A 144,179-nucleotide genomic window follows, 5' to 3' on the forward strand; every position below is an offset into this window, starting at 1 on the left:
GGGACTTACATTTTGAATCTTCAAAAATCACATTCATCCATCATCAAAATAACAGGTCTTATGAAGCAGATCAATGGGTTTTTGTAAAACAAATATTTCAGGTATAACTCCAATCGCTGACTTCCAGATAGTGGATGAATCACATTATGCACAAATGATGTATGGATAGGTAGCCACATGACCTTGACATTGTACATAATGTAAAACTTATACAAAAATGACAGGCAAACTTGTTTTCTTTTTCATCGTCATCATCTTCTGTAGTAAACATACTGTGTGTTAATTAGTCTATTACTGGAGCTTCCACTATGAATTCATTGTATGCTATATATCCTACATTGTATATGTTAGTTGTGCATTGTGCACATTCAGCCATCACTGGAAGTCAGTGATTGGAGTTTATAATTTAAAAATGTCAAATATTCTTTTACAAAAAAACATATCAATCCATGCCATAAAACTTTTGTTAACCCCCTGACGGTGTATGAGTTTGTTTTGCGAATTGATTTTTACGATTCATATTAAAAGCCACCATCCAACATTATTATACAGCATGGAAGCATCATTAGACCATTAATATACCTACAGTATATATATTCTTTATACCTAGACTAATAGAAGAATGATAGTGGATTGCATAAGTTGAATGCTGCTGATTGTAATTAAGAAGATTGGACAGGTAAATAAATTGACAAACATACAGACAGACAGACCCCAATAACTTTTTCCATAATATTTCCCACATTTTTCAAAAATATTTGTTCACTTATTTGTTGGTTTGTTCATTCATTTATTTATTCAATATGTGCTTTAAAAATTGTGAAACCATATTAAAGTGAATCACATTAAAAAACTATAAAAATATTTGAGCTTTTAATTTGAAAAAAAAAAATGAAATTGTATATTTGCATATAAAACATCTATTTATACAGATATATAATTAAATCAAATTATAAAGAGATTTTATCCAATAGAACTAATAAACCTGTTGTCAATAAATAATTGTGTATTTTTATATCTTATATTTTTGTGTACATGTATATTTTACTAATAATTCTAAAAATAATATATTTTTATATCTAAATAATATATTCATAAAAAAAAGTAAAAAAATCAATAAATGTTAGTTGATGAAAACACATTCTACACTTTAGAAAATCAGTAATTTTCTGGCAGCAGGGGCGCCAGAAAATAACCATTGAAAAAGGAAAAAATGGTCAGAATAAACATGTAGATAATCTGTAAAAAAAACTGTAATTTCTTGCTCCATAATTGCAAGTTATTTCTATTATTTTACATATTATAACTGTAATGATACGTGTAATAACTACCAATTTACAAATTATTACTGCTATTATACAGATTATTACTGTAATTTTACAAATGATTACTGTAAATATATAATTTATTAATGTAATTATACAGATTAATTTCCCAGTGATGGGTTGCAGCTGGAAGGGCATCCGCTGCATAAAGCATATGCTGGATAAATTGGTGGTTTATTCCACTGTGGCGACCCCAGATTAATAAAGAGACTAAGCTAAAAAGAAAATGAATGAATGAATTATGCAGCTTAAATGATGGGATTTTAAAGATTATTACTGTAATTATACAGGTTGTTGATGTAATTATACAGATTAATTAATGTGATTATGCAGTTTATTACTGCAATTATACATGTTATTGATGTAATTATACAGATTAATTAATGTGATTATAATGATTATTACTGTAATTATGCATGTTATTACTGTAATTATACAGATTAATGAATGTGATTATGCAGATTATTACTGTAATTATACATGTTATTGATGTAACATGATTATAAACATTATTACTGTAATTATACAGATTTATTAATGTGATTTAACCGATTAATTAATGTGATTATAAAGATTATTTCTGTAATTATACAGATTTATTAATGTGATTTAACAGATTAATTAATGTGATTATGCAGATTATTACTGTAATTATACATGTTATTGATGTAACATGATTATAAACATTATTACTGTAATTATACAGATTTATTAATGTGATTTAACAGATTAATTAATGTGATTATAAAGATTATTTCTGTAATTATACAGATTTATTAATGTGATTTAACCGATTAATTAATGTGATTATAAAGATTATTACTGTAATTATACAGATTTATTAATGTGATTTAACAGATTAATTAATGTGATTATAAAGATTATTTCTGTAATTATACAGATTAATTAATGTGATTTTACAGATTGATTAATTAATTTAATTATGCACAAAATCTCTAAATATACTTTTAACATATATTTATAAAAATATATATTTTAAAGAATTACTTAAAAAGCTTAAATACACATAACTGCTGTTGTCATAAAACACTGTAAATATAACTATAAACTTTCATATAGTTTAAAAAATATTTTTTAGGATATGTAGGTATGTAACTCCAAAACAATTTGCTTGAAAAAAATACAAAACTGTAATACGAAATATGTATTTTTTTTATTTATTTTTTACAAATAACATATGTAGTCATCATTTAACAACAAAAACAAAATTAGTGTCATGTGAGGTTGCCGGGACAACAAAGTTAATGATCAGATAACAGTTTATTAAGAGAACCACCTTGCAATCAAAGGTTAAAACAGGAACAAACAGTTGCATACAGATAACCCCAAGCATAAAGGCGGCAAACAAAGTAACAAAGCACAGAGTCAAACATGGCAAGGGAAAACGCGTTGTTATGCTCACTAAACAATTTAACAAGACTCAGCAACGATGTGTCTGTGTGTGCTGAGTTTATAGTCCTTGAAATCAGTCCTTAACGATCTTCTGACTGTGTGTAATCAATGAGAATCAGGAACCAGTGTGTGCGAGGTGCATGCTGGGAGTTGTAGTTTGCTAACATAGCATGTGTGTTAGTGATGCGCGGATGGCGGTTATATCTGCGGGCGCTGTGGATAAACCGCGGGTCGGGTAATAAAAAAATACATTATGATTAATTGCGGGTCAGTTGCGGATGGATGTAGCGGGACATGGCAATGGACCAGCAAAAAAGCAGAGAGTGGGCTTGGCAGAATGGGTAGATGAGACACCCAAAATAATGGATGAAGTGCAAGAGTAGCCCACTGTTTAAAGTTTCAGTTAGAGGAGTCATCAGAGGAAAATCTGCTATCCTTCTGGGAGAAACAAGATCGCTTATTTCCACGACTACATCGCCTTGCGAGGAGAATCATGTTCATTCAACACGTGGTGCGAGCGAACGCTCATTCAGTGCAACTGGCTGCCATTAACGTTTTATTTTACTATCAGAGATGCGCAGATTAAAGCTCACTGAATCTGCTGTTAATATCCACGGTGACCAGAGCCGGTGCGTCCATAGCCTAGGGTGGCAGAATAGAAAGGGCGGCATCCGCGACCCCCCCACCAGTTCTCTCTTTTGTCTGAGTTAATCCCCCCATCGCCCCGGTCCCAAAGAATTAAATTATTAAAGTGATGATCGGGTGCATGTCGGGTGCGGATACATATATCAGATAAAAAATATGTGCAGGCGGGTGGCAGGTGGATGATTAGTATGAAGCCGTGGATTCGGGTGTCATTTCAGCTGATCCGCGCATCTCTAGTGTGTGTAGTTATCCAGCGATCCACAACCGCTAATCATAACAGTTAGCCTAACAACATTGTTAGCCACTGATTAAGAGTAGTAAAATAAACATTTTATAGTGCATGCATTATATGCAGCCTACAAACAAACAAATTATTTGACATTATTAACCCCACTTTAAGTCACAGTGGCGCAGTAGGTAGCATGATCGCCTCACAGCAAGAAGGTTTCTGGTTCAAGCCTTGGCTTGGTCAGTTGGCATTTCTGTGTGGAGTTTGCATGTTCTCCCCATGTTTGGGTTGGTTTCCTCCGAATGCTTTGGTTTCCTTTACAGTCCAAAGACATGCGCTATGGGTGAATTGGGTAAGCTAAATTGGCCGTAGTGTGTGTGTGTGTGTGTGTAAGTATGAGTGTGTATGGATGTTTCCTAGTGATGGGTTGCAGCTGGAAGGGCATCTGCTGTGTAAAACATATGCTGGATAAGTTGGCGGTTCATTCCACTGTGGCGACCCCTGATGAATAAGGGGACTAAGCCGAAAAGAAAGTGAATGAATGAACTTTAATTCTCATATGATTACTAGCTTCAAAAGTACTAAAACAATTAGACTGAATTTCTGTTTTCCGATTTTACAGGAACAATCTGTAAATATTAATGTAATATTATGTGTTACTCTCTGAAAATACAGAAAATTTCCTTGAAAAGAAAAAACAGAAAAATACCGTGATACCAAAATACAAGCAATAACTGTATATTTCGTGTTTGAATTTATTATTACATATTTCACTGTATAATAAAAAAATGTAAAATTCAGTAAAAAAATACAAACAATAAAGTTCATTTTTATATTCTAGGTCATCATCTTTCAAATGGTAATTGTATCACTTTTCAAACATTACCTTTTAAATAATGTAGCAGTTTAACCAAAGACAATCCATAAATCCATATTTCACTCTACTCTGAAAGAAGCAACAAGACAATGGAAAGTGCACTTTTTCCTTTTTTTTAAATACTTAAAATTTTTTCTACAGTTCTGGGAAACGATAATTCATGAGCGACCACAGGCCATTGTCCAGACATTTACTTTTACATTACCCATAAGCATTTGAAGTTTTGAAATCTCATGTTAAATTAGCATGGCCCTTAATGAACACATCAGATGACATTACCTCTGAGTGAGAGCCGCTGTAACTGGATCTCCTTCAACCAACACTATAAAACCAGCTTCATACTGAGAGACAGAGAGAGAAAGAGAGAGCAAGACCACAGCACACAACTGCTCAACACACACATCAGGTAGGAGGAGAGTTCTTCTCTTGATAAACAACCATTTATATCAGCAGTTAGTCATGTTAAAAGTATACTTTAGGACTTAAGGTGTGTCAGTATTGCAACTATTATGCTTTATTTGTGTTTATATTGAGTTTGAATGCAATACAGTGATTTTTGTGTTTAAAAATGCACTTAAAAGAATTGGACAAACTAACTATTGAGTAAATTTGTAATTTAATGGTTTGTCCATATTTACCCAAATTTGAATTCAAATAACCCAGCATTTTTTAGAATATAACCTCATTAGCAATTTATATTTTTACATTTGCATTTATTCATTAGGAGATGTTTTTATCCAAAGCAACTTAAAAATGTGGATAAAAGAGTTTACTATTATTATTATTATTATTATTATTATTATTATTATTATTATTATTGTTGTTGTTGTTGTTGTTGTTGTTGTTGTTGTTGTTGTTGTTGCGTCCTCGAAATGGAGTGTTTGTTGGAAAGTGTCTAATTATGAAATAATGAAATAATTATTAATTTACAATTATCTATGAACTCTATTTTATCAAATGTTATTCTTCCAAAATGTAACTGACTATTGTAATTTTTGTTTAATTTAATTAATTAATTTATTTATTTCTTTATATTTATTTTTCCTTTTTTAAATTAAATTAAATTAAATTAAATTAAATTAAATTAAATTAAATTAAATTAAATTAAATTATTTAAAACATACAAAATGTAACTAACTATAGTTATTTAAGTTTAGTTTAGTTTAGTTTAGTTTAGTTTAGTTTAGTTTAGTTTAGTTTAGTTTAGTTTAGTTTAGTTGAGTTGAGTTGAGTTTAGTTTAGTTTAGTGCTTTTAGATTTATGGCAAATCAATTGTTGAAGTCAGTTTTACAAGGCATGACCTTTATATTTACGATGTTCTGTATGCTAATAATTTTAACAAGCAAAAGCAAAAGATTTAAAAATTTTAAAATTTAAAACTATTTGAAAAATGTATAAAATGAAAATTACATTATTATTATTGCATGTAATATAATACAGTGTAATGTAATGTAATGAATTCTAATATAATATAATATAATATAACATAATATAATATAATATAATATAATATAATATAATATAATATAATATAATATAAAATAATATAATATAATATAATATAATATAATATAATATAATATAATATAATATAATGCAGTACTTTTACAGGTCTGTGTTTACTAGCATGGCTGGCATGCTTAATGAATTAAAAACTGCCACTAATCCTGTTTTAGATAATGGGTGAATTCTGGAAAACTGCGATGTGCCTTTGTTTCTCTTCTATTATCTGTTTGAAATTGTGAGAGGACTGTAAAAGTGATCTGATAACAACAAAAACAAAAGCAAACAATTTGCATCTCCACACACCTGTGCGACGGGCTGTTTTCCAGGAGCAGGCGCTGCATTTACAGCCTCATTTAGCTGTGTTTGCTTGATGCTTGGCAACCATCTTTATTGCTTCATCTAGAAAATAAAAAGATTTCCTGTATTCACTGTGTCTGCCACAAATTACACAGACGGAAATCCATCAATTAGTGAGCTTATCTGACAGAGGATATGATGTGCTTTCCTCAAACTTGCCCATGCAGTAAAAGTATTTATTTCTAGCTAAAATGTAGAGGCAGAGGGGTCAACTTTTTCACTAGTGGTTTGGTTGCTGCATGCTTTGGTGAATCAAATTTATGAATGTATTTAAATCACATATAAACAACAGCATTCATACAATCATGGAAAACCTGGAATTCATGGAATTCAGACCTAGAAAAGTTTTGGAAGAACAGAAAAACCCCCAAAGTTTTGGAAAAGTAATGGAAATTAGTTTAACAAATATCTGAATATTTGAATTAGGGCTGCACGATATTGGAAAAATCGGACATTACCATACTTTGTATTGCTGTGATATATATTGCAATGTGAATACAATTTCACCATATAATTTGATAGGTTTATTTGGATTGATTGGGGGGTATTGTGTAGAGGAGTGAATCTCGAATAATATATATAACAAATAAATTACAAGCAAAGATAAATAAAATATAGTAAAGATAAAAGTGAATTATAGTTTTCAGGTATTCACTATTCAGGTACAGATATTGAATAATCAACACTGCATAGTCTTCATTGTATACTATTTAATCTTTATTAAAGTTACAAAAAAAAAAAGAATGTTTTAAAACTTGAAATATTGAAATGTTCACATAGTTACAGGCCTGAAAGGTACAGTTTACTCAAAGATTAAAATGTGCTTACTATTTACTCTCACTTCACTTGTTTGAGTTTTTTAATTATATTGTTTTTGTGTTGATTAAAAAAAAAAGAAAACTCATAAATGTTTGAAACAAGTGAAGTGTGTAATGAAAATGGTAAGTAATTTTTCTCTTTAAAAATGAACGCAGATGATAAACATTTACTCAATTATGATTAAAATCTGTATTAAACTATAATCCCAACATTGCATATCCTGCGATGTGGCTATTGCATATGCACACGTTGTGATATTATGTTGAAATAATATATTTTGCAGCCCTAACTCGAACATAGGTTGTCTTTATTTCTTTTCAGTCCCTGGCCAAAAACTTGCTCTCACAATGTAGTGCTGTGTAAGCCTTATCAAAATCAATTTTACATAGATATAAAAACTAATTTAAACAAAATAGATTGTTGCGTGTTCTATGATATGCTGTAATAAATTCGAATGTCATTGTTTTTCTTATTATTTACCATGTATATGTAGACATTACATGAAACATTACATCATAAAAATGTACTTGAAAGTGTGTATGTGTAATGTGTATGAACCCTGTAATAAAATGTACAGTATACATTTTCAGTGGATTGAGGGCTATTTTGGAGGTTATTGTAGGTCAAACTATACAAATTATGTCTAAGTTTTTGTTTTTTTAAAATACATGCAGATATAAACACCTATTTTACAAGAAACGTGTTTTGTGAATGCTTAAGATGTCTATCATTGCTCTAGAACTGCCAGTTTTAGACTGTTGAAATCAAATGTATATTTGTATTATACATTTTTTAATTATTAATATTTAAGATCAAAGATCAGAGAAAGCTATTTCTTACTATTAAAGGTACTTTTCTTTTTATGTCTTTGGATGAGTGGATGGACTTAAGGCATGTCAATTCCCCTAAACCCCCCGGTAATTCGGGAATGTGTATAATAAACAGCCAATACTTTGATAATGAGGTAATAAGTCAAAAGTTAATAATAAGAATTGATGGTTTAAACTAAACTAAACTAAACTAAACTAAACTAAACTAAACTAAACTAAACTAAACTAAACTAAACTAAACTAAACTAAACTAAACTAAATAAACTTCTAATGTTGACTGGCAAGGTATTTTTAGCAGTAAAAACATTATGCACACATCTAGGAGATTTTTGAAGGCAGGTGCTCGATCAAACCAAACACAATAGAAAAAAGTTTTAAAAATCGGCACACTGCCACTTTAGCTCTCAAAAAACGGATTTATTATGCATTTCAACCTACATGATCTTCATCAGATCACTTGACATCTGTTTTTTGAGAGCTAAAGTGGTAGTGTGCTGATTTTTTTTTTTTACTTTTTCGATAATGTATTTTCTTAGATAATAATTAAACAAAACACACACACACACTTGTGTTTTTCTTAATAATTATGTAAGACAATTCATATTTATACATACATATTAAAAACATAGATTTGAAACATCTATTTTCAAAAATGGGCAAAATGTTTTAAATGTAATTTATTATCTGTTTTAGCTAGTGCATTCTTTTGGTTTACTTGAAATATATTAATATAATTTATACAGAACATGTGAGATTTTCTGTTTCAAACAATATTTTTATTAAAAAAATTATTAATAATAATAATAATAATAATAATGATAATAATAATAATAATAATAATAATAATAATAATAATAATAATAATAATAATAATTGATCTTTGCACAGTGACCCTAATTTTAAAACACGTGGATGTTGTCAGCAAGTGTTCATATGGTTTGTTTAGTAACTTGAGTCAGTCTGTTAGGCTGTGATTGTAGATTGCTGAAAACAGTAGAAATGTAATAAAGCTTTTTCTGTTGTTCAATCAGACTGGGATGAGTTTGGTGTATTTGATGTCTGAGATAAAATCTTAGAACAAACTAATTTTTTTATTGTGAGTGCTAATTTACTCACTAATTAACTCACTGATTTAATCACTTAATTATTTTAATTATTTAATTATTTAAGCAAATCAGTTTGTTTGGATTCTTTCAATTCGCCTTCGGATGGGGAACTCCAATGCTATGTGGAAACTTGCACTATGGGGATTTCGTCAGAAACCAATCATCTGAAAGAGTATAAAAATGGGCCAATGAAATGCCAATGAGTTGGCGGTGTCAGCGTGCACAGCTGGCGCCAATGACAATCAGTCATGCTATAAAGACTCGGCTGGTGCAATGCTCAACATCCTTTTCACTTTCAGAGCCCTTCACAAGCGTCTGAGAGAGTCATTGAGAGTTTCTCCAAGCTGTTTACACAGAGAGAGATTAAGAAGCTGCTTCTACCGGTCCAGAGCGCATATACGCAGTGGCAGATGGTTGAACTGGGTTCTTCTCTCTTGCCTGGCGTCCTTTGGGTCCGGTCCTCCAAGAGTGGTTTGTATAAGGAAGCAAGTTTCCTAAAAGAGCAACACAGTCGTGCAGCACGTCTTTTTAAAGACGTCACTCCGACCGTATGTTTCTGAATGTGGTGGTTCCCTGTCCCCGGATGATGGGCACGAACACTGCGTTGCATGTCTGCGGGTCCAGCATGTTAATGCGGTGCTCACGGGCAGTGCATGCCATCAATGTGATGTTATGTCTGTTGCGCAGCTAAGATCGCGGCTCGCTCTTGCAAAAGCGCGAACCACCACAGTTATCCCCAGCTCTGCGGTTGCCACTTGGGCAGATCTGAGGGTTACAGTAGGAGTAAATTCGCCACCCTCAGGCTCGCGGACCTCCCACTCCTCAGCGCGCTCCATCCAAGCTTCGAGCGAGAGAAGCAATCCGTCCTCATTGATGGTCGCCCTTTCGCTCAATTACACCGGGGATCAGATGTCCATCATTGCATTGGAGGGTGGGCTATCATTATCTGACAAGGATCCGGGCCTGCTTCCCCCCTCTGGGGTGACGAGCGTGGTCCCGGATCCAAAAGCGGATATGCTGGCCGTGCTTTTCTGGGATGCTTCGGCTGTGGGTCTGGAGATGGTTTATCCCCCAGCTCCGTGGCCGGACCGACTAGATGGGTGCTAAGTGGAGGATACTAAAAAGGCTAAGCCTTCTAAGCCTCCCATCCCCTCCTTCCCAGAGGTGCACAGTAGGCTCACGCAGTCTTGGAGGGCACCTTTTTCTGCCTGATCTGCGTGCGCCTCCGCCCCCACACCACCCTTGATGGTGGAGCAGCCAGGGGGTATGAGGTGATTCCTTAGATCGAGCGCGCCATTGCGGTCAATTTATGTCAATGTGGCGCCTCCTCCGGGCGGAGTCAGCCTCAGCTCCCGTCCAAGGCATGCAGGTTATCTGCCTCCCTCGGAGCCAGAGCCTATAGACCTGCGGGCCAGGCTGCTTTCGCCTTGCACGCTATGGCCACCTACCCGCGCTACCGAGCGCAGGTGCTGGCCCAGCTGCATGAGGGTGGTTCTGACCCAGGCCTGCTCCATGAGCTTCGCACCGCAATTGACTATGCTCTGCGTACCACCAAGTCGGCTGCATGTGGCCTGGGAAGGACGATGGCCACATTAGTGGTCCAGGAAAAAAACCTTGCTAAACCTGGCAGACATGCGCGATGCTGACAAAACTCGCTTTCTCAACTCACCCATATTCCAGGCTGGCCTGTTCGGCGACACCATTGGTGAATTCACCCAGGAGTTCACAGCGGTGAAGGAGCAGTCAGATGCGATGGGCAAAGTCATCTATCGGCGGGAAAGTAAGACCACTGCCCCCGCCCAGCCATCCACCTCCACTGCTCCTTGCCGAGGGCACCCGCCTGCGGCTTCAAGACCTGCTCCACCACCCCCGCCTGGGCCTCCAGCCAAGCGGCTGCGCCGAGCATCCCACAGGCATCCAGGGCGCCGGTAATTCCGGTAAACAGACCGTGAAGCTTTCCTGAGACGGGCCATTCGAAGAAGAGGGAACTTGTTCTTTCCCAGGCGGAGGACCGGGCTCTACAAATAACACCAAGGGCGTTTTTCAACGGCACTCAAATTCCAAGGAAAGATAATTTTTTTTTTCCCTTCCCCGGATGTGACAGCCCGAACACTGCCAGTCTGGGACGCAATGCCTTCCAGCTCGCAGGATTGGTGCTCTTCACCAATGGCTTACGGAGCGCGAGAGAACCTTTCTCTCACACTCCCAGCCCCTCCTCTGGAGTATGGGTGCGAGACGAGAGTGAATCTCTCGCCTCCTGCTCTCCCGCCGGACCCCAGTGCTCTTCAGTTGAGGCCAGTCACTCCACACTGCCCCACCGCTGGTGCGTCAGCGATCAGACTCGGCTATGCAATACATTTCGCTAAACGGCCCCCCATGTTCACGGGCATGTATTTCACCAGGGTCAGCCCTGCATTCGCCCCTGTCTTGCGAGAGGAGATTGCTGTCCTCCTGGCGAAGGATGCAATCAAGCCGGTCCCTCCAGCCGAGATGGAGAGTGGGGTTTACAGCCCGTACTTCATCGTGCCCAAAAAGAGTGGTGGGCTACAGCCAATCCTAGATCTGAGCGTTTTGAACTGCTACCTTCACAGGCTACGCTTCAGAATGCTTACGCAGAAGCGCATCATCTGATGTGTTTGTCCTCGGGATAAGTTTGCAGCAATAGACCTAAAGGACGCATATTTCCATTTTCCGCGTATTTCCACCGGCAGTTCCTGCGGTTTGCATTTGAAGGTCGAGCGTGGCAGTACAAGGTTCTCCCCTTCAGGTTGTCTCTGTCTCAGTGGGTTTTCATCAAGCCCGCGGAGGGTGCCCTCGCAACCCTTCGGCTCACGGGCATCCACATACTCAATTATCTCGACGACTGGCTGATTTTAGCCCACTCAGAGCACCCATTGCCAGCGGTTCTTTTCCCTGACCGAGGGCTCCCTCGGCATGGATGCACTGGCCCACAGCTGACCTTTGAGAGCACCCTGGCACCCTCGCCCAGATCTGTGGAACCTCGACGTGTGATCCATAGACGCAGCGAGGAAGACTTAGGTAACCTACCGATGGCGGTGGTTAATACTATCACTCAGGCTAAAGCACCCTCCATGAGGCATGCCTACACCCCGAAGTAGAGTCTATTCACTGAGTGGTGCGTTTCTCGCCGATAAGACCCCCGATCTTGCCAGATCAGTGTTCTGCTTTCTTTCCTTCAGGACGGGTTGGAGCGAAGGCTGTCGCCCTCCACACTGAAGATTTACGTAGCCACCATTTCCGCTCATCATGATGCGGTGGATGGCAGCACCATGGGGAGGCATAACCTCATCATCCAGTTACTCAGAGGTGTGAGGCGAATTTTTCCACCGCACCCCCCTCTCATGCCCTCTTGGGATCTTGCAGTAGTGCTCAGGAGCCTACATGGAGATACCTTCGAACCACTCTGTCACCGTACCTTGCGTTCTTGCTCTCTTCTCCTACCTTGCATTACAGATGACCTCTTTTTACCTGTTTTTATTTGCAGTCACAGGAGCACCAGTCATTTCTGCTAATTCTTTCCACCTGCCTGTTATTCCCTTTTTCCCCTATTTATAGCACGTCATTTCCCTTCATGTTTGTCAGTATGTTGTCATTTGTGTGTCTGTGCGAAGCACTCCGTTACTCACCTTGTGTTTGTGTCCAGGACTGCCAGTGAGCGAGCGTCCCGTTGTTCTGGGTTTTGTCCTTGACACACCCTCAGCGTTCACCCAACTGGGTTAATTTGGTTTTGTTACTTTCCCTGAGACTCGCTCCTTAAATAAAGACATTATTTTTCTGCATTTGAGTTCACCTCTTCATTGCTCGTGACAGGAACATACTGACCAACATGGACTCAGCAGAAGACGCTGATATTCGCTGAGCGCTCGCCCAACAAGGCGCTTTGCTGGGGCGACAACAGGAGGAAATCGCGGCCTCCCACCAGGCATTCGCAGAGGTGTCCCAACAACTGGCTGCGCTCGCCGAGCGCCTTAATCAGCTGCAGCTCGCCATCTCGAATCCTCCAGCAGCTCTCCCTAATCCTCCAGCGACTCTTCCGGATCCTCCAGCGGCTGCATCGTCGGAACAGGCGATAACCACTTCACGACAGGCAGAACCTCGACTCAACCCACCCGCCGCTTACTCTGGTGAGCCCGACACTTGTCGATCTTTTTTGTCCCAGTGTTCCCTCACCTTCTCGCTCCAGCCATCTTGCTTCCCCACAGAGACTTCCAAGGTAGCCTTTACTATAACTCTCTTGATTGGCTGGGCCAGAGAATGGGGCACGGCGATGTGGGACAACAAAAACAAGTGCTGCACATCATTTAAAGCTTTCTCCGACGAACTCAAGAAGGTGTTCGACCGTTCCCCGCTGCAGACTGAGAATGCGAGAGCACTAGCGGCACTTCAACAGGCGGACCGATCAGTGGCAGATTATTCCATTGAGTTCTGCACCCTGGCGGCGAACAGCGGCTGGAATGCCAAGGCTCAATGGGACCACTTCCTTCACGGCTTGGCGGAGTACGTTAAGGACGAGATCTTCTCGCTCGAGCTGCCGTCCAGTCTCGATGGACTCGTCGATCTCGCCATCCGGGTCGACAACCGGCTCGCGCTCAGGGCGCGTCATCGCAGAGGCGGAGTCAACGAGTGTTCAGCTAGGAACGCCGGCGCGCTGGATGTTCTCGTGGCACAACACCCCGAGTTTTCGGAGGAGGAGCCGATGCAAGTCGGAAGAGCTCGTTTGTCGGCGACGGAGCGACGCTTCCGCATTTCTAACCGCCTCTGCCTTTACTGCGGGGAGTCGGGGCATCAGGTGGCCTCGTGCCCTATCAGAGAGCGGCGTAAGCCATCTAAGGGCGGATTAACGGTGAGCACCACGAACACACGTGCAAGCAGGTGTTAAGCAGGTGTCTGCCCTTATTGATTCCGGTGTTGAAGGGGACTTTATGGACTTAGACTTGGCTAAGCGACTGGGGATTGCTATGGTCGCTCTGGATAACCCCATTTCAGCCAAAACTCTTTGTGGCTCTCACCTAGCTGTGATAACCCACTGCACTATTCCCCTCACACTCACACTGTCAGGCAATCACGTGGAGCAGTTACAGTTTCTCCTCATTCACTCTCCCACGGCCCCCTTAGTGTTGGGTCACACCTGGCTAGTCAAGCACAACCCTCATATTGATTGGGCTCTCAGCTCTGTATCTTCTTAGAGTCCCTATTGTTTGTCTCAATGTCTTGGCTCTGCATGTTCTCCCCTTTCTTCTCGTTCTATGTTACAGGAGGAGGTGAGCGTGACTGGCGTACCTGTCGTTTACCATGATTTGAGAGCGGTATTTAGTAAGTCCCGGGCTTCATCGCTTCCTCCGCACCGCCCGTACGACTGTGCTATCGACCTATTACCTGGCACTTCTCCACCTAGGGGGCGTCTATACTCTCTGACTAGACCCGAGAGGGAGGCCATGGAGAAGTACATCCACGATTCTCTAGCAGCAGGTATTATACGTCCTTCTTCCTCTCCAGCTGGGGCCAGGTTCTTTTTTGTGGAGAAGAAGGATGGATCTCTGCGCCCCTGCATTGATTATCGGGGGTTGAATGACATCACTGTAAAGAACCGTTATCCATTGCCACTGATGTCATCGGCCTTCGATCTCCTGCAGGGGGCAACCATCTTTACTAAATTAGATCTCCGCAACGCCTATCACCTAGTTCGGATTAGGCAGGGGGACGAATGGAAGACCGCCTTTAACACCCCCACTGGTCATTTCGAGTATCTTGTTATGCCTTTTGGGCTCTCCAATTCACCGGCGGTCTTCCAGGCACTCGTCAATGACGTGCTCCGGGACATGGTCAATAATTTTGTGTTCGTCTATCTTGATGACATTCTGATTTTTTCCCAGAATGAACAGGAGCATGTCCAGCACGTCAGGCGGGTGCTTCAGCGGCTGCTGGAGAATCGTCTATTCGCCAAGGTGGAGAAGTGTGACTTCCATACATAGTCGATTTCGTTCCTGGGGTTTGTTCTGTTGCCTGAAGGATTGCAAATGGATCCTGCCAAGGTAAAAGTAGTTGCGGATTGGCCCACCCCAGACAGTCGCAAGGCGGTCCAGCGGTTTCTGGGGTTTGCCAATTTTTACAGGCGATTCATACGCAATTTTAGCCAGGTTGCTCTACCTCTGATAAATCTCACCTCCATCCACAAACGATTTGAGTGGTCCCCTCAGGCACAAGCTGCCTTCTCTGAATTAAAAAGGCGCTTTATTTCCGCACCTATTTTGGTCAATCCAGACCCGTCCCGTCAGTTTGTGGTGGAGGTTGATGCATTAGAGGTAGGTGTAGGGGCCATTTTGTCCCAATGGTCACCATCTGACGACAGAATACACCCTTGTGCCTTCTTTTCCCACCGACTAACCCCTTCGGAACGAAACTATGACATCGGGAACAGGGAGTTACTGGCTGTCAGGTTGGCGTTGGGTGAGTGGCGTCACTGGCTTGAAGGATCGGGGGTTCCTTTCGTAGTCTGGACCGACCATAAGAATTTAGAATACATCAGATCTGCCAAACGACTTAATTCTCGTCAGGCTCGTTGGGCATTATTCTTTGGCCGGTTTGATTTCCACATCTCCTATCGCCCGGGGTCCAAGAACGGTAAAGCAGACGCCCTGTCACGTCTTAGTGAGGTTGAGCCCAAACCCACCTCTCCGGCTGTTGTTCTGCCACCCGAACGTGTAGTGGCACGGGTAGCCTGGGGGGTGGAGTCTGTGGTTTTTAGAGCACTCCGCACCATCGTTACGCCCACTAAGTGCCCTAGTAACTTGCTATACGTGCCTGAGTCGGTCCGGACCAAGGTGTTACAATGGGGTCACTCATCCGAGCTAGCCTGCCACCCAGGAGCAGATCGCACCATTGGGTTAATTAAGCAACGGTTCTGGTGGCCCTCAATAGTACGGGACACTCGTGAGTTTGTATTGGCTTGTCCGGTCTGTGCGGTGGCTAAGAGTTCTAATCGACCCCCAGCAGGGCTTCTCCGGCCACTGCTTGTCCCTTCGCGACCCTGGTCACACATAGCGATGGACTTTGTCACGGGATTACCCCCATCCAGTGGCAACACTGTAGTCCTCACTGTGGTGGACAGATTCTCGAAGGCGGCACACTTTATTCCCCTCCCCAAATTACCTTCAGCGAGGGAGACAGCTGCCATTGTTGTAGACCACGTCTTCCATATTCATGGCCTCCCGGTTGACGTGGTTTCAGACAGGGGTCCCCAATTTGTGTCCAGGTTTTGGGCAGAATTCTGCCGACAGCTGGGGGCGACTGCTAGCCTTTCTTCTGGGTACCACCCACAGACTAACGGCCAGGCCGAACAAACTAATCAGGACCTGGAAAGGGTCCTGCGTTGTGTGGCGTCAGGGGAACCGTCATCTTGGAGTTCCAGGTTAACCATGGTCGAATACGCATATAACTCCCTCCCCGTTTCATCTACGGGGTTGTCTCCCTTCCAGTGCTGCCTAGGCTACCAGCCCCCTCTATTCCCTTCCCAAGAACCTGATGCCGTTGTTCCCTCCGTGCATTCGTTCATTAAAAGATGCCTCCAGACATGGAGAATCGCCAGAAAAGCCCTCATCCGGACTGGCGAGAGGAACAAGGCTTCTGCGGACTGCCACCGTTCCGTGCCCCCTCTTTACGTGTGTGGCCAGAAGGTTTGGTTGTCAGCCAAAGACATTCCCCTTAGACTTCCCTCACGTAAATTGGGACCCAAATTCATCGGACCTTTTCCTATTATCAAGGTGCTCAGTCTTGTGTCAGTTCGACTCAAATTAAGCCCTCAGTTTAGAAACATTCACCCGGTCTTTCATGTATCTAAGATCAAACCTGTTCTTCGCTCCCCCCTGCAGCCCTTAACCTCTGCTCCTCCGCCTCACAGACTGGTTGAGGGTGCACTTACATACACTGTGCGCCGTCTCCTGGATGTGAGGAGGAGAGGTAGAGGCTATCAGTATCTGGTAGACTGGAAGGGGTATGGTCCGGAGGAAAGATGTTGGATCCCAGCTCGGGATATTCTGGACCGCTCTCTCATTGACCAGTTTCATCAGGTCCATGGTGAGTCTTCAGGGAACGCCAGGGGGCGTTCTTGAGAGGAGGGGTACTGTCACCGTACCTTGCGTTCTTGCTCTCTTCTCCTACCTTGCATTACAGATGACCTCTTTTTACCTGTTTTTATTTGCAGTCACAGGAGCACCAGTCATTTCTGCTAATTCTTTCCACCTGCCTGTTATTCCCTTTTTCCCCTATTCATAGCACGTCATTTCCGTTCATGTTTGTCAGTATGTTGTCATTTGTGTGTCTGTGCGAAGCACTCCGTTACTCACCTTGTGTTTGTGTCCAGGACTGCCAGTGAGCGAGCGTCCCGTTGTTCTGGGTTTTTTCCTTGACGCACCCTCAGCGTTCACCCAACTGGGTTAATTTGGTTTTGTTACTTTCCCTGAGACTCGCTCCTTAAATAAAGACATAATTTTTCTGCATTTGAGTTCACCTCTTCATTGCTCGTGACACACTCGACTCTGTATCCTTGAGATGTTTGTCCCTGAAGACAGCTCTGCTGGTCGCGTTGGCATCGCTTAAAAGGGTTGGGGACCTGGAGGTATTTTTGGTCAGGGACTCATGTGGATGCCATCTCCCTCGCTTATTAGAGCCAGGGCGAGCCGTGTCCCCTGGGGGTGAGAGCGCACTCCACTCGGAGCGTCGCATCCTCTTGGGCGTTACCACGCGGTGCCTCTCTGACAGACATTTGCAGAGCTGCGGGCTGGGTGACGCCTAATACATTTGCAAGGTTTTACAATCTGCGAGTGGAGCCAGTTTCCTCAAGGGTATTAGGTAACCCTTGGTGACTAACCATACGCTTACTCAGCCACAGTTAAGTACCCCCTTCTAGGCGGGCTAGTGTCTTCCCTCCCTGCTAACCATCTTATTTTATGTGTACTCCCCCTCTCAGGGCTAGTCCATATGTTATCTGTTACCATGTCTTCCCTTCCGGGCAGCGGGTGACCTCCACAGCGTCCTCCCTATCGGGAATGAATGCTTTCCCAATTTACTGTCATATCTAAAATCCCTATCTAACTGGGTTTCTTACGACTCCCCGAAAAATATATCTAAACCTGAACAGGTATGTAAGGTAAGTAAGGGCCAGGGGACACGTTGGAAGGATGCAGGTGCGCTCGCTCTACTGTGTTGTAAGGTTCAGAGACTTTGTAAGGTTCTTTCATTGTGGCGTTTTCCATAGATTTCCCCATAGTGGAAGTTTGCACATAGCACTAAAGTAACCCTTTGTTCCCCGAGGGAGGGAATGGAAATGCTATGTTCCTTTGCCACAACAATTGTCCCTTAGCTGTTGAGAGTGAAAGCTTCTTCAGCTAGAAAAGGATGTCGAGCATTGCACCAGACACGTCTTTATAGCATGACTAATTGTCATTGATGCCAGCTGTGCACGCTGACGCCGCCAACACATTGGCATTTTATTGGCCCGTTTTTATACTCTTTCAGATGATTGGTTTCTGACGAAATCCCCATAGTGAAAGTTTCCACATAGCTCTTCCATTCCCCCCCCTTAGGGAACAAAGGGTTACTTTAGTAACCGTAGCGTTCACTTCCATAATCTTTACTCTGGCCAATTTAAAATTTTGTGACTTTACATCAAGACCTTAAACTATACGACTTGCTTTCATGACAAAATTAAATATTTAGGGAGACTGTTTTGATTGGAGTGCAAGATGAGTCCTCAGCATGGTCAAAATTGATTTTATCAAACATTGAGCTCAAAGCTAAAATACTATAGATGGACAAAAGTCTTTTCGTCGATGCCAGTTGTACGAGCAACAAATAATAACTTGACTTCTAGTTAATCATTTAGAAAAGTGGCAGAAGGTAGATTTTTCCAACTAACCATCTGATGAACTTGATCCCAATCATCTCAAATACTGCAGAAGACATATTGGAACCCACATGGACCCAAGATTCTCAAAGAAATCAGTCAAGTTTGGTGAAGGAAAAATCATGGTTTGGGGTTACATTCCGTATGGGGTGTGCGAGAGATCTCCAGAGTGGATGGCAACATCAACAGCCTGAGGAATCAGGAAAATTTATGCTGTCAATGTAATGCATCAAAGCATGATCATATTTTATTTAGGTAAAATAAGCGTAATCTAGAGGCCTTTACCTTTTTATATAAGCCACTTCTGACTAGAAGTCAAGTTATTATTTGTTGTTCCTAAAACTTGGATAGACGACAAGAGTTTTGTCAGGTAGTGTATAAATATATAGTTTTGACTTCATGTTTATAAAGTTGGTTGGTTTTTTTTTATTTAGATTTATTTTAAGTTTTATTTCGAGTTAATGTGCTATAAAATAATTTTGGTACCAAAAATAAATTATATATAGTTACAAAGTATAAAGGTCGTATTCTGTTGTACACAGATCAAAAGATTTGGGTTACGTTCAGGTTTGCCAGTTGATGAACTAAACTATGATTTTGACTTTATTCAATATTTAATATACAATGTAGATATTCAAGCTCAATGATGTGAAAGTAATCTGTGCTCACAGTTAAAAAGAAACCCAAAAGGACAAAAGTATCATTGAACATTGACTCACAAAAAGTAATTACATCCTCAATAAAGAAGCCAGTTGTCAATGTAAGTAGACATATTCACTGAAATGGACTTTTATATGTTTTACATGTGGCAAATGACCCAATAAACTCAGGCAATGTGCCACAAAATATATAGATTTTTTTTTCCATAGATTTATACCTGTTTCTTAGCCTTAGACACTTATGTTTGTAATAACATTTTAAGCTTCAAAAACTATTTATATGGCTTAAGCTTTACTCAACCTTTGAGAATGTACACTCTAAAATATGTTTCAAACCAAATGTGGGTAAAATATTGACAATGTAAACCAACAGGTGGTTTAGTACATATTTGATTCATATGTTTGGGATGAAACATAAGTGTATTTTTAGAATGTAGAGTAAATGTCAACGTGTGTTAAGGTCATTGTGTTCAAGTACAGTAAGACTTTTTATTTATCTTTATATGTGGCCATTATAAAAATAAATTGTGAGCCTTTTTTTGTTCATTTTGTTTACATTTTTGCCTCAAATCTCCATAATCCACTCACTGAATTGTCTTTACAGAACATCCTCACTACACTCACCAGATGCAGTTTGGAAAGGAGTTAGTGAGGCGAAACAGCTTCTACAAATGTGTGATAAACGAGGACGAAATGGAGGAGTGTGCAGATGTCTTTGAGGTGTGTGTTGTTTCTCCTCCTTGTACTTTAAGTGAACTGGAGGCATAAGGAAGCACATATATTTACTAACAAGAATGCCATGACTGTGTGTGTTTATGTTTGCTTTTCTCCGGTACAATCTAATGGCTAGAAAAAAAAAATACCAGGTTGAACTGAATCTGACTTCACCTGCTTCACCTCCTTTTCTTGTCAAAATGCTTTTATAATGTATTCCTCTGCCAGTTGGCTTTCAAAGGAAAGGCTTCTGCGATTGATCGTCTGATCCAGAAAGGTCCAGAACACCTAAGCCTCAGGGATGAGAACGGAGCCAGTCCACTGCACTATGCTTCAGCTGGAGGAAACCTGGACATCATTCGGCTCATTGTTTCCATTGTGGGCCCTGAGGGTAAGACTCACACTCCTTGACATGGTTTTAAAGTTGCAATGCAAGCAACAGATTGTTATTTTAATATTGCAATGTACACACAGTATGAGTGAATCAGAGTTTTAAAAAATTAAAAATGTAGAGCAGGGACTTAATTTTGGCCATTGGTTATAATGGCTTTATGATAATTATGTTTATGACAGATTTATGACAAAGCTATGTTGTCTTTGTTATGTCAAGACCTCAAATTCAACTTTGCATTTAAAATGTTATACAATATCCTTCATATTACTGACCTGTTTCATGTCATAATTAGTGAAGGTTTCATTACAGGGAATAAAAACCTTAAACTTAAAACCTTATTTTAAGTCACAATTCACTTTATTAACAAACCATTAACCAAGGCTATTAGCTGATAAATTACAAGTTAGCTGCTTATTAATATAGCTAATAAGGCAGTAGTTGGGTTTAGATTTAGGGTAGTTTCGGCCCCAATAGTTTTGTTTGAGGGATCTATTTTTGCTACGCTGTTCATGCTCAAGTAAAGTGACAGTGCATTGATAATGACCAAAATGTAGCAATTTTAAACAATAAATGAATCAATAATATCCACATATTTTTATATATTCAATCAAATGAACTTAAACGATAAAAAGCAGCAACAAATAATTATTTGGGCCCAAACTACAAAACCCAATTTTAAACAATTAGTATTAGTTTTGCTTAAGTTGCACACTAGTTTTATCATGTATAAATATCATAATAACTATATTGTATAAATATTATTATAACGATAGGCCTACATCATCCTGACAATCAAAAACAAAATTATATGATATCACAGGCGATTGTCTTCTGAGTGCACCTTAAAAGACATGAATGACACTCATCATAGAGCTTGAGAAGCATGCAGTTCTTTAGGATCTATATAATTTGTAAACTAGAGACTTGAAGCTTAAGGAAACAGCATAAGAGGAAGTTGGTGTGGGCCTTGGTGCAGATGAAAATTAAAAAAGTATATATATATATATATATATATATATATATATATATATATATATAGTGGCAACGCAATGGCGCAGTAGGTAGTGTTGTCTCCTTACAGCAAGAAGGTTGCTGGTTTGAGCCTCGGCTGGGTCAGTTGGCATTTCTGTGTGGAGTTTGCTTGTCCTTCATGCGTTCGCATGGGTTTTCTCCGGGTGCTCCGGTTTCCCCCACAGTCCAAAGACATGTGGTATAGGTGAATTGAGTAGGCTAAATCTAAATTGTTCGTAGTGAATGTGTATGTATGGATGTTTCCCAGACATGGGTTGCAGCTTAAAGGGCATCGGCTGCTTAAAACATGTGCTGGATAAGTTGCCAGTTCATCCCCTGTGGAGACCCCGGATTAATAAAGGGACTAAGCCGAAAAGAAAATGAATGAATAAATGAATGAATAGATAGATAGATAGATAGATAGATAGATAGATAGATAGATAGATAGATAGATAGATAGATAGATAGATAGATAGATAGATAGATAGATAGATAGATAGATAGATAGATAGATAGATAGATAGATAGATAGATAGATAGGTAACTAGATAGAAAAGACAGAGATGGCTTGATCTGTGCAACAGCTGCCGATAAGCTGCATGCTGCAGAAAGGCAAACACTGCACACTATTTTGAGATCTCAAAAAGCGTACATACGCGATGCGTATTCGCTTCTCACTTCTGGCCGCAACCTTATGTGATCTATAGCTGATTAACCATGTGGATGAATGATAACTGGCAGAAGATCCCTACTGGCCCAAATTTATCAGTTGAAAACCACTGATAATGCCCATTCAATGGAATGATAACATTCAAATTATCTGTGAGTAGGGCTGCACGATATTGGAAAAATCTAACTGTGCGATATTTTGTTGTTCGGTGATATACATTGCAATATGAATACACTTTCACCAGATTAATATTTTTAGATTAATTGGCATGATTATGTCGAGAAGTGTCTGCATAAAATCTAATAAACTAATTCAAAACTAGATAATTACAATAAAGAAAATGTTACATGTTATGATTTTTAATTTTCCAAAGTCTAACAGTATTCAAGTACAGTAATTGAATAATAAAAATAAAAATAATTCAACAAAATTATTATTAAAGTTCCTAACAGTACAATTTTTTTTATGCGTGAATGCTTTTAAAATCATCATGCAGTTACAGGCCTCAAAAACATATGCAAATGATACATTATAATACAGACTCAACATTGGGACTTAATTTTGGCCATTGGTTATAATGGCTTTATGATAATTATGTTTATGACACATTTATGAAAAAGCTATGTTGTCTTGGTCCATGTCAAGATCTCAAATTCAACTTTGCATTTAAAATGTTATAACTGAGGTAATGAGACTTAATGACAGTTTCATTAGCATGCATACAATATCCCTCATATTATTGACCTGTTTCATGTCATAATTAGTGAATGTTTCTTTACAAGGTAACACCTTATTTTAAGTCACAATTCACATTATTAACAAACCATTAACCAAGGCTATTAGCTGATAAATTACAAGTTAGTTTCTTATTAATATAGCTAATAAGATAGTAGTTGGGTTTAGGTTTAGGGTAGGATTATGGATGTAGAATAAACAATACTTTACTTCTACTATAATAAACAGTTAATATCTTAATAATATGTTTTCAGTCATTCCTGGTGTTTTAAATTCTAAATGCTTGTTAAATAGATTTAATTAGCTCAGAAAAAAATTTCTTACCTGTTTATTTTAGTGTGATCATTACAACGTACTGTATATATATTTTTATTTTTGATAAAATAGTCGCAGCAATCAATAACAATATTGCATGTTTCCTCAATTTTGTGCAGCCCTAGTTTAGACATCATTTTGGGACTGTTGGAGGCTCTTTTTAGAGACAGATTTGTGATATTGATTATTGTGACCAGATTTCCGAGTTGCAAAAAAAATTTATTTACTAGTTCAGAGGTGAAAATAGCACTAAAAATTTCACTTAGTATGATTATCCACCCGCTTCAAATGTTATCACTTGATTAAAAGGCGGTTATCAGTGGTTATCAGCTGATAGATATGGGCAAGTAGGGGCTTTTTGCGCCTACTAGTAGGCTTAGAAGACTGTTATAATCCACCCACATGGTTAATCAGCTATATTAAAAGAGAAGACTTTTAAAATCATCATACAGTTACAGGCCTCAAAAACATGTGCAAATGATACATTATAATACAGACTCAACATTGCAAATCCTGCAATGTGACTACTGCGAATGATCACATATCACAGCCCTATCTGTGAGTTTAAAACTGGAATCAATGCATTTTGAATGGATTTATTTTGAATTAAAACAGCTCCATTCTGGGACAAGACAATGAAAATTGGGACTATCTCTGGAAAAAAAAGGACATCTGGTCATCCTAATGTTGATATGCAGAACCCACAACAGTCTATTTATACCCACAATTGGTAGATTCAAAACCCTGGTGGTAAATAAATGTATCTGTTTTGAAGGCCTTGTCCTTAGGCCTTGTTTATTCACCCCAGACTATTCAGATCACATCAGGTCAATGTCTCATTATGTTCTAATGATTATAAAACTATCACATAATCTCCTCGGGGATCACGCACTTACGTCATTGGGCGGCTTATTGTGAACACAGTACTCAATAAATCATTGACAAAACAGAGCCACCGGTTCACTCGCTACAATGGGAAAAGACCAAATGATATTCAGAGTGCACATTTCTCTTCCTAATTACATCTATTACAGTGCAATATCCTCCTGAAATAAACAAATTTACTAGCCAAAGTTGGTTTGTTTCTGTCCAAGGCTGTCTCATCTGGTTTTAAAAAAGTTTTGCGGGCTTATTGGGTGGTCAGAATGCAAGGTCATCTGACCAGTCAGTTTAAAAAATACAATTTTTTACCCTCAACCAGTGCCTAATTTGAGCTGGATCATGTTCCGGAAAATGTCAGTTTTGTTTTCCAGTATTTATTTTAATAAATCCGGCAATAACTTGTGCACGGTGAATTCCTATGTGTGTGTGTGTCAGAGAGAATGTAAATGAGTGCAAGCGAAGGCTGTGTGGACAGTAGTCACCATGCGCAAATTAAAGCAAAAGTCACGTTTAACTATTGACTTTTCAGTCAATCGGCTTTCTTATATTTACTATCACTCTCATTAGTTGGTGTAAATTGTTTTACGGAAAATGAGCAGTGAAAATAAATAATGGTGAAGTGGCCAACCTAAATAATATTTGTATTTTCAAAATGGCCAAGAGACAGTCACGCATATTTTAATTTTTTAAAACCACAAGTAAACCTGATAATGAGTCTGATCAAATGATATCTCGAGAAGATGAAACTGTGCAAATGGATCAGGATAGTAGGAGACAGAAGCAAAATGATCTCAAGTCAGCCAGTAAACATGATAGAAGAGGTAACTGTGGGTTCTTCTTGAAGATTAGACTAAGTGAGTCATTTAATTATTTTTTTTACTGGACACACAATAGTGAAGTGAACTGAAAAGTGAATGTTTGTACGAGTTATGTTTGTAGCTACATGTTTTTATTATCCATGACTAAACTATGTTTTGGGAAAACTGAAATTGTTTGTTGGACGTCGTCACAGGTTTTGTTCCGGTTTTGTTCTGGGAATTCATTTACAAATTAAGCACTGCCCTCAACCCTATGGCAGTATGACAGAGCTTCATCCCAGCTAACAATTTTAGGCTCTAAAAATGTTCCCTTAATGTTCCCATTAAGTTAAATGATGTTATTTTTTTATATTCTTAGAATGTGCAAAAAGTGCAGTTTTCCTAAGTATTTGTTAAGAAGCAGATGCTGAGAACAGACGTGTGGATACAAATGCAGTTTATTAAAGGCAAGGTTGTACAGGCAATGGTCAAAAACAGGAGTGAAACAGTAGCACAAGAGTAATCCAATAAATGTGGTTAAAATACTGGCGAGAGGTCAGACTAGGCGGCAAAGAATCAAAATGGTGAACAATGCAAAGATTCGAAAACACAGCAAAAACAAAACACTTCGTAATGTTCATAGAAGAAACAAGACTTGGCAAAGTGAATGTGAAAGTGAGGTATATATAAATAAATATATATATATATATATATATATATATATATATATATATATATATATATAAATATATATATATATAGTCCATGTCGATGTAATTAGGTTTAGTGACACTATTGGTTGGGTTTAGGGAAGGTGGAGGGTGGGTTTACGTAAGACAAGCAGGCACGATGGCACTCGCGAGAGAAATTTGAGATCTCAAAAAGTGACACAGCGGCCTCTGGTGGATTTGCGAAAACAAAAACTGCAAAAAAACTTAGCTCCTGTGATGTATTTGGCACTTTCCAGAAATGTATATAGTGGTACGTTTTCAGAATAAGTGCAGTCTATTATTTCACTTAAAATTGGCAAGTCACAGAACACAGAAATAATATGCTTTCCGGTGTATTGCTTCAAAGTATCAAATATGGTATATTATTTACAAAAATTGCCTAAGGTCATTAATAGACGTGTATTTTTTGGTCAAATTTTGACCATTGTTTTGAAGTCATTATATGCATTTAGACTACCGCTTTTCACCTCTGAAAGCTTTCTGAATGCCCAGATGTCCAACTCCTCAATTACTGCATGTATTCAGCGTTTTTGTCTTTGCAGTGCTGAATGTGCAGGATGAGCAAGGCCGAACTCCTCTGCACTGGGCTGTGGAGCAGGATCAACAACAGAGCTGCGCTGTACTGCTGGATCTGGGTGCTGACCCCAACATCCTCAACAATGCCCTGATGGGCCCTCTGCACCTAGCTGTCACAAAACAATACAATCATCTAGCAGAGGTCAGTCATTCAAGCTGCTGGAAATCTGCTGGAGTTTCTGTCAGAGCAAAGAGCAGGTCTTGATGTGCTGGCTACATACTCTTAAATAATTTGTCATGATGTGCATTGCAATGAATCAAATACACACTACTAGTCAAAAGTTTGGAATGTATATATAAAAAAACAATAACTGGAAATAGTATAATATTAATGAATTATTGATACACGTTCTGATAGCATTTTTTAGTTAAACTTGATATTAACTAATATGTACAGTACTTACACTGAAATTATTAATTACAAGCTGTAATCTGTGATCTTAGTCTTTTTTGTGCCATTGAAACAAATTTTCTAATGAAAATATGCTCTGAAAAGGAGTGGGAACCCTGTATTTGCAGATGACTTAATGCAAAACAGTTAATACAGATAAATAGGTCAACATGTCAAATGTGACTGGCAGCATTCAGCGCTATTTGAAATTAATTTGCAAGCCTGTCATATGGTAACCAAACAAAGCACTCATGCTTCCCTTGTGATGGAGATCCATGGTATGAAAGCGATAGTTTACTCAACCTCATGTCATTCCAAACCTATATTACATTTTGTTTTCCGGTATAAATTTGACTAATCTAGACCACTACTCTCTCCTTTTCATTAGTTTGCTATAAATTGTGACTGATAACTAATATATACACTAAAATTAATCATTTGTTACAATGTATTTATTGTGTAAATATATGTTTTTACATTGTACTTATGATTAAATACCTGCATGTAACTAAATCTGTAATTAATTTCTGTAATTATATTCGTTATAGCACTGTTGACCATTACTTACACCTTAACCCACCCTTAAACCCAACTATACCACCACATCTGTCCCTAACCCTACCTGTATCCTACCTCAATAATATCAAAAGTGTTCTGCAATACATTATGAATACACGGAGTACATTGTGTTTATATTTTGATGCAAGTACATAGTAGTTGTGGCCACCTGACATAAAGTGGGACTCAATTTTAAAATGGCATTCATTTCTTTGATATTAAATTTGAATTTTTGGTTAGTTGTTTTATTGCTAATTCATAGCCTAATTCTGAAAACGTACCCCTGTATAAGTTTCTGGAGATCACAAATTATGTAGTCAGACATACGTATGGCTGCAATTCATTTTTTAAATTAACGCCACAGGGTAGTATGACGGCGTTCCTTTTCGCGCTTACCAGCTGACCGCTTACCTCCATTTGGACAGCTTTCCCGCTATTACCAGTTTATCCAGTTAGCTCGGCATGTACGTCGGGTCATTCTGTACTTTTAAAACACTAATGGTTGGGTTTAGAGAAGGAGGATAGTGGATCAGTCGATTGGTCAGTAAGTCATTCAGTTAGTCAAACAGTCAGTCAACAGCGGCCTCTGGTGGATTTACAGGAGAACAGCAAGCGTGAATGGGACGTATTTGGCACTCTCCAGAAATGTATATAGGGGTACGTTTTCAGAATGAGCTTGGGTTGTTTATTGTTGTTATTAGTGCTCAGTTATTAATAGGTTAATGTTTTTTTTAACACTAAGTAAATTGAAAACCATTCGATGATGATTTATATTTAACTAAGTTATTAACTTAATGTCTGCATTCTATTCAGAAGGGTACATTCCTATGCCCGAATCCTTTTTACCTACAGTTGAAGTCAGAATTATTAGCCTTTGATTTTTTTTTCTTTTTTAAATATTTCCCAAATGATGTTTAATAGAGCAAGGAACTTTTTACAGTATGTCTGATAATATTCTTTCTTCTGGAGAAAGTCTTATTTGTTTTATTTTGGCTAGACCATTTTAAGGTCAAAATTATTAGCCCCTTTAAGCAAAAAATTTCCTGATTTTTTTTTTTTTTTTTACTTGCCTAATTACCCTAACCTGCCTAGTTAACCTAAGTACCATAGTTAAGCCTTTAAATGTCACTTTAAGCTGTATAGAAGTGTCTTAAAATATATTGTCAAATATTGTCTACTGTCATCAAAGCAAAGATAAAATAAATCAGTTATTAGAAATGAGTTATTAAAACTATTATGTTTAGAAATGTGTTGAAAAAATCTTTTCTCTGATAAACAGAAATTGGGGAAAAAATAAATGGGGGCTAATAATTCAGGGGAGCTAATAATTCTGACTTCAACTGTAAGTGGTGGAGTCAAAAAAATCTCAAAAAGATTGAGGAGATATACCCACTTTATGTTTATTTTTTCATCAAATAACTAAGTGTAAAACTATGACACAGTTGGTAAGGCACAGGAGCGAGGACTCAAATGCAGCATTAAATGAAATTTTATTTAATAATAAAAGGCAACAAAATCTACCCCAGAGGGAAAACAGACCATAATCAAAGTAAACTGGGCTGAACAAGGCAGGACAGGAACAGGATGAAGGCAGGAACAACATAAGCAAACATAGATGACAAACTGGCATTGGACAGCAAACACGAGGAAGCCATAAGCAAGCAAAACCAATACACAAACAGTTGAATAGAATAAACTAATAATGGGATAACAAGGTGGGAGGGACTACTGTCTGGATAATAGACAGAAGAGCACATGGCACAGAGACAAAAACAAAAGCCATGTACTCGCATCAAACAGGAACTTGCAGCCAATGAGAATCTATACGTCACACAATGCCAACACAAGACACAAGCACATGATAAGTGTGCTAAACACTTACTGTGTGCTCACATATGCAGCATACATGTTTATATCCCAGTGCCAACTGAAACTGAAACCAACTGACTGAAGTATTGAGTTCAAACAGCATATCGCAGACAAATGACAAACACAACGATGAGAGAGAAGGCACAACCCGAGCCCACCTGAGAACACAAACAATACAATACAGTCTCAATACAATACATTCATTTTCCTTCGGCTTAGTCTCTATTTCAGAGGTTACCACAGCGGAATGAACCACTTACTATTACAGCATATGTTTTCAGCAGCAGATGCCCTTCCAGCTGCAACCCAATACTAGGAAATACCATACACAGTGATTCTGTGGGGGAAACCGGAGCCCTCGGAGGAAAACCACGCCAACACAGGAAGAACATGCAAACTCCACACAGAAATGCCAACTGTTCTAGACTCAAACCAGCGACCTTATTGCTCTGAGGCAAAAGTGCTGACCACTGAGCCACCGTGCCGCCCTCAATACATTACAATCCAACCTAATTAATAATTTACTGTATTTTTAACTGATCTAAAAAACCATCATAATAAGTACTGTTATATAACAGACACACTAGTTTTTCCCGACTGCGATTGCTGAATCCAACGTAAAATCAACAAAAAGTCACAAGTAAATAATGTCATAAATCAAAACAAAATTTTTTGATGACACGCACAGATGAATTGTTAATACGAGCTAACAAAATCAACATGGTTAGTTTGATTTCATGTGTACTTAAAATAATTATGTCCCCAATCTAATATCAGACTTTAATTACCCGCGTCCTCACATTTAAAGTCAACGAGCAGTATTCCCAGCAACATCATTCTCCTTGTGTGATATTGCTCAACATAATGACAGCTCAGCAGGAAATGTAAGAGTGTCTCCTATATAGAATCTGCTTCCTGTCAAGGTGAAATGCTGGAGGAATTACACTGATTAAGTGCCTTGTGGAAACTGATGATAATTTTGCTCACGTCTGGCACAGGTCCTTCTGTCTTGTGACAAAACCAATAGCAATCTGGAGGGGGATCTGGGAAACACCCCTGTCATGCTGGCCTGCTGCAATAACAACTGCCAAGCACTCCAGATCCTGGTGAGTTCAGGAATGTAATAGACAGAATCTCTATTCTCCAATACTGTGCAATGAAAGAGATTATAATCTTTCCTTACAGATCAAGCATGGTGCCAAGATGTGTATTCAGAACAAACTTGGCCACTATCCCATTCATACGGTTGCTTTCGCAGGTGCCAAAGAGGCCATGGAGATGGTTTTGAAAATTGGTAAGCCAGTTTAATCTTCCTCAAATCACCATGACGAATCAACCCTCAGTCTATTAACCATGCTGTTTAGACAGGCGCTGTGACTCTGCACAAAACACGGGTGGTCTTTGTTCCCCAATGATGTGTTCCAGACATAAATATTTGTGGGGTTTTCTGACAGCTCCCTTTGGCTGAGAGACAAATGACACAGTTTTCATTTACATTACAGTCTAATTATTCAGGATTCCCATGTATCCTGGAAATTATTGACAATCAACATGTCCTCCAATTTATATGAGTGTATAGGTTGTTTGTCACTTTCCTGACATACAGTGCATCCGGAAAGTATTCACAGTGCTTAATTTTTTCCACATATGTTTATGTTACAGCCTTATTCCAAAATGGATAAAATTCATTTATTTCTTCAAAATTCTACACACAATACCCCACAATGACAATTTTTTAAAATTGTTGCAAATTTATTAAAAATAAAAAACCTGAAACATCACATGTACATAAGTATTCACAGCCTTTGCCATGAAGCTCTAAATTGAGCTCAAGAACATTCTGTTTCCACTGATTATTCTTGAGATGTTTCAGCAGCTTAATTGGACTTCATCTGTGGTAAATTCGGTTGACTGGACATGATTTGAAAAGGCATACACTTGTCTATATAAGGTCCCAGGGTTGACAGTGCATGTCAAAGCACAAAACCAAGCATGGAGACAAAGAAATTGTCTGTAGACCTCCGACTCAGGATTGTCTCGAGGCACAAGGCTCGGAAAGGATACAGAAAAAGTTCTGCTGCTCTGAAAGTTCCAATGAGCACAGTGGCCTCCATTATCCGTAAGAGGAAGATGTTTGGAACCACCAGGACTCTTCCTAGAGGTGGCCGGCCATCTAAGCTGAGTGATAGGGGGAGAAAGGCCTTAGTCAGGGAGGTGATCATTATCCTGATGGTCACTCTGTCTGAGCTCCAGCATTCTTCTGTGGAGAGTGGAGATCCTTACAGAAGGACAACCATCTGTGCAGCAATCCACCAATCAGGCCTATATGGTAGAGTGACCAGACAGAAGCCATCCCCCACCTGGAATTTGCCAGAAGGCATCTGAAGGACTCTCAGACCATAAGAAACAAAATTATCTGGTCTGATGAGACTAAAATTGTATCCTTTAAAGTGAATGCCAGGCGTTACGTTTGGAGAAAACCAGGCACCACTCATCAGCAGGCTAATACCATCCCTACAATAAAGCATGGTGGTGGCAGCATCATGCTGTGGGGATGTTTTTCAGTAGCACGAACTGGAAGACTAGTCAGGATAGAGGGAAAGATGAATGCAGCAATGTACAGAGACATCCTGAATGAAAACCTGCTTCAGAATGCTCTTGACCTCACACTGGGGCGATGGTTCATCTTCCAGCAGGACAATGACCTAAAGCACACAGCTAAAATATCAATAGAGTGGCTTCACAACAACTCAGTGAATGTTCTTGAGTGGCCCACCCAGAGCCCAGACCTAAATCCTATTGAACATCTCTGGAGAGATCTGAAAATGGCTGTGCGCTGTGGCTTCCCGTCCAACTTGATAGAGCTTCAGTGGTACTGCAAAGAGGAATGGGCAAAAATTCCCAAAGACTGGAGTGCCAAGCTTGTGGCATTATATTCTAAAAGACTTGAGGCTGTAATTGCTGCCAAAGGTGCATCAACAAAGTTTTGAGCAAAGGCTGTGAATACTTATGTACATGTGATTTTTCAGGGTTTTTATTTTTAATACGTTTGCAACAATTTTAAAACATTGTCATTATGGGGTATTGTGTGTAGAATTTTAAGGAAATACATTAATTTAATCCATTTTGGAATAAGGCTGTAACATAAAAAATGTGGAAATAGCAAAACACTGTGAATACTTTCCGTATGCACTGTACAACCCATAAGAGCATTTACTAAAATAGATTCCCTAAATAAGGACGACACAATGCATTATGTGTTTATATCAGTGCTAAAATTTGTTAATTGTGTAGCAAATTAAGCTCCTAAAAGTATGAATATTAATAATTTCTAATAATAAGTTATTATTTAGTTATAAATATTTGGGTTAACTTTATTGTGGTAGTCCAACTTTAAATGGTAGTCGAACCAAAATTACATTAAATTGAACTGCTCATCTGTTAGAGCCTGCAATTTATTTGTCTATTCATTTAAAGATCAAGTAATTATAAAAAAATAATCATAAACTAGCATATCTGATATCTAAAATCACGCTCGCATTAGTTTCTTTGTTGTAGCTTACGCAATGTGTGCTGGCCTGGAACTTTCTTGATGAGTCATTGCTTGTTCTTCTCCATTTTGATCGGTTGATCAGCATGCCAGCTAGGTTATGAGTTGGACTTGTCCAGAATAGAGATGGTTTGATGCTGAACGTCTCTGAAGAGTGAGAAGGCCAAAGCCTGGCCTCAGCTTGGGTGAGGTCTAAGGGCTTAGGAAGAGGGGTTCAAGAGAGAAAGAGAGTGTGAACTGGTCATGCCTTTCTTAAATAGGATTGCTAATGTCATGACCTCAGGGGCTGAGAATGAGCCAATGAGAAGTTGCCTTCTAACCAGTTTATGGTGCTTTGTTCATGTCTGGTGGATAACATGTGCTTGTTGAATAGTGGTCAACAAGAAAAATATATAAATACACGTTACATTACCCATTACACTACAAGTACCAAACTGCAATGCATACATTTGTTCTTTAAACCACATTAGCTGTGCATGCATACCAAACACTTCTGTTGTAAGTTGAGTGTAAGTTGTTAAGTGATACTATTAAGAGTTGTAATACCAAGAAGACTGATAAACCACCAGTAAATAATCAATAAACACTATTTAGCACAGCCATACATAGCATTCTACCTAGGTTACAAAGAACATGAGCATACACACACAAAAATAGTACATACATTCTACAATATAGTGATGGTTAGTTTAAAAAGGCCCAGTTCTGTACACATGTGAGTGTGAAAGGCTTTCGGGCTCTACTATCAAGATCATTACTATGGTAATCCGGTGGGGTGAGCTTTGGTTTTTGAGAGCTGCTTAAAAAGTTTATATAACAGTGAAATGTGTCTGTTTGATCATCCTCCATTCCTTACAATTGTATAGCTGAATGGGTAGAGCATTGTGTTAGTTGTAAAGCAATCATGAGTTTGATTTCATGATTACTCATAAAATAGAGAGGAATGAATGATTACACATTGAAGGTTACAGTCACTAAGGTTCATAACTGACTGTACAACTTCAACTCATCATTTTACATTGTATAACAGAGTAGCTTGGCACAGTTGACTAGGAGAGAAATGCATTGGTATTTCATTGTTTATAAGGCCATCTTGGGGATGTGGCCTTGATGCTGTCTTATACAACAGAAAACTTCTGAGAAATATTTCCTCTGTTCTCAGAATTTCTATGCTCTCTCTCTGTTCCTTTTGTTCACTCTGAATTGGGTATGAAGGCTTTTTTGTATGCAGCTCCTGGTTAGAATTTTTTTTTCAGTCTACATTCTAAAAATGGGCTCATTTTAAGACAATCGCTCAGCAAATGGAGGGTGATTCTATGATTTGTTTGAAGTGTTCTTAATGTGTAGTTTGTCCTGTAAACGCTCTCTTGCTGGTCTTTTCACAAAGAGATTAGTAATCTCAGATATACTTTTGGTTAAATGATGGTTAATTCAAAATAAATAAATATATGTGAAGTCTGTCTAGTCTAGTCTTTTTAATGACTAGTCTATTTTTAAACTTTTGTTAGACATCTGTTGGATTTTTACTGATTTAGGCTTGTTTTAGCCCAGATATCTATGTTTAGAGGGCATGTCAGTGGCTCAGTGGTAAGCATTGTCGCCTCACAGCAAGAAGGTTGAATGAATGAATGAATGAATTAATTAATGAACGAATGAATGAACGGATGAACGAATGAACGGTTGAATGAATGAATGAATGAATGAATGAATGAATGAATGAATGAATGAATGAATCTATGTTTAGATGTCTATTAGACATCTGTTAAAATCAAAATTGCTTAGTTAAATATTTTGTTAGCTTTTGGAGCCTTATGTTTGTACCCAAGAAACTATTACTTTCTAAGAACTATGAAGTATGGCTGTGACGTAACACTTAACAAACACCGATGACCAAGATTTTATTCTTAGAAAACACAAATGGTCATGAAAAATTTGTGTTTTCAATGTTCTTGCACATTAAAGACATTTAGCATTGGTTTGATGAGGGGAGGGTTCTCCCTGCTTCAGGCTGTAATCTGTGATCTTAGTGTTTTATTGACATTTAAACAAATTCTGAAATGGAAAATGAGCTCTGAAAAGGAGTGGAAACCCTGTATTTTTAGATGCCTTAATGCAAAACAGTTAAAACAAACAGGTAAACATGTCAAACACGACTGACAGCATCCAGCACTATTTGAAATTAATTTGCAAGCCTGTCACATGGTAGCCAAACAAAGGACTCATGCTTCCATTGTGATGGAGGTTCGTGGCATCAAAGCGATAGTTTGTTCAACCTCATTTCATTCCAAACCTATATTACATTTTGTTTTCCGGTATAGATTTGACTAATCTAGACCACTAGTCTCACTTTTTCATGCATTTGTCATAAATTGTGACTGGTATGTCAAAAAGCATGCAAACAGGGGACTGGTTCCATGAAAACGATGCAAATGCCCTACTAAAAGTGGTCTATGGATCAGTACAATGGCTAATTTGATTTATCTTTAGATATAAATATTGTAACCACAGGCTAACAAACCCCCAGAAGATCAATAAAAAAACTGTTTAAACTTTACATCAAAAGACATATTGTACAGTATATTGACTTCCTAAAGGTCATATACATGTGTTGCGCCTGCTTTGTATTATGATCATTGTATATTAAATTTAAACATTCACATAATCAACGTCAGCCAATATAGACATGCTTATTAAAATAAACAGAATCACTAGGCAGCACATGACCAGTAAGTATGTACATACTCAGTAGCCTTTTATAAACACAATTCCTTAAAATAAATGTAAGTCAACATAAGCAACACATTGAGGAGTTTGCTACCACAGCAACTGCTTGTGTATCTGGGGTTGAAGTACACAGGACATGACAGATGGAAATCACCAGAAAAGATGTCATTTAAGTTTTATAAGTATTACTCTCATTAGGATGTAGATATAGGAAGATATGTTTTAATGAATGTTTCCCCCATTGTGCGAATTATACAGTATTATTAATTCATATTTATAATTCCATACATTTATATAGCGCTTTTCTGGGCACTCAAAGCACTTTACACATTAGGGAGGGGGGGGGGTCTCCTCATCCACCACCAGTGTGCAGCATCCACCTGGATGACACGACGGCAGCTATATTGCGTCAGACGCACACCACACACCAGCTAATTGGTGGAGAGGAGACAGAGTTATGAAGCCAATTTTGATATGGGTATGGTTAGGAGGCCATGATGGACAGAGACCAGTGGGCAGTGGCCAGGATGTCGGGGTTAAACCCCTACTCTTTTCGAAGGACATGCTGGTAACGACCACAGAGTGTCAGGACCTCGGTTTAACATCTCATCTGAAAGACGGCACTCACTGAGCAAAATAGAGTCCCCTTCACAATACTGGGGCGTTAAGACCCACACAGACCACAGGTTGAGCACCCACTGCTGGCCTCACTAACACCACTTATTAAAGCTATGATAGGAACTTTAATATATGCTTCTGAGGAACATTGGGTATCTTGTATATTGTGGGGACCAAATGTTCATCAATACCAGTAAATTTTGACCTTGTGGGGACAATTTTTCTGGTCCCCATGAGACAATCAGCTCTCAAATCACACATAATTAAGCATTTAAAAATGTAAAAATGCACATTGTTTTCTGTGAAGGTTGGGTTTAGGGGTTGAGTTGGGGTAGGCGAAAAAAATATAGTTTTGTACAGTATAAAAATAATTAAATACAGTGCATCCAAAAAATATTTGTAGTGCTTCACTTTTTTTTACTTTTTTTATATTACAGTCTTATTCCAAAATTAATTAAATAATTAATTTCCTCCAAATTCTACACACAATACCCCATAATGACAATGTGAAAAAAGTTGCAAATTTATTAAAAATAAAAAAACCTGAAAAATCACAAAATTTACAACCTTTGCCGTGAAGCTGTAAATTGAGCTCAGATACGATTTGTTTCCACTGATCATTCTTGAGATGTTTCAGCAGCTTAACTGGAGTTCACCTATGGTAAATTCAGTTGATTGAACATGATTTGAAAAGGCACACACCTGTCTATAATAGGTCCCAGGGTTGACAGTGCATGTCAAAGCACAAACCAAGCATGAAGACAAAGGAATTGTCTGTTGACCTCCGACAAAGGCATCTGAAGGACTCTCAGACCGTAAGAAACAAAATCTCTGGTCTGATGAGCCTAATATTGAAATCTTTAGAGTGAATGCCAGGCGTTACGTTGAAGAAAACCAGGCACCTCTCATCATCAGGCTAATACCATCGGTACAGTAAAGCATTGTGGTGGCAGCATCATGCTGTGGGGATGTTTTTCAGTAGCAGGAACTGGAAAACTAGTAAGGATAGAGGAAAAGATGAATGCAGCAATGTACAGAGACATCCTGAATGAAAATCTGCTTCAGAATGCTCTTGACCTCAGATTGGATTGACGGTTCATCTTCTAGCAGGACAATTACCCAAAGCACACCGCCAAAATCTCAATGGAGTTGCTTCACAACAACTCAGTGAATGTCCTTGAGTGACCCAGCCAGAGCCCAGAACTAAATCCTATTGAACATCTCTGGAGAGATCTGACAATGGCAGCACACAGTCGCTTCCCATCCAACCTGATAGAGCTTGAGAGGTACTGCAAAGAGGAATTGGCAAAAATTCCCAAAGACTGGTGTACCAACCTTGTGGCATCATATTCAAAAAGACTTGAGGCTGTAATTGCTGCCAAAGGTACATCAACAAAATAGTGAGCAAAGGCTGTGAATACTTATGTACATGTAATTTTTCAGGATTTTTTATTTATTTTGAATACATTTGCAAAAAAAAAAAAAAAAAATTCACATTGTCATTATGGGGTATTGTGTGTTGAATTTTGAGGAAATAAATGTATTTAATCAATTTTGGAATAAGGTTGTAACATAAAAAAATGTGGAAAAAGTGCTGTGAATACTTTCCAGATGCACTGTCTACTACAAGTATAGCAATACCAGTAGATTTTGGTCTTGTGGGGACATTGTTGTTGTTATTGTTTTGTTTTTGGTTTCTTTGAGGAAATGGCTCATAAATCACACACAATGAAGTATTTTGAAAATCTAGGGTGTTTGAGGTTGAGTATAGTGGGAGGATTGGAGTAGGGAATAGAAAATACAATTTGTGTAATATAGAAACCAAAAAAAAAATAGTAAGTTCTCATAAGGAAAGCTGTACAAATGTGTGTGTGTAAAAAGTCAAACACTCTTTTAGTTAACACTCTGGGGTCTGACGTTTTTTTTTTCTCACTGAAATACCAGGAAACAGAGTGTAAGCAGTATATCTGGACAAAGCTTTTGTTTACTGAATGTGACAGGCTAGAGGTTTTACTGCAAAACAAGGCCCACTCATTCACATAAAACAATATATTAATTTAACTTTTGTGAGACGCTTTCCTGAATACACAGGACTCTCGATGCCATGAATATTGATGGTGTTTCTCACTTTGAGAGAACAATGAACTTCCTTTAATGTGAAATGTGACCGAAGCAGGTTAATGAGGAGATTTAGAATGAGCATTTTTGTTTGATTGTAGTTCATTTACAACATGGTCCACGATGTCATCAAAATATATACAATAAATCTTAATGACACAAACTGAACTCAACAGAGGCATTAAAGGTTCCATACCTTTGTGTCATTCCTGGAACTGTAGACACAATTGAACATTTCCAAGGAGTTTACTGCTTCTTTTACCATCCACTGAAGAAGAAAATACCCTGCCAGAAGTGCTTAGTGATGGAGCTCACATTCACTGTGTGTAATATTAATCTATCAGTAATCTATCAGAAATAAAATTAGACTCTTTACGGTATTATGTGATATCTTACTCATATCTGTACGACCAAAATTAACAAAGCATATATAGCAAATTAGCTCAAAGTGAATTGAAGATTAATTTGAAGGGGACTTCAAAAGAATCTACACTTTAAATCTGAACAAACGAATCGTCCAGTTTATTAATCTTAAGCAAGTTGTATAGGAGCTTGACCATGTCTCTGTGTCCATTCCAAGTGCATTCCTTTGTGTCATAAATACCTTAGGAATCATATTACACATTGACCATCTAGTCTTTTCTGGGTAGATGAGGTTGATGGTGTATTATTTGTTGAGTAAAGCAAAAATAATTATGTGTCTAATCGGCCACATCTGTAACAGCATATTTAATTTTTATCATCATCATCATCATCATCATCATCATCATCATCATCATCATCATCATCAGAATGCAGATTAATAGTTTTCGTCCCATGATTAACAGACAATGGTTTTATTTCACTATGCCAAAAAGTGCTTTGAAAAACAAAAGCCCACAAAAATATTTACTGTAAAAAGTGTCACGTACAGTATGACCAGTTTAATAATATTTCTAATAAGTACATAAAAAAATATATGATTTTATCATTTTCTTGTATAGGGAGCTAAATTTGCATGATATGGATTAACATAAACCTGCAATGATTTACATGGAAAAAATACATACATGCCTGTATAAGGTCTCAGGTAAAATATATTATTTTGTTGATTATATGTTGATTTCCCTAAAAGTGTAATATAGTTTATGTAATGTAATAATTACAGTAATGTAAATAAAAAAATGTTATTTGAAGTTTAAACAAGCATAAAAAAATATGAATAATAATAAACTATATTGATGCATTTTATTAGTAAAAAAATTGTTACAAAAAAAGGCTAATATTTCCAAATTTAAATAGTCTCGGATATCTCTATGAAAACCGTGGCCCCATTTATTGAAAAGACTGACCAAAATATTCACAAGAAATTTAATGTTTGTGTTTTTATAGAAAAACGTTGAGGTTTGGAGTGACATATAAGCATTAGTAAATGTTTACAGCTTCATTATTATTAGTTGTACACTAAATCATTCATTCATTCATTCATTCATTCATTCATTTTCCTTCGGCTTAGTTTCTCATTTATTAGAGGAATGAACCGCCAACTGTTCCGGCATATGTTTTACGCAGTGGATGCCCTTCCAGCCACAACCCAGTACCGGGAATCACCCACTCTCACATTCACACACACTCTCATACACTACGGGTAATTTAGTTTATCCAGTTCACTTATACTGCATGTTTTTAGACTGTGGATTCAAACCAGTGACCTTCTTGCTCTGAGGTGACATTGCTGACCACTGAGCCACCGTGCCATCCTTTACACTAAATCAGTTTATTTTATTTTTTTATAAACCAATTATAACCCAACAGTTGGGCTAGTCAATACTTTACCCAATTTGGGCTAACATAACCACATTTTTATAGTGTAGTAGTAGTATTGCTTATTTCTTTGATTCAAAATGTATACCTTTTTATTTGTCTGTTTGAAATGTCAAGTATTAAAACAACATGTCTTTCTCACCCTCACGCAGGAGAAGAATTGGGTGTATTATCTACAGTGCACATTAATTATTTGGATAAGTCCAAAAGCACTCCTCTCCATCTGGCTGTACGTGGAGGCAACATCGAGGTGATAAAACTCTGCATCTTGAAAGGAGCCAAAGTAGAACAACATCAGGTAACTGCTGTTTCAAGTATAAACATTTCATTATACATGTAAAACTAAAACCTAAAACGATCAAAGAACTTAGCAGACTTGAAGGCCCAAGGCTTGTGGTCAAAAAAAAAGAGCTTGTTTTTCTTAAGGGAGTATATGGTAGTACAAAGAACTGTATAGTATTACAGGAAATTAGAAACTACACAAACGGATTTGAGCTCAAAACAGAAAGTTTAATCATCATTTATTATCCTCTTACTACATACTCATTAACACTTTACAATAAGGTTCCATTAGTAAATGTTAGATTTTGTGTTTACTAACATGAACAAGCAATGAACTATACATTAATTATAGATTTATTATTCTTATTTAATATTAGTTAATGGAAATACAGTTGCGTATTGTTAGTTTATGCTAACTCACTGTTAACAGTTTTAGATTTTAATATTGCATTGTGTTGAACTATGATTAATAAACTCATATGTAAATAGTTAAAATTTTTATTTAATATTACATAAATATATTATCTGATTACTTACTGTAAAGTATGTCTATTATACTGCACACATTTTTAAATGTATGGTACATTTATCATTTTCTGTCATGAATTCAATTATTTTGCATATTTTATGGCATATTTGTTATATTTTTATAATGATAAATTCTTGCCTCATAATTTAAACTATTTATCTTTCCCTTTTGATGATTTACCAAAGCATTTTTTTGTTTCTTGGTTTTCATATCTCTTTTTAAAAAAAAAAGAAAAGTCACAATACTAAAATAGGTGACAAACAGACAAAAAAAAAATGGCATAAATAAATAATTAGGATTTAAATTATGACAACAATAAAGTTTTAATGTGATAAAGTTGTCAAATATATTAAATATGATATACAGTTGTAGTCAGAATTATTAGCCCTCCTTTGACTTTTTTCTTTTTTGAATATTTCCCAAATTATGTTTAGCAGAGCAAGGATGTCTGATATAATATATTTTTTTTCTTATGGAGTCCTATTTGTTTTATTTAGGCTAAAATAAAAGCAGTTTATAATTTTTTAAAAACCATTTTAAGGTCAAAATTATTAGCCCCTTTAAGCTATATATTTTTTGATAGTCTACAGAACAAACCATCATTATACAATAACTGTCCTAATTACCCTAACCTGCCTAGTTAACCTTATTAACCCAGTTAAGCCTTTAAATGTCACTTTAAGCTGTATAGAAGTGTCTTGAAAAATATCCAGTCAAGTATTATTTACTGTCATCATGGCAAAGATAAAAGAAATCAGTTTTTAGAAATGAGTTATGAAAAGTTTTATGTTTAGAAATGTGTTGAAAACATCTTCTCAGTTAAACAGAAATTGGGGAAAAAATAAACAGGGGGCTTATAATTCGGGGGGGCTAATAATTCAACAGAATATTTTACAATTATGACTTGCCAGAACATTATTTGTGCATAAATAGGCTATAGAATGGCTTAAAAAATAATATAAATCATCCAATTTGTGGTTTTAATTTTCAAGCTTCCGCTGAGCTGACTACATTTTCTACTAATTTGAATTCTGTCATAAACATATTTTATCATACTTGTCTTATGGCTGTAATAAGATAGTCTACAATTTTGTGAAATATAATCAAGAGTCCATTATCATCAAGACTTATTTCTGTAAAAGCTTTGTAATACATTAAACCCCACCACTCCCTGAGAAAACCTAAATTGAATTGGGGATAAATATAACAAAATTGGCATACAGTATATGCCTAATAGGACCTTAATGTCATAATTCTGAAATCGCATTGCAGCCATTGTCATCTTCAGTTTGTAGCAGCAGGGTTAGATGCATTATCTTTTACCGGCTTTAGGAATGGAAGTAAACATTTGAAGCATCATTGGTTCTCTTTACGCTTGGTTTTCATTCTCTTCTGTCCCCTCTTGCCCACATTATTTTTATCACGTTTCAGAATAGTTTTATAACATTGGACAGTGACAAAGTTATATACAGTAGCTACTTAATTAGACTTCATTTTTACTATAAACATACATTTAAAAATGTTTAATCAAATTTGTGGGTAATACTTTTCTTGAAGAGGTGTTCATAAGACTGTCATGAGACATTTATAATCATGACACGGACTGTTATTGACAACAACCGTGTTAATGTCATTGACTGTCATCAGCTCAGTTATTTTTGAGATGTCTTTATGATGTTATGATGAAATATCACAACCTGTCTTTTTCATGACAACTTGACATTATCAACATATTGTGTCATAAATCTGTCATAAACATTATTGTCAAAAGACCAGGGGTCCATTCTTTGTACCTCGCTTAAATTATCTAGGATGATTTGACAGATCCTGGATCTTTTAATCTTTATAACTGATCTCTGGCTAAGAGAGGTTCTTTAAACAAGTTCGCAAATCAGATTAAAGTTTATCTGAGATCTGAAATTGCTGCTTGTGTGATGTGATGGACAGATCTACCAATCCTCAAAATCATGATCAGCAATGCAACGAATGGCTGACGGTACAGCAGCGTAATGACATCTTCTGTTTAATATTCAATTATCAATGTGAGCACAATTACATAAAATTCATAGTAAACGGTTTGTTAAATATGCAACATACACAAATAACTTTGCATCTTAGTTATGGGCTGCAGACTTTACACTTTTTATGTGTATTTCATATTTAGCAATTTATTTAGTTTCACATACAGAGAGGATATTCTTTATTATAATAGCCTAGGCCTATTCAAGTTTCTTACTCGGCGTAAGGAATAACTACAACACAGGCTCATTCTGAAAACGTAGTCCCATGGACGTTTCTGGAGACGGTGAATTATATAGCCAGAGGTACGTATAGATGCATTTCATTTTTTAAATGAATGCTACGGGGCGGTATGATACCGTTTCTTTTCACGCTTACCGACTGACCACTTACCTCTGTGTGGAGGGCTTTCCGGCTGGAACTGTTTGTCTAGTTAGCTTGTCGTGTACGCCTGCGGACTTGAAAGGCAGAGTGGAACTTAACTCACCCTTAAACCTACCCATACCACCAAACCTGTCCATAACCCTACTCCTATCCCAACTCAAGAGCACCACAAGTGTTCTCAAATACATTATGAACACAGTAAGTACATTGTGTTTATTTTTTGATGCAAGTACATAGTAGTTAAGGACACTTAATATAAAGTGCGACCAAGAGTGGTTCCAGAAATGAGGTAAGACAAAAACAGAATCCAAAAAAATAAAATGAACAAGTGACTAACAGGGTGAGAATGTGGTAAAATCTGAAAACCTGGTAATAATCAGACGAGGGCTTTTCTTTTTCTGGACGGCTTTTGTAATAGTTGGTTGGGTTTAGGGAAGTAAGTGGGTGGGCTGGTCAATCGATAAAATTGGTTGGGTTTAGGGAAGGAGGAGGGTGGGTCAGTCGATTGGTCAGTCGGCCAGTCAGTCATTCAGTCAGTCAGACAGACAGTCAGTCGACAGCTGCCTCTTTTGGGTTTACGCGAAAACAACGGGTGTAAACGGCACTCGCAAGAGAAATTTGAGATATGAAAAAGCACACACAGTGACCTCTCATGCATTCGCGAAAACACAAACTGCAAAAATACGTACCACCCGGAACGTATTTCGCGGTCTCTAGAAACGTCCATAGGACTACGTTTTCAGAATGAGCTTGGGGTTGAAAAGCTGGCTGATTATATTACTTTTTAATTACAAACTTTTGCAAAGCATCAAATCACAATCAAATTAGCTGTCAAGACAATGATTACATAAATTATTATTGCTTTAAAAAAAAAATCGTCAAGTTGTCATAAAAAAAGACAAAGAGAGGGTATGATGTATTTTTGTTTTGTCAAGTTGTAGGGCTGGGTGATATTGCAAAAAATAAGTATCACAATATCATGTTTCATATCATTCGATATTGATTATTATTGAATATTTTTTATCAATACATTTATAATTATTAGAATTTTTTATTTATTTAACTACTTTATTAACATTAACAGACATTACCAAGGCAAATAGTTATAATAGTCAAAAACACATTTGTAAAAAAAAAAAATTAACAAAATCTCATCTCTTTATAATAAAATAAACATAAGTGTTAGAGAGACTCTTAAACTTGATAAATAAAAGGTTACAAAATGTTTGTAATGGTAAAGCGTTAATACTGAGCAATCAAAGCAAACTTTATGGTAGATCAACATCTGTAAGGTGTCAATAATAATGATACAGTAAACCTCAAACTCTGTAAACAAAACAAATTATGATAACCAAATCTGAGCTTTAAGTAAAGGAACTAACCATCATTATTCAAATAAATATTGCAACATTACAAATTGTGAAGTTGAATGACTACATCACCCCCTATGCTAACAAATCTTTCAGATGGGGAGCTAGTGGCTGGGATGCACAAGAAAAGAAACCAAAAAGCCACTCTGGCGACATCCTTACATCCTTTTTTATTTACAAAATCCTCCCTGCTGCTATACGGTACTCATTTCCACATGTGTTTTTTATTCTGACCTAAAGTGACAAGTACGAGCTCAAGGTTTCCATCACCATTTACAATGAGCTTTGCTCTCACGCTCCCCTGTCGTCTCTTGTAACTAGGCGACCGTCAAGCGTTTTCTCAGATGATGACAAATGAACAAATGATTCAGCTCGGATGCTAGTTTATTGATAAAAGTAAAAAACACTGCAGTGTCTGGATGCGATGTGTTTGTCTGAGGTAATTAGTCTACCGTTATTACTGAAATCTGTACATTCCATACAAAGCATGAAGCATATTGGTTAGTTCAACTTACATGAATTGAGTTGCGCTCGTGAAAAAGTTCAGATGTTTTCAACTGGATGCAGCTGGAAAATGCACACACGTCACTTGTGCGCCACTTGCACAACATAGGCACGTCGCTCCAATGTGCAAATAACAAACTTACACTCTAAGCTTCTTGGCATTGCTTCCAAGGCACTCGCTCAGCAGCTACATTTTAATAAAACTATAGCCTCCATACCGGAACTTCATACCGAATCATTTTTTTCTCGATATTGACAATGGTGTTTGGTCGATAAATATTGATACGATTTTATCGCCCTGCCCTATCAAGTTTTCATAACAAAAACATCTCAAACAATGCCACCTTTGCATTTAAAATGACATAACTGTCATTTTGAGTGAATGACAGTTAATGACAGTTGTCATTAGCATGCATGAAATCACTCTCATATTTATGACTTGTGGCATGTCATTATTATTTAGGTTTCATGACCTCAATTTCTGTAATTTAATTAAGAGCCCATTAAAGTCAAACCTGATTTTATTAAAATCTATTTAATAGAGTACATAAAAGCCCAATGCACCCTGAGAAATGTTTTAGGGACTAAATTTATAAATATACCTTGTAAAAAACAAAAAAAGAATTCAAAATTAGCCTGAATACCTGACCCCCAATCTGGACCACACAAGCACACTAGTGACTTCTCCATTTGTCGTCTTCAGTCCATAGCAGTGAGGTTGATGCATTCAGTAATAGCTTCAGATAGTTAAATTGATACAAATTGCAGCCACTTACGTTTATAACTGAGCTTGGTCGTTCTGTCCATTGCCACGGCAATTCAGGGCACTCTTTCTCATTAATGGTTCGTGTTACTGGTGCAGCAGCTGAGAGATTGTCCCCCTCTTGCATTACCTGACCCTGCCTCTTCTACTTCTGTCAGGCTAATAGCCGCCTTCCATCTCGGTGTCTGTATGTGTGTGGCTTGATTTGTTTTCGCAGAGTGGCAAATGCACGGCCCTCCACTTTGCCTGCAGTCAGGGTTCTCTGGAGGCTGTCAAAATCATGCTTTCCTCTTACAACAGAACAGAAGATATCGTTAACATCCGGGATGGAGCCAATCGGACCCCTTTGCATAGGTCAGTGGAATGTCGTATTGCTCTAAAGTAGACATTATGGGATGAGATTTATGCTCCTGGTTAATCTAAGCACTGATTTATTTAATGTCAGTTTACATTATGCAACCCAGGTTTATTAAAGATACCAACATAGACTCATTCAGAAAATGTAGCCCTATATACATTTCTGGAGATTTCTGGAGTACGTATGGCTGAATTTCGATTTTAACGCTATGGGGCCGTCAGTGGGTCAATCGGTGCTTTTGAAAACACTATTTTTGGGTTTAGGGAAGGAGGAGGGTGCATCAGTCGATTGGTCAGTCAGTCAGTCATTCAGTCAGTCAGTCAAACAGTCAGTCGACAGCGGCTTCTGGTGGATTTACGTGAGAACAGCAGGCATGAATGGCACTCATTAGAAAAATTTGAGATCTGAAAAAGCGTACATAGCGGCCTCTGGTGAATTCACGAAAACAAAAACTGCAAAAAGTGTAGCTCCTGGGACAATGAAATGCTCTCCAAAAAAAAAAAAAAAAAAAAAAAAAAAAAAAAATATATATATATATATATATATATATATATATATATATATATATATATATATATATATATATATATATATATATATATATATATGTATCAATGTTTTCACTATGAGCCTGGGTTGGGAGATACGTTCCCAGGGCTACATATCTGAGAACTGCATATGGCTATGTATGCTTGCAGTTTTTGATTTCACAAATCCACAAGAGGTCATCCTTTTAGATTTTTGACAGTCACAAATATGTTACTGGGGCCATTTCTCATGTACATCCAAGAGAGAGAAACTGGGTTGTTGTTGTGCATCAGCTTGCTATTAAATGACCTGCACCCACCCCCTTCCCTAAACACAATCAATTGTGTTTTTAAAAGCAAACTAGAAGAGAATAAAAACAGAGTGACTGGGTGATTTTACCATGATTTCATGCTGCGTTTTTTTATGTGTGGTTTCCTGGAACCATATTTTGCCGGAACCCTGTCCAGGTCACGTCGAGTCCCAAGTCCTTCACCGTATATGCCGTGTTACTGAACAAACTGGTTATGCTGGAAAAGCCATCCATATGGAGGAAAAGCATTCAGCGGTGGTGTCAAACCGTCCTGTAGCATTTATTTTACACATAAAATGTAACCGTACGTAGCCCAGGGCACATATTTCATGGTTCTCAAATATATAACCCTGGGCACATACTCTCAATGCGAAGTATGGTCAGAGAATTCCATTTGTTTAAGTAAACATATTTTAAATGTTAGCAGCTTTAGTAACATGCATATTTTTGCATATTTTAAAATAGCTGAATTTAATTCTTTGATAAAATTCTTAATTATGGAAGGCTTTAATTGCAACTCTTTTGAAAAAAAAAAAAAGATAAAAAGAAAATATTTGAAGAATCATTGGCCCTGTTAACACCTGGATGTGTTTTGGTCAATTGAATCAATGGGAACACATTTCTCTTATTATTATTTTATTACTAAATAAAATTGCACAATTTACATGTGCTCAGTATGCACTAAAACAAAAAACAAACAAACAAACAAACAAACAAAAACTTTAACTTTGTTGTACTCATTTTTGTGGGTGAACATTTTTCTAGTTAAAATATAAAGTAATCGTTAAAGCATTGAAATAATTTATATTTTATGAATTGAGCAATGTAAAATATACAACTTGGTCTTTTTTCTTATTTCTTTAGTACAGTATTTATATCATATACTGTAAATTATTGTATATCATAGGTCTCAAACTTGATTCCTGGAGGGCGGCAGCTCTGCACAGTTTTGCTCCATCCCTGATCAAACACATCTGATCCATCTAATGGAGGTGATCATGACTCTTGAATACCTTGATTATTTAGATCAGCTGTGTTTGATCAGGGTTGGAGCAAAACTGTGCAGAGCTGCCGTTGTTTGAGTTTGAAACCTATGTTGTATACATTCAAACTGCATTAACAAATATTTTAAAACATCAGAATTAAGGGGGTCACACACCAAGATGCACCTCTCGGGAATGACCCACGTCGCACCACGCAGCGACATGCATTTTAGAATTCTAAAATGGCGGCGGCTTTCTGCGGTGCCCAGCTGCAACTCAGGACACTGTTCATTTTTCTGCCATGCCACAAGAGTGCCATCTGAATAGTTTTATTTTAAATAGCATGTGAATGTGCGTGTCTGGTGTGTGATACTTCCAACTGTCATGTGGGCGCTGTGTCGCATCATAGAGTGGCATATCCGGTGTGCGACCCGCTTTAATTAGATTGAATGTCTTTATGAATAAAATTAGGAATTTCAGGCATTTTTAGGTATTTTGAAAGGTCAGATTATGTGCTACTTATTCGGTGACAGATTCATGGCTGAAATAAAAGCATTTAAAGCACATGAATTATTTCATACATAAAATAAAACTTTCACAAATCTGTATTTCACAAAACTAAATATACCAAAGTAGTAGAGCTGCATGAGGGCTGCTATCTGAAGAGAAGGTGCAAGATGACCAAAAATCTGATTTGAAGTGAGATATAATTTATTTTTACACATAACTGTAACACCTCATATACTGTACACCTGTGTTTAGCATCATCTACTTTCATACAATATGTGATCTGATCAATGAAAAGCATCTAAATAGCATTTAGCCTCAACTAAATGTTGCAAATAGTTTTTATTGATGATTCATTAAACACCCTGTTCAGATGAGTTGTAACTATATCAGCTGAGATTTTTTTAAATAAGTTTTAGAACCTGATTAAATTGGTATAAATGTGAGAGGGGTCTGGATGCAGACCTGGTGCAGTGCAATCTGAGATGCATCTAATGCTTTTTAATGTGCTCACCTAACCCCACCCCTAACCCTATCCTTCACAGTGACGTCACTCACTCCATTGAGTGCATTGTGTCTGACATTGCATTGCTGAGTGATGCAATCTCAGCTTGCATCATAAAGGCTGCATCCAGAAACTACTGATAAATGTGTTTAATGCTAAAATACATTCAATGTTACAGTCGCTGCCCTTGCCAACCAGAGTAAAAGAGAACAGACTTTACTTGGTCCCACTGTGTTGCTGCTGATTGGGCTGCTGTTTCTGACACATTCATCAAGCAAGAGAAAACGTATCTTAAACCTCGTTGCACAACATTACACTACATTTCCACAATGTTATATCATTCAATCCGGAAAACCACATAAATCATAATACACTTGAATGTGACCCAGGTGTTACCGATGTTTTTATGTGTTCCGTACTGTTACTGGGTTCAGACTTTAACATTATCATGAGAGACTAAAATATGGTAGATTATAGTGTACATTCCTGTGTGACAAGAAACATGTCAGACTACATGTAGCTTCACAGATAATCACCACATTGCTTGCCCTCTTTAATGACATGCATAATAGCATCAAGAGGGCAGAACTAGCAACTCATTTATAAAAACAAGAGCGTAAAAAAACCACAAAGACACATCATAAAGGCTAACATAACCAGTTTAATACAATAGTATCTGGATGCATCCTTTGTGAAGCAAGCTGAGATTGCATCACTCAGCGATGCGATGTCAGACTCAGTGCACTCAAATAGAGCGAGTGACGTCACTGAGAGGTAGGGTAAGGGGTGGGGTTAGGTGAGCCCATTAAAAAGGATTGGATGCAGCTCAGATTGCACTGCACCGAGTCTCTTATCTCCATGTTTGGAATTTGTTAATGGAGAGGAGTTTTGTGCTATGGGTAAATGTCACAGTACAGTTACTGACAAACTCATTGTGGAGGACTGAAAGAAAAAAAAAAAAACTTGCCATAGTCTTTCTGTTAAGACATCAAGAAGGATTTCAGAGAGAGTATAGGCAATGCCATTTATGACCCTCTATATAAGATAAAACTGTAGATTCTTGTTTCTAAAAGGCCCATTGTCATTTACAAATCTTTCAACACCTTCAATCAATCAGACTGTGCCAGACTCGTTTTCCATACTGTCACAACCTTTTCGAATTTGGGGTTCATTTGGGGTACATTTCATTTCTTTAGACTCAAACTGTGTACTTTAAAAAGTTCACACATCTTGACCTGCTGTGAATGTATTGCCATGTCTAGTTAGATTATAGGAGATCTGCAAAAATCAGTGGCATTTGGTGAATTATTCAACTGGGAAGATTTTCATTTTGGGTTGAACTATTCCTTTTAAAATGACCTAAGGTGTGCAGAAATGCTCACAGAAGACCACTTACAGTACAAGCTTTGTTTAAAATATTGCTCTTTAAATTATTTACTGGCTGATGCACTGCCAGGAGTACAACACAGAACATCAAAATGAAATAGAAACATAAACTGTCTGACCTTTGAGCGAATCCACACTGAATTTTACACTCGTAACTTATTTAGACTACAAGAAATACAGTGAAATATTTATTTAAAAAAGCTAACTTTTCCTGCAGAGGATCCTGGGGCTGACTTATGAGACTTAAACAGAACAATAAGTTTGAACAATATCATTATTAAAACACACACACACACACACACTGTGGGGTAAACCAGAGCATCCAGAGGAAACACATGCAAACACAGGGAAAACATGCAAACTACACACATAAATGCCAAATACAGCCGGGATTCAAACGAGTGACATTCTTGCTGTAAAGAGACAATGCTAACCACTGAGCCACAGTGCTGCCTGGTTTTGTTCATCAATAGTCTTATGCTGCATTCGCACCAGATGCGGAAAAAGCGCCAAGCGCAAGTGATTTACATGTTAAGTCAATGCAATAGACAACCTGCAGTGCGATACGCGCGAATGAGGCGGCGTGAATGATGTGATTTGTGCGAATGAAGCGGCACGAGTTGAGCATTTTGCGCGATTGAACGTGTGATAGACTTAAGTTGAAAAATGTTAAGTTCAGCAGACATTCATGATGCGTTAACCAATCTTGAGTTTTGTCTTGTTCAGCACCGCTGAAAGCTTCCATCATTCAGGTGTAGTTTCTGTAGGTGTTTATGTACTAACAGAGCTGGGTGCACCTCTGAATGGATCTAGTAGACATGGCTCCAAACGTATCAACGCTGTTTTACAACATTCCTAAAAGCACATAAACACAACTACTCTCTCGTTAAAATCCATGATAGCCATTTAGTAACAAAGCTAGAGTCACAGAGCAGACAGTAGCCCCGCCCATCACGCGAATCCACGTGTGTTGTGAAGTGAATCCGATGCGCAAGTGAAGTGGATTTGACGCGTGAATGAATCCAGTAAACTCAAAATGTTCACATGTCTATTTACACACGAATAGCATGATTTATCCGTGCAGCGTCCGATGTGAACACAATATTAGGACTATATTTTAACGATCTAGGCTCAAAGTCTAAAGCACACGGCGCAAAAGCATTAAGGGCATGTCCGAATCCATTTTTACTATTTTAAGGGCGGAAAATACTGTACAGTTTGCACTCCAGCGCATGGTCTAAAAGGGCTGTGCTTAATCTTTTAATGAGTTATGGGTGTGTTTTAAGCATAGCGTGCATTAAACCAATCAGAGTCTCATCTCCCATTCCCTTTAAAAGTCAGTTGGATCGCGCCATGGCGCAATTGCTATTTACATGCAGACTTTGTAAGTGGAAAAACTGAATGCTATAATAGCGAGAAAACAGTTAAACAAACCATCTGCAGCACAAGGATAAAGAACGAGCCTCCTCCATTCAACCTCTTTACTTTCTCTTTATTGTACTTTTTCTTTATTGTATTGTTCTCTGTATTGTTACTCTTTACTTTACTTTCGTGGATAAGGAAACGGTGTTGTACGCACTCCGCTGAAGACATCCATTAGCCTACATATTCAATTTTGTTTATTAAGCACAAAGATTTGTTTCAAAACTATTTCTAAATTCAGTTCTATTTTCCAGCAAACAAATAAATGAACAATAATAATGAAGTGTGGTAAAACAAAAAGAGTTATATCCAAACACACGTCCTATTCTTATGCCCCATATGGTGATGCATACGTCTCCAAAATTCAACAGGTAGACAAATCTAAACTTGTTTTTATTAAAGTAAATATAAATATGCATTTAATACAAAATACTAATATTATAATATTAATAATATACAAATGCAAATGGTCATGAATAAACTGAAAAAAAAAACCCTGTGACATGAAGAAGGCATGGAGGTAGTGGTTTTTATATTTATGTAGAAAATAATAATTTTTGTAACATGTTAATCCTTTAACTTTTTTATTTGTAAAGATATGTGTGTGTTGTTGTACATCTTGTGTGTATTAAGCAATGTGTAAGCATTTTGGACCTGTATAGACGCATAACCAACACGCTCTGTGCTGGACTTTAGACCAGATTTTAGTTGGTCAATGGCACAGTCTATTTCAGTTCTTCAAAATAGCTACGCACCAACAATGCACCTTAACACAACTCCTTTTTACACCAGCATGCCCATGAGTCCACTTGTTTTGTCTGTTTTAGCATATTTCTTTAGCTGTATGGGAGCCTGAAGCCACTGAAAGTTGTACATGATCTGCCAATAAACATTGAAACACTGCTTTATTAATAGTTCAATTAAGGGAACAGATTACACAAAAATGACAATCTCCTTACTTTATACTCAGACTATTCAAGTTGTATATGATTTACTTAAGTCGATTTTGAAGAAAAACATTCCAGGATTTTATTTCCATCTAATCTAAAGCAATTCAAAAATAAAACAAATAAAATCGTATACTTGTCCTGGTCCAGTTCTGTAATGTGAAATGTTTATTTGGTTCAGTTTTGAAACAAAAGTTCACTGGATGTACTGGATGTACTAAACATGAGTAAAACAACTGAAATATAACCTTTGTTTCATCTCACAAAAGTCAAGACAATAGAATACCACACATTTTACTTTTAAATAAAAACTTGAGTTCAAAATCTTAAAGGAAAAAAAAAAAGCTTAATGATGCTACCGTGTTTTACAGAAAGTCTATTTAGTTATATAAAGTTAGAAAGTATATCATTTTTATTTCTAAAAAATGACTGATCATTTTAATTGAGATGACCTTTATTTGTCAGTTAGCATCATATATATGGATTACAAGTTCCCATAATATGAATTGTGGCCCATGAGATATGGCAAGCACTTGCTTTACATTGAGAAAAAAAAACCTTTTAATGCTTTCCTCAATACATTTTTTTTCCAAAGAACATTTGTTTTTCATTTTTGGGTATTTTAACTATTTTACATATTACTTTTAGTATATTTATGGAAAGCTTACATGATAATCCTGACTATTGGCATCATGATCAGATTCTGTAATACACTGGTCCAAAAGGTGCTGTTCAGAAAAGAGAAGGAGACACTTTTATAAACAATAGCTGACAGATTTTCATAATCATGCTTTTCTATTGGTGAATCATGCTTTTACAAGTTCATGAGAATGTACAGTGGGTGACACTTCAAAATAAGCATTAACGCTGGGTTTGGCGACACAGCGTATTAAACGATGTGTTTTTAGGTGTAACAGCAGTTTTCAACTATGCCACCAGGGGGCACAAAGGGATGGAATGTAAATGGACAGAAATATACAGTTGCTGTAAATACCCTGCTACTTGTTAATGAAAATTAAATAAAAAAAATAAAGCATTATAATTGATTCATTAATCATTAAAAAATGTTAACAAGCTTTATTGTCATTGTAAACTTAAGTGCAAAAAGGATTCATTTTGGAAATTAGAACAATAGACAATAGTAATAAATAATATGCATCTCACTTTGCGTGCGGATATGCCGCATTTATTTAATTATGTAACCGCCACTAAACGCTATACAAACGAAAACCCATTTTGACTGCATAAGGGTATGTAGTGGCAGTTGGTCAAATATTAGTAATCTAGCCTATAATAAATAGTAATTATTGATAAAGCCAGTGGCGCAAATGGATTTTCTATTTAAACAACGTGGCGCAAACCTTGAAAATTAGGGTTGCACTGGTCTGAAAATAGCAACAAATCACACCAAACACGTCTTGCGCCTTATTGTGCCGGGTGTTTAATAGGGCCTTAATGTTCGCGAAGCGATCCTTCATATCATCGAAAATTAAAGACAGTCAAAACACAGTGGTCAGAAATCAGAAGCTGAGACTTTATTTCAAATTGAAATTAACCTTGAATGCCAGATAGGGTACAAATAATGCTTAGGTAAGATCTCTAAGAACATGGAACAGGGAAAATGAATGACGCAAACATGTCTTGTGAAGTGCCTGCATAGTATATGTGGTTTGACTCCAGATGCGGTGGTAAATTAATTCACAATTCAATAAATGCAGATAAGTTTTTTCTTGTTAACAGAAATATTGGACATCGTTGTGCATATGTTCTTACCGTTTGAACCTTTTTCACTTCTCATTTCCAGTAGGTTGGGGGCTGGTGGGGTGGAGCACTTTAAATTTTGAGCGGGGCACTTTAGACATCCCCTCCTTCTATGTGCATACCACAGTATACAATTGAAGACAGAACCTATTCTTTTCATCTTTGTGCTGAATATATAACTCTGACATGTTCATTTCTCATTTGTTTATATTATTAATATATATGCAGTAGTAAATATTTGATAAATTGTCATGCTTGACAGATTAACAATGACTTTCTTCTCCTAATAGAGCCACGCTGTTTGATCACGTTGAGTTGGCTGAATATCTTATTTCAAAGGTAAATGTCTGAATGACTTGCTTTGTGAATAATCCAAACTCCAACCTTTATTCTGCTGTGTGTGCACTCTTTGAACCGACAAGCTGTATCGCTCAAATTGATCTCGTTATAAAATGAATATTAAAAATCCAATATCTCATCATCTTATCACATGTCTTTTGATAAAGCTTAATACACTGTCATTGGATCTCATTTGTCTTGGAAAGGGAGCAGAAATTGACTCTATTGACTGTAAGGGACTGTCTCCGCTTCTGCTCGCCTCCAGCTGCAGCGCTTGGAAAACAGTTGCATATCTGTTGTCAATTGGTAAAACATTTTCAATAATTTTCAACACATTTATCTCTAATGTCATTTGCATGCACATTATAATGCATTTAACATTTTGTTGTGGTAAAAATAGGTGCAGATTTTAAAATCAAAGACAAAACAGGTCGCAACTTCCTCCACTTTGTCATTCTTCAACCCAAAGGCCTGAAAAATCTTCCTGAGACTGTTTTGCAGGTATGAAAATCTTCCTGAAATTCAGAAAACAGAACTATTTTATTTTGAAAAAAGGCCCGAAGAGTCCAGGTGACCTGTACTTATTAAAATATATAAGCAAATAAGTGATCATATTATAGTTTATTGCATTTTAATTGATAACTTTTGAATGACAATGAATTTGTAGTTTGGAGCTACACTGTGATTTGATAAAGAATATAAAGTTTTGTCAGAAATAGAACAACTTAATTTTAATAAAAACCTTAAGAATCCAAGTGACCTTTGTTATGGATTATTACATAATGCACACTTTTTAACATGTAAAACATTTATATGTATATAAAACGAAGCAACATATGGTTACATTACCATAAGACCATACAGGGGGCTTTGTTACAGTGTAAATAATCATGTAACTGCTTAGTAATAGTAATTTATTATGTACTTATGTATTATGTACTTACTATGTGGTTAAGGTTAGAATGCACTGTTAGGTTTAGGGGTAGTTGCAAGCAATTGTGCATAAATTATTGTATTTACTAAACTGTAAAAAAATATGGTAATTAACAATTTCCATATTTTGTAATTCACAAGGGTTGTGAATTGCATGATGGGACCTTGATCTTTGCTTTGTCGACTTTTGATGTTGAAATTTAACTCTACAGTTTAACAATGTTACTTTTATTGAAATTTTAGTAGTTTAAAATAATATAATGTATAAGAAATAATACATGAAGAAATAAGTCTGTAAAATAACAGAAAATATACTGGCAGTTTACTACAAGGTTTATGTACGGTAATATACAACACCAACCAAAAAAATATACCACTTTGAACTATTACAAATTTTAACTAAAAAAGTCACTTTTTAAAAATTTTAAGGTTAAAAGTTATTAGAAGAAATGCATAAAAAATGGGGAAAAATAAAAACAAAATTAAAATTTAAATTTAAATGACAAAATATGGAAAAATACTACTTAGCGACATTTTCTTAGAGTGTAGAGTAAGTACAAGGAACATGTGTAGCAAGGACACCTTAAAATAAAAGGTTAACTAACCTGCTTATTCTGGCCAATATCTATTAAAATATATAAAATAATAAGGGATCATACTAAACTTTTTTTAAAATTATAAATATTTAAAACAACAATTAATTTGTCATTGTGATTTGCTACAGAATACAAAATTTACATAGTTTTGGATAAAAAAAATCCTGAGATTAAAAAAAGGTCTCAAGGGTGCAAGTGTTTAGATAATTAGATAATGTAGTGTTTTGAAAATGCAAACAAGATCTATTTAAGTAAATAAATGAAACAGGATAATTATTCTGACCTCTGAAGTTGGGAGTTACACATTACAAGTAACGTGAGTTACTTAAAAAAATGATAATACTATTTAAGTTATTTTTTTAAAAATGTAATTGGAGGCACTTTTTAGTTTAACTCACTTTTAAAAATAAATTGCTGAATTAAAATGAATTAATGTATCACACAAATGTGCTTCCTGCCAGAGCCTTACATTTCTGCGATGGAAATATTCTCATTATTTTGAACGCATTGAAGAAAAAGAAAGGGGTTTTGTCTCAAGGGACATTGATTTTACATAAAACAAAAATTTCAAACGTAACAAATACATTGCTTTTAACATTCATTAATCTGTATATGCACCATGTTTAGCTCTGGAGTCCTAAATTATAATTTTTTATTGTGTAAATTAAGGTTATACAGTGTGTTGTTAATTGCAGAGCTCCTCTATTTAAAAAGAAAAAAAAAAGCAGGTAAGAAAAAATAATGCAAAAGTAACGTACCGCATTACTTTCTAAAAAGTAAATAAGTAAAGAAACTAGTTACTTTTTTGGGGAAGTAACTTAAAATTCGAGGTTCATTCTGCTGTGGCGACCCCAGATTAATAAAGGGACTAAGCCGAAAAGAAAATGATTGAATAAATGAATGAATGAATGAATGAATGAATGAACATGATATTGTAAAACATTACTATCAGATGTAACTTTCCCCAACGCTTTCTACGCTTATTAAAATATTTAAAAGAATATGTAATCATACTAAATGTTATTTTATTTTAAATGATAACGATTTAAAACCTCCGTCATTTGTGGGAGCATTGAGATTTAGTACAGAATATAAAATATTGTTACACTGTATGAGATTTTCATAACTTTTTTTGCAAAAAAAATAAATAAACAAACCCAAAATAAATATATCCACCTCACCAAAAATCCTGAGGTGGTTTTACAGGTGTGAAAATCTTCTTAAACGTCAAGTTGACTTTTGTCAGATTCAGCACACAGAACAGCTCTTTCATTTTGAAAGATAGCCTGAAGAGTCCAAGTGACCTTGTGTTATGGATTATTACATAATGTATTGTTTTGAACACGCGTATGTTCTGTATATAGTTATAAGAACCCATTGCCTCCTCCAGAGCACTGCTGTGAAGGAGATGTTGTCTGATGAGGATGTTGAAGGCTGCACTCCTCTGCACTACGCCTGCAAACTTGGCATCCACGATTCGGTCAAAAATATGCTGGGTCTCAATATCTGCTTGGGTCAAAAGTCACGGGAGAAGAAATCAGCGCTTCACTTTGCTGCAGAGTGAGAACGTTTATAATACAGTCAGAGCTATATCAAAGTCAAATCTTATTTATATATAAGTAATAAGATCTGACAATACCATTTTAAAAGAAGTTCTGACCATTATGAAAATTGTGCAGCCATTTATTGAAATATTGCAGAATAATTCTGAACTTTATTCTCTCATACCTTCAAAACCTGCTGATATTCATTTTTTTACTTTGATTTGTGTCAGATATGGGCGTATAAATACATGCCACCGGCTGCTGGAGAGCCTCACTGACTCTAAAATGCTGAATGATTGGGATGAAAAGGGTCTGACCCCCCTCCATCTTGCTTCAAGGGCAGGACATGCTCAAGTAGTGGATCTACTGCTTAGGAAGGGAGCGCTGTTTCAAAGGTATAACACTATTTTAGTTGAAAAAAATATGTTTATTATTTGCATTTCATCACAAGCAATGTTTTATTACTCTAATAACATAAAGGTACACTGTAATTTTAAAAAAAAATTATGAAATCATATTTTTTTTTTACATTTTACGATAAACTACTGTATTTCATTTATGTGTGTTAATATGTTTAAAGTACTACTAACGTTTACACATTGTACCTTTGTTACACAGACAAAAACACAACCAAAAGCATGTGCTAATGAGAAAATTATGTGACATAATACAATGCCAATACAAATAAACAGAAAGTGCTTAGTGTCATTCACATACAGTGCATCTGGAAAGTATTCATAGTGCTTCACTTTTTCCAAAATATTTTTTGAAATGGTTGCAAATTTATTAAAAATAAAACCTGCAACATCACTCGTACGTAAGTATTCACAGCCTTAGCTCTAAATTAGCTCACAGTGAAGCTCTAAATTGAGTCAGGTACATTCTGTTTCCACTGATTTCCACATTCTTGAGATGTTTCAGCAACTTAATTGGGGTTCGCCTGTGGTAAATTCAGTTCATTTGGCATGATTCCCAGGGTTGACAGTGCATGTTAAAGCACAAACCAAGCATGAAGACAAAGGAATTGTCTGTAGTCCTCCAATACAGGATTATCTTGAGGCGCAAGGCTGGGGAAGGTCAGAAAAAATTCTTCTGCTCTGAAAGTTCCAATGAGCACAGTGGCCTCCATCATCCATAAAGGTAGATAAGTGGAGGTAAGTGGAAGATGTTTGGAACCACCAGGACTCCTAGAGCTGACTGGCCATTTAAGCTGAGTGATCGGGGGAGAAGGGCCTTAGTCAGGAAGGTGATCAATAACCCAATGGTCACTCTGTCTAAACTCCAGTATTCTTATGTGGAGAGAGGGGAACCTTACAGAAGGTCAACCATCTCTGATGGACATAAATTATCTGGTCTGATGAGACTAAAATTGTACTCTTTGAAGTGAATGCCAGGCATTATGTTTGGAGAAAACCAGACACCACTTATCACCAGGCTAATACCAACCCTACAGTGAAGCATGCTGGTGGCAGCATCATGCTGTGGGGATGTTTTTGAGCAGCAGGAACTGGAAGACTAGTCATGATAGAGGGAAAAATGAATGCAGCAATGTACAGATACATCCTCAATGAAAACCTGCTTCAGAGTGCCCTTGACCTCACACTGACCTCACATCTTTCAGCAGGACAATGACCCAAAGCACACCACAAAAATATCAATGGAGTGGCTTCACAACAACTCGGTGAATGTCCTTGAGTGGCCCACCCAGAGCCCAGACCTAAATCCTATTGAACATCTCTGGTGAGATCTGAAAATGGCTGTACACCATCGCTTCCCATCCAACCTGATAGAGCTTGAGAGGTACTGCAAAGAGAAATGGGCAAAAATTCCCAAAGACAGGTGTGCCAAGTTTGTGGCATCATATTCAAAAAGACCTGAAGCTGTAATTGCTGCCAAAGGTGCATTAACAAAGTATTGAGCAAAGGCTGTGAATACTTATGTACATGGGATTTTTATTTTTTTTTAATTTTTTTTTATACATTTGCATCAATTTAAAAAAAAAATCACATTGTCATTATGGGGTATTGTGTGTAGAATTAAGGAAATAAATGAGTTTAATCCATTTTGGAATAAGTCTGTAACTTAAAAAAATGTGGAAAAAGTGAAGCGCTATGAATACTTTCCAGATGCACTGTACATCATAGCTAAATATTGTTGTTTATTTAGAAAAGCTGGCGCAGTGCACCTGTGTATATACTACTTCAAACTGTTCTCACATTTTGCCATCGAATAATATGAATAAATATATAAACAAATAAACTCTGCCTTACACAGAACTGGCAGAAAATATGCATTGATACAGCTTTATTATAAATGGTATGTGGCTTATTTTGATAGGTTAACTGTGTTGTGCTGTTTGGTGTTCCTCAGCACATTCAGAGAGAGGGAGATCACATATACAGTACGGTTCTTCCACTCATCGCTTTCGGTGGATTTTTCCCTGATTTTTGTTGTCCTCTTTGATTCAAATATGGTTTTCCAGCATCCCGCAAAGCCTTCATTACTTTGTCCTTACATTTGTTCATATCGGCTCTCCTGTTTTTGCAGAGGATTGCCTTTTAATGTCTGAAGCGTGACATGACAGCAAGTGGCATCTTCTTTCTTCTTAGTGGAAATTCTTCCATAGTCTTAGTAAAATATCCTTTCTGTTTATAAAGTTCACACATACAATTAATGTCCCATGGTTATCTCATTATTATTTTTTTTCTTTTTACTTATATGGTTGTTCGTCGCACACACTCAAATATGATTTATCAATATTAAAATCTAATGCACATGGGGAAGGATACAAAAAAGAAACATAATAATGTCAACAAAAAATGACAAAAGTGTCATGTAGGGAATTCTAAGAAAGTCAGTTGTTGGTTATTTACTGTGTATATTAAGGAAACTTACTGTAACCCAGGTTAAATATTTTTACTTTAGAATTTTTACTGTACGGTTAAAATTACGACTAGTGATTAAAATCATTATTAGTGTTTTCCATTATCATTAATATACTATGACAGTTTTTTATTAAAGAACCTGAATATGCTTTTAAAAAAAAAGAAAATAGAAAGAATTAATTCTGCAACTGTAGAAACAAGACATCAGCAATTCCAGATTTACTTATTATAACTGATCTATTTAGATTTGAAACAAATTTGCATAATGTCAGACTGTGGTCTCCATTGGCGGCCTGCAAACAATGTCTTATAGGAATTCTCTAATATACTTTTTTGGCAGATGGCTGCAATAGTTTGTCTATAGGCTTACTGTACAAGTATATACAGTTAAAGTCAAAATTTTTAGCCCCCCTTTGATTTTTTTTCTTCATTAAATATTTGCCAGATGATGTTTAACAGAGCAAGGAAGTTTTCACAGTACATCCTATAATTTTTTTTTCTTCTGGAGAAAGTTTTATTTGTTTAATTTTGGCTAGAATAAAAGCAGTTTTTAATTAAAAAAAAAAAACATTTTAAGGTCAAAATGATTAACCCCTTTAAGCTAGATTTTTTTTCAATATCTTTCCTAATTACCCTAACCTGCCTAGTTAACCTAACTAACCTAGTTAAGCCTTTAGTCACTTTAAGCTGTATATAAGTTTCTTGAAAAATATCTAGTCAAATATTATTTACTGTCATCATGGCAAAGATAAAAATAAAAAAATAAATCAGTTTTTAGAAATTAGTTATTTAAACTATTAATTTTATTTAACTATTAATTCTCTCCGTTAAAAGAAATTGGGGGGAAAAATAAGCAGGGGGACAAAAATTCTGACTTTAAATGTATTTATCAAGAAAATTCAGTCCAGAAAGTTTTTGAAACTAAAATAACATGACAGATATATTTATGGAAAGCTTTTCTGGCATCTTAAGGCACTGCATGCATACTCCCATCCAAGATGATGCAAACAAAATTGAGTAATATATGAATATATTCTTATATCTTAAAAAAAGAAAAAGAATGAATAAAACAAAAGAAAACTTGTGGGAATGAAATGTTTTCATGAACATTTTTCATCTCTTCTTGGACAAAATGGACCTGAATGCACTATGAAGGTTAAGATAAATAAATTAAATTCATTATTAGTTCACATTTAGTTATTTCATTTACTGTTGTTAACAAAGGGGCAACGCAGTGGCGCAGTAGGTAGTGCTGTCGCCTCACAGCAAGAAGATCGCTGGTTTGAGCCTTGGCTGGGTCAGTTGGTGTTTCTGTGTGGAGTTTGCATGTTCTCCCTGCGTTCGCGTGGGTTTCCTCCGGGTGCTCCAGTTTCCCCCACAGTCCAAAGACATGCGGTACAGGTGAATTGGGTAGGCTAAATTGTCTGTAGTGTATGAGTGTGAATGAGTGTGTGTGGATGTTTCCCAGAGATGAGTTGCGGCTAGAAGGGCATCCGCTGCGTAAAACAAACGGTGGATAAATTGGAAGTTCATTCCGCTGTGGCGACCCCAGATTATTGAAGGACCTAAGCCGACAAGAAAATGAATGAATGTTGTTAACAAATGGAACCTTGTTGTAACATTCATTCACACCAGTTTAGCAAAGTTAGTAGCAGCTTTAGAAAATGCACTTGGTTATATTGTGTCCTGAAGTTCATCCGGCTGGACATTCTGTCATTCGGTCTGCTTTAATCTCTAGTGATTACAAGGGCTGGACCTGTTTACATCATGCAGCTGCTGAAGGATACACACAGACGATGAAAATCCTGCTGGCAGCCAATGTGAAACTATTGGACGAAAAAAATGAAGATGGGGTAAGCAGTATAACAATCCCTAAGAACCCTGAATACAATCAGTTTGAGGAATACAATTACTAATGTAAGCCATTGGAAAACAGCTGAAAGAGATCCAAAAAAACAAAACAATATCATCATGCTTCATGCCAAAGAAACAGCTGAATAAGTAAAAAAAAAATAATAATAATAATAATAATATATATATATATATATATATATATATATATATATATATATATATATATATATATATATATATATATATACTTTCCCTAAGACTTCTCTGTATTATTGTTTTATAGCATTTTTAATCAAGAAAATGCAGCCGCGCTGAGACAGTTTTTTCTCAAAATGTACTTGATTTGTACGTGATTTGCAATTTGTAATTGATTTGTGATTACTCCATGAATCTTGTATACTTTAACAGAACACAGCCCTTCATATCGCAGCACAAGCTGGACATGTAGGTGCTGTTTTGCTGTTATTGGACAGAGGAGCTGAAATCATTCTCAACGATGCAGACAACTCTTTTTTGCATGAAGCTGTGCGGAATGAGAGAAAAGATGTAGTGAACGCCACCATTGAACATGAGCGGTAAGGAAATCCAAAGTCCTTGAGGGTAGCCTTTCCTTAACCCACCACAGTCTTAAAAATAAAGAAAGCCAAGAAAAATAGAATTAATTAGCAGAATAATAGCTTCGAATGAATTTATGTTTAAAAACTCATTTTTGTTTTGTATTTTAATCAAATTTTGCAGTGGGAGTTTAATTTAAATAACCTTTCTGCATACAGTTCAAAATAAAGGGTTGGGGAAACTGAATCATTATTATGTATTTTATATTCTAATGGCTTCATACTATAGTACTTTTACATGTAAACATATAAGGATTGAATTAACAATTTAACCATATAGCTGTTGCGCGAGGGGGGATTAAGGCTTTTTTTTTGGTAGAAAGACCAATACAATAAAAAAAAATAAATGGCTTAAGCAGCAACTACATACCAGACACATGGCAGCGACACACCCACCACAGAGAGTGCCCTATTATCGGATGGCCTTTTACTAATAATGCAGATACTCTGTCCATTGTATATGACATACAGATGTTAACACTTTAATATGTTCCCTCTGCCACCGCACTTGCCATTGCCGCAGCGATAATAAGTGCACCTGCAGCTTTTGACTGCTGGGTGGTGCTTTAACAATAGATTTTTAGCTTTGCCTTTTCACAATACTAGATAGGACGGAACTGTATGTGTACCTTATCTGATGTGATGTGTTCAATTAAAATCTAATTTAGTTTGGTTGATTTTGGTTTTCTTAGTAATAAACATGCTTTTACACTATACTGCATGTTTTAGAAAACATCTCTACAATACATGGTAAGAGGTATAGCTCTAGGCTGCAAAAATTAAGGAGATATAAGAATTAAGTTCTTTAGTTCCCTATTGAATTGCGTTGGGGTAAAAAGAATGTTCGATTTCTAAATCCTTTAGTTTTATTTAGAAAATGAAAAATCTGTAAACAATCTCAAAATATGTAAACAAATTAATAAATTAAACACAGATTGTAATGGCATTTGTTAAAACAACACAGAACAAGATGTGTTTCCTGAAAGCTAATTAAATGTATCTCATTCTGAACGAATAAATGTTTTCATAACGGAAAACCCAGCTAGCAAAATTCATGTAGCTCAAATCCGACCCACATATCGCATGGAATGATGGCACTTGTGTGGTACACTTCTGTTTGCCAGTTCTGAGCCACAATTAAGCAATAGCAATACAGCCAGAGTTCAACCAAATGAACCAGACCCTATCCTGGGCCACAGTTTGCTTTTATTTTGGCCCAGATCTGGCAAAGACCAGACATCTAAATCAGACCCACATAGCCAGAGTTTACTGTGTTAAATATTTGCCAAAAGTGGCCCACATATGTCTTAAGATAATTGGGCCACATTTTTCACATCACATCTGGACCACTTTAAGCTCACAGCCACCTTAGCCAGAGCGTACTGTGCCAAATATTTGCCAAAAGCGTTCCACTTTATAATAACTGGCCCACATTTGCACCTATACATGTGAGCCATTTTGGGACCCAGATTACCATTAAATGATTATGGCATATTTTTCCAAACTGTGGCCCACATTTGTCCTCTGTCATTTGGGCTAAATTTATTATTCTCCATATGGTCCACAAATCTTTGTCTTAAATGGCCCATATATGAATTTGGAATCTTTGGCATCCTTTTGTAATTGTACAGGTTGGCCACTTCAGACTCATTTTGTCAGGGCCGAAAGAAGACTACCAGTGCCGCATAACTGCCTAAAATGGCCCACATTTGTATGCTATCTGGGAAGGGCTTAGTTATTTACTCAGCATGCATGGTGTAACCGTTTTCAAAGACGGTATAATTTGTTTGACTGCAGGCTAATGTGATATGCATACAAGATTTAATACTGAAAGTACTTCCTTTGACCATACTTTGACCATCATGGCAATGTATTACTTCAAATCTTAAACGTGCGCACACTACAAGATATGAAAACCACGGCACAGCACACACTACAAGATAATATTAAGATTATCGTGCCGATGGAGCACAGATCACCTAATCACAGAATAACTGGCTTTATCAATAATTATTATTTATTATAGGCTAGGTTACTAATACTGACCAACTGCCACTACATACCCTTATGCACTTAAAATGGGTTTCCGTTTGTATAGCGTTTAGTGGCGGTTACATAATTAAATAAATGCAGCATATCCGCACGCAAAGTGAGACGCATATTATTTATTATTATTGTCTATTGTTCTAATTTCCACAATGAATCCCACTTAACAAGTTTACAATGACAATAAAGCTTGTTAACATTTTTTAATGATTAATGACGGAATTATAATGCTTTATTTTGTTATTTCATTTTCATTAACAAGTAGCAGGGTACTTACAGCAGCTGTATATTTCTGTCCATTTACATTCCATCCCTTTGTGCCCCCTGGTGCCATAGTTGCAAACTGCTGTTCCACCTAAAAACACATCCTTTAATACCGCCGCGTCGTCAAACCCAGCGTTAATGCTCATTTTGAAGTGTCACACACTGTATATTCTCATGAACTAGTAAAAGCATGCTTCACCAATAGTTAACATTAACATCTTTAAAATACAGATGCTCATTGTTACTTCATGTCAGCTCCTGTACATTATGTAATGTTGGTAAATAAAAAATAAACGATATAGCGATACGTTTTGAAACTAATGTTAACTATATGCTTTAAGGTGGTTGTCATGGTGGCACAGTGGTTAGCACTGTCGCCTCATTGAAAGAAGCTTGCTGGTCCCAGCTGGGTCAGTTGGCATTTCTGTGTGGAGTTTGCATGTTCTCTCGGTTTCCCCTACAATCCAAAGACATGTGCTATAAATTATTGGGTAAACAAAATTAGCTGTAGTGTATGTGTATGAATGGGTGTGTATGGATTTTTCCCAGTACTGTGTTGCAGCTGGAAGGACATTCGCTGCATAAAACATATGCTGGATAAGTTGGCAGTTCATTCCACTGTGGTCACCATTGATAAATAAAGGATTAAGCAAAAGGAAAATGAAAGCTTTAAAAAAATTTACCCTATTTTTATATCCCCAAAACAAACAAACAAAAAACTTTTTTAGATTTACAACATAATAAACTAAGGGTTTTCCTTTGCAAAGGTTTATTACTATCTTTTTTTTATGTTTTAGACATATATTTTTCTTTTCCCAGTTCTCTTAGTTTATCAATCTTTGACAAAGCTTTATTAACTCACTTCAGGTGTGACGAGTCAATGTCGTCATTCAAAGCGAAATCCCGCTGTGTTGTGCTGGACATCATAGAGTTCCTCCCAGAATCTTTTCAGGTCTGTCTTTAAACTTTTTTTCCTTATGAAAATCTATCAGCTATTGTTTATAAAAGTGTCTCCTTCTCTTTTCTGAACAGCACCTTTTGGACCAGTGTATTACAGAATCTGATCATGATGCCAATAGTCCGGATTATCATGTAAGCTTTCCATAAATATGCTAAAAGTTTAATGTAAAATAGTTAAAATACCCAAAAATGAAAAAATTTATTTAGGGAAGCATTAAAAGGTTTTTTTCTCAATGTAAAGCAAGTGTTTGCCATATCTCATGGGCCACAATTCATATTTTGGGAACTTGTAACCATATATATGATGCTAACTGACAAATAAAGGTCCTCTCAATTAAAATGATCTTTTATTTCTTTTTTAGAAATAAAAATGATATACCTCCTAACTTTATATAACTAAATAGTCTTTCTGTAAAACACGGTAGCATCATTAAGCTTAATTTTTTTTCCTTTAGGATTTTGAACTCAAGTTTTTATTTAAAAGTAAAATGTGTGGTATTCTATTGTTTTGACTTTTGTGAGATGAAATAAAGGTTATATTTCAGTTGTATTACTCATGTTTAGTAGCTTTTCAGGCATCCGGTGAACTTTTGTTTCAAAACTGAACCTAATAAAACATTTCACATTACAGAACTGGACCAGGACAAGTATACCATGTTATTTGTTTTATTTTTGAATTGCTTTGGATTAGAATGAAATAAAATCCTGGAATGTTTTTTCTTCATAATCAACTGAAGTAAATCATATACAACTTGGACAATCTGAGTATAAAGTCAGGAGATTGTCATTTTTGTGTAATCTGTTCCCTTAATTGAACTATTAATAAAGCAGTGTTTCAATGTTTATTGGCAGATCATGTACAACTTTCAGTGGCTTCAGGCTCCCATACAGCTGAAGAAATATGCTAAAACAGACAAAACAAAGGCATTTCAACCACTGGCAGCATTGAACGTAAGTGTCTTTAAGTTGTGTATTAAAGAATGTAGAACTGACTTTATGCACAGTTACTGTAGTTTTAGATTTTTAGATCTGCCCAGTACACAATTGAAACACAATTTATAGGGATTTATTTATATTCGTTACATATATAGTTTTACCTGACCCAACTGTATACTAAAATCGTGATTTACTTTGCCTTTTAAAATTTTGTGAGAATAAATAATATATTTATGTATCACCAGGCTATGGTGCGGTATAACCGTCTGGAGCTCCTCATTCACCCCTTGAGCCGAAAATACCTGGAGATGAAGTGGTATGTTACAGATCCAGTAAACTGTGTTTCCTTTACAACGATGATACTTACTAACCACCATTATAAAATGCATTACTGGGGAAACTAGCAAGTTAATTTTCTGACTCATGACTGTTTCCTGAACCCTAAACTCATGGCTATAGTCTGTTATTTAAAACACATTTATCTGTTGATAATGATGTTATGTGTCTCCAGAAAGTGTTTTACAAGACACCTTAGAACACTAGGAATGGTTCCTACCATATTTAGAAGGGTCATGAAATGAATGCTCCCACCAGAGCTCCTGACAAAAGAGACATAGATGTATTTAGATTTGTATTTTGTGGGTTTCATTTTTATGAAAACACAGACTGAAATTAATTTCAGCCTTTGCATTTTATTTGCAAATGTATGGCACTGGTTTGAGATACAGTAAAAACCAACAAGATATTGGTTTATTGGAAAGTTTAAAGTCCCTGTGAAATGAAAGTAAAGTTTATTTTAGATATTTGTATCAGAATGTTATCTGTATAAGTCTTAATGATATTATCTTTTTTTTTGCCATCACCTCATACTTCAGTTTTCTCATCAACTCTTCACACCAATCAAAGGCTCTTTAGTATCTGACATGTCCCACTGTCTTTACGGTGGTACACTGTAAAAAATGCCACACAATCAATTTTTGTTTGGGTAACATGACACAATTAAGTTAACTTATTAGTTTTAACTCAATTGAGTGAATTGTACATAAAACTATTTAAGTGTCCTCCAAAAAACACATTTTTTGTGATGTTTCAGCTCATTTAATAAGTAGTTAGAACAAACAGAACAAACATAATTTTTTTGGGTGTATTACTATATGACACAGATGTGCTTGGGTTCAACCATTCTCACTTGCAAAAAAATTATGCACAGCTATTGTATGGGGAAGAGGTACTCTATGTCCCAACCTGTCTTTATATTTCAGTTCACATCAAACAAAAATGCACATTTCAGACCACTTCATTGGACCTTTAAATGTTTTTTTTAAAGTTGTGAGTGAGCAAAGCCATCTGAATTCAACAGTTTGGTACATACTTTTAATCTCTGGTTCAAAACAACTGATTCACAAAGATTTCTGGTAAAGGCCCGTGCACAATGGGATGCTTTTTGCTCACGTTTTCCATCGACATTTAATGCCTCGTAACTAAATAAAGGGCGCCAATGTGATCGTGCACACCATCTTGCAAAATGCCAGGTGTAAAAGCGTAATTTAAAAAAAAACGCCTCATGCTTCTCAGTTTGGCACTTTTGTTCATGTGCACGGAGCTGCTGAAGTTACAGTAAACAGCACTTGGAGGCATTCAAGTGCAAATTTTTCAATGCGAGCGCACATTGAAGAAGATGCCCAGAGACGATATGAATGTGTTGCTGCTTATTGCACTTGGGCCGGTTGCACCAGCAGTGCGTAAGTTAAAACGTAGCCTAGTTGTGACTTAAAGGGACACTACGTTACAACTTACGCACTATTAAATATTTTTGTGTTGCACCACTAAACATAGTTGAAACGTAACGCTACGCTCCAACTAAATATTTAAGGCAGCCTCCCCCCATGTATAACGGTAGAAAAGACATAACAGGGAATTTAGTTTACGTTGAGGAGCTCACGATCATAATAAATAATTATTTGAAAGATCTCTCTCTACTCACAGCCTTATTTACCTCCCAAATCTTGCATTTTTATCGGTTTGTAAAAAAAGAGTTTAATTGTCTTTCAAGGAGTTTTTTTTGTGTTAATTTGTTAATTGTATTTTGTCTGTTTTTTTTCTTTCATGTGTAGGATATAAAAAAAATCAAGTTTAATGTTTTGATAACTTGGCATGTATTTCGGGTGCATTCACACCATGCAGGTGTGTGTCGTCTGTTATTAGTGACTGACTGTAGTTTAATGTATTATAAAAATGTAATTTATAATTTCATTTTCATAGGATATTTATATATAGATGCATTAGTTGCCAAATTTTAAAGCAGTTTAACAATTTAAAGGCTTTTTATTGAATATTACATAATTTAATGCGACTACATATGACTTTACGGAGAGCTTACAACCTACTACGGTTTGCCTTAAGAACATGTGGTGTAACCGAAGTGAGAACAAATTTAGTTACAAACTAGCTAGTAGTTACTAAGCCTCTAGTGAGAACTTTACGTTCCAGTTTAAGAAAGAACTTACGAACAGCTGGTGCAACCCTACCCAGGTGAACAATAATCATTTTTCATCGCTAGAGCTGGAAATGCTACTTGAACCATCCATGCTTGTTCGAATTGCCAGTAACTTTAACAACAAGCATGTCAACTTTCTGTCTTCTTCTTCTGTGTTACAAGCTTAAAGATGTTTAGCACCATCTAGCATCAAGGAGTGATTTTGCTTGCCCTTCTGCTCAACGCCAGTGAAAATCGCTTGGGTTTGAATCCGGAAAAACATCTCGAAAAAAGCTGACGATAAATGCTAATGAAAAGTGTCCCAGTGTGTACGAGCCTTAGCGCTTCACACTAACAGTACTTAAACAATTATGTGTTAATATGTAAAATAAACATTACTTCATTATGGACTAATGATAAGTTCATGCACGCGCTAATCATGAACTAACTTTAACTACAACATGAGCCACATGAGTTCATGTATGAATAACGGCTACCTTAATGACTTGTTAACTCATGGTATGCTAATGTATAATTACATAGTGACTTTACTTGAAGGGGCACATCATCAACCCATTACTCATGAACTCCTTTTGCACGTCCGTCTAGTGTGTACACTGAATAACAATAGAAAAGTGTTCTGTAAACATCAACATGAACAATTTAAACACAGGAGTTCATGAGTAGTTAAGGATGAGTTAATGGTAATGTGCCCCATCAAGTAAAGTCATGACATAATTATACATTAACAGCTCATCAGTTCATGTTGGTCACATTTAGTTTAAACGTATGTGTTAATTAATACATTGATTAACAACAAGTAATAAAGCTAACTCTTATTCACACATGAACTGTCATGACTCATGTTGTATCGCCCCCCTTAACTCATCATTAATTCATAATAAAGTAATGTTTGGTTTACAGATTAATACATCATTATCCATGTGCTGTTATTGTAAAGTGTTACCAGATTTTGAAACTTCATGAAGTAGGGATGTAACATTGAATGATGCTCACTGAAAATCAATTCAAATATGTGACAGTTCAAATCAAATGAGCTGCCTAACAAGTCACGATACAGTTGGAGTTTATAGGAATGAATCTCTGAGGAGAACTGACTTGTCTTTATGAATGTTTAAGTCGAAATATCTGTGCATCTGTGCAGCACTGCTTTGCTTAGAACCCATGCTCCATCAAAGACGTCATTAAAATAAAGTGTAACCAATAATATTTTTAAAGTGTTACGTACAATAAAGTGATTGTGTTTTGTGTCAAAAATAGCAGCAGTGTAGCCTTTTAACATGCCATGAGAGAAATAAAATGGTTTACATTAGCACACTATTGGCTATCATACTGATACTATGAATCATTCTGACAGGACGGCATACGGAAGCAAAGTTCATTTCCTAAACTTGGCGATATACCTGCTTGGATTGTTGCCCCTCACATACCTCATTCTCAATCTGAGACCCAGCCAGGACTTCTCCAAAGGCAATGGCACATCTGTCATCATGGTGCCCGTATCTTTTAGCGAGGTAGACAGCCTCTATTCTGAGCTCTCTGACAGCTTGTAGCTCACAGAAGTTTGAGTGAACGCAATGTAGATTGTGATTCCTGTAATTTGTGGAACAAATGACAGCTGGAGATCGGTATCGGTGACAAGCGGAGACGGGAAAGGTAAACGTGAATAACGGCAGTTGAATTTAAGTGACAGTCAAGATTGATTGTGAATTACTTTTCAAAGTCACAAGGTGTCATAAATGCTTAGAAAGGGGAAATTATATTACCTTTTCAGAATTAGAAATATAATGTCTTTTAACAGCTGTTTTGTAAACGTGGCACTACCAGAGATAGTTTACATAGATAGAGTAGAAAATTATCATTACTTTTTATATTAAAGTGGACAGGAACTGCATTTTCTAAATTGTTTTATAATGTTCTCTGAGGTCCACTTATAATTCATGGTTTTTATATCGACTAACATTCTAATTTAGAAGTAATAGGTTATTTTCTGTACTGTATTAGATGCTTCCTTTTTAGGGCTAGAAAGTAAATGCCCACTTCTATGATTGGATAACAGTCATTTTGGTAAAAAAAAAAAAACATTGAAGTAGTATTATTTGCATATTGCATGCTTTGTTGTTGTTTTGTTGTACAAGTATAGTGGCCATAAATTTAAATACACATTGCATAATCTGCAACATACAGTATTAATAATTACAAATTCAGTCAATCAATAAGAATGCAAACAACTTTATTTTACTACTTTTTAACTTCACATTAGAGACTTATAGTCCCTGTGGCATGTATCTGCATTTACACAAATTAAGGAATTTAAAAGTTGAGCTTGAATACAGTGTGATACATAAAAAATCAAGGAGTGTAAGCTTATTTTTTTGCTTAGGATGATTGGGGTAAAATGTTCTCATTATGTTGTTGGAAATATGGAAATATTTTATATATCATCTGAAGGCCAGTACTAATTTACAATGCCACCGTAAAGCAAAACAAAGGCATTTATAATGTGTTTTATAACTTATTTTAAATCTCTTCTTTGCTTCTGAAGCTGTTTGTGCTATTTGAATTCATCTTGCATTATTTACTTTCACATATTCTTTTTCTGTTTGTCACCGATACACTCTTCAACACATAAAATTATGTCATATACAACATAAGGTTTTGAATGGCATAATGAATGTGTAAATGGCAGATTTTTTATCAAAATTGTGTTCTTTACTTAAAGGTGCCAAAGAATGCATGTATTAATTTTGTTTCAATTGTTCTCTGATATCTACATGGAAAGTATGTGGCTTAGGTAAGTGCAAACATTTCCATTTTAATTTTTACAAACCTACATAGAACTCTATAATTTGGCCCTAGCCAATTAAAAGCCATATTTTTACCTTATTTAGAAGGGTCATGAATATTAATGCTTCCACACTAGTTCCCAACAAGAGGGACCAACAGAGATGTATTCAGAGTTGTATTTTGTAGGTTGTATTTGAAAACACAGAGAAAATTTAACCACTCCAGAAAAATTCCAGCAAAGGCTGTGTGATATGGCACAATGCATAAACATTTATTAAACACTCATTCAACAGTGTACATGTGTTTATCGTTACATTACAACAATACATGGACAATTTCACAATATACACATTAAACTAACAAATGTTACAATTAATAGACCTTATGAGCCCTATCATACACCCGGCGCAATAGTTGTATGGCACGATTTGTTGCTATATTCAGAACAGTGCAACCTTGATTTTCATGTTTTGTGTCACGTTGTTTAAATAGCAAATCCATTTGCACCACATTATGGACTCATGGGTGCGCTGGTCTATAAAGTATGTGTGTTGCAGTGCATTGTTGGCGTGTTGCTATTTTAAGGAACTGAAATAGACTGGCCATTGACCAACCAAAAGCTGGTCTAAAGTCCAGCGCAGAGCGCGTGCCTATATACAGGTCCAAACGCTTACACATTGCTTAATACACACAGGATGTACATACACACTTTACATATGAAAAAAATGAAGGATTAAGTATGCATATTTATATTTGTATAACAAAAACAATTTTAGATGTGTCCACCTGTTGGGTTTTGGAGATGTATGCATCAGAATAGGACATGTGTTTGGATATAATAATATTTTTTGACCACACTTAAACAACATTAAATATGTAAGCTAATGGATGTCTTCAGTGGAGTATGGTAAAGGAGTAAAGTAAAGAATAAAAGTAAAGTAAAGAGAAAATAAAGAGGCAGAATAGAGGAGGCTCTTTCTTTATCCATGAGCTGCAGGTGGTATGTTTAATTGTTTTCTCGCTAATGTAGCGTTCAGTTTTTCCACTTACATGTAAATAGCAAATGCGCCATGGCCCAAAGCAACTGACTCTCAAAGGGAATGGGAGATGAGACTCTAATTGGTTTATTGCACGTTATGCTCAAAACATACCCATAACTCCTTAAGAGAATAAGCACAACCATGGCCATGCGCTGCGGCACAAACCGTGTTTTTTCTGTCCTTAAAATAGCAAAAATGGATTCAGACATGCAGTTAATGTTTTTGCGCCATGTTCTTCAGGGCTCTATTTTAACGATCTAGGCGCAAAGTCAAAAGTGCATGGCCCAAATCATGAAAATTAGGGTTGTGCTGGTCTGAAAATAGCAACAAATCGTGCAACATGTCTTGTGCCTAATTGCAACATGTGTATGATAGGGCCCTCAGACTTTGTGCCTAGATCGTAAAAATAGAGCCCTATGTCTGGCACTGAATACATTTATAATCCATCTTCCCCATGTACAGTATTGCATTTTGACAAGCTGTGAACAGATAAGATTCTGTTGCATTGGCTTTTCACTTTTTTCCCATTTTCAAAATAAGAGTCCCACATTCATATTAAGCTTTGTTAAAAGAATAAGGGGAAAATATATACATAGTTGTTGTAATCTCACTAGATTAATTGGAGATTAATTGGAAACATGGCCAATTAATGGTGGGCATGATTCCAAGTAACATTAGAGTTTGTGTTTTGTTTGGATTTTCATCTGTATTTTACATTGCATTGATATAAGAATAAGTAAAAAATGGTGTTTGAGGCTCACTATATGTCATTATTACCTAGTGAACTATTATTATTCAGCTAGGGGTTTCAAACTCAGCTCCTGGAGGGCCGCAGCCCTGCACAGTATGGTTCCAACCCTGCTCTAACACACTTACCTGTAGGTTTTAAAAAAGCCTGGAGGACTCAGTTAGTGTGATCGGGTGTGTTTAATTAGGGTTGGAACTAAACCATGCAGAGCTGCGGCCCTTCAAACTGAGTTTGACACCTGTGAGCTATGCCTATATGTAGATTTTCATTCAATGGCACCTTTAAGGTTGTGTTCACACTAGACATGGGTGTTTCAATTAAAACTAATGTGATTGCTCAGTACAGTTCATTTAACAAGTGTGAAATGCACACTGCTATCTAAACCTTATTGTGCACCAAACAAGCAGATCAAAAGCACTAAAAAAGGGTTGTGTTCCACTTCTAAAAAAATCACTGGTGCAGTTTGAATGAAATATGAATGCAACACAGGCCAAAGACATCTAAACAACCAAAAAAAACAGAACATGATGACACAAGATGCAACCTTCCTGTTTTACTGTATGTGTCATCTCAGACTTAATTATACGGAGGGTCAGACGGATTCACGGTTCTTATTGTCAAATTAGCCTAATTTGTTATGCTTTGACAAGCCATTTATTCAAACTACCATTCATAACCACAGGCATATCCATCCTCACATTTGCATTCACTTCCTTATAACCTTGCACACGTCCTATTACTTAATTCAGCAAGTGTCATTATGAGCTGAATGGCATTCAACAACTTCCCACTAATTCATCAGCTCCAAGGTTATAATCCCCATGAAATTAAGTACAGTCTAATCTTGTACGCATATTACTATTTATCTCTTGAGCAATGGCACAGAATACTCATTGTGACATCTATATTATGCATTTGAGGGACATACATGTACCATAGCAGACATTTGTAATTTAGTGTAATAAGCTAGTTTGGTAATGAATGAAATAAGAAACGTGAAAATGTGACAAATTTTTATGATATTTTTTTTTTCTCTCTCTTTATCTCTCTTGCTTTTTCCTCCATCCAGCAACAATATTTAATCTCCGTGTGTATAATCATGGTGATTGTCATGAATGTGTATTCGATTTGCAAAGAGGTGGTACAGTTGGTTCAGCAGGTACTGTAATAGTCATGTCATCACTTTCTATAATGCATTCACTATTAATTCCTCTCTGGTTCCTTCTCCAACCAGAATCAGCAGAGGGCTATCAAACAGTCACTAATCATAAATGTCATGATGCACATTAAATGCTCATGCTTTTGCTGTGGGGATTCCCTCTAAACCATACAGCCAAGTGATTTACTTAGAGAAACACACGCTCAGATTTTGCATGCTGTGTTTTCTTGCCTCTGGTGATAGTATGCAAATTTTTGCTATGTTTGGAAAATACACTACTGGTCAAAACTTTGAGATATATAAATGTAAAAATTGTTTTGAAGAAGTCTCTTCTTTTCACCAAGGCTGCATTTGTTTGATCAATGACATATTTTCATGTTTGATTTGATAATCAGTTTCCACAATAATGTGCAGCTGAACGGTTTTCTATACTGATGATGATGATGTTAATATTAATAATAATAACATAAAATTAAAATCTTTATTGATCAGCAGATTATCATATTAAAATGATTTTTGAAAGGATCACTTAACACTGGTGAAAATTCATCTTGAAAACTCAATAAGAAAAATTTAATTTCAACAATTTTTCCAAATTGTAGTAAAGGTGATTTTACAGCTTTTAACCCCTCACGTCTTTCACTTTGCAGCGAGTAAATTACTTCACAGATTTCTCAAACCCTGCTGACTGGAGTGCAGCTATTAGCGCTTTGGTTTTTGTCGTACCCATGTGCTGCAGTGTGGAGGCCACATGGCAATGGGAAGCTGGAGCTTATGCTATTCTGACGTCATGGATCGGCTTTCTGCTTTACTTCCAGAGGTGGGCACACAATATAATTCAAAAGGCACAACATATATCAATACAGTAATGGTTGATTATTTCATGTTTATTTGTAGAAAGCAAATCTGGGGGTTGAAGTCATAGAACTAGATGTCATAAAAGTAGATGACCAGATCTTTTCTTCCATTTATTATAATGTAAATCTGAGTGAAATGTATTGTTGAAAAAAAATATCTGCAATGGTATTTTTACCCATTTATATTAGAGATGAGCTCCAACTCTTTCAGGTTTGAGTGTCTCCTTGTCATCACGCTGATCTTTAGCTCCACATATTTTGTAATAGGTTTTAAGTCAGGACTCTGGCTGGGCCACTGCAAAATGTTAATGTTTTTGTCTGCAAATCATTCTTCACCACTTTTGCGTAATCAAGGCCAGGTTTCTCCGTAGACTGCCTGATGTTCTTGTTGAGAATTTTGACGTATTGCTCTTTTTAATGGTGCCATTTACTAAGATTAGGTTCCCTTGTCCACCAGCTGAACCCCCCCCCCCTCTCTCAATACATGATGTTCTTGGGGTTGAAGTCTTCTGCTTTTTCACTCCAAATAAAGGATACATCATTGTGCCCAAACAATTCAATTTTTGTTTCATCTGACCATAAAGCAGAAAACTAGAAATCTTCTTTGTCTAGATGAACATTTGCAAAGATCAAGCAGTGTTTGTGCCTTCTCTGGAGAAGTGGTGTCATCCTTGATCTGTGTCCATGGATCCCAGTGGTATGCAGTGTCTGCCTTGAGATGTTGCCACCAGCAGAGTGGCACCTTGGTGGGGATCCTTGTGCTTATGATTTTTCACAGCTAGTCCTGCATCAGCTCACGATTGATTCACCAATCAGATGATTCCTATCTCATTATAAATAACCACAGTTTTTTTATCTCAATATCTTCGTCTTGAAGAACCCCCCCACCCCACCCCTCCTTTCCAGATGGGTGACACGGCGGCCCAGTAATTAGCACTGTTGCCTCGAAGCAAGAATGTATCTAACTCTTCAAATAAACCAGTTGATATTTCTGTGCGGAGTTTGCTCGTTCTCCCCCGTGCTCACGTGGGTTTTTCCCAGGTTCTCCGGTTTCCTCCCACAGTCCAAAAAACACGCAACCTAAGTAAATTGAACATACCAAATTGATACCATAGCCAAGCTCATAGCATGTGTACATCTCTCCTTAGCCATCCCTATATCTGTCATTGGCCAGAAATAAGTTGGGGGAGTATGAGATCTACCTGAGCTCAAACTCCCCGCTTGCCCTGCAGACGGGAGGGAGCCCAGGGCTTGAGGATCTCATAAGCTCAGGGCTCTCTCCCTGGACAGCATACCAAACAAGCCTTATAATCAATCACCAGCTAAGTGTGAACTCTTGAATGTAAATATAAATGGATAACTTTTTTTTTTTACACAATATTGCCTCCTGTACATTGCTTTATTATCTTTTGGGAGAAGCCTGTGTCATGTGCAGTCTAAAACAAACTTGCTGGTTGAATAACTTTAAGTCTGAATTCACAAAATTTTGTTGTTTTTTTTTTTCAAAATAGTCAAGAAATGAACTCACATATGTTGTTTCCACATGGCAGATTTGAGCGGATTGGGATTTACGTGGTGATGTTTAATGGAATCGTACGGACTCTGGTGTGCATCATGGTTCTTTTTGTCTTCCTTTTGCTGGCTTTCGGCTTGGCCTTCTACGCTCTGATGCTCCACCGGGTAAGTCTAAAAAGAGAGATCATATCATCTCCCAGCATGACAGACACATCTTGGTAAATCAGTGCGGTTTGATAATAATGTTTGTTGTTTGCTTCTTTTCAACAGCCAGAGTTCAGTTCCATCAGCCTAGCAATAGCTCAAACGTTTGTGATGACAGTGGGAGAGCTGAACTACCAGAGCACATTTCTTCACTCCTATGAAGAAGGCCACATGGCTTTCCCTGCCATCACTTATTTAGTTTTTGTGTTTTTTGTGCTTCTCATGCCCATTCTTCTCATGAACCTAATGGTACAGCAATTAACACTTATTGTTATTAATAGCTGCAGATTGTTAGGACAAATTAGCTTATTTGTCTAAATAATGTTGCAGATTGGTTTGGCTGTAGGAGACATTGCAGAGGTACAGAGAAACGCAGAGCTGAAGAGGATTGCTATGCAGGTGAGCAGTCAGGATTGTGTATTTTTAGTAATATTTAGCTTTTTTTGCTTGTTTTTAGAATTATTTAAATGCTTAACGTTATGATTCACACAGTGTAATACTATTTACAACTCTATGACTTTATTTATTACACAGCATTTATTTGCAGCAAGTTCTTTATAGCCGATTTCCACTGAGTGGTACAGTACGGTACGGTATGGGTCGGTACCGGTCACCTTTATCCGACTATGGTACCATTTTGTTGGGCGTGGTGTATGACAGTTTCAGTCGATGTCATTCTCGCTTGAGGAAATGTCAAAGTAAAGCTGTACGGGACGTTCACATATCATATGAGAAGTACTTCTCACAAACCAGATGCTTTATCAGCACGAATATTTGTATATAAATGTTCATTACTAACCTTTCTATGAACATGATTTGATTATAACTGCAGATCAATAATAGGGCAAAAAACCTAAATATTATTTTATCTGAAATTATATAAAATAAATAAATGCATGCAACATATATGAACACATACAGCCCCTTACAGTCTCCGATATGATACCATTTACAGAAGAACTACACACAACATACATATAGTCCTTATTTGGGTTATAAAACAACACGCAACGTATAGCCTACAGTCGGTGCAAACCTCTAATCTGTATCTTTAATCTTCACCAGCACATGTAACCTCTTCTTAGAAAGTAATTCCAAGTTCATAATATCCCAAAAGGTGATGATAATAGTTAAACATGGCAGTTTGCAGTTTTAGGTTGTTGAAAGAATCATTTGCTCTTTTGTTTTTTCATGTTTCACTCGCGCGTGTTTGCATTTCTGAAAGGTTCAGATGTCAGAAGCACATCAATAATCATACGCATGTTATTATCATCAGCTCAAGAAGTTTGTTATTTTAATTATAGACATGCAGCTCGTGCACGCAAGAACTCGAGACCGCTCGTGCTTTAGATGGCCTTCTAAACAACTACGGGGCACAGGGTAGATTCTGCTCTTTTTGGCTTTATGGCTGTTCATCAAGATGACGACAAGGTTTGTTTAAGCTCCGGTCAGCCATGGCTCATTATAATATGTATATATTATTACGGTGTAATGACTTGCCTGTGTATTTAAAAAATGGCGCTCCCTTTGTTTTCATTCTCCTAGCTTGTGCTTGAGCTAGTGACGTATCTCTGTAAACCAATAGCGCTCAGATGTGTGTCTTGCTCCACCTTCTGGTGCCCATTTGTTGTGCTAGGTACCCTTCCGAAAGGGTACTCAAAAAGTGGTATGGTACGGTTCGCTTTTTGGAACCTTTTGACAATGTAAACGGTCATAAAAGCACACCGTACCATACCTTATTACTCAGTGAAAACGGGTCATTAATTACACTAACTAGTTACTTTGTTACTAATTACATCCAATAATGTGTAAAATTATATTAAAACATCACTGACTTATCTTGTACTCAGCAGAGTTTGCAGATTTTTGTCAAATTTTATAAAATCATGACATTTAGTACATCACAATTAACAATCAAGCTCTGTTTTACAGATAGATCTTCACACTGCCCTTGAGGAGAAACTACCTTACTGGTTCCTGAAGCGAGTGGACAAACCTTCTACCGTTGTGTATCCCAATAAATGCAAGGTTTGTCTATAAACATGTCTCATTCTGGAAACAAAAACACCATCAATTTTTTAATTGAGAAATTAAATTTCAGCAATAACGGATAAAACTTTAAGCTGTTGTAAGCTCCAAGGTCATTAAGCAAACTATTTTTTTCTTTATTTTCTTTAAACGGAAGAATTGTGCGTATAAATATTGTAGAAAGTAAATTTCACCAGTGTCATATGTAGTATTTTTTGATTGTGTCATTCAAAATTCGTCATGAGATTAAATTTGGGTAAAAAATTCACCCAAAATGTTTTCTATTTTTTAACACAGAAGATGACATCCATACTACATACTCAGCAGTTTACATGTGTTTGTTGCCTCATTCGAAATGTGTACTACAAATATAAATATACACAATAAACCAGAAGTGCTTATGCTTCTTTGGGGTGGTGTGGAATAAATTTACAATCCGCATATGCCACATTTTGCATTATAACAAGCTGTGAACAGATCAGTGCATGGCTGCTTGTCTCATGGAAAGCAACCCAGCACTGAGAAACACCCATACACTTTCCCATTCACACACATACACCTATTCCGCATGTCTTTGGACCTGTGGGGGAAAACGGAGCACCCGGAGGAAAACCATGCGGACATTAGGAGAACATGCAAACTCCATACAGAATTCCCAACTGATCCAGCTGGGGCTCGAACCAGCGACCTTCTTGCCATGAGGTGACAGTGCTAACTACTGAGCCATCATGTATGGGTATTCCAATGTTCTGAATTATTATTATTAAGCTACGCAAGGTATATCCACATTTTCATCCTATGGCACATTTAAAAAAGTGTATTTTGAAAAATGAATAGAAAATATACTCTGGCCATACATACTGTTGATAAAAGTCTGCAAAGCTATTCTTCCTCTTCAGTTCACATAAAATTCAATTGAGTAAATATCAGTGTTTTACATTGCTTTTGACTTACAGAAAGTGCTTCTGGAGGCCTTGATGGATGGTGAGATTCAGAACACAGTTCGTACTCGTCTGAACCTGTGCTCACGGAAGGAAGGGCTTCTGGAGAGAGAGCTGCACAAACAGAAGAACAGGTGACAACTAGAACTGTGGCACAAAAAATAATCGCTTGAGAAATTTATTCTGCATTGATTGAGGTTTTCAAAAGGCATCGCTACTTTCTCTCAAATCGATTTTGACCTTATTCTTTAACAGCAGATTAACGGCACTGCATGCTTTACAAATAGCTGTACTTCAACTGTACCTGTTTGCGTCCAGTTTTTTTTTCCAAATACCACTTGAGCCTGAAGTAATCATTAATATATTTAAGAAAGTGTGTGACATTAAAATGTGTGACATAAAAACCAACTCGGCAAACGCACTCTTACTCATGAGCATTTAAGTGTATGGTTAATAACTAGCCTAGAGCGCAAACAAAGCTCAGAATTGATTTTAGAGAGAATAGTGATGCATTTTGAAAATTTTATAATCAATGCAGAATCAATTTCTTGAAAGATTTTTTAGCCTCAGTATTTTAGCTTTACTCATGACCACCAAACCAACGTAAAGGTAATTCGAAAACTGATCAAATGCTAGTGTGAATTGTTCTGTGATAGGAGAAACATCTTTGTTTATTATTAATAAAAAAATGGAACAGTTATTAGAAATTAGATGAATTAATATGACTCCAAAATGACCAATGAGAGAGAAAAAGTCTAAAAAAAAATATACATATAAATATGTTAAACTTTAGCTTTAAAGACTTTAAAGACACACATTTTTTTTAACAATTTATCGTTTTAGGGTTCCAATATAGAGCTTTTACTTACTCCCAGGGCCATTTATCCGTTGTTAAGTGTGACATCACGTGAAGCTGCTTACGAGTCCAAGCGCTCTATCATCAAATGGTAATATTAAACGTTTACAAAGCAGTGTAATACTTTCGAAAATCACAGTCGCAATGTACATATCCATGCCTAATATCAGATAGCCAGAAAGTAATTCATTGTTTATATATTATTAAAATTTTGGTATTTATCATGCAGCAAGTTGTGTACACCATGATTTTATATACATTTCACTTTAAAGTGTGATATGACTAAAAAGTGGCCAAAAACGAATATTTTCTTCAAATAAGTAGCGGCTTGGACCTGGAAAACAGTAATCCATACGTCACGACTTAACAAACAAATATCGAAGTTGATATTTAGCAACACCATATTAGTGTTTCGTAATATTTAATTTTTACGAGGCGGGTCATTAGCCCAACGTTCAACCCCCAACCTGGAGGACTAGGACATACACACATACACTACGGACAATTTAGCTTACCCAATTCACCTATATCCAGGGCTTTACATTAACACTCGCCAACCCGCCAAATGCGGGTAGATTTCAGCGGTGGTAGGTAAGACAGACACTCCCACTAGCCACTTTGGCTGGTTTAAAATAATTTTCCCAGATAATAATTCTTAAAAGCAGGGTTCGACAATAAGGATGGTCCAATATGCATGCAAAGGCGATCTTAGAATTGAGAAGCAACACGACTGACAAAAATAATTGCGTTCACAACTACGAGCAGCAAAGCAGGTGAATACTGAATGAGAGGATAATCACAAATTAGTGGCTAAGAAATAATTAATTGTTTATGTTTGGTGTGGACAGAGAAAAATGTGGTAAATCCTTCATTTTGAGGTCTGAAAATTAAATGAAAACTAATTGGAATACTATGAAATCATGACCCATGATTTTTGAGCAAGTTCATACACGTCACACAAAAAGTGAAATGAATGAGGAGGCATGCGGAGATAACACAAATATAAATAAAAAATTTTAGCATGTCAAAGTTATATTTATGCACATAAAATATATTTTCCAGACAATAAAATTGTGTCTAGTGAAAATGGGGAGTGGCTAGTAATGTTGAAAACTGCTAGCCACAGTGGCTGGTAATCAAAAAAGTTAATGTCAAGCCCTGCCTATATCACGTCTTTGGACTTGTGGGGGAAACCGTAGCACCAGGAGGAAACCCACATGAACATGGGGAGAACATGCAAACTCTTCACAGATATGCTAACTGACCCAGCCAGGGCTTGAACCAGTGATCTTCTTGCTGTGAGGTGACAGCGCTACCCACTGCACCATCATGCCGCTCAATATAGAGCCTTTACACTTTAGAAAAGTCTAGTTTTAGTTTAGTCAAATATGGACAAATGCATGTCCATTTGAGATATGACACTTTTTAACCAAACAGTTGGGATGTCCATATTTGACTCAAAGTTGGGTTAAAAGTTGGGTTTAGAGTGTAGGAACAAGCTTTTAAAAAGCTACCACCACAGTGACAGCTTTTGTACCTTTACTTATATTGTAAATGTATGCAATGTGTAATTTAAGGTAAATTTTATTAGCCACATTAAGCAGTATTTTATGTTTACAGAACTAATGTCTTGCCTAATTACCCTAACCTGCCTCATTCATTCATTCATTCATTTTCCTTCAGCTTAGTCCCTTTATTTATCAGGGGTTGCCACAGTGGAATTAATCGCTAACTTATCCAGCAAATGTTTTACGCAGTGAATGCCCTTCCAGCCGCAACCCAGCACTGGGAAACACCAAACTCTCCCATTCACACAGGGCTAATATTTCTGACTTCAAGGGTTTGTGTATATTTAATTAAATTTTATACATTATAAAAATACAGTATTACATAATCTTTAGCTATAAATATAATAAAAACAGAAAAAAATATCTATATAATATATAAACTTTCACAGTATGAGAATAAAATAACTTTTATACTTGTGCGAGAGCATCCTCTAGTGTTTGTTTGATACAATGCACCATCAACAAGACATTTAGATTGCAATGTGTGGTCAGAATTTTATTTTGCTACATTAATTCATATGTAATTAGAATTCAGATGTAATATGTAAGGTTAGTAAATGCCCTGATTAACCTTGCTTATCCTATTAATAATTTGATATCTGTCCGATAATACATTTTTAATTAATATTTGGAATATACTGTATTGTGATTATAGTTTTATCTACTATATATATGTAAAGATATAGTTGTGGCATCAGACAATATGGAGTGATAAGTGATAAGTTTTTCTCTTCAGATTGAAAGAAATGTCGTGCATGCTGGAGAAACAGCATAACCTGTTAAAGCTGATAATCCAGAAGATGGAAATCACGTCTGAAGCTGATGAATATGATGGTCCACAGAATCCTGGAGCTCTAAAACAGCCCACCTTATCCACCTCACAGAAGTCGAAGTGGGTCCCATTACTACAAGCAATCAAGGCCAAGAAGTGACATCACAATGTACACAAGCCATACTCAGTCCTCAGTTGAGGGCATTAAATTGTGATTTGATATGTTAGTTATAGTTTATAGTTTAGTGTAGTTTTTCCTCCCATCTTATGAACTGTAAATGTATAATAATAGTATCATAATGTAGTTTAGAAGGTATAGCTATTAACATATTATGAACAGTGATGGGTAATACCAGAGTATGGATTATGTAATAAAACATTAAGTACTTGTAATTATACTAAAATGACCAAATTGATTAGTTCCTCTTTTTTATTCAATTGATTACATATTATTCACACAATGGTGGTAAAATACTCATAACTCCTCAATCAGCCCTATTTTCTAATTTATGTCTAAAAAAATAATTGGTATTCATTTAATGTCGGGATTAAACTTTTTTTGGCAGATAGTCCTTTGGCAAAATTATCCTTATTCAACTCTTTTTTTAATTGTGCTTATTTTTAAATAATGTATTAGATTTCCATTCTGATGACTTAATATGATTATTGATTGGATAAAATAAATTGGGTAAAAAGTAATCCAAAAGTACTCATAATACATTACCTAAAACAAGTAATGTAATCCTGTAGATGAACTTGTTATTGTTGTAATTGTGTATGTTCGTTTTCCGAATTACATCTTTACTTAATATTTAGTAAATTATTATGGTATTCTCTCTCTCTTTTTCTCTCTCTCTCTTGTCTTGTTTACTGTTGGTTACTTACTAGGTCACCAATACTACAGTTAGCTCCTTTAATAACTTCATAGATATACACACTAGGTATCGCATACGGACTTTGAGCATGCGTCAATAGTGCCGCCACATTTGTTCAGTGCTCCAAGTACAACTGTCACTCAACTGCACTAGTCAAGACAAAAACCAATGTGAAGATGCTGGACTTATGCACTGTATACAGGTGTAGTAATGAGCAAACAAAGAAAACAAAGCATAAAAGCAGAACTTTTTATAGGTAAGTCATTTTTTACATTTTTGTATGTTACAAACTTTTGTGCTAAATGAGTATTGATGATAATGCAGTCATTTACTGCATTCACCATAAGGGAAGTAGGACTAACTTGCACTAAATTCTAGGCGTATGCTAGTTTGGTTGAATAAAACCAGCAAATAATGTAAATGACATATGACAAGACGTTGAGGTGCCAGAAATCTGTATTATTGTCGGCTAAGTGAATGAGTCGTTCAGAAGACAGATTCATTCACAAACGAATCGCTCCCTTCGGCAGAATGAGAAGTGAATGCAGGAGAGGGAGTGTGTTTCAGGACACGTATTAGATAAAATTTTACAGGTAGGGAGGATAATAGATTTCCATGAACACAAACACACACTCTCTTTTTTGGCAATGCCCGTGTGGTCATTTATCCATTGAGGTAGAAATGTGATGTAAATAAATATTTGCATACTGACCACCGGGAAAACTCCCAATCATATATATTATCCCACCCACCCCCCGGTTGCAGCTCCTGAAGCGAGAATGCACTTGACACCGGGGTCTACCACGCTGTCGGGGGGCCGGTTTCTCCGGAAACCTCCGGTGGAACTCCTCAGTAAGAGCTGGGTCTAGAATGTCTCTAGCGTTAACCCAAGATTGTTCCTCTAGACCGTAACCCTCCTAATTCACCAGATATTGAAGGGCGCTACCCCGGCGTCTAGAATCCAGCAATCGACCACCATTAAAATGACCGTATTGTTCTGTGATAAGGGAAGGTCAGTAATGAAGTCCACCGCAATATGAGACTACGGATGCTGGGGAGTAGGCAGAGGCTGTAACAACCCAGCAGGTGTTTGATGTGAGGCTTTGGTTATTTGACAGAAATTACAAATTTGAAAGTTTTTGATCACATCTTTGGAGAGAGTGGGCCACCAGAACCGAGATGTGACTAATTCCAGGGTGGCTGTGAACCACGTAGTTTGTGCTGCGAGAGTACGGAACATGAGAGCATATTCTGCTGCTGTCCTTCGTCCCTGTGTGAGAGAGAGTAGTTGGTTCCCCGGACTTTCCCCGTCAGCAGGATGTTCAAAAACTTTACGAAACTGCCTTGGGACGGCTTCAAAAGTGGGGTAAGTACTTTCATCATCTTTTCAGATCGCCGTAGCCCATTCTAATGCTCTTCCCATTAGTAGATTGTAAACAAATCCTACTCGACTGGTGTCCGTGGGATACAATGTTGGTTGCTGATTGACGAAGAGTTAATATTGTAGAAAAAACTCTTTACAACGGGAAGGAGTGCCATTAAATTTGTCAGGGAACGCTAGTCGAGGACTTACGGTAGCTGAAGCATTGGGAACAGTCTGTAGTGTGGGAACCACCATCGGCACAGAGGAGGAAGCTGCCGGGTTGGTTGTGAGAAGCTGCTGCATGGCCTTCACAAATTTTTCTGTTAATGAAGTTAACAGTGTTAACTGCTGATGGTGAGTTGCTAGTTGAGAAGCTTGAGCCGATAGTTCCGTAGATAACTGTACCAAAGCTGCTGGATCCTGTGTTGGCGAAGTCTTCTGTTTTGATGATTCAGAAGCCATCAGATCCATTTGCATGCTATATTGATCCAAAGACAACAAAGATCATAAACAGAGGGACAATCCAAAATCAAGTCGTAGAGCAGGCAGAGTTCAGGGCAGGCAGTGTACATTCACAGACGATGAGACAGGCTAAGAGTTCAAGACACAGGTAAGGCAGAAATGGAATGGAAACGCTCGGTAATGACTGCTGGGCAAATCAAGACTTCGCACTGAGCAATAGCATGAGTGCGGTTTAAATGCATGGAGGTGATGAGAGTTACCTGTGCTGCAATCAGTCCTAGGCAGAGAGGCTTATGGGAATTTGAGTCCGATGAGCCATTTAGAATTCGGGTGATGGCTCTCTCTGGTGGTGCACGAGAGAGGTACCCAACATTTCACTTACAACAAATAAAAGCAGTTTTTAACTTTTTAAAATCCATTTTAAGGTCAAAATTATTAGCCCCTCTACAGAACAAACCATTGTTATACAATAGCTTGCCTAATTACCCTAACTTGCCTAATAAACATAATTAACCTAGTTAAGCCATCAAATGTCACTTTAAGCTGTATAGAAGTGTCTTGAAAAATATCTAGTAAAATATTATTTACTGTCATCATGGCAAAGATAAAATAAATCAGTTATTAGAAATGAGTTATTAAAACTATTATGTTTACAAATGTTTTAGAAATGTTTAGAATTCTTCTCTCCATTAAACAGAAATTTTGGGAAAAAATAAACAAGGGGGGGGGGGGGTGGGGGGCTAATAATTCAGACCTCTTATACACACACATCTGGCTCTGGATGGGCAGTCCTCCACTACACCTTGGTCCCACATTCATTTCAAAGTAGTGGCTCTATTGATGCATTCCTTACTATAAACAACTACAGGGTAGGCGACATCTAATGTAAATATCTATTTAATAACTTGATGGAAACACACCTAATTTACATTTGGGATTTTTTCAATTTTTTGAAAACTTGGAAAAAGCTCACTTCATGTTAGGATGGAAACCCAGCTATTGATATCTAGTTGTTCTCTAAATTTGTTATAAATGTTGCCATTAGCTGAAATTTTCAGTTAATTCAACTGAGACAAACCATGTGACTTTCAAATTGGAAAATGAAAAAGCTGTGCATACAGTTCAAAAAAATAAAACATTAACTGATTACCAAATTCAGCTATACTGTGTTAGCAGCCTAAAAGTAAGCAAAAGTAATCTGATTACATTACCTAAAACATTAATCAGATTACTAACTACACAATGTGTCATTTAATTTGTAATCAGAATGTGTACAATTTATACAACATAGGCTCATTCTGAAACCATAGCCCTATATACATTTCTGGAGATTGTATGGTTGCATTTCATCTTTAAAACGAACAATACTGTGCAAAATTTCGCCATTCCTTTTCACGCTTACCAGCTGACCGCTTACCTCAGTACGGACAGCTTTTCCCCTGTTACCAGTTTGTACAGTAGCTCGCCATGTATGTCAGCAGACTTGAGATGCAGAGAGGAGTTGACCGTGACAACAGAGTTCGAGTCTGGTGTAGAATGGTTCCAGAAAGCAGGTAAGACAAAAACAAAAGCTAAAAAATAAAATAAACAAGTAAATAACAGGGTAAGAATGTGCAGAAAACAGGGGGCTTTTTTCTGGATCGCTTTTTAAAACACTGTGGTTGGGTTTAGGGAAGGGGAGATTGGGGTGGGGGATCGGTCGGTTGGTCAGTCAGCCACTCACTCAGTCATCAGCGGCCTGTGGTGGATTTATGCAAGAACAACAGGCGGGAATGGCACTTGCGAGAGAAATTTGAGGCCTCTGGTGGATTTGCGTAAACAAAAACTGCAAAAAAAAAAAAAAAAAAGTAGCTCCTAGGACGTATTTTGCTTTCTCCAGAAGTGTATATAGGGATACATAATCAGAATGAGCTTGGGTTGAATTTATATGTGATCTACTCAGCACTGTTTTTGCATCAGTCTACTAAATCCTCTTATGGTTTCCCTCTGAAGTGTCTGAATGATATCCAATGCTTTAATGCATAATGAAGATCTTCTACCTGAAGATAATGTGGTTTTGAGAAAAGCATTTGGAATTAATGCACTGACAAGCTCTTAATGCAAACTTAAAGACTTCAAGCTCCATGCATCAGATCTGCATTTATAACACCGATCAGTCTGCATTTATGCTCAATGAGCAGAATAATTAGCATGTAAATTTTATCTGGCCTTATGTCTGGATGTCAAACCATGAGGTGCTTTGTCTAACCAAACAGCCATTTCAATGTAGCTCTTCCAATGGATAGATCAAGTGCGTTACCCTCATATTTTTCTGGGTCTGTTTGAATTTTAGTGCCCATCAAGATGAAATTCCCATGAAAGCTGCATTGCATGAAACCTTCTTGTTGATCAGATTGTCAATGGTGATTTCACAGGCTTAAAGGTCTAAAAAGGATGTTGGGAGTAGATTAAGACATGCACCTGCATGGCCATGACACTGGAAAAAATCACTTTTTGATTTGGCATGCATATCATGCGACACAGTAAATTTAATGCCAAGGATCACAGTTTCCATGTGGAATGGATTTGCTTTAGATTCGGGCACTTCAGGCAACTTTAAACTCTGAAGTATGGCTTGATGCATGATGCACGTACTGCAGGCAAAAACATTTTTATGTCATACTTGTCAGTTTTTATATTTATTACTTTTCGTCTAATTACTTAAAGTCTAATTTATAGAAAACATCCAAGATAGCATTTTGTTTGTCACATTTTATTACTTTGTGTCTGTAGATTTTAATCACAACACACATTGTTAAAGGTGACGTTTGATGAAATTTTCACCTCTGTAGAAAACCTTTTTTCACGTTTTTTTCACGTTTTCATAAAATGTGAGAAAATATGTGCTATATAAATATGTGTATATGAACCAGTTATTTTCTTACGTTTGAGATCTGAACAGAAAATTGATTAAGAAGGTGGTCAATACTTGGAGTATGAATGGAAATTATGCAACACACATAAAGGGCTCTATTTTAATGATCTAGGCACAGAGTCTAAATCACAGCAATAAAGGCATGTCCGAATCCACTTTTGCTATTTTAGGTATGGAAAAATACGCTTTGCGCCCAGCGCATGGTCTAACAGGGCTGTACTTATTCTCTTAATAAGTTATGGGTGTGTTTTGAGCATAACGTGCATTAAACCAATCAGCGTCTCATCTCACATTGCCTTTAAGAGTCAGTTGCGTCACACCATTGCACATTTGCTATTTAAATGGCGACTTTGTAAGTGGATAAACTGAATGGAAAAACTGAACGCTTCACTAGTGAGAAAACAGTTGAACAGAGCATCTGCAGTGAGAATAAAGAATGAGCCTCCTCCATTCATCCTCTTTACTTTCTTTTTACTTCTTTACTTTTGTAAATAAGAAAACTGTGTTGTATGCACTCCATTAAAGACATCCATTAGCCTACATATTTCATTTGTTAAGTGCAAAGATTTGTTTCAAAACTATTTCTAAATTCAGTTCTAATTTCCAGCAAACTAATAAATGAACAATAATAATGAAGTGTGTTATATCCAATGAAGTGTTATATACATGAGTTATATCCAAGCACACGTCCTGTTCTTATGAACCCATTTGGTGAAGCAAACGTCTCCAAAACCCCAAAGATATAAAAATCTAAACTTGTTTTAATGAAAGCAAATATAAATATGTAAGTAATAAATATTACTAATAATAAAATCATTATACAAAAACAAATTGTCATGAATAGACTGAAAAAGCCCTCCCACACATGAAGGCATGGAGGCAATGTTTTTTTTTTTATGTAGAAAATAATCATTTTTGTAATATTTTAATTCTTTAATTCTTATATATCTTTATATCAAAGATATTTGAGTATTTGCTGTATATCCTGTGTGTATTAAGCAATGTGTACGCTTTTAAGGCACACAACTAAAGCGCTCTGCACTGGACTTTATACCTACTTTTCAATTACTGGTCAATTGTGAAGTCTATTTTAGTTCCTCAAAATAGCAACACGCCAACAATGCACCTTAACACACCTCCTTTCTAGACTGGAAAACCCATGAGTCCACACAGTGGGCCAAATTAATTTAGTATTTAAACATTGTGGCACAAAACGGAACAATTAGAGTTGCGCTAATCTGAAAATAGCAACAAATTGCGCCAAACACATCTTGCGCCTTATTGCGCCGGGTGTATGATAGGGCCCAAAGAAATACCTGACAAATGACATGGGTAGATTTGAAAGCAAGTCAACAATCATTGAAAATAGTATACTGCACAGTGCTAAGACCAGTAATATGCAATGACAATTTAGTGTAAAATTTGGCATCAGCATCTTTGCTTAAGAAATGAGATGGAATAAAATATCAGTCCTTAAGAACAGGATGTGGAGCCTTCAGCGCATAATCATTCTCAGTCTCAGTGCTGCAGGTGAAATTGCAGAGGAACTTTAGAAATATAAAACGCCTAAAGACCGTGTACTGGTGTTGTCTTACAGTGGCGATTCCTACAATACTTCATAGGCTGTTTCAAATGCCAGTAGCTGATCTGCAGGTGTACTGTACAGTTACTGAAGAGATGTCAAAATGGCACAATACAGTATATGAGACACAAATATTTAATAATACTCCAGTCTATACAGCAGTAGCAGAGTTTATTTGAAAAAAAGATAACTCCATTTTTTAGAGATCATGTTAAATGTTGTGTGTTGAAGAGTACACTTGATTTATGGAAATGACTAAAACTGTAGATTTGAGTAGTTTTCAGACATCAAGCTTTTACATTAGGTATTGAAGATTTCAATAGCAAAAAAAAAAAATCTATATTTATTGAACAAAAAAATGAATTAACCTCTTCATATATCACCATTTAAAATAGACTGTTAAGAGATTGTTTCAGTTTCACTGGCCACGCAATAGATGGAAACACAATGATGAGATATAGTACTTTATTCCAACTCATTATCTGCATTACAATGTTTTTACAGTGATTAAGGAGATCATCTTCAAGACAAGATTTTTTGTATGATATTTGTACAAAAATTATGCTAAAATGAAAGAGTTAGTATAATAGTGAAGGATTGATCCAATAGGCCTGTTGATAGAAGGTTTGCAAAGAAATGTCAGGCTCTTTTGTAAAAGTACTTTGTAGTATTTTCAAAATACAAAATACAGTATTTTATTTTGATACATTTTTGGCTGCTGTATTTTGTTGTTTATATTAATACACGTAAAACTGAGGTATTTTGTATTTTATTTTAAAAAATATATTTCAATGTGTTTTTACCCATCCCTGCAAGTAATAATACTGTAAAATCTATTCTGAATGTAACTGGGAGCCAGTGTAAAGGTGTGATGGTGTGATGTGCTCGGATTTTCTAGTTCTGGTCAGAATCCTGGCCGCAGCATTCTGGATGAGCTGCAACTGTCTGACTGTCTTTTTTGGGAAAGCCAGTGAGGAGTCCATTACAGCATTCTACCCTGGTGCTGATAAAAGCATGAACAAGTTTCTCGAAGTCCTCACTGGAAACAAAGCATTTAATTTTTGCAATGTTTTTGAGATGATAGTACGTTGATTTAGTTACTGCTCTGACATGACTACTGAAACTCATATTTGACTCTAGAATCACACAACGATTCTTGACTTTATTTTTTGTTGTTTACCCTTAGGGCCAAGGTATGCAAACACTGTGAGAACCTCATATCTGTTCCTAAATGCAATGACTTCAGTTTTCTCTTCTGATATCTTAGAGATCTCAGATTTCGTCTTTATGATGTGGAAACACCTTCAAATAAGAATATACAAATATGAATTATCCAGCCTGATCTCACGAGAAAACGTAAATATTTTGTGTTTTTCAGTTTAGTGGCTAATTCGACTGAATGAATTGTACGATCGTACAAATTTGTACGATTTTAAAATGGAGGCGTGGCACCCAACCCCACCCCTAAACTCAACTGTCATTTGGTAATGAGCAAATCGTACTAAACTGTACGAATTAGATCGTACGAATTGATACAAATTAACCACTAAATCAAAAAGTTACGAATTGCCGTGAGATTGTGTTGGAATTATCAGCCTTTTGTTATCCAGTGGTGATCCAAATGCAAATGGCTCTCTGTGAACTGTGAGCTGTTTTTGTTGTAGACATAAGTTACAGACATTCATTAAGACTAAAGTATCATTTTAACTTCTGTTAAATGGACATCAAATGTCACCTTAATTCCACAACACTTAATACAGAAATACACTTGACTGAACATGTATTATTATTTCATGCTCTAGAATATATATACTGTATAACTGCAGGTTAACTATGTTTATACTGCCAACCCTTCACACAACTTCTCATTTTGACTGTAATGTAATTATGTGCACCTTTTGTAAAGCTGCTTTGTAACAATGATTATTGTGAAAAGCACTATACACGTAAACTTGAATCAAAGCCATTTTCTCACATTTTTTTTACTGTGCAGACCATAATTATTCTATATTTTGAAGGTCTTTGCAAAGGGCTATGCTCAAATATGATTATGTACATTTTATTCTAGATTTCACCCAAAATTTAAAACTGCCTTATCGTTTATTGTCTGTGGTTTTAAACCTTTATAAGCTACTTTTTTTGGTTGAACACGAAAGAAGATATTTTGAAGAATGCTAGTTGCTGGGACCTATCAACTTTCATAGTAGGAGTGGAATTGAATAAACTGGTCCCAGAAAGCTAGGGTCTTTGAACACTGAACCTCAATCAGCTCTTGTTGGACTTTGGACAGAAGTAAAAGAAAAGCAGCCATTGTAATCTGTCATCTGGTCAGTGCTTCGGCACAGCATCAGCAGTTTATATCACTTCCTCCTCCAAATGGTAAACAGCATTTCTCACACCCACCAGGCAGATCTCAGCTAGACAAATATAAAAAGATCTTAGTCAGAGAGACTCAAATCATTCAATATCACAGATTTGATCAGCAGAGTCATCCATCTCAAAGTGCAGAAACAACAAGACATTTCACAATATTTCAACATTTTAGCAGGTGTTTATAAACATGATTTAAATTTTCTCGTTCTCATTGTCACCTTGCTCGCCTCTCTTGAGTTTCTCAAAAAAAGATGGAGGAACTGGTGTATGCTGGAACTAAACTTTCACACTCCATTGCCGCAAGCCCCCAGTTACCAACCAAAAAGCGGCCTGCTCCACAACCACCTCTGAGCCCACCTGGAAGAGCCCTCCGACTTTTGCCCCAAACAACAACTCACCATCTTCAGCCGGTGAATACAACAGCTCTCCATGATGTGTCTCGGGTGCCTGCTTAGATAACTGTGTCTTTATCAGATGTTTACAGAACAAGCAGGAACCCAGTGTGCCTGTAGCTTTCTCTACACATTTATGTGTTGTATTACGTGACAGAAAACCGAAGACTTCTTCAGGCCATATAGCAAATCACTCGAAATCTTGTGTCTATTAAATATAAATCTGAGACTACTGTAGCGAAAATAGCTAAAACTGTTAAGGTAGCACTTTTAAACATCCGATCAATTAACAATAAGTCACTTTTAGTCAATGATTTTATCAACACAAATTGCCTTGATTTTATGCTTTTAAATGAAACTTGGCTAGATGACAGCTGTAGCGCAACAGTTCTGATTGAAAAGCTCCTTCAAACTTAGATTTTTTGAGTGTTTGCAGAGCCAATAGGAGAGGTGGAGGCATCGCTGCCCTGTTTAAAGACGTCTATGAGTGTAAACAAGACAAAAACATTTGGTGACTATTTGTCTTTGAATATCTGAGTATAGCACTAAAAGGTGCTCCACGTATCTTACTGATCATTATCTACAGACCTCCAAAATATTCTCCAACTTTTATTGATGATTTTACAGAGCTGTTATCACTAGTAACCTCTGAATTTGACTATTTTACCATTGTTGGGGATTTTAATATTCATATTGATAATCCAGAAATCAATGCTGTAAAAGAACTGATGACTGTTTTGATCTAACTGAGCATGTTCAAGGACCCACACACAATCGTGGACACACTCTTGATCTACTTATAACTAAGGGTTTACACATTTCATCGACTGTTGTTAAGGATGTTGCATATGATCATTTCTGTATTTTCTTTGGCATATTGATCACTCCAGCTATTAAAGACAGATCTGTCTCTGTCAGAAAGAGATGCATAAATGAGAACACTAATGGGCAGTTTATGAAGGCCATAGCACCAAGCATATCTGCAGACTCTGTTGATTCTCTCCTTGATTTGTTTAACTCTAAAGTTAGGAATGTCATAGATGACATTGCTCCTGTTAAAGCCAAGAAGATGACTAGCAGGCAAAAGGGATCTTAGACAAGGTCACCAAGAGTACAAATGATGAAAAGACGGAGAAAGACGAAACTAGTAGTCCATTATGATACCTATAAAGACAGTCTTCATGCTTTTTATATGAAACTAAGCACTGCTAGGCAGATTTTCTTTTTAAGCCTTATAAACAGCAACGTAAATAATGCTCGTAAACTCTTTGCAACGATAGAGAGACATTATGTCTGATTTCATGGCAATTAATGGTAAAATCTTAGAAGGGATCGTGCAAGTAAAGAAAACATCAACCTGCAGTCTTGACACACTCCCCACATCATTCTTTAAAATGGTGTTTACCTGTTTAGAAATGGATCTTCTAAAAGTGGTAAATGCTTCACTTCTCTCAGAGATTTTTCCAAACTCACTTAAAACTGTAGTTGTTAAACCTCCCTTGAAGAAAAGCAACCAGGATAACACCCTATTGAGCAATTACAGGCCAATCTCAAATCTCCCTTTCATTGGCAAAATCATTGAAAAAGTTGAAACCAGGTTAACAAGTTCTTAAACTTCAAGGGGTGTTTAGACAATTTTCAATCTGGTTTCAGACCACATCACAGTACAGAGAGTGCTCTTATAAAGATAATCAATGATATAGGCCTAAATACAGATTCAGGCAAACCAACAGTGCCGCATTTGACACTGTCGATCACAGCAAACTTCTGGATAGGCTGGAAAACTGGGTTGGGCTGTCTGGGACGGTCCTTAAATGGTTCAGATCTTACCTTGAAGGGAGAGGTTACCATGTCAGTACATTTGATCATAGGTCAAGGTGGACACCCATGACATATGGAGTCCCACAAGGCTCGATTCTGGAACCTCTCCTGTTCAACCTTTATATGCTCCCTCTGAGCCAAATAAAGAGAAAAAAAAACAAATCTCCTACCACAGTTATTCTGATGACACTCAGATCTACCTAGCCTTACTGCCTAATGACTACAGCCCCATTGACACCCTCTGCCAATGCATTGATGAAATAAACAATTGGATGTGCCAAAACTTTCTTCAGTTAAACAAAGAGAAAAACTGAAGTGATTGCGTTTGGGAACAGAGATGAGGTTCTCAAGGTGAATGCGTACCTTGGCTCTAAGGGTCAAACAACAAAAAATAAGGTCAAGAATCTTGGTGTGACTCTGGAGTCAGATCTGAGTTTCAATAGTCATGTCAAAGCAGTTAGTAAATCAGCATACTATCATCTCAAAAACATTGCAAGAATTAGATGCTTTGTTTCCAGTGAAGACTTAGAGAAAGTTGTTCATGCTTTTATCAGCAGCAGGGTGGATTACTGTAACGGCCTCCTCACTGGCTTTCCCAAAAAGACAGTCAGACAGTTACAGCTCATCCAGAAGGCTGCGGCCAGAATTCTGACCAGAACCAGGAAATCAGAGCGCATCACACCTGTCCTCAGGTCAGATATGCTCACTGAATTCATACCGAATCACTCAGATCTTTAGGATCATATAAACTAGAACTCCCAAGACTTCAGTCAAAGCAGGGTGAATCGGCGTTCAGCTATTACCCCCCTCGCTGCTGGAATCAGCTTCCAGAAATGATCAGATGTGCTCCAACATTAGGCACATTCAAAAAAGACTGAAAACACATCTGTTTAACTGTGCCTTTACTGAATGAGCACTGTGCAACATCCAACAAATCGCACTATTATGTTTTTCTCTTCTTTTTCATTCTTTTATAACACATTTTATCTGTTTTTATGCTTATTTTTTTACCATTTTTATTATTTGTTTTTATTTCTCTTATACTTGTTTCTTTTACTCCTGTTTATGTAAAGCACTTTGAATTGCCACTGTGTATGAAATGTGCTATATAAATAAACTTGCCTTGCCTAAATTTAAGTTAAAAAAAATATATAAATATATATATATATATATATATATATATATATATATATATATATATATATATATATATATATAAATATATATATATATATATATATATATATATATATATATATATATATATATATATATATATATATATATATATATATTTATTTATTTATATATATATATATGTATGTATATATATATATATATATATATATATATATATATATATATATATATATATATATATATATATATATATAATGAGTCTAATATTATAAATATATATTTAGTGTATAAAATTTAAATAAATAATTTCAATAACAGCAATAAATTGTTTCAATTAAAATAAGCCTAAATTTAAAGGCTTATTATGTGTTAAGTGCATTGAGTGTTGTCACAACACTTAATACTGATATTTAATTTAATTTAGCTTTAAACATACATATAGCAAGGTTATAATAGTTTGGGATTTTTCGTTAAGTTTTAGTTTTTATTTAGTTTCTGACTTTTTGTTTTTAAATTTAATTTTTCAATGGAGTTCCTGCTGCCATTGAATGAATGCTTAATTTTATTTAATTGCTTGTATTTTAATTACATTACGATGTCGATGCTATAAAAGTAAGCTTATAAAATTTTAAATAATTACAAAAACCTTTCACAGGCAGGAAGCTTACCGATGGCTGAAAAACACTAGCTGTGCATATAACCCATTAGCACAACATCTAACTTTATCTAGCTATTTATTTTAATATTTTGGATATATTAAGTACTTGTTCTTGGACTGCTTTTGAGAGATTCCCCTTCCATCAAAGTCTGACTAGAACAGAGGAAAATAGATAGTCCACTCTTCAGCCACTTCTATCATTCAATTAAATATGCTTGGTTCAATGCAGGGGAGAGGCTTCACTAAAATGGGTCTGTATTGATTTTCCTAATGGCCGTTTTGATGCAGTTACGTGCCATTTGTTTTGCACTGCAGCTGCAGGAGGAGGAGAGTGAACAGTGATGCCATCATCCTGCACCTGTCTCCTTTACTCATTCACACAAAACACAGAGGAAAAGAGCTACTGGCCACACTGTGACCCTCAGACAACTGCACATTTCTCATGTTAGCAGTGATCTGAAACAACGTGGGTAGTTTTGGTTCCCACGTAATTAGTCGCTGTGAGGAAGCTTGGGATAGATGAAGTTACACAGTTGTTTAAAGTAGAGATTAGTGCCAAAATGCTGTGAAAGATGCCTTCACATACTAACATTTGTTTGCTTACACTTTTTGCTTGGCATTTTAATCCCTGAGAATTTCACTCAAAGAGAAGTTGATATCAGTGCATCTCAAACCAAAGGAAACAATGGAACAGGTTTCCATCATTTGAACGAATGTAAAAAAAACATGTGAATATGTGCTTGGACAACTTATTCTTAGTCACAACTCATAAAATAATGAAGCTCAATCAGGATGCTTGTCGCTTTGTGTTGCTTTGGGTACCCCTTTGAAATTGTTTTAGGACAAGTGGGGTCCAATACTTCTGGTCATTCGCATTATGTGGAGTCACATGTATTTATTGCAAACAAGTCGTTCAAACAAGTAGTACTGCATCCAAAGTTCTTTGAAAGCATGCTATATCTTTATGCAAAAAACTGAGTAATTTAATAAATAATAGCTGAAAATGGTGATATCTTCAGATGTCTTAAGATTGATATCACAGCCATATCACCCTGCAGCCCAAGACTCACTGAAGCTAAGCAGGGATGAGTCTGGTCAGTACCTGGATGGGAGACTACATGGGAAAACTAGGTTGCTGTTGGAAGTGGTGTTAGAGAGGCCAGCAGTCCTAATGCCCCAGTAAAGTGAAGGGGACACCATACTGTCAGTGGGCGCCGTCTTTCGGATGAGACGTTAAACCGAGGTCCTAACTCTCTGTGGTTATTAAAAATCCCATGGCACTTCTCGTAAAGAGTAGAGGTGTACTGGGGTCCTGGCCAAAGTCCTTCAATTGGCCCTTACAATCATGGCCTCCCAATCATCCCCATCCATCAAATTGACTCTATCAATTTCTCTCCACTCCATCAATAGCTGGTGTGTGGTGAGCGCACTGGCGCCGTTGTCCTGTGGCTGCCGTCACATCATCCAAGTGGATGCTGCACACTGGTGGTGATATGGAGAGACCCCCCTTCATGATTGTGATGCGCTTTGGGTGTATGGCCATACACAATAAATGTGCTAAATAAATACACATTATATTACATGTGATCGATCTTGAGACACAGAGGGAGCTAATAACATTTGATAAGATTGGTCACAAAACAAGAGGCAGCCAATAGTATTTGACAATCAAGGATGACATAAGAAGCTTTTATTTTGGTCAAATTATTTGAATTTGTGACTGAAAATATTAGATCACAGTACATGTTTCCACTGTGTGATGGTCCATCCCAGATGCCTCCGAGCCCAGAGAAGTTGATAGCGCTTCTGGAAACTGTTAAGATAGGGCTTCCTTTTGGCAAAGTTCAGTTTTAACTGGCATTTGTGGATGTAACTATGTATCATCGTACTTGATAAAGTAGTCATGAACCCATGTGGTGATCTTGATGCAGTGCTGCCTGAGGAATTGGAGATTGTTCAGCTTTCGCTTGTGCCCTTGTCCTTTACACACTGAAATTCAAACAGATTCCTTGAATCTTTGCACTGTTATGCACTGTTGAAGGTGAAATATTCAAACACCTTCCTGTCTTTCTTTGATGAACATTGTTTTTAAACATTTCAATAATTTTCTCACCTTTTTGTTGGTAAACTGGTGATCCTTGGCCCATCTTTGCTCCTAAAGAACTAGACCTTTCTTGGATGCTGCTTTTGTAGCAAGTAATAATTATAATCATCTGTTGACTTCACTTGTTTCAAATCATTATTTAACCAATTTACCTGATTACTAGCCTCAAATTGCTTATGTCCCCATGTGTTGCAGGTCTGAATGACAGGAATGGATGTATATTTACAAATTAAATGAAGTTGACTAGAAATATGACTAGAAACATGAAATATTTTGTCTTTATATTGCCTGCAATGAAATACAATTTTTAATTGCATTTTCCATACTGTCCCAGCCTTTTCTGGTTTGAGGTTGTTCTGTGATTTGCAACACGTACAACTTTGTTTTCTTAGAAAATGTAGTTTAGAGTTTCATGACTCATTTATGCTTTATATACATTTATAACTATACTATATGTGATTATTCAACAATCACAGGGGTGCTGCCGGCAGTGGGGTAACTGGTTGGAATGGTTCAGTCGGCATTTCATGTTTAATTGAAAGAAATGAAACTGACAATATTTTGTCTAATGGTGGAAGAATCACAACTATAAAGTAACTAGTAATGACAACATTTAACTTGATATTGCATCTTTAAAATGCACTGCTCATTTACAGGAGTTAAAGGCATTAAAACAGAAATACTGGCAAATTTAGTATTGAAGGTTTCATGGCTAAACTTGATCAGCCTGGTGATCAATTTTCATTGATTGCACTTTTCACCAGTAAGAACAGACTGTGACAATGTAATTAGCAGAGTAATAGCACAGTTTTGCTTAAAATATTTTAATGTACACAACAGTATGGGTGACATCTCTGAGTTCTAAAGAGGACAAATTGTTAGTGTGCGTCTCGCTGGCACATCTGTGCACATCGCATCACTGCCAAGGACTACCAAACCATTCAGCAGGACCATGTCCAACCAATGGTTCAAACATTGTATTCTGAAGGTGGTTATGTGTATCAGAATGATGATGCACCAATATGCACAGCAAAACTGGGGACAGAGTTGTTTGATGAACATAAAAGTGAAGTTGAACATCTCCCATGGCCTGCAAAGTCACCAGTTCTAACTATTATTGAGAACTTTGGGGTGCTTTAGAGGAGGGATTCAGGAAACATTTTCCTCCACCTGCATCACATAATGACCTGGCCACTATTCTGCAAGAGGAATTGCTTACAATTCCTCTGACTACTGTGCAGCACTTGTATCTATTATTTCCAAGATGAGTTGATGCTGTATTGGCCGCAAGAGAATGCCTTACACCATAGAAAATAATTATTGTGGTAATTAATTAAACCAGGAATTTAACTACAACCAGGCATTTCAGTTACATTGTTCACCCCCTGTACAGTAGGGCAGTGGGCCCCAAAACCCGGTAGATCAATTGGTATTGATTAAATTGATCAATTGGGCCACACAAGAAATCATTCATTATTTTTGTTTTATTGATTATCTAAGTCTAACCAATCTTTTATTTTGGAAAAATGACTATATTCTCTCGGTTACATATCAGTCACTTGAGCGCCAAAATGTAACCCACAGGCTAGCAAAATGAGTAAGGAACAGACATCTATGGATAGTTTCTTTGCCAAGGGAAAAGGCCCAGTGAAGGACCCATGATCTGCCAAGGAATAGATCTGCAACTTATTTATCAACAAATCAGGTGAATCCAGCATGACTGTGCAAGAAGAAGATCAAACTCTATGACGGCGGCCTTGTTCACATACAGTATCGCATGTTTACATTCGTTACTTCCAATGGCTTGCGCACACATATCTTATGTCTTTCAGAACCCTGCGAGCGCACCACGAGCAGGGCTGGAGCAAGCTGAACTGCACTGTAAAAATTAAAGGTTCCTGGAGGCACTTTTTGGGGGTTTTCACATTGCCACACCGGCGGAACCCTCTAAAGAACCTCTAGGCACCATTTCAAAAAAGGGCAGTTCTTTGAGGAACTTTAAGGGTTCCTGGAGGAACAGTCTTATTAACACTGTAAAAATGAAAGGTTCATGGAGGCACTTTTTAGGGTTCTTCAAATTGCCACGCTGGCGGAACCCTCTAAAGAACCTCTAGGCACCATTTCAAAAGGAGCAGTTCTCTGAGGAACCCTCTTATTAAGAATGACTAGGAACCACCTTGAGTGCTTTGAAGCACCATTTTTTTTAATGCTTGTTTTTCCTATCTCTCTTAATTTATGGTTTGTGCAAACATGTTTAATCACAAATTTAATAGACATCTATCTATCAATCTATCTATCAATCTATGTATCTATCTTTCTATCTATACATGTTTATAGATTTTAAAAAAATACAATCACATTTTTCATAAATAATTACTTTTATTAATCAATATACATCACAATTACATTCACATAATATGATTAATAATGTAATATACATTTAATGCAAATGATCAAATTTAAATAATGTCTAGCAATAACAGCCAGCAACATCTTCAGCTGTCCACTGCTTCACATTGGAGGTGTCCCTATAAAAGTAAATTAAAAAGTAGTTAACCTGAGAAGTTATGAAAAATTCACAATATTCCCAGAGCCATTTTTTTTTTACTTATCAAGACATATTCACAAAAGATATGCAGAACATTTCTGAATAACAAAAGGAAACATCAATAAAATTAGGAATTGTATCAATTTAAATAAAAGGATTTTTTCACCGCTTGCAGAGTGCCCATAAACATCAATAAAGGCAAAATCCATAGAATGTGAACCTCTCAAATATCTGAGCACAAGCAGAAATAAGACAACACAAAAGCTGTCTGAAACCACTCCCTCCTTAGTGCACCCCACATATTTTCCCACTCATTCACACAGATAATGCACTATAATTTTGAGTGTACTGCATATGCGATATTGTTATTTTATTCAGGTTGTAGTTATTAGCTTTTTTTTTTTAAATTAACCATTAGTTGACTAAAAACACATTAAATAAAGAGAAAATTATATGAGTTAAAAATTTAAATCAATTATGCATGAAGGTCAAATATTGTTTTTGGACTAAATTTAAACGGCCTTCAAAATACAGAAATTAATGTTACAGGGCTCAACAATAAGTTTTTACAATAATACAATGTAAAAACATGTATATACAGTACTTAAGTGCATTGTACCATATTATTAATTTAACTTTAAGTACTATGGTTAAGGTGCCTTAATATAAAGTTGGTCTTGTTTTGTAAAATATATAAATGAAAGTAAAGCAGTCTGTCAAGTTTACATTATTTTGCGAATTGTTTTCTACTTTAATGAAAATATATATTACAAACTCGATTAATGTAACCATTTAGAAGAAAATGCCATGTTTTACTGTAGTTTTTAGAGCTAGGGTGCAGCTATTTTGGAATGTCGCTGTGTCTGACGTCACGGGGTTGGTTCCGTTCCCTCAACTGAACTGATATCGTGGAAATAATGGGCTGAACATGAAGACTGAAAAGCCTAATTTAACACAATGTGTGAAGTTGTGGACATGCATCGCAGAGCTGGTACAAATACAAGGAACAGACTTGTGTCTAAAATCTAAACTTTTTTTATACGTTTACTATTTTTCTTTTTTTTTTTAAATACTGTTCATTTGATGTGCTTTGGTCTACTCTCTCACACTGGTGCAGCGCTGCCTGGCACGGTGATTTACATTCAGACTAATGCAACGATTACAATAATCTTTCAACATTGGATATGAAGCACGAAAAAAACTGTGAAGTGAAAAACGGCACCAATCTTAGTTTGGTTTGAACATGGACAGAAGTGAGGGGCTATATAGTAAAAAGTGAAAGTACCCGCCTCCATTACTTCAGGTACCAGATCTTGTTAAAGACATTGAGGGCAGTCAGGCATCGTAATACAGAGAGTGGACCAAAGCACATCAATCGATCAGTAATAAAAGAAAAATGTAAAAATGTATAAATGTATTTTTATGTTTCAGACGTACAGTTCAAGTCAGAATTATTAGCACCCTTGTTTATTTTTTTTTCCTAATTTCCAAATTTTAACATTTCTAAACATAATAGTTTTAATAACTCATTTCTAATAACTGATTTATTTTATCTTTGCCATGATGAGAGTAAATAATATTTTACTAGATATTTTTCATAACACTAGTATTCAGCTTAAAGTGATATTTAAAGGCTTAACCAGGTTAATTAGGTTAACTAGGCAGGTTAGGGTAATTAGGCAAGTTATTGTATAACGATGGTTTGTTCTGTAGACTATCAAAAAATATAACTTAAAAGGGCTAATAATTTTGACCCTTAAAATGGCTTTAAAAAATTAAAAACAGCTTTTTTTCTAGCTGAAATAAAACAAATAAGACTTTCTCCAGAAGAAAAAATATTATCAGACATACTGTGAAAATTTCCTTTCTCTGCTAAACATCATTTGGGAAATATTTAAAAAAAAGAAAAAAAAAAAAAATTAAAGTGGGGCTAATAATTCTGACTTTAACTGTAAATATAATGCTTGTATTTGCACTAGCTCTGTGATGCACATCCAAAACTTCACGCATTGTGTTAAATTAGGCTTTCCAGTCTCCGTGTTCAGTCTATTACTTCCACTATATCTGTTCAGCTGAGGGAACGGAACCAACCTTGTGACGTCAGACAGTGATATTCCAAAATAGCTGCACCCTAGCTCTAAAAATTTTAACTATTGTAAAACATGCTCTTTTCTTCAATAATGGTTACATTAATCGAGTTTGTTTATTATATTTTCACTAAACTGGAAATCAATTTACAAATGAATGTAAACTTGACTGAGTGCTTCACTTCCACTTTAAAGGGACAGTTCACCCAAAAAATTTAATTCTGTCATCATTTACTCAACCTTCACTTGTTCCAATCCTGTTTAAGTTTCTTTCATCTGTTGAACTGAAAACAGAAAACCTATAACCACAATCCATACTTTTGTTATACTGGTTATAATTTATTTTTAACGGTTAAAAATGTTCAGCTTTAATCAAAATATAATGTTTTGCACTCAACTAAAGAAAGAAAATCCAACAGGTTTGGAACATATTAGAGGTGGGTAAATGATGACAAAATTTTAATTTACTTTAAACCATGTTTATTTGTGAGGTGGAATTAACTACTCTGTAAAAAAAACTATAATTTGGTGGACACTTTATAAATATTATTTTAATTGAACAACTATTCATTTTAAATGTATTACCCAAACATTATGTTGCTTTATCTAATAATAAATATAATTTAATTAAATTCAAGTTCAACGCGGCTTCGTTTTAAACTAACATACTGTAGTCATTTTGTTTAAGCCAGGTTTCAGTAAGACATTAAGATTAGGATTATTAGTGCATTAAGATTGTTGTCTGTTCATTTACAATACATGCTTTAGGTGCAAGTGGCCTGACGTTTAGAAGACCGAACTTAAAAAAAAAAAAAAAGTATTTTCACTTATTTGCCATTTTTCTGGTTTGATTTTTAATAGATTTTTTTCTAGAACACATAGTAAATTTAATTCTTGATCTAATAATACGAGGAACAGACAGTTTCTATCCAGATATGCATTACTGTGATTAAAGTGGTACGAGCAAAAGTCTACATGGCTAAAATGTGGATTTTCACTCACTGGTCAAAGCATCCTGAAGATGTTGTCTAACAGGAATTCAGCTCCAGTACTCCTGTGGTGCAGCCCATCAGCATGGGAAAGCCTAGGACGATCCTAGAAAAGATTTCAATTGTTAATAAAGAGCAGATTTTGTTCTTCTCACCATGTTAATAGCCATTCATTCAGAGCAAAAAGTCTGCTGAACCTTTCATGTCCACAGCAGTAAGTAGAAAGCTGTCCAGAAATGATGATCTGCATTGCAAGTGAGGTGCATCGGACCGTTTCAATCTGGCCCTTTGCTACCTGGATTTGATACAGCAAACTTTAAATTTCTAGTCTATATCTGTCACAATGATTTACACCTAATATGGATACATCAGAAACAAGCAAATGAGAGTGATTTTAGACACTTTAAAGGTTAAAGGTTTAATGTCATTAGTTCAGAGTTACCCAACTGGATAATGATTATCAAATAATATTGTTTGTTAAATGAAGTATTTTTACATTTATTTCCAATTCAGTTAGTTATTTAAAAAAATACTTACATTTGAGGTGATTCAAACGGCTGTTTGAGAGAATACTGAACAATGTCAGGGTTTATGTGGATGTTCTGAGAAGGAAAAAAGCAGGCCTTATGTACATTATTTGTGTGAATGAATAAAAAATGTATTGAAGTACATAACTTAGACACAATTTGCCACATGGGTAACTGTTTAAGAAACGCAAATAATAACAAATGCGTAATATTACTCACAAACAATATAAGGAAAGAATATTAGATAGCATCGCGGCTAGAAAATAATATAAGCAACCCTGCTCAAGACACTTGCTACACACTGTATATGTAAAGGAAGACAATAAATAAATAAATATATTTGTGGAAAAAAGCCGTCTAATAAGTACGAAAGCATAACGTTATCTGTTTAATTTGAAATTAACGGTCGCTTGCAATGGCTTTCATGGAAGCTTCGTGTTCAATGACAATAAAATATTTCGACATAAATCAATATTTTACATCAAATTATTTCTATTTGTGTGAGGTACACGTGTAATTTGAGTGATTATGTATATCCAGCCGATTGTTATTATTGCAAAATAATAATGTTTACCCAATCTTATACAGCAATCTTAACAGCAATCGCTTCGCGAGACGTTCCTAAAACAGGTTACACGACATAATGATGCGTGTAAGTGTAGATATTTGTGTGCAAATCGTATCTAATTTGTATATTTATTTTGCAAACTTACTCACCTTTCGTGTGTTAGAGATGACAGCAGTCATGAAATGGAGGAAAGGAGCCGTTACAAATCGATATTTGAAAACGCTCCTGCGGCGTGCACCTGCGCGTGCACGATGATGCGCGTCCGCGTCATGTTTATATTATTTTGTTAGTTCCGGTTAATATTTATTTTTTATTTTTTGGCAACACAATTAATTCCATATCATTAATCCAAGAAACAGATGAAAAATAAAAATGTACAAAATACTGCATTCATTAGCAAGTTATCTTTGTTGGTTTATCAAAACAAACTGGAGGAATACTTTTTATTAATAAACCAGAGCCCATAGCCTATATACTTAAGTTTAGTAATATCTTAAATATTTTTCATGAGTGGATTTTTGAAGAACTGTGTTATATAGTTCTATTTTTATAAAAATAATAACAACAACAATAATAATAATAATAATAATAATAATAATAGCTTAATATTTATTATTATTATTGTTAATATTATTATTGCAGCAGTTGTTGTTGTTATTATTATTGTTTTAAATGTCAAAATTCAAGGGTCTAATGAAGTTAAGTGACAGAAAATGGAATTAGTCCCCTATAATAATTATCATTTTCATAATTCTACATGCCTGTGCATGTTTTTGTCTCTTTTTTTCCCTCTGTTGTGGCTCATTTGTATTTTATCCTCCAAAATTACTTTTACATTTTCAAATTTTTTCACAATTTCCCAGTCAGCCTCCTAACTGCAATCAAGTTAACATTTCTAATCATTGATATTTTTGTTCACAGTGAGTGCCACACAAAAAAGAAAAACAAACACCAAATTTCATATCATTCTAAAAGCACAAATAACTAAGTAAATATAAATTAAATGAACATCCATCTCATTTTCTGGTCTCCACAATTGTCTATTTAATTATGACACAAGGTTCCTTTAAGTGCTAGCTTTTAGATGAGAGATCCACCAGGAACCATTATATAAGTTCATAGATCTTTCAGTAACTCTTTTTTGAAAATTGAGTTCCTCCAATAACTTTCAAAGTGCTTTGAGGTCTTAGTGTAAGGAAACAGTGACTCCAGAACCTCAGTATTGACAAAAAAGTGCTTGTAGGATCCCAGTTACTGCAAAAGGGTCCTGCAAGCACTGCAAAGACTGTCAGTGGTTCCTCAAGGAACCCCATTTTGAGAGGAAGAGCTTTGAGGCACTTAAAATACATTTTAAAGTTCCTTGAGTACTCAACAGAGTACTTGAAGCACCTTTACTTTTTACAGTGTGGTGCTCTAGGCAAATGACTATCATGCCACTCTCAACTCAAAAGTGAAAATGGAAGTGACCGGTTCCCGAAGTGAAGGGTGTGTGTGTGTTTGTGGGGGGGGGGGGGGGGGGGGGGGTTGTCACAGTCAAAAGTGAGGTCAGGGGAAGGGGGTATTGTGGGGGTATTATGGACACGCCGGCCCTGACCACGGGTCACGTGACAATAACTGTACAATATACACATTTCAGTAGACTAATTATCTCAGACAAACACAGAACTCCCAAACACTGCAGTGCTTTTTAATTTTCTCCATAAATAAAATTTGTATCAGAGTTGCAGCAATGTTTTGTCAGCTTGTCATCTTCTGAGAAAACGGTTGATGGTTGCCTAGCAATCTATGTAGACCATAAACTACGTACACTCTGGTCCCCCGGGCCGTGGAAAATTTGTCAAGCGTTAATCAGTACATGGTTGGGGACCACTGCAGTAGGAGACAAAAAAGCAGCAAAATATGACACAGTCAAAGTCACTGTAAAAAATGCTGGGTTCCACATAGTTCTTTCGTGGTTTCCCAACATGAATTCAAGTGGATTGAGTATAAAACAATTAACTTGTCTAAAAAATCCTCAAGAATTGTGTTGATTCAGCTCATTTAAAAAAAAAAAGTATTTTGAATAAGCAGCAAAAATATTTTTTTGAGTTTTTACTAAAATGTGTCAACTGATGAAAAAGGAACACAAGTTACTCTTTGTGGACAGCCACTTTCAGTAAGAATGAATATTTTAAATTCCACAAAGCAAGAATCATAAACTGTTTATTGTAGGTTATACCAAAGCTGTCTGTGCTTGGCACTGGCCCTTTGCAAAAATGGAGCATGCAAGTCAGCTGTGCTTTTGGATAATTGTTGGCTGAGGGTGACCACTGTAATATAAAATCTTAATTTCACACTCATTAGGTGGGAATGAAAAGTCATACGTATCGAGTTTACTGAGAGATACTGTGAGATGCTGAGAAACTTTCAGCTGTGGGAAATTTGGTTTTATGGTTTAGGAAATTTCACTCTTCATGTATGGTCTTATAAAAAAATATCCATGCTGCATACACATCTAATGCAGAGATATATGTATTTCATGCATTGTTTAATCATAAGCAGATGAAGCTGTTAGGACCAAACTCTACGAAGCACACTACATTTTGGCAAATACTGCTGTTGTTGAAGTAATAGTATTAAATAATGTATAAATATGATTATTTTAAAGATTCTTTTGGTGACAGTGTAACTTTCAACACAGGGCTAAATTTTTGAGAACTGAGAAATGTGTACCTGGGGCTATGTCTGCTTGCAGTTTGTGTTTTCACAAATCCACTAGAGCAGAGATGCTTAAACTAGGGCCCGCGGGCCAAAGTTGGCCCTTTGTTTCCTTTGATTTCGCCAGAGGGAAAATGATTGGAAAGGGTTTGGAAATGCCTTTGACAGAAATCCTCATTTATATTTGTTTGTTTGTTTTAGTGTTGAGTTACAAAGAAGCAAACTGAAATTAAATGTTTCAATAAAATGATGTAAATAAATCATATTTAAAAAAATACTTACTGTCACTTAACGAATAGAGGACAAAGCAGAAGACATCAGCATGAAAATCAAGGCTAAGGCAGGTTCAGCATGACTATTTGGCATTGAACTCCATTGTTTTCTAAATAGTTTTGTTAATGGTTTTATTGTCATCTAGCAGACACTTTTATCCAAAGCGTATAAGCTTTGTCCAAAGCGTTGTATAAGCTTTGTCCAAAGCGTTTTATCCAAAGCGTATAACTTATTGTAATAAGTTCGTTAAAATAATATACATTTTTAAAACATTAGAATTCATTAGTAAATACGGTTGAAGTATTATTTTATAATTATTTATGAGTTTTATGAGATAAATAAGGAAATACCCATGACAACCTTAATGTAATACAGTTTGCTATTTACTTTCGGCCCACAGTTCTCAATCAAGCTTGGTTTTTGACCCTTCTTAAGAAAAAAGTTTGGGCACCCCTGCACTAGAGGATGCCATAAACATTTTTGACCATTTTTCATTTCATTTTCTTTTCGGCTTAGTCCCTTTATTAATCTGGGGTCACCACAGCGGAATGAACCACCAACTTATCTAGCATTTGTTTTTATGCAGCGGATGATCTTCCAGCCGCAACCCATCACTGGGATCACACACACACACACACACACTTATACACTATGGTCAATTTTAGCATACCCAATTCACCTATATCACATGTTTTTGGATTTTGGAAACCGGAGGAAACCCACGCGAACACGGGAGGAACATGCAAACTTCACACAGAAATGCCAACTGACCCAGCCGAGGCTCGAACCAGCGACCTTCTTGCTGTGAGGCGACCCTGCTACCCATTGCGCCACCGTGTCGCCTATTTTTGACAATCTTAAATATAATTTACTGGGGTACGTTTTCCACAAGAGGCCTTTGTAAATTCTTTCATATCTCAACATTCTCAACGAGAGAAGTCTGTTTGCTTGTCATGCATAATATATCAGCATGATATCAATTGACCCACCCCCTTCCCTCAACCCAACTGATAAGTGTTTTCAAAAGAAAACTAGAACAGAAAAGTCATTGCGGCCACATGGTTTTACCACAATTTCACAACTTTTTTGTTGTTGTTGTTGTTTCTGTTTATCTAAAAGCTCATCAAAAAAGCTCATTAGGAAAAAATACTGTCAAATTTTCTTTCTATAAAAAAGTACACTACAAGTCACTTTAAAAGAAGCTAGTTATGCCTCATTCACACTAGCAGCGACTTTGTAGCTGCCTTTCGCTCTGGGTGGCGACCTGAAGCAAACGCAGGTCTTTGTGTGTATACAAGACGGAGAATACAACCGGCCTCTTAGTGAGCTGAGAGAGAATTACGTGAGCTCTACTGGTGCTTCTATTGGCTGTCGCTCAAGAAAATTGTTCCTCAATTGCATAAATTTTAAGGATTCTCAACTTAGTCATGTCGCTCGACACGCCCACCTGGTCACCAACTGTCGCTGTAGTTTGCGTAGACGGAGGTCACAGGAAGTTGCTCACTCTCCATTCAAATGAACGGTTGCTTAATGCTTTGCCGCTGTGAGTCGCTCGTAGTGTGAATGAGGCTTTACATTCATTAATTCATTTTCTTTTTGGCTTAGTCCCTTTATTAATCCGGGGTCGCCACAGCGGAATGAACCGCCAACTTATCCAGCATATATTTTTTTATTCAGCGGATGCCCTTCCAGCTGCAACCCATCTCTGGGAAACATCCATACACACTCATTCGCTATGGACAATTTAGCCTACCCAATTTACCTTTACCACATGTCTTTGGACTGTCGGGGAAACCGGAGAACCCGGAGGAAACCCACGCGAATGCAGGGAGAACATGCAAACTCCACACAGAAACGCCAACTGACCCAGCTGAGGCTCGAACCAGTGACCTTCTTGCTGTGAGACAACAGCACTACCTACTGCGCTTTTTTCAGTCGTTTTTTCTCAAAACTACCTGTTCAGTCTTCAGATCGTTGTGTCACTTGTGCACATCAGAAAAGCAGTTTCTCATTTCTGTCAACAAGTTGCAAATGCTTGCGTACATCCATGCAAATGATTATGTGCAATTTTCTGATGTTTGCTACATTTTCAATTGCTTATGTCATGCTGATCAAAATGTATTATTTTGGTCTCTGTTGAAGAGTCTCACCCTCACAACATCTTTACATGCAAAGTCTTTACATGCAAAATGGCTGAACAAGTTGTCATAATATTTTGTCATAATGTACTTTTTAATGCATTTTTGTTCTAAATCTGTCTAGAATTGTTCAATTTTTCACAGGTGAAGCTTGACTTTTTCTAATAAAGGTGCATCTGAAAGGAGATTGTCCTATTTTCACATTTGTACTTTTGTTTTGTTTTTATTTGTGTTATGCAGTGTTGTATTTTCCTTTCTGTATTATAATGACAAGATCTGGAAACAAATTGCAGTACAAATAGCAAAAAATAATAATAATAATAATAATTGCCATAGTTTACATCAAAACAGCCCTACAGAGTCCACTGTTATAGTGATAACATGACAAAGTAATTTGAGTGTCTTACACAATGACAGCAGGACTGGTCATTCTGATGACACTGACACATCCAAACCAGGCTCATTCTGAAAACGCAGTCCCGTGGACGTTTCTGGAGACTGCGAAATACGTCCCGGGAGGTACGTATTTTTGCAGTTTTTGTTTTTGTTTTCGCGAATCCGCGAGAGGCCGCTGTGTGTGCATTTTTGCATCTCAAACATCTCTTGCTGAGTGCCGTTCGTGCCCGCGCTGTTCTTGCGTAAACCCACCAGAGGCTGCTGTCGAATGACCGTCTGTTTGTCTGACTGAATGATTGACTGGGCGACCAGCCAATCGACAGGCCCACCCTCCTCCTTTCCTAAACCCAACCAGTTTTACCAATTGATTCGTCCGCCCGCCCGCTTACTTCCCTAAACCCGACCAACATTTTACAAAAGCATTCCAGAAAAAGAAAAGCCCTCGTCTTATTTTTTACCCCATTCTCACCCTGTTATGAAGTTGTTCACTTTATTTTTTTGGATTCTGTTTTTGTCTTACCTGATTTCTGGAACCGCGTTTCCCTGGACTCGAACCCGGTGATCGTCATCATGATCAGCTCCTCTCTGCATTTTAAGTCTGCCAACACACACAACGATCTAACGGGACAAACTGGCTGTGGAGGGAAAGCCCTCCACACGGACGTAAGCGGTCAGCCGGTAAGTGCGATAAGGAACGGCATCACAACGCACCGTAGCATTCGCTTAAAAAATGAAATGCAGCCATACGTACACGGGACTACATTTTCAGAATGAGCCTGGGTTGGTTGTTTGCTAGTTTCAGCTTGGCGCAAGAGTCGTTTTGACGTTTTGCGCCACGCTGTTTAAATGGCAAATGCATTTGCGCTCATATGTGCGCCCAGAGGCATTCTGATCTAAAAAAGGAGGCGTGTTGAGGCGCATTGTTGGCGCATTGCTATTTTGAGAAACTTTAATAGACTGTTCTATAGACCAGAACAAAGCCGGTCTAAAGTCCAGCGCAGAGCGCGTTAGTTATGCGCCTCGCTTACACATTGCTTAATACAAACAGGATGTATAGCAATACGCAAATATCTTTACATATGAAAAATAATAAAAAAATTAAGGATATATATAGGATATAAATATAAAGATTCAAATATTTCAAAACATATTATTTTCTAGCCTAAATAAATACAAAAACCATACTTTCATGCCTTCTTCATCTCGGGGGGACTTTTTCAGTTTATTCGTGACAATTTGCTTTTGTATAATGTTATTATTATTAGCAGAATTATTTATTACATGCGTATTTATATTTATTTTATTAAAAACAAGCTTAGATTTGCCCACCTGTCAGGTTTTAGACCATATGGGGCATAGCATGTGTATTAGGATATAACTCAGTTTTTTTGAACACACTTTGTTATTATTGTTCATTTATTCGTTTGCTGGAAATTAGAACTGAATTTAGAAATAGTTTTGAAACAAATCTTTGTGCTTAACAAACGAAATGAATTATTTATACGCTAATGAATGTCTGTGTGTAAGAAGTTTCCTTATTCACGACAGTGAAAGTGAAAGTAAATAATGAGGAGGCTCATCTCTCATTGTCGTGCTGTAGATGCTCTGTTTAACTGTTTTCTCTCTAGTGAAGGGTTCAGTTTTTCCACTTACAAAGTCCGTCATTTAAATAGCAAATGCGCTATGGCGCGACGCAACTGACTCTGAAAGGGAATGGGAGATGAGACTCTGATTGGTTTATTCTCAAAACACACCTATAACTCATTAAGAAAATAAGCTCAACCCTTTTAGACCATGTGCTATGGTGCAAAGCGGATTTTTCCATCCTTATATTAGCAAAAGTGGATTCTGACACGTCCTTAATGCGTTTGCGCCCTGCGCTTTGTGCATGGATCGAAACAGAGCCCATAGTTTTCAGAGATGAACTAAGGATTTTAAGCAAGAGGCTTTTGTTGGTAATCCAGGGTGTTTTGCTATTTGTACGCGTTGTTTTGAGAAATGCACTTACTGTTTTGCAAATTTCAATTCTGATCTGAGAAATGTACCAAAGCGACTGAGGAAAACTGTAATTGCCAACTGCTAAGAGTACTTTATGGACTGAACTGTTGATACTTGAAAAACATTATGAATAAATTAATAATTACATAAATGGAATACCAATAGATCATTAAAACAGTGATGCCTCTATACCAAGAATAAATCATACAAACACCAATCAAACCTTTGACATACAATGTTAAAAAAATAAAACCATTTCTGTATCATTTAATCAACAATTCAACATGTAGAACAGTTAGACTAAAAAGTCATACAAAGCTTCCTATAAAACAGCTGAACTGACATCTGCAATAAGTAATGAGCTAAAAATCATTATAATTTTCCATCCATGTGAATTTGAATCAAACCTACCACGCACCTCACGCTCGCATGTTTCTATATGATAAGGGAGACAAATGAATGTGGTATGATCATGTGAAGAATGTCAACATGTGTATTTGTCCTTCGCGGCGATTGCAGATGTAATGTGAAGTGCTGACAGCTGTGGCCAATGTGCAGCGAGTGTTCAAACCCAGCAGAAACCCAATCTCTCTGTGAAATGGCCAGTGGATTAGGAACGTTTGATAAGCCCTACAGACATTTCTATTTTGCTTAAGAGCATGTGGGAAAAAGCATTTAAGTGGACCCTGGATGACCACTGAACTGTAGAAATGAGAAAATAACAATTTTCATGAATTTTCAGTGGATTATTTATTTGCTGTACTGCGGGACAGACACAAATACTTGTATTGAATATGATTAATTAAATATTAATGATGTAAATGTTATAGTAAATATATTGTCATGATTACATTCCTTAAATATTTTATTTATATATACTATAATAAAAAAATAGTTGCTGGATATGTTTGATGGATATGCACTATTATGAATTATTTAACATATGTTACATAAGTTTTATTTTAATTAAATAGATTTAGATAATTGAATGAACAAAATATCATTCATTTAAAAATAGTAAATAGGCAATACACAATACAATCAATTTTATATAAATCCTATATAAATAGTTATTTAGCAATAGATCTTTAAACAAAGATTTTCCATCCTTGCTTTATATATATCTCCATGTGTGTTGATTAAGGAATATAAAATAAATGTATAAAATTAATATTTTTTATACCCTTTTTTATTATTATAATCAAAATGATTGTTATATAAAGATAAAAATATTTTAAAGCTAGATTAGGTTATCCCTTGATGAATAAAGGAACTAAGCTGAAAAGAAAATGAATGATGAATGAATAAAAAGCCAGTATAGCATCAGACAGATAGATAGACAGACAGACAGACGGATAAACAGACAGACAGAGAAACAGATACACAGATAGATAGACAGACAGATTTGATTGATTGATTGATTGATTGATTGATTGATTGATTTACTAAGTTTTTCATGCTGTTAGCTGATGGCAGATTACATGAGTTTGACTCACAGTGCCACTATCCAGCAATACAGCAATTTTAGAGTAAAAGGGGAGGAGAAACGGCTGATCCAGACTGACCCTGCCAAACCCTAAAACCTTAAATGTGCTCCACCACAGAACACCACAGGACCAGCTCTGAGAAACACACAACTTCATCTACACCACCAATTCGCATTCAAGAAATGCTGAGCGACTTCAAATAATGGCCGTTTTCCATCCTTGCTTTCCAGAGATATGAAATGAACACAGCACCTGTTGCTTTGAATCTACACCTTGGGACGTTTTATACCAGGAACCACCAAACCGCGGAGCTGAAGTGATGTCCACGGGTTCAGTGAGTGATCCCGAAGACCTGCAGTCCATCTCTCACTGTCTGGACGACTCTGAAGATGACTTTAGTCTGGATGACGGTCTGAAACCAAAGAGCAAAACTCCTCGAGGCGCTGCCAGCAACACCAACAAGCCCCAAATGAAGCTGGCGAAAGATGGCAGACAGTCTCAGAGGAACGCAGCTAATGCCAGAGAAAGAGCGCGTATGAGGGTCCTGAGTAAAGCCTTCTCGCGACTGAAGACCAGTCTACCGTGGGTCCCTGCAGATACTAAACTGTCCAAGCTGGACACACTGCGTTTGGCCTCCAGCTACATCTCACACCTCCGACAACTCCTGCAGGATGACACGTACCACAACAACCTCGCACACCCTGCCAACCTGGTATGAGTGAGTGTTGGCACTGCATTTACACCTACATCTGCATGTAATGTATTGCTTTGGAGAAGTTTCTTCTCTTTGCTAACGGTGCATTTAATTGCTCAAATATACAATAAAAATAAAATTGAAATTTGTGAAATATTATTTATATTTAAAATTGATTTTTGTTTGTTTTATTGTAATTTTTAACTGAGACTTAAAGCTGAATTTAATCCAGTCTTCAGTGTTAACGTTATCAATGATTTGCATTTGTAAATTACACTGTAAAAAAAACTGCTATTTTACGTTAAAAACGTAAAATAACGACTGTTAAATTACAGACATTTGCCTGAAAATAACAGACAGTAAATTACAAAAATTTTCCGCAAATTTGATTTTAAGGAAATTTATGTAATTTAATGTTCATTATTTGGTCCCACTTTATATTCAGTGTCGCTTATACCTGTGAACTTACATGGTAACTATTCAGTGGGTTGTTACATGTGTGTAGTTACACCAGTATTACACAAGTAAATACTATGTACCAGTGTGTACATTCACTGTAGTTACATACTACTTACACATCTAGTTATCATGTAAGTTCACAAGTATAAGCGCCACAATATAAAGTGGGACCTGTAATGTATACAGCCGTTATTTTAATTTTTTTTTTAACGTAAAACTTTTTTTCACATTTGCTGTAAATTTAAGTTTAGTTTTAGTTTGTTCCATTGTTTTATTGGTTTTAGTTTAGTTTTTATTTTGTGAACACATTTTTACATATATTTAATTTTAGCTTAAGTTTTTGTAAATCTATCTCTGTTTAACAGAGTTAATAGAACATGTCAAATGTCAACTAAAGCTAAATGTTTATGTTGGCACAGCTTAAAAGTAAAAGTAAAGTAATTGTTTGAGAACACTCTGAACAGAAATCCTCACAAATGCATGCAGCTTAAGTTAATAAAGTACAATTTTTTGAAAAACTAAGACAACCTTTTTCATTTTGAAGATAATGTAAAGATAAGCTAGTTTACATTTTTGCAAATTAAGAATATGGGTTTGTCTGTCAATGTTTTCTGCCATCAAATGAGTGCTTATTATTCTTGTTAATTATTTAACCTAGCTTTAGTTTTATTTCACTTCTTTTATTTCAGTTGTTTTGGTTGGATGATAGTTTTCTTGTATAATATTGAATGTCTCATAATCCTTCAGTTGCCAAAACAAATTCATTGTGTGTGTGAAGCACACTTGGCAATAAAACTGATTCTGATTCTTCAGACATGATAAAATTGCAGCCGATTTGCTGTTCTGTTATGATCAATAATTATTGGTGCTCAGTCATTAATAATGATCCTTATAATGTGGAAATTGGGATACATTTGACTTTTAGGATTATTTGATAAAAATAAACTTCTAAATAACACCATATATACTCTTGAAAAAGGTACAGATTCAATAAAAAGCGGCCCAACATTTTTCAACACTAACAATACACTGTAAAACCCAACAAGTCAACTTTATCAAATGAATTGAGTGTAGTTAACTCAAAATTTAATGAAAGTTATTCTACTCAATTGAAAAGAATTTTGAACTCAGTGGTGAAGGCAATGAGTTAATGAAATACTTCATCACTTCAACTTAAAAGGAGTAAGTTCATAGTACTCATATAGATTCGTTTTTTTTAACTCAAATGGTTTGTAGCAATCGGTTTCCTCAAACGGTTTGAGTTGCCTCAACTTGTTGGGTTTTACAATACTCAGTTGGTTTGAGTTCTCTTCATTTATTGAGTTTTACTGTGCTCAAATTGCTTTGTTTACTCAAATGGATTAAGTTCACAGTACTCATTATGATTAGTTTTTGAATTTAAATGTTTTGTTGCAATCGGTTTCTTCAAATGGTTTGAGTTACCTTTACTTTTTGGGTTTTACAGTGTAATATAGCAGTTCATCACAATGAGTTCTGAGGGATCATGTGACTCTGAAGACTGTAGCAATGATGATGAAAATTCAGCTTTCAATCACAGGAATGAACACCATTTTGCATTCAAAAAGAAAATTCATTCATTTTCTTTTCGGCTTAGTCCCTTTATTAATTTGGGGTCGCCACAGCGGAATGAACCGCCAACTTATCCAGCATTTGTTTTATGCAGCGGATGCCCTTCCAGCTGCAACCCATCACTGGAAAACACATACACACTTATTCACACACACATACACTATAGACAATTTAGCCTACCCAATTCACCTGTACCGCATGTCTTTGGACTGTGGGGGAAACCGGAGCACCCAGAGGAAACCCACGCGAACTGCGTCACCCCAAAAAGAAAATGTACTTTAATAATATTTATCAGTTTTGTTCAGTTAGTTAGTTAGTTAGTTAGTTAGTTAGTTAGTTAGTTAGTTAGTTAGTTAGTTAGTTCGTTCCTTCGTTCGTTCCTTCGTTCGTTCCTTCGTTAGTTATTCAAATGCAACCTTGGTGACATAATGATTTTTTTATAAGCATGTAAACATGTTTACTGATCCCATATTGATGAGTACTGTACATACATATACATTTTAATAAACAAAAGTATTTACACTATAGGTCAAAAGTTTTAGAACAATACATTTTGTATTATTTGAGCAAAAACAGTAATACAATTGAAATATTTCTATATATAATAGAATTAATCAAAATGGCTACAACTGTAAAATTTGGAAGAAAACAAGGATTGTCAATTACAATTAATTATGCTTATAAATATAAAACATATTATAAGTAATATTGAAATAATTTAAATATATGACTATTAACATTCAAAATCAGGTAAAGTACCCTGACCACTTTGTGTTCACATCTTACACATTTAACCGGCAACGTGTGGCTCTTTTTTAACTCTTTTTTTTTTTCACAGACCTGGCCTTTTGTGGTCTCAGCACCATCAGAGGACACCAAAGACATTTCTGCAGCGGTCAGACTCTGTGGAGCTACAGCATAAACATCTGGCACTTCTCTGTCTTTTATCCCTCTCTCTCTTTTTTTACCGTCTGTACTCATGCACTTCCTTTGAACTTACATCAATGAACATTATGCAATGAATACAACTGTGTGTGGAACGCAATCAGTCCTGCAATCCTTACATACAAATCTGTCTTTATAGCCAGATGATATTGAAGTCATTTCTATCTTTTTTTATTTGTTTTAGCTTTAAAGCAACCTCTAAAGAACAAATTAAATGTCTACGGGAAGCAAAGGAAATCAGTTTTGTTTTAAGGCCATTGTAAGTTTATGACTGTAGGTTTTCTTCCTGTTTAGAGTTTATTTTTCATTATGTACGTTATTACAGATGGAAAAAGAGATTACAGATGAACATTTTTGTCCATATATTATCTTGTACTTCAAGGTATGCTTATTTATGATCGTGATATTTGTGGTTTATTGTATTTGTATTGTTTGTATGTTTTATGCTCTCATCACATTTAATGTCTACACTTCAACACACTGTACACATTTAATATGTAGATTTAATGTAAACGTCCACATGAAACTGAAGTAAAGTTGTCTTTATTTCTCTATGTAATATGTATGCGACTAAACGAGAATTCTGGGATTGCACACAAGGATTGTTGGATTAATGTGTTTTGCTACTGGTCGATTCCCGTTTGAGTGTCAGGTTGTCGCACGATTCGCACCACTCAATTCAATGTTAGCAAAAAAGAGATGAGATGCTGTTGCAAGAATATGGAAGGCCATCGGTGCCAAAAGTGTTTAAAGGAAGGCAGTTGTTATGAAATGGGATAAAGCACCTCATGTTTGTATATATGTTGTAAAAAAACTAAAATCTGTAAATTTACAGTATTCATTTATTTATGCTTTGAAACTGCTTTATGGGACTTTGAGATAAAAATGATTATTGGATTATTAGATAAGCACTGTCGCCTCACAGCAAAAAGGTCACTCCAGGTTTCCCCTACAATTCAAACGCATGCACTATAGGTAAATTGGGTAAACATAACTGGCCGTAGTGTATTCGTGCATGTGTGAATGCGGAGTGTATGGGTGTTTCCCAGTACTGGGTTGTAGAAGAGCATCCACTGTGTAAAAACATGTGTCGGAATAGTTGTGGTGACCCTGCTATGGTGACCCCTAATAAATAAGGGACTAAGCCAAAGGAAAATTAATGAATGATTATTGGATCATGTCTCACATCCTTTCAACCAGTCTGCATTCATTCATCAAAGCCTTATTTCATGTGTGGAAATCAGTAAAATTGTGTAATGGAATGTTTGCAGATGTTTTTTTATTTATGTTTTTTATTTATTCATTCAAGTACACTGTAAAAATTAAAGGTTCCTGGAGGCACTTTTTGGGGTTTTTCACATTGCCACACCGGCGGAACCCTCTAAAGAACCTCTAGGCACCATTTCAAAAAAGGGCAGTTCTTTGAGGAACTTCAAGGGTTCCTGGAAGAACCCTCTTATTAACACTGTAAAAATGAAAGGTTCATGGAGGCACTTTTTGGGGTTCTTCAAATTGCCACGCCGGCGGAACCCTCTAAAGAACCTCTAGGCACTATTTCAAAAGGAGCAGTTCTCTGAGGAACCCTCTTATTAAGAATGACCAGGAACCACCTTGAGTGCTTTGAAGCACCATTTTATTTTTTAATGCTTGTTTTTCCTATCTCTCTTAATTTATGGTTTGTGCAAACATGTTTAATCACAAATTCAATAGACATCTATCTATCTATCTATCTATCTATCTATCTATCTATCTATCTATCTATCTATCTATCTATCTATCTATCTATCTATCTATCTATCTATCTATCTTTATCTATACATGTTTATAGATTTTTAAAAAATACAATTGCATTTTTCTTAAATAATTACTTTTATTAATATACATCACAATTACATTCACATAATATGATTAATAATGTAATATACATTTTAATGCAAATAATCAAATTTAAATAATGTCTAGCAATAACAGCCAGCAACATCTTCAGCTGTCCACTGCTTTACATTGGAGGTGTCCCTATAAAAGTAAATTAAAAGTAGTTAACCTGAGAAGTTATGAAAACAAAAGAAATTCACAATATTCCCAGAGCCATTTTTTTTACTTATCAAGACATATACACAAAAGATATGCAGAACATTTCTGAATAACAAAAGGAAACATCAATAAAGTTAGGAATTGTCTTAATTTATATAAAAGGATTTTTTTTCACTGCTTGCAGAGTGCCCGTATACATCAATAAAGGCAAAATCCATAGAATGTAAACCTCTCAAATATCTGAGCACAAGCAGAAATAAGACAACACAAAAGCTGTCTGAAACCACTCCCTCCTTAGTGCACCCCACATATTTTCCCACTCATTCACACAGATAATGCACTATAATTTTGAGTGTAGTGCATTTGCGATAGTTATTTTATTCAGGTTGTAGTTATTAGCTTTTTTTTTTTAAATTAACCATTAGTTGATTAAAAACACATTAAATAAAGAGAAAATTAAATGAGTTAAAAATTTAAATCAACTATGCATGAAGGTCAAATATTGTTTTTGGACAATTTAAGTGGCCTTTGAAATACAGAAATTAATATTACAGGGCTCAACAATAAGTTTTTACAATAATACAATGTAAAAACATGTATATACAGTACTTAATAAGTGCATTGTACCATATTATTAATTTAACTTTAAGTACTGTGGTTAAGGTGCCTTAATATAAAGTTGGTCTTGTTTTTTTAAAATATATAAATGAAAGTAAAGCAGTCTGTCAAGTTTACGTTATTTTGCGAATTGTTTTCTACTTTAATGAAAATATATATTACAAACTCGATTAATGTAACCATTTTGAAGAAAATGCTATGTTTTACTGTAGTTTTTAGAGCTAGGGTGCAGCTATTTTGGAATGTCGCTGTGTCACCGGGTTGATTCCATTCCCTCAACTGAACTGATGTCGTGGAAGTAATGGACTGAACATGAAGACTGAAAAGCCTAATTTAACACAATGCGTGAAGTTGTGGACATGCATCGCAGAGCTGGTACAAATACAAGGAACACACTTGTGTTTAAAATCTAATTTTTTTAAAAATGTTTACTATTTTTCTTTTTTTTTTTTAAATACTGTTCATTTGATGTGCTTTGGTCTACTCTCTCACACTGGTGCAGCGCTGCCTGGCACGGTGATTTACATTCAGACTAATGCAACGATTACAATAATCTTTCAACATTAAATATGAAGCGCGAAAAAACCTGTGATGTGAAAAACGGCACCGATCTTAGTTTGGTTTGAACATGAACAGAAGTGAGGGGCTACATAGTGAAACTGAAAGTACCCGCCTCCATTACGTCAGGTACCAGATCTTGTTAAAGACATTGAGGGCAGTCAGGCATCGTAAAACAGAGAGTGGACCAAAGCACATCAATTGATCGATAATAAAAGAAAAATTAAAAAATGTATTTTTATGTTTCAGACATACAGTTGAAGTCAGAATTATTAGCTCCATTGAATTATTAGCACCCTTGTTTTTTTTCCCTAATTTCCAATTTTTTTAACACATTTCTAAACATAATAGTTTTAATAGCTCATTTCTAATAACTGTTTTATTTTATCTTTGCCATGATGAGAGTAAATAATATTTTACTAGATATTTTTCAGAACACTAGTATTCAGCTTAAAGTGACATTTAAAGGCTTAACTAGGTTAATTAGGTTAACTAGGCAGGTTAGGGTAATTAGGCAAGTTACTGTATAACGATGGTTTGTTCTGTAAACTATCAAAAAATATAACTTAAAAGGGCTAATAATTTTGACCTTAAAATGGCTTTAAAAAAAATTAAAAACAGCTTTTATTCTAGCTGAAATAAAACTTTCTCCAGAAGAAAAAATAGTATCAGACATACTGTGAAAATTTCCTTCCTCTGCTAAACATCATTTGGAAAATATTTTAAAAAAAGAAAAAAAAAATTCAAAGGGGGGTTAATAATTCTGACTTTAACTGTAAATGTAATGCTTGTATTTGCACCAGCTCTGTGATGCACATCCAAAACTTTATGCATTGTGTTAAATTAGGCTTTCTAGTGTCCGTGTTCAGTCCATTACTTCCACTGTATCTGTTCAGCTGAGGGAACGGAACCAACCTTGTGACGTCAGACAGTGATATTCCAAAATAGCTGCACCCTAGCTCTAAAAATATAAACTATTGTAAAACATGCTCTTTTCTTCAATAATGGTTACATTAATCGAGTTTGTTTATTATATTTTCACTAAACTGGACATCAATTTACAAATGAATGTAAACTTGACTGAGTGCTTCACTTTCACTTTAAAGGGACAGTTCACCCAAAAAATTTAATTCTGTCATCATTTACTCAACCTTCACTTGTTCCAATCCTGTTTAAGTTTCTTTCATCTGTTGAACTGAAAACAGAAAACCTATAACCACAATCCATACTTTTGTTATACTGGTTATAATTTATTTTTAACGGTTAAAAATGCTCAGCTTTAATCAAAATATAATGTTTTGCACTCAACTAAAGAAAGAAAATCAAACAGGTTTGGAACATATTAGAGGTGGGTAAATGATGACAAAATTTTTATTTACTTTAAACCATGTTTATTTGTGAGGTGGTATTAACTAACTCACTACTTTGTTAAAAAACTTTAATTTGGTGGACACTTTATAAATATTATTTTAATTGAACAACTATTAATTTTAAATGTATTACCCAAGCATTATGTTGCTTTATCTAATAATAAATGTAATTTAATTAAATTCAAGTTCACATACTGTAGTTATTTTGCTTTAGTCAGGTTTCAGTAAGACATTAAGATTAGGATTATTAGTGCATTAAGATTGTTGTCTGTTCATTTACAATACTTGCTTTAGGTGCAAGTGGCCTGACGTTTAGAAGACCGAACTTAAAAAAAAAAAAAAAAAAAAAAAGTATTTTCACTTATTTACCATTTTTCTGGTTTGATTTTTAATAGATTTTTTTCTAGAACACATAGTAAATTAAATTCTTGATCTAATAATGCGAGGAACAGACAGTTTCTATGAAGTTAGCCAGATATGCATTACTGTGATTAAAGTGGGACGAGCAAAAGTCTACATGACTAAAATGTGGATTTTCACTAACTAGTCAAAGCATCCTGAAGATGTTGTCCGACAGGAATTCAGCTCCAGTACTGCTGTGGTGCAGCCCATCAGCATGGGCAAGCCTAGGACGATCCTAGAAAAGATTCCAATTGTTAATAAAGAGCAAATTCTTCACACCATGTTAATAGCCATTCATTCAGAGCAAAAAGTCTGCTGAACCTTTCATGTCCACACCAGTAAGTAGAAAGCTGTCCAGAAATGATGATCTGCATTGCAAGTGAAGTGCATCGGACCGTTTTAACCTGGCCCTCTGCTACCTGGATTTGATACAGCAAACTTTAAATTTCTAGTCTATATCTGTCACAATGATTTACACCTAATATGGATACATCAGAAACAAGCAAATGAGAAAATAAGTGAGTGATTTTAAACACTTAAAAGGTTAAAAGTTTAATGTCATTAGTTCAGTGTTACCCAGCTGGATAATGATTATCAAATAATATTGTTTGTTAAATGATTTTTACATTTATTTCCAATTCAGTTAGTTACTTAAAAAAATACTTACATTTGAGGTGACTCAAACGGCTGTTTGAGAGAGAATACTGAACAATTTCAGGGTTTATGTGGAGGTTCTGAGAAGGAAAAAGGCAGGCTTTATGTACATTATTTGTGTGAATGAATAAAAAATATATTGAAGTACATGACACAATTTGTCACACAGGTAACTGTTTAAGAAACGCAAATAATAACAAATGCGTAATATTACTCACAAACAATAAAAGGAAAGAATATTAGATAGCATCGCGGCTAGAAAATAATATAAGCAACCCTGCTCAAGACACTTGCTACACACTGTTTATGTAAGGGAAGACAATAAATAAATAAATATATTTGTGGGTAAAGCCGTCTAATAAGTACGAATGTATAACGTTATCTGTTTAATTTGAAATTAACGGTCGCTTGCAATGGCTTTCATGGAAGCTTCGTGTTCAATGACAATAAAATATTTCGACATAAATCAATATTTTACATCAAATTATTTATATTTGTGTGAGGTAGACGTGTAATTTGAGTGATTATGTATATCCAGCCGATTGTTATTATCGCAAAATAATAATGTTTACCCAATCTTATACAACAGCAATCGCTTCGCGAGACGTTCCTAAAACAGGTTACACAACATAATGATGCGTGTAAGTGTAGATATTTGTGTGCAAATCGTATCTAATTTGTATATTTATTTTGCCAACTTACTCACCTTCCGTGTGTTAGAGATGACAACCGTCATGAAATGGAGGAAAGGAGCCGTTACAACTCGCTATTTGAAAACGCTCCTGCGACCTGCGCGTGCACGATGATGCGCGTCCGCGTCATGTTTATATTATTTTGTTAGTTCCGGTTAATTTTTATTTATTTATTTTGGGAACACAATTAATTCCATTCCATTAATCCAAGAAACAGATGAAAAAAAAAAAAACATTTAATTTAGAAAAATAAAAATGTACAAAATACTGCATTCATTAGCAAGTTATCTTTGTTGGTTTATCAAAACAAACTGGAGGAATACTTTTTATTAATAACCCAGAGCCCATAGCCTATATACTTAAGTTTAGTTATATCTTAAATATTTTTCATGAGTGGATTTTTGAAGAACTGTGCTATAATGGTTCTATTTTTATAGAAATAACAACAATAATAATAGCTTAATATTTATTATTATTATTGTTAATATTATTATTGCAGCAGTTGTTGTTGTTATTATTATTGTTTTAAATGACAGACAATTTGACAGAAAATTGAATTAGCCCCCTATAATAATTATCATTTTCATAATTGTACAAGCCTGTGCATGTTTTTGTCTCTTTTTTCCTCTGTTGTGGCTCATTTGTATTTTATTCTCCAAAATTACTTTTACATTTTCACATTTTTTCACAATTTCCCAGTCAGTCTCCTAACTGCAATCAAGTCAACATTTAGACTCTTATCAATGATATTCTTGTGTTCACAGTGAGTGCCACACAAAAAAGAAAAACAAACACCAAATTTCATATCATTCTAAAAGCACAAATAACTAAGTAAATATTAAGTAAATTAACATCCATCTCATTTTCTGGTCTCCACAATTGTCTATTTAATTATAACAAAAAAAAATCTTTTGGTTCCTTTAAGTGCTAGCTTTTAGAGGAGAGATCCACCAGGAACCATTATATAAGTTCATAGATCTTTCAGTAACTCTTTTTTGAAAATTGAGTTCCTCCAATAACTTTCAAAGTGCTTCGAGGTCTTAGTGTAAGGAAACAGTGACTCCAGAACCTCAGTATTGACAAAAAAGTGCTTGTAGGATCCCAGTTACTGCAAAAGGGTCCTGCAAGCACTGCAAAGACTGTCAGTGGTTCCTCAAGGAACCCCTTTTTGAGAGAAAGAGCTTTGAGGCACTTAAAATACATGTTGAAGTTCCTTGAGTACTCAACAGAGTACTTGAAGCACCTTTACTTTTTACAGTGTACATGCAAAGTCATATTTGGCTTAAGTATTACAGATATATGGTCAAATACATGCAACAAAACCCCACACTTGGTGATTATTCACATACATTCTTGTTTGGTATGTAATAAATAAATTTAAAGAGTTGAGAATGAAAATGTATGTGTTACCCTTTTGGTGTACTGTTATTTGCAGTACCAGCGACCTTCTTGCTGTGAGGCGACAGTGCTAACCACTGAGCCACTGTGTTGCCCATAATGCAATTTTTACTTTATTTAAAGATTTTGGCCTTATTGGATTTTGGATTATTTTCTTTAATTAAAGATTAAAATAAAAGGCACATACATTTTGAATAAATAATAGTGTGCATGGGTATTTAATATAAAAACGTTTTTATATTTTTTTGTTTAAAGGATTTTAAGGTGAAGTGTTTTGTGTCTGTGCTATTAACATTGCAGCTGTAATTACAAAAATAATAACTACATGTCCTAATCATTTAAACAATTTTAATGACCATTTACACTATATGTAATATTTTATATGGAACATAATGTGTGGTAAAAAGCCCACCTTACAGTACCCATAAGTTCAGCTCACCTGTCATGTAATGCATCAACTATTGTCCTTCACAGGCATAAACCAAGAGTATGTTCCTGCACAATTTGAGAGGCTTGAATGCATTTCTAGGACCCTAGTTTTACCCCTGTTTTTTTCTTACATGTCCAGTAGGGAGTGAAAGAAATACATAAAAAGTTAATGCTTACTTTCTACATTCATACTTAACTGTGTGTTTTGATATTCAAAGTTTGCCATGTTTTCTCTCAGGGTTGAGTTTAGGGGTAGGGTCATCTAATAAGAGATCCTAGAAAGGTGGCCCTAGAAATTACATTCCTAAAACTGCAGCCTAACTTCCCTGACTTAGCCTCTCTGCTACAGAAGCCACACCCACAGCTCTCTATTGGTTGATATGGAAGTGATTGACCACTCTTAGCAAAAGTTTAAATAGCATTAGCCCTTTTCACTGTAATATTGCCAGAAAATCAGAGTTCTGGTGCTTTACTGGTAATACAATAATTTACCCTTCCCACCACCCAAGGTTCTTAACTTACCAATCTACAGCACACCCCGATCCCTGAATAAAAAGGAATTTTTTTAAAGCACTTTAGTCATTCTTTTACATGACAACAGCTTTTTGGTTGCCTGAAAACACAAAGGTTTTAAAATTACACATTTAACTTGTCTGTATAAAAAAACATACACTTACACATCTGAAGTATGTCTATTGTCATATGTGAGTATTTGACTAAGGGGTCGATCACACCGAACTCGCTTTTGCGTTTAGAGACATATCTTTTGAATAGTTTACTAAAAAGATAGGTCAGTTGTGATTATGAGGTGAGCACCGAGTCAGTAGATGGGAAACCCGATTGCTCCTCTATGACATTGGGGTACAAGTGATACAAGTGTATCTGTAGCAAAGAACTGCAAATAAGCAGATATTATAACAATCTATCGATAAACACACACCTTGTTTTCTCACTCTCCACAGCAGTGGTTTGCTGATCAAATGAAAAAATAAAAGATGAGGACGAGTCGAATTCTTCCGCTGTTTTCATATAAAAAATTTAAATGGGACTGAGAGAATAATTTAGTGTACAGTTTATGAGCTAATCCTAAAAGTTTTAAGGGGGCTTAGAAGAAATATACAGCCCCCCCTGAAATAGGCCTAGCAACGCCCATGCACTATGGACTCATGCACTATGTACTTATGCACTTGCACACTCAACAGCATAGTATATGCCAACACAATCTCACAGCAATTCGTAACTTTTTGATTTAGTGGCTAATTCATACGAATTCATACGATCTAATTCGTACAATTTAGTATGATTTGCTCATCCCCCAATGACGGTTGGGTTTAGCGGTGGGGTTAGGTGACACGCCTCCTTTTTAAAATCGTACAATTTCGTACAACTAAACTCGTACGAATTCGTACGAATTAACCAGTAAACTGACAAAACGTAAAATACTTACGTTTTCTCGTGAGATCAGGCTGTATATGCATGTAGTATCATCACAAATGAAACACGTTTTTTTACTAAGTGGAAATTCAGCCTGTTTCTCTGATGACGTTTGATGGTTGCCAAATCAGTGAAATAAAAGACCAAACTATCAAATAATACCTACCGTGAGTATAACTGCATTCACCAACAAGAGGCGCTATAATCACTCTCATAGGATAATTTCAGTTTCACCATCCAAAATAAATTAAGTTATACAACATGTGCGCCTGATAGCTCCGTCCCTTCTGCTACGTGAGCAAAGCTGCGGTCATTGAGTGTGTGAAGTATCCATCATTACACACTTCATTTTACTGGCTAAATGAGTGCATCATCCTGGTAAATAAAGTGCACTTATTATTTTTAGAGTTTTTGGTGTGAACACACTACTTAAATGGTGTAGACTAGTGCATAAGTATGTGATTTGGGATGCAGCTAGTGTTTATTTTGTCAAGACGACTATGGAGACTTCTAAAGATGTGTTTCAAGTTACCCAGAGCTGTATGACTTTACAAATCTTGAGGATGACTATATTATTAAATATTACAATTGTAACAATATCAGCAGCTGTTAATAAATTCTTTAACTGAATTGGCGTTGTTGTGAAGGGAGCGGACTGACCCACACTCACCCCAACCAACTTTAAACTTTTCACTGTTGCTCTTACTCCTAGACACTTAACATCAGAGATATAACCTGTATTACAGTTTTTCTCAGTGGCTTTGGTGCATAGTTGATAACTAGCAAAAGCGTGTCACTTGATCAAAATGAGAGCTCATTCCTCAAAAGCAAGTATTGATGTCAATGAAAGTGTCAGTGTCATCAATATGAAAAGTCCTGACAGCATTGTTTATGAACAAGATAGTCACATGGCTTTGTCAGGTTTTCATTAAGACAGCTTACTCTGTGTTTTTAAATGCAAAAAAGTCAGATTTTGTTGACACTTCCTGAAAATGCTCAAGACAGCACTATATACTATTTGCACAGCCATTTGAAAACTACAGTAAAACTAGACATCACTGCATTTAGTGAGGTATCTGAGTACAAGACACTGAATATGTCTGTTTCACATTTTTACTGCATAAGCTCTTTACAATTCTAATTTATTCACAGCATTGTGCAAACTAATAAATACACCCTTATTTACAACAAACATAAACTTCCTTTGGGTAGAGCTGTGCACAACTGTAAACAATATAGGGTATATGCCGAGCTAGTGTTTTTCCAATGCTGATAAACTTCCGGTGACCTGTTATTGTGAATTTTTTCCCATTTTATACGGTTCCTTTTACAGCATCAATGTTGTAATGTAATTAAAATACACTCAGTTAAATAAATTTTGGCATTTATTTAATTGTTCAAGCGTAAAACGAGACAAAAGGCTATTTACTCGCACGCGAATCGGCAGGCTAGCGCAGAAGCTCCATTGAATATAATGGGGTAAAATAAATGCTCATATTATAAAGACATGGTGGGGGAAATGTTGTTTAATGCAGTGCTTTGTGTACAATCTGAGACCCACTTTATATCAGATATCACCAGTGGAGATAAGCTGATTTTTAAAGAAAATTGACCTTAAATGCGTCGATTTTTGCATTGGCATACAATTGACCAGAAGCGCCTAACCCAGGTTACTGGCAAATTCAAAGTCCTATGAGCATGCTTCGGCATATACCCTATTGCAGTACATACTGGAACTGAAACTACAACATACATAGGTTTGTAAATGATTCATGAAACAACATTTTTTGTATGTAAAGACTCAAGTAATGAAATGAGGACTATTAGTTTAATATGGAATGACTATTCAGCATTCACAAGTTTAGTTAAGTTTTGACTGACATGAAATAAGCAGATGATAATGTTATAAAACAGCAGAGAGTAGTATGAAAGCAATTGATGTCCAAATCATGTCCAAAAGCATTTGCAATTTGTTGGAAGGAATGAGAAACTGCTACTATGATGTGCACAAATGACTAATTGTTTTGAGAAATGCATTAACTGTTGTGCATATGTAAATGTTGTGAGAAATGCACCAAAGCCACTGAGAAAAACTGTAATATGTAAACTAACATAACTCATTAATTTATAATAAAGTAAATACATGCGCTAATCATGAACTGACTTTAATCAACATGAGTCACCAGAGTATGAGTAAATAATGGCTACATTAATTACTTGTTAGTACATGTGGGTAATTTTATGTATTAATTAACATTTAAGTTTAAGTTAAATGTAAGCAACATGAGCTGTTATTGTTAACTATGTCATGGCTACATGAGGGGCCATCATTTAACTCCTCCTAAACTACTCATGAACTCCTTTAACTGATCATATTGATGTTGACAAAACACTTTTCTATTGTTTTTTCAGTGTAAAAGCATGTTAGACAGACGTGCATAAAAAGTTCATGAGTTAACAAAGGGTTATTGATGTGCCCCTCCATGTAAAGTCACAATATAATGATACACTCACTGGCCACTTTATTAGGTACCCCTGTCCAACTGCTCTTTAAAGTACATTACTAATCAGCCAATCACATGGCAGCAACTCAATGCATGTAGACATGGTCAAGACGATCTGTTGCAGTTCAAACTGAGCATCAGAATGGGGAAGAAAGGTGATTTAAGTAACTTTGAATGTGGCGTGGTTGTTGGTGCCAGACGGGCTGGTCTAAGTATTTCATAAACTGCTGATCTACTGAGATTTTCATGCACAACCATCTCTAGGGTGTACAGATAATGGTCCCAAAAAAAAAAAAGAAAGTATCCGGTGAGCACCAGTTCTGTGCGTGCAAATGCTTTGATGCCAGAGGTGAGAGGAGAATGGTCAGACTGGTTCCAGCTGATAGACGGGCAACAGTTCCTCAAATAACTACTTGTTAAAACCGAGGCTACAAATCGCACAGGCTCACCAAAATTGGTCAATAGAAGATTGGAAATATGTTGTCTGGTCTGGTCTCTTTTTGCAGTGACATTCGGATGCTTTGGTCAGAATTTGGTGTCAACAACATGAAAGCATGGATCATCCTGCCTTGTATTAACGGTTCAGGGGTGCATTTCCCAAACAACGACGTAACTGAACTATCATAGTACAATGCATTGTTTGGGACAAGAACAATGTAGTGACAAGTGTTTCCCAAAACCTGTAGTTTCTCTGTCGCAGATCCATCGTTTGAACCACGTTACTTATAACGTAAAACTCCCATAATGATGCTCTAAACAGGGTGGAGTAACAACTTCTTTACAAAAGAACCTCATCATTTCTTTGTGCAAATTATATTGTTTTACACAAACATCCGTTTAAAAATCCAATATAAGTTTTGGTAAAAACATGCACTCGTTTTCCATATTAATCAAAATATATGTAAACAGCATCTTCAGAACCCATGTTTCCTTTTACAAACATTATTGAAAACTTTACATATTCTATTCTAAAACATAAAATCACTTACAAAAGCTAACACATAATGAGGCTATTAAGTAAGAAATGAAATGTAATATTTATTAGGAAATGAAAAAAAATCATACTTTAATAATATTGATGATTATTATTATTATTAATAGGATATATATATATATATATATATATATATATATATATATATATATATATATATATATATATAATTTTTTTTAAGTCTACTTTTACAATTTGACACATGTAAACCACTGCAAACATGTGCTAACTAAAAGGCCCATGCCATATACAGTACAGATACTTAATAAATAACCTACTATAAATTAAAAGCATTAACATATGCTATGTTTTTTTGTTTTCACAAGCTTTGGAGACGGAAAATAAATTCCGCTTTTAAATAATTGGTCACCTATAGCTTTTGACATGAGCCATGACTGATATGCAGCTGATAAGTCTGCAGCAACCCTGTGATGCTATCATGTCAATATGGACCAAAATCTCAGAGAAATATTTCCAGTACCTTGATGAATCTATGCCACAAAGGATTAAGACAGTTCTGAAGGCAAAAGAGGGTCCAACCTGGTACAACTAAGGTGTATATAACAAAGTGAGTGTGTACATTAACATGCCATGAGTTCATGATGGTTAAATTAAGCATAAACTAATGTGGTAATTAATACAATAACAAACAGTCATGTACTAACAAGTAATGAAGGTAGCCATTATTCACACATGAACTCGTGTTGTAGTTACAGCAAAGTTAGTTCATGATAAGAGCATGCATTAACTCAACATTAGTCCATAATAATGTAATGTTTAGTTTACATATTAATACATCAATATTCATGCACTGTTATTGCAAAGTGTTACCATTTGTTTAGTTTTTTTGTTGTTGTTTTTTTTCCTTCCTTGGATGTCAGTATTTACAGGTTTATAACTTTTTATGTATACTTTTTCACTTTCCTTCAATAGAAAAAAAGAAACTCATAAATGCTTTGGAGCCCTTGAGGGAGAGCAATATTAGATACATTTTCAATTTGGGTGAACTATCCATGTAATGTCGCACTGATATTTACCTAAAATATTTTCCTTTTTAATCCCTATTCCCTTATTATGCTTATTTCGCTTGAAAATAGATGTCTGACCCTCAAAATAAAAACTTTCCACTCTTCACTTTATCCAAAGTAAAATGAATTTGTCACCTCAAAAGATCTGCATTTCCCAAGCTGTGCGCGCTCGTGTGTGCGCTGAGGTCATTAGGATGCGTGCAGTTTGAAGAGGAAGCCGACTTTTCATCACGTTTGTGGAGGATTGCAGCTGTCGAGCCGTTAGTTTCCCAGAACACTGAACGGGTCCCCTGAGAGAGGCTCGCAGGAGATGAAGCACTTTGTCAGGCAAGGACAGCTCGACTCAAAAGCGGCTCTCACGTTCAACAGCGCCGCTATAAGACGAGCGCTCTGGGGTTCAGGAGCTCACAAGGAGGAAAGCATTATCTGACTGCTAAAATCATGACTTCATAAACCAGTGATTTGTCATCCTTTTCTATACCTGCTGCTGAAATACATCAACTTATCAGACTCTGGAATGTAGACTAAGTGTAGAAAATGCGCACCATTCACAAGTAACCTAAAGTAAGTGTTTAAAGCATCATTCATCGTTGGCCTAAAACAAAGAAATAAAAAAGGCGCGAATCAATGTCGTCGGTAAAAATAATAATAAATAGTCAGGCCTATTTAGTGGCAATAGCTTTCAATACGTGTACCAAATTCGTTAACCAATGGCCACCAGGAGGCGTCAGTGAATAATTTAAATTTACAATTTTATATTCTTTTCTATCTATCTATCTATCTATCTATCTATCTATCTATCTATCTATCTATCTATCTATCTATCTATCTATCTATCTATCTATCTATCTATCTATCTATCTATCTATCTATCTATCTATCTATCTATCTATCTATCTATCTATAGGCATTTAATAAATAAAAATAGACATTCTTTAATAATATAATCACAATTTACCCACCCTTTTCTTGTTCCAAACTGGTTACACTTTCTTCTGGTGAATGAAGATATTTTGAAAAAAAAATAAACTAAAAAGGCTGAAAAGCTGTAACTGCTGACTTCCATAGTACTTGGTTTTCCCACGTCAATAGTTACAGGTTTACTGTGAATAGTTCACACAAAATTAAGATTTACTCACTTTTCGCTCGCCCTCAAGTGGTTATAAACCACGATTTTCTTTATTCTGTTGAACAATATATATATATATATATATATATATATATATATATATATATATATATATATATATATATATATATATATATATATATATATATATATGAAATGAAAATGCACTCCCTATTCGGTTGCTAATTTTATGAGTTTATATATTTTCATTTATTTATTTTCTTTTCAGATTAGTCATTTTAATAATCGGGGGAGCCACAGCGGAATGAACTGCCAACTTTTCCAGCATATATTTTTACTCAGCGGATGCCATAGCTTCCAGCAGCAACAACGTATTGGTAAAACACCCATACACTCTCACATTCACACTTACACTCATACACTATGGCTAATTAAGTTTATCCAATTCACCTATAGAGCATTTCTCTGGACTGTGGGGGAAACCGGAGTCCCAACAGCTCCACGTGAACACTGGGAAAACATACAAACTTCACACAGAAATGCCAACTGGCCCAGCCGGGGTGTAATGACATTTTATCCTACCCATCAGATTTTGCTACCAACACTGTAGTTGAATGGTTCTGAGGTTGGGGTTAGGGATCAGGTAGGTTAAGGCAATATTACAGCTTCATATCACACTATTCCACATTAAAATTTGCACTGGTAGCAAAATCTGATGTGTAGCCTATTGCGTCATCAAAATGTGCTGCCTACTCTTTGAATGGGAGGTAGGACAATCTGACAAGGTAGGACAAATCAACAGAACACCTTCTTGCTGGGAGGCGACAGTGCTAACCACTGAGCCACCGTGCTGTCTGAGAGTGTATCTATGTATATATATATATATATATATATATATATATATATATATATATATATATATATATATATATATATATATATATATATATATACTGTATGTGTGTGTGTGTGTGTGTGTGCGTGCGTGCGTGCGTGCGTGTGTAAATGAATGAATGTTTGGAATCACTTGAGGCTGAGTAAACAGTGAGTAGCTAAATTTGTTGGTGAACTTACCCTTTTAAGTTTCTTTCATTCTCGGTTTTAACAGTTTTACACATAGCCAGCAGATGTCAGTATTGATCCACAATACACCACTAAATGTCTCAGCCACAATAAACCCAGGGCTCTTTCTGACAGCAAAGTGCTTTGTGTTTTATTTGAACCCTGACGTTTTACTGATCAACACTGAATAATGCTAAAGTTATTTCTGTAATCTCTAAACTTCAGCCAACTGCTGTCTGTAGTTTGTGCTATGAGGAGCAACATCCAGTGGGTTGAATTAATTTAATTCTTGAAATGCTCTTTTTGTTTAGCTTTCCATTTCTCAGGTGGAACACATTTTCATTAATATGGAGCCATGTTTCGGGCATTAACCCATGAGGAAGTCCAAATTTTTGTGTACTGAAAACACATTTCAGAGACAATTTTCATGAACAGGAAGGAACTGCGGGTCCAAAGCCAAACAGCACAGTTCACTGATGGTTTCTTTGTAGTTTAACCAAAAGCACTTACTGCAACCCACGGCAGGCCAAGATATTTGAGCTTATGAAAGACAGAAAGCTTATTTGTTATCTAAAATCCATTTAGTCAACACCAAGGAGGAAGTAAATGTTGAACAGGGCCTGTTATGTTGATTATCAGTTTAACATCTGCATTATTTTGGTTTCATTCAAAGCATGCAGGTTATACAATCTGGTGTTGTTAGCTTTTATAGTGATAAAATAAATCATAAAGTGTCACACTTTAATTGGATGGTCTGTTTGTTGAATTTACATTGCATCTACATGCCAACTAATTCTCTTAGATTTTAAGTAGACTGTTAGGTTTGGGGTTAATGTAAGTTGACATACTTGCAAAGTTTCTTATAGTCCGTTAAATGTGTGTTAAAGGAGCAGTATCAGCAGATATTAAAAAGACAGTCTACTAATTCTCAAACGGACCATCAAAATAAAGTGTTACCTAAAAAAGCAATGCAATTTGTATAACAAATCACTGAATTGCAGAAACAAGTTCAAAATACACATTATGCATTTATTTTAAATGGATAGCATTTGTATACTTTAAGAGTAACTCTCTACTGGAAGAACATTTAAATAAAACAAACTTCACAGGTTTATTCATATCCATTCTGAAGGTGTTTACAGAGGACATTTATCATTTGCCTGATTTATATAGTATGTTGCTAGATTATTATTATTTTTTTCCTGTAATAAAAGGTAATTTCCCTGATCTCTCTACTAAAAATCTTTTACTCAAACATGCCAACAAAATGAAACAAGAATTATACCAGGGTGTATGCAATGATCCAATTTCTGTTCTGGAAGCATGCAAATCAGTTTATATTTAATCAAACAATGCCTCATTTGCATAAATAAGCGATTTAAAAATGTAATGTGTTAATTTTATGAGTTTAAGTAACAGTGGAATATAGTAATACATTTAACTTTTTATATTTTTGTTCGTACTTTTTATCTGCATGTTAGACTTCTGCTAAGACAATCACAATATTATAATAATAATAATAATATATGGTATAACGTTAATAATAATTACAATAAATAATATATTGTATAAAACATATACAATTTAAGATAATTTAATAATTTATATAGCATCATGTCTTAATAATAACTTACATAATTCATATTTAGTATACAGTGCTGCAAAATGTTTCAAAATATCACACCACCAGCATGACTGACCAATCAAAAATGAGCATTCCAGAGCTTTATATAATACAACACTGCATGTTTGCACTGGCAAACAATGAGGCCCTTGCCACACACTTCCTCTGAAGATGACTTTCTGTTCAGAGTGCCAAGTCACTTCCCTGAGCTCAGTGTAATCCACAACTCCGTCCGATATGGAGCGTCATGAAACATGGCAGACTGTGAGAAAGTTTGGTGGTGCGCTGAAGGTCACTGCGAATATTACAGGGTGTGCGATGTGCTTGGCTGGAGACTTCCTGCTAGGACGGGGGGAGATGACACAGTTTTCTTTTAGGCAGGTGATAGAGTTTCCGCACAAGAGCAAGGCGCTCTTCTCCCCAGAGAATGGAGCCTCTTTGTGGCTGGATGTGCTCCGAGAGGAAGGTCAAAGCAGCCGAGGGAGGGGGTGATGAGGTTGAGCATTGACAAGAAAACATTTCATCAGATATTGCCCTCACTTCCTATTGATTCCTCTCCCGCTCGCTCCTTTCTTTCTCTCCTCGCAATTATTATTTCAGAGTTCCAAGGGTGGCGTGTTGGCAGCATCCTTGAGCATTTTTTATGGTGGCCTGATTTCGGATACTGATATTTTCCTGCAAGGTATGCGTTATTCACTGCTTGCTGTTTACAAGAAAAGGGTGGGAGCCACTGCTATTGTGGAAGGAACAAAAGGGTTTAGGCGAGCTCCTGAAGGCCATTGTTGTTCAGATTGCCACGCATTTCACTAGTCTCCAGGGCTAAGGTGTGTTTGGGAATAATGTCACCTGTGAAAATGGTCCAAGTGTCAGTTTTCACAACACTGAAGTATCGCAACACAAACTATTATAATCAATGCTATGGACAAACAGTACCTGTACACAATAATAACCGCAGGCAGAATTGTGCATTACTCAGAATTGATTTGAGAATGCCTTTTTGGATTACAGTTTGAGGAACTTTTACATTTGAATTGAGGCAAATGTGCAAACCTGAAATTGATATAATCATTCTAAGAATCATAAAAAAGTCTTATATTTAAGAAGGAGGAATAACATTGTAAAACTAAAACTGTTCAAAGTTTGACTTGATATTTCCACACCACTAACAAGGAGTTTCTGTGACCACTTAGTTCACTCAAAATTAAGTTTTACTTACTATTTTCTCACCCTCAAGTGGTTATAAACCTTTATTTTCTTACTTTTGTTAAAGAGAAAGGTCTTTTGAAGAAAGCTAAAAACCCGTAACCACTGACTTCTGTAGAAGGAAAAACAGATACTGTAGAAGTTAAAGGTTACAGGTATCGGTAACACTTTATTTTGATGGTCTATTTGAGTATTAGTAGACCTTCTGCTTAATATCTGTTAATACTGCTCCTTCAACTGACATTTAACTGACTATAAGAAACTTATAGTACATGTCAACACCCTAACCCCAACCTAATAGTCTACTTATAATCTAATGAGAATTAGTTGGCATGCAGATGCAATGTAACTTAAATTCAACAAAAGGGACATCAAAATAAAATGTGACCCAGGTATCCAATATTTTTCAGATATTTTTTATTATCATCAAAGATCTATTTTGTCATCAGGTCTGAAACAAGTTAAGTGGGTAAATGATCAATTTTTCATTTTAGGTGATCTATTCCTGTAAATAGCCTTTACATTTAAGTAATTTTACCATTTATAGCAATATCAGGATCGAGTTGAGCCGGGATTAACACAACTCAACAATTAGGATCTGACCAACTGACAATCAAAACAGGGCATTTATACAAGAGATATTGATAATGATGTGTATTTTATCATTTTAATTCTATTGTAACTTCACTGTATAAAAAATAGTTGACTCAACTTAAAACTGTAAGGCAACTTGCTGCAGAGCTTTTTTTAAGTTGAGTCAATTTTATTTTTAACAGTGTTGTATACTTGAATGCATGTTTAGTTACAATTTTCCCAGACTGATTTAAGATGTGGCTTCTGCTAAGTACTCTAAATCAATTGTGGGTTTGCTTTATTTGATATGTATATATTGAATCACAAAGTTGAAGACTATGACAAAATTGCTTGTCGCTGTTGAGAAAATCATAATATGACATAAGTGTTCTTACAATGGACAAATGATCAACTATTGAAAGCATATAGGGAGCAAATATGATCCCGAGAAGTAGTTTATTTTTTTCTTTTTTTTTTTGGTGTGTTCAAGTAACTTTGGTCAGAGCAAAAAGACAAAGGAAATTGTGTACATACAATTAAAAAACGTTTTTTTTTACTCTACATCTACAAAATTATTAATGTTTGTAATAAAAATATGAAATGCATGTGCCATCACGTTAAAGTCAGTATGAAATCAAAACCTTCTTATTTTTGTATGTATATACTTGTGCTTGTTATAAATGATGTATCTGTGCATTTTCTTTTAAATTTTATAGAAAAAATTGTCTTTCTATAATCTTTTATAAAATACCACAACCTTTCCTCCCCACTGGAAACAAGTTTTCTTCAACTGTGGTCACATGGCATGCCAACCTTTTTCATTTTGTTAGCGAGACCCAACGATAATCCAGTCTTTTACCAAATGACAAAAAATTGCACCATTCACCATTGCATATTTTTTTCTCATTTCGGAACAGTTTCAAATAGAGGTGTCATGATATGGGGTAAAAAAGAAACTTTCATGTAATGTTGATTTTTAAAGTATTAATATTTGTAACACATGCAAAATATATATCGAACATGGTTTTGATACATTTTTTAAGTGAGATAAATCTAGACAATGTACAAACATGCTTACATAAAAAGTGTTCCAAAACCATGTTCCACATTTCAGATGAGATTTATGTGTGTGTGGTAATTATTATCATTATTTTTTTTTTATCCAGAAATGTATTTACCATCATCCATATTACCTTAAAAACTTGTACTCTTTTATGTTCCACAGAAGAAAATAAATCCATACAAGCTTGGGGAAACATGAGGGTGAGTGACTGATGCCTTTCATTTCTATATAATTTTTACCAAATATATGGATCAAGATGTGAGGATACATAATTTCCCAGATTGCACACCTGTTGAAATAGGCTACTCTTAAAGTAACATTTCAGTTCTTTTAAATAGATACAGTAGTTCACCCCAAAATGAAAATTTACTCTCCATCTACTCTTCCTTATGTGAATTCAATCCTTTTTGATTTTTATTTCTTTTTTTCTGTTGAACACAGAAGAGGAATATATTTTGGACAATGTTGGAAATGGGTAAGTAGGAAACCCAGTAGGAAAAAGAAATACAGTACTAGCGGTCAATGGTTACCAGTTTCCAAGATCTCCTTTTTTGTTTTCAACAGAAAGTAAAGGGTGATTAAATAACAACAGACTTTTCATTTTTAGGTGAACTATCTCTTTAATTCAGAATCAAATTCCAGTTTAGCTTCCTGTGTGTTTTGGCCATCAATTCAAATTCCAAAGCTAGCTCTTGAACCACTGCCCAACCCTGAAACCAAGATGTTTTTTTCAGTCATTAATAAGACACAGGTACGTCCAGGAAGGGTGAGGTGTGTCAAATCCAACAGACACCTGCTTTATGAAACCCGAACTGCGTGTCTTTCTCTTCTTTATGGGCCAGTTTCATTACAAACATCTCCTGAAAAGCTTTCAAGCAGTGAGCCATTTCCCCTCCAGACACATATTTTCTCATCCATCAAGTGACGCTACAATGACGGCCACAGGATGACAATAGGGGTAATATTTTTTACTGCCACAATGGCTTTTGGTTCCTCGCTTTTGGCAAGATTCTGGCTACTATAAATACTCCCTGTTCCCATTGCCGTGGTTCACAGACACTGCACTCTAAGTGAAGATGAGGCCTAGTGTGGCTTCAGGCCTGAGCTGTCAGCGTTCCATAGGGATTAGTAAGTCACAGTCACTGTATTGTTCTGTAGGCTACAATGGGCACATGGAGCTCTGGCCTTTGTCTGCGAGTCCGTTGTGAACTTCAGAGATGGTAACAAAGGTGTGTCACACCTGTGAATTTGGATTAAACTGTTTTTTTCCCCTGTCTCTCGCTCTTATCTTTTGTCAGATTCATGGTTTTAGCCATTGGCTGTGTCCACCACATCAAACATAGGACTTGCTATTCATGAGTTCCTCAGTAGTCATTTGGTTACATTGAGTTCTCACATATTACTACTAAACCTTTTTTTGGAGATGGTGGGCACTTAAATATTTTGTTTACAGGTGATGTAGTGATTTTTATTTAATAGCTCTGACCACCTCTGTGGTTAATTAAATCAATGACGCAACCTTACATCAAATTTCCTCCAATCTATTTGGAGAACAAAAACAAATTTCCTGCAAAATTTCCCCCCCTTAACCATCGGTCTTATTTTGGCAGGTTAGGAATGAACTGTGACTTCAAAAGAAAGAAGCATTCTGTCATGTGTCTTGACGGATATGTCTAAACAGCTAGGACGCTAATTCAGCATTTGTGTTTTTCTCCACGGTGAACTTTTAGTGACCGCATCAAAGAGATTTCATGGATATCAGGTGCAATGTGTTGTCCGAGGAGATTGTGTTTGACAAATGAATTATAATTACTCAATTTCAGTTCTTTGAATGAGTCAAATGAGTGACTCAGTTTAAAAGTTTCACTCTTAAACAAACTGAGAATGAAAAAGTATACACATACTTAAAACTTAACCAGTACAATAGACAAATCAAAATTCCAGCTTCTGATGAGATGAAAATCATAGCAAAATCGAAGACTGGCCAATGTTTGACTTGATATTAACATACCATAAACAATCATATGTTTTACAGGGAACTTTTGGGACTGTGGGCTTGTATAATACCAACTCACTTGAAAGTATTACACCTAGTTATTTATCTGCTAACAATGTCCAACTGTGCATATGCACACATCATCACAAAAGAATTCAGCCTTTTAATTTATTTTTCCTCTCTAAAAAGTATTGAACATTTCCAACTTTCAGTCTATGTGACTTCAACTAATCATATTTCAATAATCATCTGCCAAAAAAAAAAAAAAACTCAACTGTAAAACAACTTCATTCACCCATGCCTTCCACTGCACATAAGACATCAGGGTTCACTGCAGTCAATAGACCCTTTTTCAATTTTCCAGTTTTCTCAGCAGGGAAAGTCTTGACAATGAATAGAAAAGTACCACAAATACACTTTTTTTAAATAGTTATTGGGTGTAAAAATAGACTACAAGGTTTCATGGAAAGATCATATTGATAGTGTGTTTAACAAGGTAAAACAAATAATAATTGTTTTGCGTTGTCTTAGGTCTTTTGAAGCATCGAAAAATATTCTTGAACTTTTTTTTAGTCTGTACTTATGAGTGTTTGGCAGTATTGTTATTTTGATGAGTCTAAAAACTAAAGCTGATGAACCAGATTAAAATCTGTTCAAAGATAGTACACTGTACAACCCAACAGTCAACTTTAACAAATGAAATGAGTGTAGTTAACTCATAATTTACTGAATTTCAAACTAAAATAAGTTATACTATCCAACAAAAATGTACTGAAAGTTAATTATACTCATCTGAAAAAAGTTTTGAACTCAGTGTTGAAGTTAATGATTTAATTAAATACCTCATTACTTTAACTTAAATGGAGTAAGTTCACAGTACTTGTATATATATAAGTTTAATTCAAATGGTTGGTAGCAATCGGTTTCCTGTTTGAGTTGCCTTAACTTATTGGGCTTTACAGTATTCAGTTGGTTTGAGTTCTCCTCTTTTATTGGATTTTACAGTGCTCAAATTGCTTCATTTACTCATATAAATTAAGTTCACAGTACTCATTAGGATTAGTTTTTGAACTTAAATGGTTTGTTGCAATCGGTTTCCTCAAAAGGTTTGAGTTACCTTAACTTTTTGGGTTTTACAGTAGAGGAAAGCATCTTAAGAATTATATGACCGTTCGTATTACAAGAAGCTCACAAGGCTGCCAAGGAACATCTTTTTGAACCTTAGTCATGTTGAATCATGAAATTATACCAATAAACTCCAACCGTTGATTTAGAGTCCTAAGTTTTAATAAAGTGAAATTAAAAAAGTAATTTGTACATCTACCTGTCTTGGAGCTGACTAAAGTCTGTGTAAAATGAATGCAATTATTATTTATTTATTATCTTTGTCTCTTTGTAAGGAGTATTTAACATGCTGTTATGCAGGAAAAATATTCAGATGCAAAAGTCAAACTAACAGTTTTTTGTTTGTTTTTTTGGCTGCACAAAATGTTCTTGGACCTTCAGGTACAGTTGAATAATTGAAGATGCATAAAATGCTTTGACAATTCAATGTTTTGACTTTGGTTCCTTTTCTTTGAATTACTTGTGAATGTTACTGTCTATGGAGTATAAGCGACCTCTCTCAGATTTAATCTAAAATATATTGCATTCTGAAGGGGAACAACGATCACATGGAATTGCATCAACATAATAACATAATTAAATTTTTTACTGTAAACTAATCCT

At 36.0% G+C, this 144,179-nt stretch overlaps 2 protein-coding genes and 1 long non-coding RNA gene across 4 annotated transcripts; 2 read left to right on the top strand and 1 right to left on the bottom strand.

Annotated features, from left to right (window-relative positions):
- The first annotated feature begins 4,789 nt into the window (after nucleotides 1–4,789).
- On the top strand, nucleotides 4,790–85,218 carry trpa1b (transient receptor potential cation channel, subfamily A, member 1b). The gene is made up of 28 exons (XM_056451119.1): nucleotides 4,790–4,895; nucleotides 20,293–20,408; nucleotides 20,631–20,793; nucleotides 26,480–26,655; nucleotides 30,330–30,437; nucleotides 30,517–30,625; nucleotides 40,297–40,442; nucleotides 46,213–46,349; nucleotides 54,993–55,041; nucleotides 55,248–55,347; nucleotides 55,442–55,542; nucleotides 57,961–58,130; nucleotides 58,345–58,509; nucleotides 62,738–62,852; nucleotides 63,262–63,428; nucleotides 66,645–66,729; nucleotides 66,810–66,869; nucleotides 67,590–67,688; nucleotides 67,919–67,989; nucleotides 71,528–71,684; nucleotides 75,815–75,904; nucleotides 76,555–76,724; nucleotides 78,312–78,441; nucleotides 78,547–78,729; nucleotides 78,811–78,879; nucleotides 80,413–80,508; nucleotides 81,465–81,583; nucleotides 84,610–85,218. The coding sequence occupies exons 2-28, from the start codon at nucleotides 20,316–20,318 to the stop codon at nucleotides 84,803–84,805; spliced, it is 3,324 nt and encodes a 1,107-aa protein (XP_056307094.1). The 5' UTR covers nucleotides 4,790–4,895; nucleotides 20,293–20,315; the 3' UTR covers nucleotides 84,806–85,218.
- Nucleotides 85,219–116,165: 30,947 nt separating this feature from the next.
- On the top strand, nucleotides 116,166–120,129 carry LOC130218687 (transcription factor 21). Of its 2 annotated transcripts, none has more exons than XM_056450935.1 (2): nucleotides 116,166–116,749; nucleotides 119,619–120,129. In XM_056450935.1, the coding sequence occupies exons 1-2, from the start codon at nucleotides 116,357–116,359 to the stop codon at nucleotides 119,700–119,702; spliced, it is 477 nt and encodes a 158-aa protein (XP_056306910.1). In that variant the 5' UTR covers nucleotides 116,166–116,356; the 3' UTR covers nucleotides 119,703–120,129. The 2 variants fall into 2 exon arrangements, with proteins under 2 accessions (XP_056306910.1, XP_056306912.1); XM_056450937.1 differs by having other exon boundaries at nucleotides 116,166–116,755; nucleotides 119,619–119,709.
- Nucleotides 120,130–125,044: 4,915 nt separating this feature from the next.
- Nucleotides 125,045–126,089, bottom strand: LOC130218883 (uncharacterized). The gene is made up of 3 exons (XR_008836007.1): nucleotides 126,068–126,089; nucleotides 125,375–125,441; nucleotides 125,045–125,126 (listed from the first exon to the last, which is right to left on the bottom strand). It is a non-coding gene; the product is annotated as an uncharacterized LOC130218883 (long non-coding RNA).
- Between the last annotated feature and the right edge of the window lie 18,090 nt (nucleotides 126,090–144,179).

This window comes from Danio aesculapii, chromosome 24 (genome assembly GCF_903798145.1).
Source record: "Danio aesculapii chromosome 24, fDanAes4.1, whole genome shotgun sequence".
NCBI classification, from domain to species: Eukaryota; Metazoa; Chordata; class Actinopteri; order Cypriniformes; family Danionidae; genus Danio; species Danio aesculapii.

Coding starts and splice junctions, on each gene's coding strand:
- LOC130218687 (XM_056450935.1), top strand. CDS start 116,357: ATGTCCACGGGTTCAGTGAGTGATCCCGAAGACCTGCAGTCCATCTCT. Junction 116,750..119,618: donor TCGCACACCCTGCCAACCTG/GTATGAGTGAGT, acceptor TTTTTTTCACAG/ACCTGGCCTTTTGTGGTCTC.
- trpa1b (XM_056451119.1), top strand. CDS start 20,316: ATGCAGTTTGGAAAGGAGTTAGTGAGGCGAAACAGCTTCTACAAATGT. Junction 40,443..46,212: donor CCAAAGTAGAACAACATCAG/GTAACTGCTGTT, acceptor TTGTTTTCGCAG/AGTGGCAAATGCACGGCCCT. Junction 58,510..62,737: donor AAGGGAGCGCTGTTTCAAAG/GTATAACACTAT, acceptor TTTAATCTCTAG/TGATTACAAGGGCTGGACCT.